A 144179-nucleotide genomic window follows, 5' to 3' on the forward strand; every position below is an offset into this window, starting at 1 on the left:
ATAACACAATACTGACCAGACAAGAAAGTAATTTGGCCGCCGGGACCCCAGTGGTGCCGGCGGCAATAGAACGTCACTGTGCAGCAGTTCCCTTCTGACGCGTTTCGTGCAACCGCACTTACTCATAGGGGGATAATTATCAAACCACTCCCATTAGATTCAATTTCCACATGGACACAGACAAACAAACAGCTTTCTTCAGAATAACAAAAGGTAGGACTTTGCAACAAAGTATGTTAAAATACATGCAATGTGCATAGATCATCCAGAGGGGAAGTTTTTTTCTCAACAAAAGTGGAGTCACTCTTTAAATGTAGTCACAGACTAGCAGTATAAATGTGCTGCTGCAGTGGAACAGATAAGATGATGATGAGTGAGGGATTTCTTGAAGTCTCTGGAATGAAGTCATAAAAGCCACTACTCTGCATACCTGCCCACCAACATACAGGAAAATATAAACAGTGGAGGGGCATTAAATTACAGCATGTAGTAGGCGGAAAGCTGTGTCATGCAAGAAGGGGAACCTTTGCCTTGTAATTATGAAAGTCTACAGGTAAAGCAGAAAGCCTCTTCAAGAGCAAATCTCAGCACAGTTGTTTGGCAAAATAATTCTGGTGGGGCACAATTTTCCATGTAAAACGTAATAAATAGACATTGATAAAACTATTTGTACCTATACTGGTCAGAAAGTGGTAACTCTAAAGGACAACTATACCTTTGGTCCTTGTACCATTGGTCCTTTAATTAATGCACCCACTACCCTGAGTGCAGCCCACATGATTATATACTTACGTTCCTCCTCGATCCAGTCATTCTTGCTGTGCAGCCCTGTACTAAGTAACGTTTTCTTTCCACAGTACACTTGATTATCATAAAAATAGAATTTCCTAACTGTAAATTGAAAATTTGATTTTGCAGTATGTTAGTCATGTATATAAAAACAATCGATAAAGACGAAACATTTTAAGTGAATCATTGAGCTTGAACACCAGTTGTAGTTTGAACTCATTATGGCTGAACCTGTAAATAACTATAAATAGGGAATCCTTATTCTTAAGGATATTAGTTAGTTTAACAATCATCATGCATTTTCTCTCAGTAAGTCGCCACTGATTTAACCAGGGGCAGATTTGGGAGGTCCCCTCATCATTGTAGAATGTGAATGCTTATCATTTCTTGGTAAGATTTCATGGGTCTGAGAGTGATCTAGGACATATAAAGTAGGTGCCAGTCAGAATGGAACACATGGAGCAAATGGAGCGGCCAGGACCTCAGAAATCTCTGATGAAGGGCAGCAAGCTGAAAGAAATATAACTTGGATTTATGGTGGAGGGCAATTTGCCCATCTCCCCGGCAGGCAAGCATGGTGGGTATTTAAAATGTCCTGCCTAAAAGAATGTTAGATAGAAAACCCTGCTTTTTGTGCCTCTCTGATGTGCCCTTTCTTTGTTATTAGGGGCTTGACTTCTCTGATTTCCGAGCTAAGCCCTACCAAACGTCATTAAGTACAAAAAAGAGTAAATGTTCTTTTGTGCTACATGTTTCTTGTATGTGCCATTCTCAATTTTGTCTATGAGAATGTGGATATGAATCTATGTATGCTTTTGTGTACTGCTTGAGAAAGGACTGTCTTAGTCTGAAAAACATAGCATTACTATGTTGCTTTTGTAGTTGCTCCACTTAAGTAACATTTTTTACAGTACCTCTCAAGAGTTCTGATCTACCTGTGTGTGTGTGTGGGCAATGGCAACAGTGCTTAAAAGTCAGAATTCAAAGCTGTCAGAAAAAGTGAAATTAAATCACAGAGGTGCACAGAAGAGGGAGATCTGGCTGATAAAGGTACTAACTTAATGCCCAGCACTTTTTCTTTTGCCATCAATCATTGCCAAAATCCAACATACAGCAGAAAACTCTCCACCAAATTGCAATTCTAATTGTAGGAAATAATTCAGTAAATTCCATGGCTAAAGCTGGCCATAGACCAGCAATGGGCAAACTACGGCCCGCGGGCCGTATACGGCCCGGCGGACCTTTTAATCCGGCCCGCGGAGCGTGGCAAACATTGGCTGTCAGGATGTAGGCGGGGCAGCGTGACGAACTCCTCTCCTCTCACAGTCTGCCCTGAAGACCGGAACGGCGCGGGAACACGGCGAGAGGAACGAGCGGAGCAAAGGTAAGTAAATTGACACAGGGGGGACTTACTATATGGGGGATGAATTACTATGGGGGATGAATTACTATGGGGGATGAATTACTATATGGGGGATGAATTACTATATGGGGGATGAATTACTATGGGGGATGAATTACTATGGGGGATGAATTACTATGGGGATGAATTACTATATGGGGGATGAATTACTATGGGGGATGAATTACTATATGGGGGATGAATTACTATATGGGGGATGAATTACTATGGGGGATGAATTACTATATGGGGGATGAATTACTATGGGGGATGAATTACTATAATGGGGATGAATTACTATGGGGGATGAATTACTATATGGGGGATGAATTACTATGGGGGATGAATTACTATATGGGGGATGAATTACTACATGGGGGATGAATTACTATGGGGGGTGGATTACTATATGGGGGATGAATTACTATGGGGGATGAATTACTATATGGGGGATGAATTACTATATGGGGGATGAATTACTATATGGGGGATGAATTACTATGGGGGATGAATTACTATATGGGGGATGAATTACTATATGGGGGATGAATTACTATGGGGGATGAATTACTATAATGGGGATGAATTACTATGGGGGATGAATTACTATATGGGGGATGAATTACTATGGGGGATGAATTACTATATGGGGGATGAATTACTACATGGGGGATGAATTACTATGGGGGATGAATTACTATATGGGGGATGAATTACTATGGGGGATGAATTACTATATGGGGGATGAATTACTATGGGGGATGAATTACTATGGGGGATGAATTACTATATGGGGGATGAATTACTATGGGGGATGAATTACTATAGGGGGGATGAATTACTATATGGGGGATGAATTACTATGGGGGATGAATTACTATATGGGGGATGAATTACTATATGGGGGATGAATTACTATGGGGGATGAATTACTATATGGGGGATGAATTACTATGGGGGATGAATTACTATATGGGGGATGAATTACTATATGGGGGATGAATTACTATAATGGGGATGAATTACTATGGGGGATGAATTACTATATGGGGGATGAATTACTATGGGGAATGAATTACTATATGGGGGATGAATTACTACATGGGGGATGAATTACTATGGGGGATGAATTACTATATGGGGGATGAATTACTATGGGGGATGAATTACTATATGGGGGATGAATTACTATATGGGGGATGAATTACTATGGGGGATGAATTACTATATGGGGGATGAATTACTATATGGGGGATGAATTACTATAATGGGGATGAATTACTATGGGGGATGAATTACTATATGGGGGATGAATTACTATGGGGGATGAATTACTATATGGGGGATGAATTACTACATGGGGGATGAATTACTATGGGGGATGAATTACTATATGGGGGATGAATTACTATGGGGGATGAATTACTATATGGGGGATGAATTACTATGGGGGATGAATTACTATGGGGGATGAATTACTATATGGGGGATGAATTACTATGGGGGATGAATTACTATAGGGGGGATGAATTACTATATGGGGGATGAATTACTATGGGGGATGAATTACTATATGGGGGATGAATTACTATGGGGGATGAATTACTATATGGGGGATGAATTACTATGGGGGATGAATTACTATGGGGGATGAATTACTATATGGGGGATTAATTTCTATGCTTACTATGGGGGAATATTACTATACTTACTATGGATGGCATGGTAGTGGCTGGGTCGGCCAGCAGTTAGTCCGCCCCCCGGGTCCAATATATGAACCCATTGCGGCCCTCAAGTCAAAAAGTTTGCCCACCCCTGCCATAGACCATTGCATTGTGATTAGTCATTGCAACTTATTTTATTATCATACATGTAGTATAAAGGCTGTTGGATTTAACATAGTTGATTTTAGTTTACCCTTTTTTATTAAATATAATAAATAACCAGTTAATATATTGCTGTGTATTGCAAGATATTTTTCTCTTAGCAAAAGACTGTAATTTGGCCTGTTAGTGAGCAGCAGTAGTGATTCCTGGAACCTGGAGGTGTAGTGCTAAAACAGTAACAGGAAAATGTAACACATACAGCATAACAAATCAAAGTAAAAAATGTATGCACAGGGTGAACTGTCTAGTCCATCATACAAGAAGGTCAGGAGGACGAGACCTCTGAACTACTCGCATGGGATAAAGTTACTGTCATTGCACAGTCCCAGAAGAAAATGACATGTTGTGCACTTGTCACTCTAAAGCTTTGATACCGACCAACTAGGCAAGGAATTTCTACATTTTTGCGACTGGCAGAGTTTCCTGCTTTTGTGTGTATACTGCTATAATGTCTAGGACATGAGCTGGGCAAGACATAGTAATCAAGTACTAAAGATTCAGAAAAGGTGAGATGTTATCAGTCATTATATATTCTTTTTTTTCAGATTGAGCAAGCACCCAGTTTCAATAAGATTTTGCCCGTAAACTACATACAGTACAACTTCAGAAAATGTGCAGTGTTAGGGCAAGAAGGCATGTCTCATCACTAGAAACTATAGGAATCAGCTGTTGTCTAATCTGTGAATGTTATTAACAATATATAATTGTTTCCATCCAGCATAGTAGCCACAGTACACAGCAACTAGTTCTTATACTAAACCCTTGTTATTATTATTTCATCATTATACAGTATTTATATAGTGCCAACAGTTCACTCAGTGCTGTACATTACAATGGGGGACAATACATGAGACAGTACAATAACAATACAGTGCGATACACGAGGGGTTCGAGGGCCCTGCTCCTTGGAGCTTACAATCTAGGAGGGAGGGGATAGTGGTACGGGAGGAAAAGCTGTGGGGGATGGAGTGGTAGGAAGAGTGGAGGAGATCGGCAGTTAGCAGAGGGTGGGGTAGGCTTCCCTGAAGAAGTGGGTTTTTAGGGTGCGCCTAAAGGAGAGGAGAGTGGGTGATAGTCTGTGGGTGATTGTTTTAACTTGACATGTAATAAACATTCACTACATATCAACCACATGAGACTGGTTTCAAAATAATGAAATAGAACTTATAGGGAGTATGGGAACTGCAAATTTGCAGTAAGTTCCAAGAAACGTATTGGCTGGTGATGATTGATGTTGAATTATAGATAGCTCAAAGAAGAGAGCTTATAGAGGCACAAATATAAATAAATGAATATTTAAATAATATACATATATGTAAGGATTGACAAATGAACAAATAGGGGTTGATTTACCAAATCTGGAGAGTGCAAAATCTGGTGCAGCTCTGCATAGAAACCAATCAGTGTCCAGGTTTTATTGTAGATTGAATTAAACTCATAGACTTTAAAGCCACTACAATGATAATTTATAAAATTCAATTCTTTATTAAACATGTACACACATATAAAATTGTTACAGAATATAACCTAACCCTGTAACATACTATTAATAGACCCCACAATTTCATAGATATGCCACATCTTGACAATAACTAAAAGGGGTACTCTTAATATAGTGATGATGATGGCTCAACATGTTTCGCGCTGATATCGCTTCTTCTGGAGCTATAAGAAGATTTCTAAATAAAAGAATAAAGTAATATTGATAAATGCACATATAACCTACATAAAACAGATACAGTATACACATGTCAGTACAAATGGTGGTAAAATGGATACAATAAGTCAGTATACATACATCTGCACATAGACAATGGAAGGAAGCACCCGATGACACAGTGAGAGGCCAATCGATGAGGGGATCCCAACAGGACCGACCTATCTATGCACCATGCATCATTGTAGGGCTTGCAGTCTACTCCTTTGTTCCTATAACCCACTCAACAAGGAAACTAGGAATACTTTATTAGTTCATTTTCTCATGCATATAGTTTATTAACATAAATTCCTTTTCCGTATCCTTCAAACTCTAAAACTATTGGTTATCCCTTGGTCATAGGCAAAAACAAATGTATCATATTTTATTTAAAAACAAAATTGATTTGTACTATAAAAGCTGATAGGTGTTAAAGGGTATAACACTTATGGCATTTTGGTTGCTTATTTCTCCTAATGGAGAACAATATTTTTACTAACTAAGTTTTCCTTGCCTTCCTTGTCTGTAAAGTAGTCTCAAGGTTTTTTTACCTTCATACATTCTGTGCATGAAGGTAAAAACCCTTCTATGTGTAGCAGTTCCTCCACCCCCCCTAACACTTACCTGAGCCCCATCTTGATCCAGAAATGTCCACAAGAGCCATGGTTCTCCAGGGACTCTAACTCCTGATTGGCTGAGGCAGCAGGGAGAGCAATTGGCTTGTGAATGGACATGCAGAGCAGCGGTTCAGTAGCAAGCCTGCTCAGGTGCTCCCATAGCAAGCTGTTTGCTATGGGGGAGCCCAAGAGAAAGGAGGGGCTAGGAGCACCAGCGGGGGGCCCCAGAAGAGAAGGATCTGGGCTACTCTGTGCAAAAGCACTCTTGTTTTTTTTTAAGAAAAAAAAGGCTTTAGTATCACTTGAAAAAGAAGCCAAAACCAAAGCGATATTGTAATAGGGAGTTTTGGATCCTGGAACACTTCTTACTGATCTTATCCCTGTGTAAAGGGCTGCTCTTAATACACTTTGTGTTGGCTTCATGCCAATGTTCTTTCACATTTAACAATAAACTTTGCTAGAATGGAAAATGAAAGGCAGGAGATAATTCAGTTGTGATATTATGGTTACTGTTTAAAATGCATGTCAAATATGTTCATCAAATGTATTGCATAAGTGTGAAAAGGGCATTGGGAAGTGTGACTTTAATCTGTGCAAAGAGCACTCTGGCACTCTGGCACACACATTCCTTTGCAATAAATGAAGCAGATCCTTTGTACGGCCATAAATAGACTCCATGCTTATTACACATTTTTTTTTCTTTGTTGTTAGCTGATACTGCACAACAGAGTCCAAATACTGTTGTCTAATTTTAGAAATCAAGAAGAATTGATTTGTGAATGACACGCCCGAAGGAAAAGATAGTGTGACCGAAGCAGAAGAGGACAAACTGTCTAAATGGCTTACGTATACACTCACACATCATAAATAGACAAAAAAGATGAGGCACACAACACTATTTCATTTGGCACAAAGGAATAGAGGAAGCAACATAGAAAAAAAAAAAGCTGGTAAAAACCATACAGCTGTAAAGGACAGTGTTGGGAAGATTTACAATGCTTGAACTAGCTTCTGCTCCACTGTGTAGGGAAGTCAATTAGTGTACAGCATATAGCAAGAAGGTCTCACTTTCGAGCGATAGATTTAGCTGCCTGGGAGAAGCACTTTTCCATACAATAGCCAAGTCAGCACCACTCATGATAATGCTTAAATCAGCAAGCCTTACATACAGGGCACTGCAATCCTTCAGCTAACTTCCGTAACTCTCCTCACTTTCAGACGCAAGACTTTAAGTAGCAAAGCATCTGAAGAAAACCCTTGTAAAAGGTAAGTCCCTTTCAAATTATTTTATGCTTAGTTGTTGTGCAACACAGGTTGGGTAACTGCCTAGTTGTTTGCTGAGTCTATGTTGCATCTGTTTATGTGAAAGGTAAGAAAAAGGTCAGTACATTTTTAAATAGATTTTTTTAAATCTGCAAAATGTGAAATATTTTTTGCTTATAAACCAACATAAATCAATGTCAAGCAGATCTCCTTACCGTCCAATCACAAATGAACTGTCATTGCACAAAGTGAACTTAAGTGGTGGAGGCTTATTCCAATTCTGTGTGATTGGTTGGCATGGATTACAAGCACATCACAATATACTGTACGTATCCTACACGATTTACATATTTGCTCGTACACCTAGAGTTAAAATTAATTTATTGTTCAGAAAAAGAAAATGTGGTCCATGCATGTGAACAATGCAGATCAATAAATACATTACTAACAGGTTGCACATACCCCAGCATGTGTTTTATTTTTCTATGGTGGGATTGCAAGCAAAGAAGCAGGCTCAGCCCGGCTGTAGGCAGATGCAAAACCGATGCTAGCCCTGTCAACATAACATTAATAACTGACATATGTTAGCTGTTCAAGACCACCCAGCTGTATTGTTCCTTTTATACTGTAAGACCTTGGAGGAATGTTGCCATTAAAGGGTCACTAAATCAAAAATACAAGTTATACAACCTTATAATCATTCATTATTATTACTGAAATGTGTACATGTATACGTGCATGAAATATGAAAAATATGCTACTGTGTGCATACCATGACAATATTGGACATTATTTATGTTTTTCCCATTGCTGTGCTGCTTTTTAAAGAGTATTGCATTACTCATGACTGTCAATAACAGATGATCGTTCTGATTTTCAAAATGGCTACTATACAGGAACTCCGCTGTATACAGTGCAGGACTCAACAAAGTTTGGAGCTTATGGTGGATATCAAACACAGGGCCTGAAGTAGGCAAACTATATTGTGGGTGTAGTAAAATGTGGTTCTGCTTTTTGGTGGAGATATTACAAATTTATAGACTTTTTGTATATATTTTATGTGGCCAACCATTTTATATTTTATATGGCCTACCTCCACAAAAAGTTTAGGAAAAAAAGTATAGCTAAACAATCACCAACAATCAGCTCTATAACCACCTCTGCAATCAGTAATGTATCATCTCTCTCATCCATTAATGTGGTTTTGATAAAAGTAAACCAGCTGCAGGAACCAGGGCTGGAGCATGAGATACAGCATCTGGATAAGGTGCTAGTTCAGTTCTTGCACGGCATGCTTGACTTGGCTAGGCAACTATTAAAAAGTTGCTACAGCCAAGGATTTTGTGCAGGGTGGTTACATCCATTGCTGCTCTGTATTTACCAAAGGAAGAGTTAAGAAACCTCCCTAACAAAAAGGGGGCCTTTCGGAGTTTATGACAGAGATGATCACCTCATAACCTTGGTCAGACTTGGTGTACTGCTTGGCAAAGCTGCATAAGGTGATATAACATTCTCAAATGTGAATATCTTATTCTCTAGATTGGAATGTAGCACAGTACAGTGACTGTGCTTTACAGCTGCTCTTATTTCGGTGCAAGAGTATAAATAGACTTTGTTAGTAGACTTTAATCATAGGTGTGCTATTGGGAAAATCCTTTTCAACCCTTATTCCATATACAGGACAATAATATACTCTGCAGGTGAGTTATCTTGTACTATAACTGCTTTTCTTGGGAAAATGTTCTGCAGGGTGCTGATTGTTCGGTTTTAAACAATGTTATGTTGAAATAATTTTATATTTCAGAATAATATTCAAAATTCATGAAATACATGATAGCTTTTCTTTACATCTGAGGCACTATTATAATGAAATCAGTGATCTTTCTTTAATTTTACACTGATGCTTTCTAAACTTGTCTTAATGAAGTTTATTTTACCCTGATATAAATAGATAGATAGATAGATAGATAGATAGATAGATATTCTGAAGTTGCATTGCAAGCCAAGCATGTGGAACCCCCATCCACAACCCCACTATATTGGTTCTCATCCTACAACTATCATTCAGACAATTCATTGTCGCCTACCTGGTGCCTGGTCAGTATTAAACTCTGTATTAAGTGTATTAAGTAATGACAAAAAGAGAAAGGTGCTGCAGCATATAGGAAAGGCAACTGACGGACAATGCAATGTAGCAACATGGAAGATGAAAGACACCTTTTCACTGACATCTCTTACCCTTCACCTTCTTTCAGCAGTTTGAGGCAAAGGCTTCTTGCCTAGTGGTTCTAATGTTCAAATGGACTTGACTGTCTTCCTTTCAAGTCATGAGCAGTCATACAGGTTACTTCAACCTTTATAATTATTGTGAACAATGTGAAAGTTCCTAAAAAAGCCAGTGCTTTAATGGGCTACATAGGAGATATTTACAAGCATCTTTGAAGGAATCACACAGCAAAAGAAATACAGGGTCTAAATTTTCTGACCTCCATCTAAGAATACTAGTAGTCTGGCTGTCCTTGACTTCAATACTTTGAGTCACTGACCCTAAAAATGCGTACATTAGAAGAGTGAAATCAAAATTCCTGGTCTGCTTACATATAGATCAGTGTCTCAGTATATGCTTAATTTGCTTGATTAGCATTTCTATATGCTGTCGTTACAGTTATTTTATGTATATTATATTAAAACATTGACTTTTGAAGTTTTTATAGTTGATTTACTAAAAGCAAATCAGCTGCTCACTTTGCATGGGAATTCTCACATAACTTAGTAAATGTGGTGAAAATTAATTTAGCAACGAATACCCAATCACATGCAAGGTAACTAAAAAAAGCACATTTTTTTCTTAAACAAATTAATATTAATGGTGAAGCGCTCAACTTATATAAAAGTGAAAATTATCTGCTGCCTAAATAATAATAAATTATTCCAAATATACAAACTAAATAATCGATCTAAACGAAATATCTAGTGCAACATCCCCACATATAAATTATACGCCCCCTGGTGGTATAGTGATGATCAATTAATGCCTCTTAAACTGTGCAAAGTGATACATATATCCAATTAAATAAAAACAATTAAATGAAAAATCAATTCAAAATTATTCGTGATGCCACACTGTGCAAAATAATAAAAGTGTTCAATGACTTCACTCCATGCTGCAATTGTGCTCTTCGTGATAATCTTGATGTGACTCCCCTCAATAATAGCCAAAGTGCCCCCTCACCTTCCACATTCGACCCTTGCGGGTCACAAAGCTTTATATATAATATATCTCTGCCAGGTTTTTCCTCCTCCACTGCCTCCACCGACTTAATCAAGATCCTCCTCCAGGCAATGAGTTCCACTCAAATAACTCCCCTCACAATACGGACTCAGACACAGGGCGCATATGCAAGAAAAAGCAGACCTCCATAGTGCAACACTGTTTTAATGCACTCAGAGATATGTAGCAAAAACACACTCACATATCCTCCAACAGAGAGAAGCAGTCCCCATGTGCTATGGGTATATTCAGGTGTACAAAGATGGCGTCCGAACCCGGAACCGGAAGTACGTCACCCCTATGACCGGAAATACGTTGACGCGTTGCGCCACGATCACGTGGCTTCTTCAGGATCAGGATCACGTGGCTTCTTTTCTTGCCTATGATTGGATGATGGAAGTCAATAGAGCTTTGCTTTGTTCACTAAGCTAAGGGAAAATTCAATTGCAAAGTGAAAATTCTCTAGCAAAGTGAGCAGCCTATTTAAATTTAGTAATTTGACCCCTTTGTATAATTTATTTGCAGATGTATAATTTTTAAAATTTTGTATTACTAATACAGTAGTATTACAAAAGATTGAATAATGTGTTGAAGCTCGGCAGAATATTATGTCACAGTTTTCTTTTGACGTATTTACTTAACCTCCCTGGCAGTATTCCTGAGTGTAGCTCGGGGTAAAGTTTCAGTACCAGAAGCGGTAACCCCGAGCTACATTCAGCTTACCATGCGGCTCCGCAATCCCTCGATTACTTACCTTGTCCTGCGCTCCCGCGATGTCCCTCCTGCAGTGTCCCCGGCAATGTAATCTGGCAGATGCTGGCATCTGTCATCTGGGTTCCGTCCCCTGCGAGCGTCGGGACGTACAGGGGACGGAACGGCGGGAAATTTGAAAATGACAAAAAGTGACATTCACTAAATTCACTAAAATCACATAGTAAAACATTACTGTATCAAACCATTTCACATACATTTTGTCCCGAGTGCTTTGTCCTGTGCCCTGTCAACATTTTTACTGTTCTTTCTGCCTGGAAACTGAGAAACGTCCATGGCGTCCAAAAAGCGTCCCAAAAAGCGGTTTTAGACCAGCTAGAGAACAGCGATAGTAAATCAGAACCACTTGCAGAATTGAGTGATAATGATTCGTGGGGAAATTCATCATCAGACACTGAAAACGATTTTGCGACTTTGCTCAGTGATGTGCGAACTTGGCCCTATATTTCAAATTTCAGTGTTTTTGGTTTGATTATATTATTGAATTAAATTTATTATTATATTATTATTTTTTATGAATATTTATTAAATTATAATTTATGATTTTGTGTTTAAAGTTTTATCCTACCCGGGATGTTTACTAGACTCTTGTTCGGACAGATTTCAGTGAGTTATTCCTAAAAATTACAGGCCTACAATAAAAAAAATACATATTTCCATGCAAAAAAATGTACCGCTTTGAGCACAGAAATATGGACATAATCAGACCGCTAGGGAGGTTAAAGATCTTGCCTGGAACACAAAATCCTCCTTTAATACCTAGAATCTCATGCCTTCCTTGTTCAATAAGTTCTGTAAATATAATGATTTCCATATTGCTCTCAAGTTGATTATATGACCGCATTTAAAAATCTGTAATTTAAAGTAAACGGTTTATGTTCCAGGGGGAAATGCTATTTAGTCGTTGAATTAATGAAATAACAATAATAGCTATATGCCTGCAGGTGATTGGGAAGTAAACAAATATATCGACGCACCAGAAAGTATTGGATTTCCTATGCTCAAGCAGAGCCTGTAACTGTATATATGTAAAGACACCATCTTTCTCCATTCAGCTGACCCTTAAGAGTTTCTTAAAAAAAAGCACTAAAACTATAAGCAAGCTAGCTGTACATAAACTGTGAAAAATCTACTTTTCTTCTTTGCAGACAGTATTGCTAACACTAATACTGGCACTCAAATGGTATGCGTTGATATTGTAAAACACTTTGAGGGGAGGTATTGTGATCTTTATTGCAATATGTCCTTTAAAACATTGCACAGCCTTGGCACTCCTCCCCTTATACTATTCAGCTATATTAATTTTCTTTACATGGAAGGGTCAGTCTACCCAAAATATATACTTCATTCTTAAAGCCATAGTTCCTTTCTCTGTTTTTACCCAGTCTGGGTTTGCCCAAGGAAAAGAACCCTTATGTTGGCTGCAGACCTGGAAACTCAAGCACAAACCCTGATCAATAGATCCCAAGAGATGCAAAAAATGGTTTGGTTATTTAATTCTCCTGTAGTTATCCACACACCTTTTTGACATTGCCAGTGTGAACTCTTCCAAAAAAAAAATCTTAAAATATTGTGTGGAACTCTCCTAGATTAGCCCTTTTCATATTGCCTATATAGCTTCAGGAGGCTTAGAATTCCATAATATACATGCATACATCTTGGAAACATCCCTGGCTATAGTGCTACATTAGTTGATATCTACCCTTGAAAGTTTCTGGTCCCTCTCTACACTTTCCACTTTTCCTGGCCCAAAATCTAGACATCTTTTATAGTAAAAAGACCCTAAGATGTCTTCCTGGTCATGTTATTGCTATTCTTTAATGAGCTCAAGTAAAGACCCCCACCTCTTTTTACAACTCTTAAAGTATAATTAAAGGCAAACCTTTTATTAGTTTTGGATACAGCACAGGAGGATTAGAAAGCTTGTCAGTTTTTATTGTTGTCTGTGCACCCATTAAGAGGATTTGCCCTCTCTAGCTGTCATGTTTACCATTATCATTGACAGTGAAAGTAAAAAAAAAAAAAAAATTTGGGTTGTCCCCAGAAAAGTAATAGAGTGGAAATCTTCCACTAGGGACACTAGTTATGGTGACCTAGGAGTCCCCATGGAATTCTCTTAATTTGCAGGGATTTCTTCTCACTTCCTGTTTGGCTTTGGGACAGGAAGTTCTACCTATAGTTCTACTTTAAGTGTATGATCTTTTTCTACCTTTGTGGGCCTGTGGTGATCTTGGCATGGAAGCTGTAGATATAATTAAAATTGCATATATGGCTAAGTACAGTATGTCTTTGGTGTTAGGCAATGAAAACTGTTTATATTGGATCTAAGGGTGGTACAGACTTTAGTGAAGACACCATGCTTCCTGATTAGAGACTCAAGCTTAGCTGAGAATTTAAAATGTGCCTTCCCTGTAATAGGATGAACTGGGTTTGCCTGCTATGGTCATATCAAGCAATGAAACTTCAGGAAGAGAGGCTAACTCACTTTGGGCTGAGTCAATTCTGAAGGAAAGAAGAACTCTTTATTGAATAGACATATGTTCCTTTAACTGCAGTATTTGAGCTTCTGCACGCCCCATGGGGCCCTAGTCGGTACACTTCTGCAGTGTGTGAGTGTACAGCAGTTTGTCAGACTGGAACTGCTGCTCCAGCCTCTCCAGTGTCCCTGATCAGTTTCCATGTGTCCCTGATCATTACATCAGTATATACTGTACATAATAAAACATGCAGCCAATCCCTGTCACCTGTCCCAATGTGTACAAAAACACCCCCATACACCATATCAATGTCCGGATCACCACCATACCAGTGTCCTGATCACAACCATACCCCAAACCAAAACCCTGATCACTGTCATATGCCATACGAACACCCTGATCACCTCCATATGCCATATCAGTACCCTGATCACCTCCATACACCATAGCAGCGACCTAATCATTGCCATACCAGCATCCTGATCACCGCCATACCAACATCCTGATTACTCCATATGCCATACCAGCATCCTGATCACCGTCATACCCCATACCAACATCCTGACCACCACCACACTCCATACCAGCTTTCTGATCACTGCCATATCCCATACCAGTATTCTGATCACTGCCATACCCTATACCAGCATCCTGATCACTGCCATACCCCATCATACCCATACCAGCATCCTAATCATCCCATACCCCATACCAGTGGCCTAGCTGCTGCCATACCAGCGTCCTGATCACCGTCATACCCCATACCAACATCCTGACCACCACCACACCCCATACCAGCCTTCTGATCACTGCCATATCCCATACCAGCATTCTGATCACTGCCATACCCTATACCAGCATCCTGATCACTGCCATACCCCATCATACCCCATACCAGCATCCTAATCATCCCATACCCCATACCAGTGGCCTAGCTGCTGCCATACCAGCGTCCTGATCCATACCTCATGCTAACATCCTGATCACCTCCATACCGTATAGCAGCATCCTGATCACTTTTTTTTTTATTTTAGGGTCTCAACTGATCAATTTTCAAATATATATCCCATAGCTTGCAGACGCTATAGCTTTCACACAGATTAAATAATATACACTGTTGTGGGTTATTGTTACCCCTGAAATGTAGCAGAATACATGTTGGCCTAAATTTATGAAGAAAAACTATTAATTTGCTAAATTTTAATGATTTTTTTCAAAATTTTCATTTTTTTTCTTTTATATAGCAAAAAAAAAAAAAAAAAAACAGTGGTGATCAAACAGCACCAAAAGAAAGCTGTATTTGTCTCAAAAAAGGATAAACATTTCATATAGGTACAGTGTTGCATGACTGAGTAATTGTAATTTAAAATGTGCAGAAAGCTGATAATTGGCCTGGACTGGAAGGGGGAGAAGGTGTCTGGACTTGAAGTGATTAATAGGGTGTAAACACAAAGGTAAGAAGCTGGCCCTTAGGTGATGTTGCATTCAAAAAGTATCCATTTAGCACAAACAGGATGAGGTGTAAAATTTGGCAATAAGTAGGACTGGGAAAAACACACTTCTGTGCAGTTGAGTTCTTCCCCAGACCACAGTGGCAAACTGCAGCAATGCAGGAGCTCCTTGGCAAATGGGCAGACTGTAATGGGAACCATAATACAGCTGGGCCTGTAGATGGCATATAGTGCAGTAGGCCTCTGTAATTGGATATGCTGGAAATGTAATACCTAGTAGGCTGCACAATGTAGGCCTTAACACATGTAACTGGAACAACAATAATAGTCAAGCTGAGTAGAGAATAACTGAACTGGATAATGCCATGTGCAACTTGGATGGCTTGAATATGGAATTCTCTCACCCGGTCTTTGTCAGATGGCAGACAGTCTCTCTGTAGACGGGATACCCTATTTCCCCATGGTTCCTCCTTCAGAGATCACTCAGCACTCCAGCTCAAAGAACTGTCCACCAGACTTGTCAGCGGTGTCAGCGATCACTGACATTATCCTATTGGATGAAATGCATCGGGGAGGAGTGTTTAGTGCTGACGTCACTCTGTTGAGCAAATCCGGGTTGGCAGTGGCTTTTTATGTAAGAGAGTTGAATGTCTTGTTTTTTATTTGTTTTTATGCTATTTTTATACTATACTATAGGAGATTCGTGTTGCTCTGGTGGAGCTTTATTTATCACAGCTTGATTCCTGCTGAGAGGCGCCTATTGGTGCAGTTTTTGGGAGATACCTGACACACATTGATGGCTGTGGAGATACTATATGAGCGCATATGCTGTTGTAATGGCAGCCATTGGTTCCGGTGAGTTTGCAATTCACAGGGAGGCCGTGGCGGACCTCTGATTACACTATAAGAAGAGTGATCACAACTGTTAAGGTGGCGGATAGAAGGTTTTAAGGATTTCAGTGGAACTTTGATTTTTTTTTACTTGGACTTTATTATATTATTATTTTACCTCACTTATTTGATCGTATGTTTGTTATCACATAATTATTTTTGATGACACATTGCACACTTTGATGATTTATATGTATGTAGGTTTGTTGTACTACCTACTGGTGAGAGCAGCCACATAAAACACAGCCGCCATGGAAATTACATGAGATATTTCACTTTACAAGACCCATTAAAAAAAGATAAAGACGGCTGAGAAAAAGTAAGATAGCGTTAACAAAACCATTTCAATACTGGAATCCAGTCTAAAAATATTTTCCTTTACTGGCTTGAGTAAGCACCTACACTAGGTAAGGAAAATGCAGACTAATGTCTATAGAGGCTCTGAGGGCTGCACAATAAGTCCCAAAGGCATGCAGGTTGGGCACCAGAGCAGGGGCGGACTGACAACTCATGGGGCCCCCGGGCAATAGGGGATCATGGGGCCCCTGTGTCCTTGCCCAAACTCAGAAAAAGCCTATGAAAAAGTTATCAGGGGCATCTCATGGGGCCCCATACTGACCCCGGGCCCTCGGGCACTGCCCAAGTTTCCAAATGGTCAGTCCGCCCCTGCACCAGAGTATTATATTGTAACCCTTAATGGTATCTATTCTCAGCCACATTTGTGTTCCTGCAAGTATTTATGTCAACAGAAAAATATATAGGGACCATATTGGGCCTCATCTGTAAGTGCAAGAACTGCAATATCCCATTTTCCGTGTAGCCTTGTGGGCCCAGGAGTGGTTACAGCCCCTACTCATGCCATAGCTACTCTGAAGCTTACCATTTTACACAAACAGTTAAAACCTTATTGAAATCAAAGCCTTATTGAAATCAAATAGTCTTGGTTAGATTATAAAACATTCTGGCAAAGTGCTGGCAGGTTTTCATTTCTGTTTGTATCATTATTGGGGAAATTTCTCCTCAATTCCTCAAAGGAAGCAAAAGGATCCTCACCAACAATGTAAACCAGATAAAAGCCTGAAAAGGTTAAAATCTTCCCCATCTCTATCCAAAAGTAAAAAACTGATTTTGGATTGAGGAGCTGTAGCTTGTAATCTAATTTTTAATGATGCATGTGCAGTGGGTAGAATAAAGAAACTGAACATATAAACCATTGAAGTTGCAAATCAATATTTTACAGTCAACAATAAAGAGACATTATACAGTTGATACAGGAAAGAATTTATTAATTTATACTGTTTGATATGGAGACATTAAGCAAGCTAATACAATATACTATAAATCAAAAGCTCTGGGTATTGTAATTGTCCCACGATGCATCATGTTAGCTAAGTAGTGTTGATAAACTTGATATCACAAACGCTTTTTGCGGAAATACTGTGCTATTGTCGGGAATGTTGCCAGCTGGAATATGCTTTGTGTAGCTGCAGCTGCTACTGCCAAACAGGCATCGGCAGTGAGATTGTGAGGGATTGTCTCATTCCCAAGCCCATCAACTTAGTAAGGACCTATGATTAAGTCAGAGGTGAGAAGGTAAGTATGAGCAACTGTTTATAGGGCACTGTAGTCATAGCAAATTACTGTTACCATTTTCTGTGATGAGAGATCATAACTTCTTTTTTATTTAGCACTACTTTTAAAGCTACAACTTACATTTGGTGTGCTTTCACAACACTGAACTTTGTATATTGTGTACTTTTAAAGACTTTATGGACACAAAATTAGCATGTGTAGATGGGAAAATGAAGCAAGCTTTCCTTCAGGTATTTTAAACTTAATTTTGAGAATAGATTGAAATGGTTCTGAGAACTTTCTGAGTTTGTTAACAGATGTTTCTGACTGTCATTTGATCTGGGTCTGAACGTATCTTACCTTCTTCTAGGCTGGGTCAAGCTGATACTAACAGTTGTCTGTATACCCACGCCCTTAAATCTAAAGCGAATTCTTCTGACTAAATGATTTTTTGTCTCGTTCATTAAGACTTCAGAGACAGTTGGGTTATACTGCCGCCTACATGAGGACTTGGACACTGGCAACAAAAAAACAGTGACCAGCCTAACATAATGCCTCCCACTCCCAGCATGCCCCTGTTTTTTGCTAGTGTCCTAAAATGATGGATATCTTTCTCAATGGATTGGCATAAACTCAACAATAGCTTTGGAGGACATATTTGTACCCTGTTAAAACTGATGACAGCAGGACCTGCCAGGAATGTGCAGGACCTGCCTGGAATGTGACCTCCCATCACTGGTCTGTGTGTGTGGTACTTTGTATTGTGTTAGTTAGCCACAAAGCACTTTCCAGGTCAAGAGCCATGGCACAGCCTCCACTGTGACCCAGTTTCTGAAGACTCATTTATCAGTAGGATGTGCAGGCTTAGCATCAGGAGCTAGTAAATTTATATAGTAGCTTTCAATGCAGGGACTGCACCTTACTCTAAGACAGGGGTGTCAAACTCAATTTTATTGCAAGCAAGATCAGAATTATGCTTGCCTACAAAGGTTGTATCTGTAAGACTATATAAATATATCTACTCTTATCATATTAAATAATTGATTTGATTATTACTGGTTTTAGTAATAAGACTTAAGAAATGAAGGGCAGGTGCAGACCTGCATGGTTCCCACTCACACCCCTGTAGCATATGATGCAAGTCTGAAAAGGAGTGTCACACACCGCTGGTATCATCCACAAGAAACTTTACTGGAGACTGCTAAGACAGAGCAAGGTCCTGTCATGGTGGATGATACCTGTGGTGTGCGACTCTCCTATTCAACTGGCACAGAAATGTATTATTCTCAAATAATTATAAGCAGATATTCAGAGCATCCCACCCCCTTACATCAGATGTCAAGAGCTCCCCCCCCCCCCCCCCACCATCAGAAGTGAAGATTTCCCCACCCTTCCTTGCATCACAGTGCACCCCAGTCCTTACCTTGTGCTGCTGATGGGACGATGCTGGGGTTGGAGCTGGGAAGCAGAAAGTACAGGGTCTGGACTTGAGGAGAGCTGGAGTCTGGGGAGGCAGGGAGATGAAGGGGTGCTTCAGCTTGACAGAGAGGCACAGGATCTGTAGGAGGAATTCTCTCCTCTTCTCTTCAGGAGACTGCTGAGTCAGGGGGAGGCAGAGACAAGAACAGCCTCTCCATAGCTGAACTGAGAAGTGCAGGATATGGTGGAGTTCTGTCCTGTTCTCTGCTGCTGACTGCTGAGACAAGGTAAGGATGGAATTAAGGGGGTGCCACAGCTGCAGGAGAGGTGTGAGGGCCACACGAAATGGCCTGATGGGCCAGATTCGGCTCATAGGCATTGCGTTTGACACATACTCTAAGGCATTCTATAAAGAGACTGCTCAACTCCTAATAAACAAATCACACCTCCAAAACATTTTACAGATCTATATCCATTTGAGGAGTCCTTTAACCACTTGCCCTCCTGAGGATTTACCCCCCCATCCTTAATGACCAGGCCTTTTTTTGCTATTCGGCGCTGCACTATTTCAACTGGTAATTGTGAGGTCATGCAATGCTGTACCCAAACTAAATTTATGTTCTTCTTTCAGACAAATAGAGCTTTCTTTCAGTGGTATTTTATCACCTGTGAGCTTTTTAGTTTCCACACTATAAACAAAAAAATACTTTTTTTGAAGAGAGGATATTTTTTACTTTTGGCTATAATAAATATATAGTAAATTCACATTTTGTTATAAATTTAGGCCAACATGCATTCTGCTACATGTCTTCAGTAAAAAAAAATCCCAATAAGTGTATATTGATTGCTTTGTGTGAAAGTTATAGCGTCTACAAACTATGGTATAGATACTGCAATTTACACCATTTTTTGCTATACAGCACTGCACAAGTTTAACTGACAACTGCATGCAATACTGTACATAAATGAAATTTACATCCTTTTTTTCACACAAATAGAGCTTTCTTTCCGTGATATTTCATCACATGTGCGCTTTTTATTTTTCGTGCTATAAACAAAAAAAGACCAAAATGTTAAAAAAAACAATATTTTCTCATTTCTGTCATAAAAAATATCCAAAAAAACTCAAATTTCCTAATAAATTTAGGCCAAAATATATTCTGCTACATGTTTTTGGTAAAAAAAATCCCAATAAGTGTTTATTGATTGCTTTGTGTGAAAGTTATAGCATCTACAAACTGTGGTATAGATCAGTGGTCTCCAAACTGCTGCCTTTTGCTTGCCTTTATCTGGCCCTTAAGGCACTTTTCCTCCCACTGATACAAGACTGATCCAAGACACTATTCCTCCCACGGACATTGGCAATGGGGCCCACTGACACCAACAATGGGGCCATATTTATCCCACTGACACCAACTATAGGGCACTATAGTTCCCACTGACACCAATGATGAGGCACGCAAACTGACACTAATGATAGGCACTATACCTCCATCTGACACCCATGATGAGGCACTCAAACTGACACCAACGATAGGGCACTATTCCTTCCCCTAATACTAAAGATGCATTGTTTACTTTCACTGACACCAGGACAATTTCAACTCCCAATGGCCACAGACCAGCCCCCCTAATGTCTGCAGGACAGTAAACTGTCCATTTGTTTAGAACGTTTGGAGACCCCTGGTATAGATAATGGAATTTCCACAGCTTTTACTTTCTGACTGCCTATTATTTCTTTAGGTGCTAAAATACCAAGACAGTACAAACACCCCCAAATGACCCCTTTTCTGAAAGTACACACCCTAAGCTATCTGCTGAGAGGCATATTGAGTTCATGGAAGATTTATTTTTTTCCACATGTTTTTGGAAAATGACAAAAACATTTTTTTCCCCAAAAACTTGTACCAAACGAGATCTGCAAAATACTCACCATGCTTCTTAGCAAATTCCTTGGGGTGTCTGCTTTCCAAAAAGGGGTCATTTGGGGAGGATTGGTGTTATCCTGGTATTTCAGGGCCTCCAAAACTGTGATAGGTAGTCAGGAAGTGTAATGAGGAAATAGAGCCCTTTAAAAGCTTGAAGGTGCTTATTAGATTTTGGGGTCCTCTACTTGGCTAGACTGCCAAAACGTCTCTCACATGTGGTATCCCCATACTCGGGAGAAGTAGCAGATTGTATTTTGGGGAGTAATTCCACATATACCTATGGCATGTGTGAGCAATAAATCATTTAAGTGACAATTTTGTTTAAAAAAAAAAATATTTTTTTTTGTCATTTTCCAAAAACTTGTGGTGAAAAATAAATTCTTCTATTGACCAAACATGCCTCTTAGCAAATAGTTTGGGGTGTCTACTTTCCAAAAAGGGGTCGTTTTGCGGGGTGGGGGAATTTTATGCCCAGCATTAGAAGTTTATGCCACACATCACTCCCAAGCCTTTTCTGTCACATTTTGTTCACATGAAAAAAATCTGTATTTTTTGCTAGGAAATTAATTTGAACGGTGGGTGCTGCAATTTTTTATGTCACATAGTACTCACGCAGAGATTTTTCAAACGTAAAAAAAAATACACTTTTTTTACTTTTAATGCACAAAAGCACAATATATTGGCCAATTATTTGGCAAAATATAAAAGATGATGGTATGCCGAGTAAACAGATACCAAACATGACATGATTTAAAACTGCGCATACCCCGTGCAATGGTGACAACTGCATACATTTTTAATATCCATAGGCAACAGCCTTTACAATCTACCATTTTAGATTTACAGAGGAGGTCTAGTGCTAGAATTACTGCCCTTGATCTAACATTAAAAGCGATACCTCACACGCATGGTGCAACCGCTATTTACATACTGCCACAGGGTCAAAGCTTGCACACAGGTGCGTACGTGCGGGGGGGCATGGGTACTTTTTTTTTTCTTTAGGTTATTTTGATTTTTTAAATTATTTTTACACTGTCCCTTTCATTTTTTTTATCACTTTTAATGCTACCACAGGGAATGCCTAAAATAAAATATTGTGCTATGTGAAACAATAAACTTCATACAACATGCACGTGCACTATGAAGACCCTCATGCCTATGAAAAGTGATCAAAAACAATAAAAACAAATAAATAGAATACATATGAAGACACTCAGATCTGTGAAATGTGATCACATAAAAAAAAAGTGACATATAAACATATAGTAACTCCACAATCAGTGATAACGCTGTATATCAATACTGTAGGTGCAATATGGCTAGTCTTCCTTCAGGTATTCACCAACGTGTACACCACCACCAATTGATTAAATGGAGGCTTACCAAAAATAGAGACCCCTTAATTATAGGGATCTCAACCATCATTGCAATGTAAGAAATTAGCAGATTTTCCTTGCCATGCCAAGAACAGGGATCTTCCAAACCTCCAAACCCAACTGTGAACTCCAAAACGGTGCCAAATAATATCATGAAAGAAAAAATATGTCTGTCATACTGTAATATGTATCAAAATTCTTTATTTGCGCAAGTGAAATCCTACTTACAGGCTGTAGAACAATAAAAAGCATTCAAAAAGTCTGCTTCCAAGATGGCTGACAGTGCGATGTCAGAGGGAGGCTCTGTCCGGCCTATCACAGGGAATGCAAATGTGAGGGACCGCCGAGCGGCACCACTAGCACTCCACTGGTCAGGCGTGCCCAGAGCGCGGAGTCTAAGCCCCAGGGTGCTTGTTCACCAGGGCCCCTGATGGTGGGGATGGACTTGTAGTACCCCGAGACCAGGTCGCCACTACTGAGCACACCTGTCAGTGGTAGGGGTGTTCGCCAGGGGCTCCAACCAGGGAGAGCCAGATGTGAGGAGGTCGGGTGACCCCAATGGGATGGATGGATGGCTGAGCAAGTGCGAAGTCAGACAGGCCGAGTTGGTAACGTAGAGGACAGTAAGGTACAAGGGAGCAGGCAGAGAATCGTCGGGTCACACGCCAGGTCAGCAACAGTAGGTCAGATCTAATGAGGGGCATCCAGGGAGAGAGGTCAGGCAAAGCAAGGGTCTGGGCAGGAGAAATCAGCAGGTCAAGAACAATCCGGGTCAATAAACTTACAAGGCACAGGTTCAGAATCACAGGAAGCAGGTAAGACCAGAAGGCAACGAAATGACAGCTCAGGGACATTTAAATATCCCGCCCTGCGCTGCCATTGGTGCCCAGCGGGCGGCCGCGGCTTCTACTGCGCATGCGCGAACTCGAACGCCGCGGCCGGCCCGGACCTAGTGCCCGTGTACAGGGCGGAGCAGTGCGCCTGCGCCGGGACCATCGCGGCAGGGATCGAGGGGATCCCTGACAGCAAATATCCCCTATAACTTCAATGGGCATTGTCATATATTATTTTTTTAGAAATCTGGGGTTTAATAGACTCTAGATATCTCCTCTGCCCTTACATTATCTAATCTCACCAAGAACAGTGTGATCAGATGCTTTCCCAATTTAAAAATGGCGCTGTTTATATCCTGCAAAACTGAAGTGATGAAATGCTCGTAGCTTCTTTTTTCTTAAACTATAGAGATGACTGGCACCATTCCGGTCTCCAATCAGCTCTATGGTCAGCTGTGCAGTGACACCGGCTGCATTCTCAGGTTCCCTCCATGGCATGGGACTGCCTGGGAAGGCAGCAGGGGAGGGGGCTCATCTTCTCCCGCTGCTTGTAAAAGCAATCCTGCAGCTAATTAGCCACTAGGATTGCTTTTACGTGAAAGCCGATCTCCAGCTGAAAAAAAACGATATAACCACTCAAAGTCCAGTGATGTACCAGTACGTCGCTGGTCCTTGTTGGGAGTATATGCTATGTTCTTTTTTTTTATGCAGCCTGTGGGCTGAATAAAAAAAAGAGTAGAAATCTCTGCCAGAAAAAGTGTGTGGTATGCCCACCATTAGAATATACAGCCCTGCATCTACCCACTTCTAATGGTTGGCACACATGAAATGTTCCAACCGATATTAAAAAATATATATGCCGAAGCATAGGGGCCATCCACCCACTGGCCACCCCAGGTCCACATGCTTTGACATATATGCTCTTTTTTTAACTGCAGATGAATAATCTCATCAAACAGCGCTGCACACAGCTGCTTGATAAAGGAGCGCACTTCTGCCTCTCCAGGCCATCGCATGCTCCGAAACATGTCACAGTGCAGCTTGGGTAACTGTCATCATCAACGCCATCACGTTCCAGCGTGCGTTCACCCGGATTTGAGTGAGGATGTGCACGCCGGCCGGCTCCACAGCTGTCTCCCTCCAGCCACCACGCTGCTCCAGCGGAACACTGACACATTGTTACCGATGACAGCTCAGTTATACCGACTGATAACCCACTCCTATCCGATGTTACACCAAACCACTTTATTTCATGCATTACTTTTACCTCATAAATGTGAGTGTTCCTACGTTTGATCTTCATTAAAGTGTTATGCTGCATTTAGAGGCGCTTCTTTTCCTTCTCTCATCCTAACAGCGCTGCACACACCTGCTTACAGGTGAAAAATTAGAATATCGTGCAAAAGTTAATTTATTTCAGTAATGCAACTTAAAAAGTGAAACTAATATATGAGATAGACTCATTACATGCAAAGCAAGATAGCTCAAGCCGTGATTTGTCATAATTGTGATGATTATGGCTTACAGCTCATGAAAACCCCAAATCCACAATCTCAGAAAATTTGAATATTACATGCAATCAATAAAACAAGGATTGTACATAGAACAACATCGGACCTCTGAAAAGTATAAGCATGCATATGTACTCAGTACTTGGTTTGGGCCCCTTTTGCAGCAATTACTGCCTCAATGCTGCGTGGCATGGAAGTTATCAGCCTGTGGCACTGCTGAGGTGTTATGGAAGACCAGGATGCTTCAATAGCGGCCTTCAGCTCTTCTGCATTGTTCGGTCTCATGTCTCTCATCTTTCTCTTGGCAATGTCCCATAGATTCTCTATGGGGTTCAGGCAGGCGAGTTTGCTGGCCAATCAAGCACAGTAATCCCACGGTCATTGAACCAGGTTTTGGTGCTTTTGGCAGTGTGGGCAGGTGCCAAGTCCTGCTGGAAAATGAAGTCAGCATCCCCATAAAGCTTGTCTGTGGAAGGAAACATGAAGAGCTCCAAAATCTCCTGGTAGACGGCTGTGTTGACCCTGGACTTAATGAAGCACAGTGGACCAACACCAGCAGATGACATGGCTCCCCAAATCAACACAGACTGTGGAAACTTCACAATGGACGTCAAGCATCTTGCAGTGTGTGCCTCTCCATTCTTCCTCCATACTCTGGGTCCTTGGTTTCCAAATGAGATGCAAATGTTGCTCTCATCAGAAAAGAGGACCACTGAGCAACAGACCAGGTATACGGGGAATACGACAATTGAAGCCCATGTCCAGGATCTGTCTGTGTATAGTGGCTCTTGATGCACTGACTCCAGCCTCAGTCCACTCCTTGTGAAAGTCCCCAACACTTTTGAATGGACTTTTCCTGACAATCCTCTCCAGGCTGCGGTCATCCCTGCTGCTTGTGCACCTTTTTCCTCCACACTTTTACCTTCCACATAACTTTCTATTAATGTGCTTTGATACAGCACTTTGGGAACATCCAACTTCTTTTGCAATTACCTTTTGAGGCTTTCCCTCCTTATGGAGGGTGTCAATGATGGTTTTCTGCACAGCTGTCAGGTCAGCAGTCTTTCCCATGATTGTGATTAGAGATGAGCGAAGAAATGAAAAATTCGATTCGACTGATTCGGCGAATTCGTGGACAATATTCGATTCGAGTCGAATAAATTCGCTGTGAATTTAACTTAAAAAAGGGTGTTTCTAGGCTTCAGAGAGACTTAATATTAGTGCAGAACACTGTACCTTTAATTTAAATGCCCTTGGAGTCTGCTGGGGAAGAGAAATAATACTGTCTGTCAGTATGACATGCAGATGAGTGCCGTCGATCTTAGAATCACTGCACACTTCACTCCTTTGGCCAGTCACGGGGCCAAAACCAGTGTTTGGAGCCACAGTGTGGCGGTGGAGGCAGCAGCAATGGGAGGCCATACAGCAACCTATGACAAAATGGAAACCAGCAGGAGCGTGAGGAGACCTGAAAGTGGCACATGGCAGAGTGGGAGCAATGGGAGGCGGTACAGGGACCCAGGTCACACTGTGGGCCCAGCAGCAGCGTGACCAGGCGGTACGGGGGCCCATGGCCGATATGGGGCTTGGTGGCACCTATGGAAGGCCTGTAATCTGCCAGCAACCTATGACAAAATGGACAACCGCAGGAGTGTGAGGAGATTTCAAAGTGGCACATGGCAGAGTGGAAGCAATGGGAGGCCGTACAGGGACCCAGGTCACACTGTGGGACCAGCATCAGCGTGAACAGGCGGTACGGGGGCCCATGGCCGATTTGACCTCATTCATCCCATAGTCCTGCCGACTCACGAATAGCGTGGCCTCCTCAAAGGGCCTGAGCAAGCGCAGGTGTCACACATGAGCTGACAATGGCTGACATCTAAGTTACACAGGGAGTACCTTTATCCGCTTTTAACATCAGGAAATCTGTGATGGCCTTTAGCTGTTCGTAAAGGCGGTCTAACATATGTAGGGTTGAATTACACCTTGTTGCAACGTCACAGCATGAGGAGTCGGTACGGGGGCCCATGGCAGATTACATGTCTGGCAGCAGCAATGGGAGGCCCGTAATCTGCCAGCACCCTATGTCAAAAAATTTAACACACCAGCAGTGTGAAGAGACCTGAAAGTGGCACATGGCAGCAGAGTGTGGCGATGGAGACAGCAGCAATGGGAGGCCGTACAGGGACCCATGAGAGACTCTGGACTTGGCAGCAGCATGAGGAGGCGGTATATAGGGGCCCATGGCAGATTAGGGGCCTGGCAGCAGCTATGTGAGGCCCGTAATCTGCCTGCACCCTATGTCAAAAAATTAAACACACCAGCAGTGTGAAGAGACCTGAAAGTGGCACATGGCAGAGTGTGGCGATGGAGACAGCAGCAATGGGAGGCCGTACAGGGACCCATGACAGACTCTAGACTTGGCAGCAGCATGAGGAGGCGGTATATAGGGGCCCATGGCAGATTAGGGGCCTGGCAGCAGCTATGTGAGGCCCGTAATCTGCCTGCACCCTATGTCAAAAAATTTAACACACCAGCAGTGTGAAGAGACCTGAAAGTGGCACATGGCAGCAGAGTGTGGCGATGGAGACAGCAGCAATGGGAGGCCGTACAGGGACCCATGAGAGACTCTGGACTTGGCAGCAGCATGAGGAGGCGGTATATAGGGGCCCATGGCAGATTAGGGGCCTGGCAGCAGCTATGTGAGGCCCGTAATCTGCCTGCACCCTATGTCAAAAAATTTAACACACCAGCAGTGTGAAGAGACCTGAAAGTGGCACATGGCAGAGTGTGGCGATGGAGACAGCAGCAATGGGAGGCCGTACAGGGACCCATGACAGACTCTAGACTTGGCAGCAGCATGAGGAGGCGGTATATAGGGGCCCATGGCAGATTAGGGGCCTGGCAGCAGCTATGTGAGGCCCGTAATCTGCCTGCACCCTATGTCAAAAAATTAAACACACCAGCAGTGTGAAGAGACCTGAAAGTGGCACATGGCAGAGTGTGGCGATGGAGACAGCAGCAATGGGAGGCCGTACAGGGACCCATGACAGACTCTAGACTTGGCAGCAGCATGAGGAGGCGGTATATAGGGGCCCATGGCAGATTAGGGGCCTGGCAGCAGCTATGTGAGGCCCGTAATCTGCCTGCACCCTATGTCAAAAAATTTAACACACCAGCAGTGTGAAGAGACCTGAAAGTGGCACATGGCAGCAGAGTGTGGCGATGGAGACAGCAGCAATGGGAGGCCGTACAGGGACCCATGAGAGACTCTAGACTTGGCAGCAGCATGAGGAGGCGGTATATAGGGGCCCATGGCAGATTAGGGGCCTGGCAGCAGCTATGTGAGGCCTGTAATCTGCCTGCACCCTATGTCAAAAAATTTAACACACCAGCAGTGTGAAGAGACCTGAAAGTGGCACATGGCAGCAGAGTGTGGCGATGGAGACAGCAGCAATGGGAGGCCGTACAGGGACCCATGAGAGACTCTGGACTTGGCAGCAGCATGAGGAGGCGGTATATAGGGGCCCATGGCAGATTAGGGGCCTGGCAGCAGCTATGTGAGGCCCGTAATCTGCCTGCACCCTATGTCAAAAAATTAAACACACCAGCAGTGTGAAGAGACCTGAAAGTGGCACATGGCAGCAGAGTGTGGCGATGGAGACAGCAGCAATGGGAGGCCGTACAGGGACCCATGAGAGACTCTAGACTTGGCAGCAGCATGAGGAGGCGGTATATAGGGGCCCATGGCAGATTAGGGGCCTGGCAGCAGCTATGTGAGGCCCGTAATCTGCCTGCACCCTATGTCAAAAAATTTAACACACCAGCAGTGTGAAGAGACCTGAAAGTGGCACATGGCAGCAGAGTGTGGCGATGGAGACAGCAGCAATGGGAGGCCGTACAGGGACCCATGAGAGACTCTAGACTTGGCAGCAGCATGAGGAGGCGGTATATAGGGGCCCATGGCAGATTAGGGGCCTGGCAGCAGCTATGTGAGGCCCGTAATCTGCCTGCACCCTATGTCAAAAAATTTAACACACCAGCAGTGTGAAGAGACCTGAAAGTGGCACATGGCAGCAGAGTGTGGCGATGGAGACAGCAGCAATGGGAGGCCGTACAGGGACCCATGACAGACTCTAGACTTGGCAGCAGCATGAGGAGGCGGTATATAGGGGCCCATGGCAGATTAGGGGCCTGGCAGCAGCTATGTGAGGCCCGTAATCTGCCTGCACCCTATGTCAAAAAATTAAACACACCAGCAGTGTGAAGAGACCTGAAAGTGGCACATGGCAGAGTGTGGCGATGGAGACAGCAGCAATGGGAGGCCGTACAGGGACCCATGACAGACTCTAGACTTGGCAGCAGCATGAGGAGGCGGTATATAGGGGCCCATGGCAGATTAGGGGCCTGGCAGCAGCTATGTGAGGCCCGTAATCTGCCTGCACCCTATGTCAAAAAATTTAACACACCAGCAGTGTGAAGAGACCTGAAAGTGGCACATGGCAGCAGAGTGTGGCGATGGAGACAGCAGCAATGGGAGGCCGTACAGGGACCCATGAGAGACTCTAGACTTGGCAGCAGCATGAGGAGGCGGTATATAGGGGCCCATGGCAGATTAGGGGCCTGGCAGCAGCTATGTGAGGCCCGTAATCTGCCTGCACCCTATGTCAAAAAATTAAACACACCAGCAGTGTGAAGAGACCTGAAAGTGGCACATGGCAGAGTGTGGCGATGGAGACAGCAGCAATGGGAGGCCGTACAGGGACCCATGACAGACTCTAGACTTGGCAGCAGCATGAGGAGGCGGTATATAGGGGCCCATGGCAGATTAGGGGCCTGGCAGCAGCTATGTGAGGCCCGTAATCTGCCTGCACCCTATGTCAAAAAATTTAACACACCAGCAGTGTGAAGAGACCTGAAAGTGGCACATGGCAGCAGAGTGTGGCGATGGAGACAGCAGCAATGGGAGGCCGTACAGGGACCCATGAGAGACTCTAGACTTGGCAGCAGCATGAGGAGGCGGTATATAGGGGCCCATGGCAGATTAGGGGCCTGGCAGCAGCTATGTGAGGCCCGTAATCTGCCTGCACCCTATGTCAAAAAATTTAACACACCAGCAGTGTGAAGAGACCTGAAAGTGGCACATGGCAGCAGAGTGTGGCGATGGAGACAGCAGCAATGGGAGGCCGTACAGGGACCCATGAGAGACTCTGGACTTGGCAGCAGCATGAGGAGGCGGTATATAGGGGCCCATGGCAGATTAGGGGCCTGGCAGCAGCTATGTGAGGCCCGTAATCTGCCTGCACCCTATGTCAAAAAATTAAACACACCAGCAGTGTGAAGAGACCTGAAAGTGGCACATGGCAGAGTGTGGCGATGGAGACAGCAGCAATGGGAGGCCGTACAGGGACCCATGACAGACTCTAGACTTGGCAGCAGCATGAGGAGGCGGTATATAGGGGCCCATGGCAGATTAGGGGCCTGGCAGCAGCTATGTGAGGCCCGTAATCTGCCTGCACCCTATGTCAAAAAATTTAACACACCAGCAGTGTGAAGAGACCTGAAAGTGGCACATGGCAGCAGAGTGTGGCGATGGAGACAGCAGCAATGGGAGGCCGTACAGGGACCCATGAGAGACTCTGGACTTGGCAGCAGCATGAGGAGGCGGTATATAGGGGCCCATGGCAGATTAGGGGCCTGGCAGCAGCTATGTGAGGCCCGTAATCTGCCTGCACCCTATGTCAAAAAATTTAACACACCAGCAGTGTGAAGAGACCTGAAAGTGGCACATGGCAGCAGAGTGTGGCGATGGAGACAGCAGCAATGGGAGGCCGTACAGGGACCCATGAGAGACTCTGGACTTGGCAGCAGCATGAGGAGGCGGTATATAGGGGCCCATGGCAGATTAGGGGCCTGGCAGCAGCTATGTGAGGCCCGTAATCTGCCTGCACCCTATGTCAAAAAATTTAACACACCAGCAGTGTGAGGAGACCTGAAAGTGGCACATGTTTGAGGCATGATTCATGGCGGATTTAGTCAGTTGTGTCAGGAACTGGTGGTTTGAAATCCAGACTAATCCACGCCTGATTCATTTTCACAAACGTGAGTCTCTCCACACTTTGGGTGGACAGTCGTGTCCTCCGCGGAGTTACAATACCTCCTGCCGCACTAAACACGCGCTCCGATGCCACGCTACTGGCCGGGCATGACAGCCTTTCAAGGGCAAATTCAGCTAGTTGGGGCCAAAGGTCAAGTTTCGTTGCCCAGTAGTCAAGGGGATTGTCTACCTCGGTTGGCAGGGTGCTGTCCAAGTAGGCCCAAGCCTGTTGTTTGAGCTCCTGCTCCAGGTCCACCTGATGCTGCTGCTGCTGCTGCGGCTGGTTAGTAGTTTCCTCACTGCGCTGGTGAAGAAAGCTACTCATCATCGACTGCAGACTGAGGCAGCCACTGCTGGTGGAGCTGCCACTGCTCCTACCACCCCACCCCTCCCCTGCTGCCATGCCAGCGGAACGCGAGCGCACAGGGCCCACAGTGTCTGAGGATGGACGTTGGCGCACAAAGGCAGAGACCAACTGACTACATAGGTGGTTTTTATAGTACGTAATTTTGGCCTCCCTCTCAGCAGGTGTGAAAAAGGCCACCATTTTGGACCGGTAGCGAGGGTCCAACAAGGTGGACAGCCAAAAGTCATCCCTCTGTCTGATGGTTATTATTCGGCTGTCGCTACGCAAGCAACCGAGCATGCTATGGGCCATTTGTGCCAAGGAATGCGAGGGACTCCCTGCCTCCATCTCCACAGCATACTGCCACGGTGCGTCTGGGTCCTCTGTCTCCTCCTCCTCCTCCTCTACCAGATGCTCCTGCTCCTCCACTCCTGTCCGCTGAGTGGAAAAACCACCCATTTCACTCAATAATTCCTGAGCACAAATGTCCTCCTCTACCTCCTCCTCTTCTTCCTGTCCTGCCCCCACAGGGGTCATGTGGCGTTGAGATCTGTGCGCCACGTCTACCGCACCCTGACCAGCCATTGTTAACAGCATTTGTTCCAGGACGTGCAACAGAGGAATGACGTCGTTCATCCCATAGTCCTGCCGACTCACGAATAGCGTGGCCTCCTCAAAGGGCCTGAGCAAGCGGCAGGTGTCACGCATGAGCTGCCAATGGCTGACATCTAAGTTACACAGGGGAGTACCTTTATCCGCTTGTAACATCAGGAAATCGGTGATGGCCTTTCGCTGCTCGTAAAGGCGGTCTAACATGTGTAGGGTTGAATTCCACCTTGTTGCAACGTCGCAGATCAGGCGATGCTGTGGAATTCCGTTCTGCCGCTGCAGCTCAATGAGGGTGTTCTTTGCGGTGTAGGAATGGCTGAAATGCATGCACAGTTTACGTGACATTTTAAGGATGTCTTGCAGTGGGATGGTGGATTTTAGGAACCGCTTGACAACCAGATTGAACACGTGAGCCATGCATGGCGCATGGCACAACCTTCCTTGACGCAGAGCAGACACCATGTTCTTTCCGTTGTCAGTCAACATGGTTCCGATTTTTAGTTTGCGCGGAGACAGCCATCTGTCGATTTCTCTGTTCATTACACTCAGCAGTTCCTCCCCTGTGTGACTACGTTCGCCAAGGCATACCAGGTGCAGCACAGCGTGACACCGTTGCGCCCTGCACATGTGATATGCCGGTCGGGTAATGGGACTTGGCACGGGGGTGGCGGCTGAGGACACGGCGGAAAAAGAGGTGGTAGAGGCGGACATGCTTGCTGGACCAAGGACGTGCAAACGTGGAGGCAAAAGCGTCGTGACCTGTCCAAGTTGCTGGTGCGGCTGTGCCGGCACCACGTTCACCCAGTGGGCCGTAAATGACATGTACTGTCCCTGACCGTAGTTACAGCTCCACACGTCGGCGCTGCCGTGCACTTTGGCAGAGACCGACATGCTCAAAGACTGGCCCACCATCTCTTCTACATGTGAATGCAGGGCTGGCACTGCCTTTTGGGCAAAGAAATGACGGCTTGGCACTCTCCACCGCGGCGCGGCACAAGCCATCATTTCTCGGAAAGGTGCTGAGTCCACCAGTTGGAAAGGGAGGGACTGCAGCACCAGCAACTTGGACAGGAGGACGTTCAGCTTTTGCACCGTCGGGTGCGTGCTCGCAAACTGTTGTCTCTTGGATACGGATTCCAAGAAAGACTGTTGACGGAATCCGAGAAGAGGAGTAGCAGGAGAAGGAGCATCTGAACGAGCGGAAGATGCCAATGAGCGACAACTCCCCTCAGCAGAGGTGTTGGAGCCTTGACTGGCTGATAGAGGGCGATTGACGACGTCGGGTGACGGAGCAAGTAACGGAGCGGGTGATGGAGCGGGGGCTGGGGCAGGCAGAACCGCCGTATGTTTATCACGGTTTTCCCAGGCCACCGAATGGTGACGCTGCATATGCTGACGCAACGCTGTAGTCCCAACATGGGCCCCCTGGCCACGCTTGCATTTCTGGCCACATAGTCGACATACGGCTACGTTTACTTCCTCGGGCGGCTTGAGGAAAAATTGCCACACCACCGAGTAGGAAACTTTGCCCCCGCTACTCTTCACTGGCTGACTGCTACTTCCTCCGTGCGCACCGGCACCACTACTGGCCGTGGTGGTAGGCTGCAGTGGAGCTGGTGCTCTACTCCGTGGACGTTTGGCTCCACTGACACTGATGCGACCCTGCTGCTGTCTCCTGGGCAACCCACCGACTGTTTTGCTCGCTGCCAAGCTGCCACCCTCTTCTCCTGATGATGCGGAAGAAATTGCCTGATGACGACGAGGCTGCCAAGTGCGATCAACCTCCTCATCATCAAGTAGGGTCTCCGCCTCACTACTAGCCCCCTCGGCTGCGTCTGGGTCAGGAGACAGACCTGTCTCTAGACCGGCTACCGAGCCACTCTCCTCGCCAGTACTTGTTCGCTTGGCTGCTGAAAAGGCCGATGTCTCCCCCCGTTCCTGACCGCCCTCTGTTAGCTCTTCCTCACTGTACAGTGGGGCTGAGCCCACAGCATGCGATACTTCGCTTGGTGAGGGAACAGCAAAGGACAGGGGCAGGTAGAGGACACGTGATTTCAGTGGGCTTGGTCCCGGGCCATGCCAACTAACGGTTGTGTCTGACGTACCCACCGACCGTTGGCTGTAGGTGTCAGAGGTGACCTGGGAAGAGGAAGACGACCGAGCCAACCAATCAATGACGGCAGGGTTGTCGGTGGAGACACGACCGCTGGATGACACCGGGAGCACTGGCCTCTGGCTGCGAATACTGCTGCCTCGACCCCTTCCTCTGCTGCCACGTCTGCTCGCTCCTAAAACATTGCCTCCTCTGCCACTCCTCTGCATGTTGTCTGACATACTATTTAATTCAACGATTAGGTGTCCCTGAGTAACAATTCTCTGGCACTCAGTAACAATTCTGTCTGTCCCTGAGTATGAATTCTCTGGCACTCAGTAACAATTCTGTCTGTCCCTGAGTAACAATTCTCTGGCACTCAGTAACAATTCTGTCTGTCCCTGAGTATGAATTCTGTGGCCCTGAGTAACAATTCTGTGTCTGTGCGAGTAACAATTCTGTGTCTGTGCAAGTAACAATTTTGTGTCTGTGCGAGTAACAATTCTCTGGCACTCAGTAACAATTCTGTCTGTCCCTGAGTAACAATTCTGTGGCACTCAGTAACAATTCTGTCTGTCCCTGAGTATGAATTCTGTGGCCCTGAGTAACAATTCTGTGTCTGTGCGAGTAACAATTCTGTGTCTGTGCAAGTAACAATTTTGTGTCTGTGCGAGTAACAATTCTCTGGCACTCAGTAACAATTCTGTCTGTCCCTGAGTAACAATTCTCTGGCACTCAGTAACAATTCTGTCTGTCCCTAAGTAACAATTCTCTGGCACTCAGTAACAATTCTGTCTGTCCCTGAGTATGAATTCTGTGGCCCTGAGTAACAATTCTGTGTCTGTGCGAGTAACAATTCTGTGTCTGTGCAAGTAACAATTTTGTGTCTGTGCGAGTAACAATTCTCTGGCACTCAGTAACAATTCTGTCTGTCCCTGAGTAACAATTCTCTGGCACTCAGTAACAATTCTGTCTGTCCCTGAGTAACAATTCTCTGGCACTCAGTAACAATTCTGTCTGTCCCTGAGTATGAATTCTGTGGCCCTGAGTAACAATTCTGTGTCTGTGCGAGTAACAATTCTGTGTCTGTGCAAGTAACAATTTTGTGTCTGTGCGAGTAACAATTCTCTGGCACTCAGTAACAATTCTGTCTGTCCCTGAGTAACAATTCTCTGGCACTCAGTAACAATTCTGTCTGTCCCTGAGTAACAATTCTCTGGCACTCAGTAACAATTCTGTCTGTCCCTGAGTATGAATTCTGTGGCCCTGAGTAACAATTCTGTGTCTGTGCGAGTAACAATTCTGTGTCTGTGCAAGTAACAATTTTGTGTCTGTGCGAGTAACAATTCTCTGGCACTCAGTAACAATTCTGTCTGTCCCTGAGTAACAATTCTCTGGCACTCAGTAACAATTCTGTCTGTCCCTGAGTAACAATTCTCTGGCACTCAGTAACAATTCTGTCTGTCCCTGAGTAACAATTCTCTGGCACTCAGTAACAATTCTGTCTGTCCCTGAGTAACAATTCTCTGGCACTCAGTAACAATTCTGTCTGTCCCTGAGTATGAATTCTGTGGCCCTGAGTAACAATTCTGTGTCTGTGCGAGTAACAATTCTGTGTCTGTGCAAGTAACAATTTTGTGTCTGTGCGAGTAACAATTCTCTGGCACTCAGTAACAATTCTGTCTGTCCCTGAGTAACAATTCTCTGGCACTCAGTAACAATTCTGTCTGTCCCTGAGTAACAATTCTCTGGCACTCAGTAACAATTCTGTCTGTCCCTGAGTATGAATTCTGTGGCCCTGAGTAACAATTCTGTGTCTGTGCGAGTAACAATTCTGTGTCTGTGCAAGTAACAATTTTGTGTCTGTGCGAGTAACAATTCTCTGGCACTCAGTAACAATTCTGTCTGTCCCTGAGTAACAATTCTCTGGCACTCAGTAACAATTCTGTCTGTCCCTGAGTAACAATTCTCTGGCACTCAGTAACAATTCTGTCTGTCCCTGAGTAACAATTCTCTGGCACTCAGTAACAATTCTGTCTGTCCCTGAGTATGAATTCTGTGGCCCTGAGTAACAATTCTGTGTCTGTGCGAGTAACAATTCTGTGTCTGTGCAAGTAACAATTTTGTGTCTGTGCAAGTAACAATTCTCTGGCACTCAGTAACAATTCTGTCTGTCCCTGAGTAACAATTCTCTGGCACTCAGTAACAATTCTGTCTGTCCCTGAGTAACAATTCTCTGGCACTCAGTAACAATTCTGTCTGTCCCTGAGTATGAATTCTGTGGCCCTGAGTAACAATTCTGTGTCTGTGCGAGTAACAATTCTGTGTCTGTGCAAGTAACAATTTTGTGTCTGTGCGAGTAACAATTCTCTGGCACTCAGTAACAATTCTGTCTGTCCCTGAGTAACAATTCTCTGGCACTCAGTAACAATTCTGTCTGTCCCTGAGTAACAATTCTCTGGCACTCAGTAACAATTCTGTCTGTCCCTGAGTAACAATTCTCTGGCACTCAGTAACAATTCTGTCTGTCCCTGAGTAACAATTCTCTGGCACTCAGTAACAATTCTGTCTGTCCCTGAGTAACAATTCTGTCTGTCCCTGAGAATGAATTCTGTGGCCCTGAGTAAGAATTCTCTGGCACTCAGTAACAATTCTGTCTGTCCCTGAGTAACAATTCTCTGGCACTCAGTAACAATTCTGTCTGTCCCTGAGTAACAATTCTCTGGCACTCAGTAACAATTCTGTCTGTCCCTGAGTAACAATTCTGTCTGTCCCTGAGAATGAATTCTGTGGCCCTGAGTAAGAATTCTCTGGCACTCAGTAACAATTCTGTCTGTCCCTGAGTAACAATTCTCTGGCACTCAGTAACAATTCTGTCTGTCCCTGAGTAAAAATTCTGTGGCCCTAATAACGTTTCTGTGGCCCTAAGTAACAATTCTCTGGCACTGAGTGAAAATTCTGTCTGTCCCTGAGTATGAATTCTGTGGCCCTAACTAGCGTTTCTTTGTCCCTAAATAACGATTCTGTGGCCCTCATTAACAAGTCTGTGTCCCTGAGTAATGGTTCTCTGTCCCTAAGTAACTTCTCTCTGTCCCCAATTCTCGTTTCTGTGGCCCTAACTCTGTCCCTGTCCCTAGTACAGAGCGGTCTGCCTCTGTTCAATGACTGCAGGCAAATGAAGATTTCCAAAATGGCCGCTATATATACCTCGACCATTACACAGTGCTGGCTGGCTGGCTGCTGATTGGCTGATGCGATCACATGTCGTTGAGGAATGCATTATGGGGCAGCGCGCCTTGTCTGCGCGCCTTCCCCGACATCCCCGCTCCGTCGCCGCACATGTCAGCCGCCATTTTCGGAAAAATTTCGATTCGCGCGTCCGAATTAGGCTGTTTTTCGGATTCGGCACGAATCGAAATTTTTCCGATATTCGACTCGAATTCCACTTCGGATACTTCGATTCGCTCATCTCTAATTGTGATTCCTACTGAACTAGACTGAGAGACCATTTAAAGGCTCAGGAACACTTTGCAGGTGTTATGGCTTAATTAGCTGATTAGAGTGGGACACTTTGAGCCTAGAATATTGCACCTTTTCACAATATTCTAATGTTCTGAGATTGTGGATTTGGGGTTTTCATGAGCTGTAAGCCATAATCATCACAATTATGACTAATCACGGCTTGAACTATCTTGCTTTCAATGTAATGAGTCTATCTCATATATTAGTTTCACCTTTTAAGTTGCATTACTGAAATAAATTAACTTTTGCACGATATTCTAATTTTTCGAGTTTCACCTGTATGTATATTCTGAGAGCAAGATCCTGTTACTGTCAGAATAAACAAGTCGGTGCTGCAGCTGAATGACATCCTCATTTCTCAAGCAGACTTTTTCCCCTTTTCTAAGATGGGAATTTACAAGCCGTTGAGGGAAGCCCCGGCGATTAGGTTGCACAGTGCCACATGCGCCAAGTCCAAGATTGTACAAATGTTTAAATAGTGGCACACTTGAATAAAAATTGTCCACGTATAAGTGGTACCCCATATCGAAAAAGGATGACACCAAGTCCCAAACTATCTTGTCACTGCTCCAATGTAGTCTGGGCATCCGGGGCTCCATGTGACTATCTTTTCCCTCTTAATTCCGAAACTTATATGTATAGCCTGTTGCCCTCTCACAGGTCTCATACATCTTTACCCCATATCTGGCACACTTGGTGGGGAGAAATTCTTTGAATGCAAGGCGGCCAGAAAAATTAATGAGGGACTCATCAACGCAGATGTTTTGCTGGGGAGTATAGACATCTGTAAATTTTTGGTTAAGGTGAATTATGAGGGGCCGAATTTTGTGGAGCTGGCCAAATTCAGCGTCATCCCGAAGACGACAGAGTGTGTTGTTGTTGAAAGGTATAAAACGTATTATGCTCTCATATCTATGACTGTGCACAGCCATCCAGAGCAGAGTGCCCGAGGCAACAGGGAGGAGGACTGTTAGTAAACAAAGCAGCCCTCCTCCCCGTTGGTGATCATCGGTAATCACCAGGCGCTGGCGGGTAATCACCAGCCGGGACCCGGTGATTGACAGCCACAGCTACTGATAGCGGCACGGGTAGGCATTACCCGGAGATGCAAAATCACATATATATACGTGTATCTGTAGCAGTATTTCTGCTATAGATGTGGCCGGGAAGTGGTTAACAAACATTTGAAAAGTCTTTCCACATCCTGGTTTTCTATAACACGCTCTTAATTGCAACCTGTTAAGGCCATAGTGTTAATTTGTCAAAATTTAGGGTAATGGACTAAACTCATGCTTAAGGATCCAGCTACTATTTATACCAACCCTTTATTTTCAGAGTGCTTAGAGCTCATGCTCTAGGGGGAGAGGTTTCAGGGTTTTTGCTCCCTCTTTTCACAATTCACAAATCAAAAATTGGTCTCTGTCCTATTTTGGATTTGAAGGCCTTACATGTCTACATTCAGACTCAACATTTTTTCACCAGGTATGTCTTTGCCTCCTTCCATCAAGGAGACTTTCCACCCTTGATGGAAGCAAAGCTAGGAAGTCTACCTCTCATAAGGTCCACTATTGCACATGGAAAGCATACTTCTCATGTAGAGAAGTTTTTTCCCCCGGATTTACCCTATAGGAAGAATATTAACCTTTTTGGTCTCTGGGTCAATATTTGGCTCTGAGTTTCATCAAGGGGTAAATCTCGGCTCCTTTGATCCTATTCCAATTCTTTGATTAAGACTTTTTTGTACATGGTGTCTCTCACATAGCTCCTCTTGTGCAGCCACCTACATATAACTCCAAGGGATTTGAATTTGGCTCTGTGGACAATTAAAAGATCACCTTTTGAACCTAGCAGGGACATTCCCTTTTTCAACCTTACTTGCAAGGTTGCCTTCCTTGTCACCATCACCTGTGTGAAGGGTGTGTCTGAGCTGGCAGCTTTCTCTGGTAAAGAACCCTTTCTGGTCTTATACAAAAATAGGTTAGTGTTGAACCCCAGAGTCTCTTTCTTTTATAAGGTAGTTTTGTCCTTTCATCTCAATCAGTATATTGCTTTTTCATCTTTCTGTCTAGCTCCAGCACAACCCAAAGATATCTCTCCACAATGTCTGGATATAGCTTGTGCAGGCTTTCCTTGCAGCTACTGCTTCCCTTAGAAAGACTGGCTCTCTTTTAGTCATCACTAATGGTCTCTATGATGAAACGCCGCTTCCGACCCCTGCCCTTCACACCAACTCGTGACTGAAGGACCAGCTGATCTCGCACCACGCTGTCACTTGAGTAACAATGCCACTCTCAGCTGCACCTTGCACAAAGATTTTCCAGCTCACGGGACCACAATTTATGTGCCAGCAGCCTGAGAGCGATTGTTACTGGGTCAGGTTAATTACGCAATTAACCCTTCACACTGCCACCACCACCTTTTTACAGAGAAGGAGGAAACTCACAAATCTTAGCAGTAACACTATGATATCAGCATAAGCGTCTGTAATACACACTGTCACCACAGACAGATATATTCAGAGGATTATTACATACAGTAGCACTCTTCAAGAGACAGGGATTCTTTAATTCAACACTTTTCAAAATAGGATTTATTACTAAAAAAGGTCAAAATGGTGCAATTAAAATATTTACAGAAAAAGATGTTATAAAGATATAAAGAGAGCAATAAAACAACAGAGAAATAAAAAAAGGAGTTCAGAAGGCAGAATACTTGCAATGTCCTTGGTTTTAGCAGAGTCCAATTGTCCAAACAAAAAGATTGCCTTAGCTCTCAAGTCCGTTAGATGTTTCTTGATAGATGTTAAATAAAAGCTGTCTTCTCCAGCCTGTCAGTCTTTTTCTATCATATTAAAGGGGTGTCGCCTGAGAACAAATGACCAATCATCCAGTTTGGGAATGGGTGTTAGGCGGTAACCAAGGTTCTGACCAAGTCGCCTTCCAATTTCATACTAAGGTTAATAACCTCCAATAGGTACAGGTAGCATCCTAGCAACTGGCAGATTAACATTCAGAATTATATTTCAAATGCAGGGATACTAAACACAGTGTACCCTTGTCACCCAGGAAGAAAGAGACTGCTTCTTCTCTCTCCTAGGTGCCAATATAGTCATGTATGGTCTTGTGTGACTCATATTAAAATGATCTATCCAAATATATACCTAATATTAATGTGCCCAGTTCCTCCTAAACTTTATGAATTGTGTGAAAAATGTCTCATGTGGAGTGTACGTTTTATGGCATGCTTTAGCCCTAATTGTCTAACAGGTCATGACTGACTGAGTTATTTTTTTTACGATTGGACAGAGAAAAGTGGTTTTCAAAGCAGACCCTTTGAACCAGACTAATTAGCGGTTTACAGACCTGCAGCTTTATCTAGCTGTGTTTTATTTAGGATAAAAGGCCCTTTTGACCTCCGTTCAACTTACAGCTACAAATTCCATTAAAAAGGGAGGAGAGAGGACAGGAGGGACAACATGGCTGAGACCTAACAAGATGGCTGTCACATACAGCATCCATGTCTCTATTGCGCACAATCGTCACAGTCCCTGTAAAGGGAAACAAAGGTTCGACTGTTTCTTGGTTCTTCAGACAGATTGAAGGTTATTGTCTTAAGGATCAGGTTCCTCTTTTTGCTGTTAAAGCTCACTCTACTAGCTCTGTGAGTACCTCTTGAGCTTTTCTGTTCATTCGTTTTATTTTTTTATCAGGTGGTTGTTCGAACATCATCTGATGGAAGCAACAGGCACAAGGTCCTTTAGGAAACTCTTTGAGCTGCAGCTAGACTCTGATTTTGTTGTCATGTGGGCCTATTAGTGTTTAGTTACTGTTGCCCCCCTCATAGGATAACAGCTATTAATTTTACAGAGAGATTTCAGCTAGCCGGTATCTGCTTGACAACTTAAACATGAGATTTTTTCTTAATTTAGCTGAAAACAGCTGTATTGGGTGACTAATATCTCATGGCATGGGTTGGTAGAGTAGGTAAAGCAGGGGGTGACCATAGAAATAGGAGACAGAAAAGCAGCTTATCATGGACTGGGAAGGTAAATAAAAGAGGCAGCAGACCAAGCAAAAGTAGGGTGTAGAGGCAGCTGACCCTGGTAGGAGTGGTATCTTACATTATAGAAAATTAGGAGGAAAAGCAGAAAAGGAGCTGAACATGATCCCAGGGGGGGGAAACAAAAGAGAAGGCTGAGCATGAGCTGATATATAATTGGTGAAAAATAGAGGGGGTATAGAGGGATATAAGTGTAGGCAGTGTAAAGAGGTTGCTAAGCATGAGTTGATTGTTTCACACCAAGACAATAGGTTGATGTTAAGCTGAGTGTTCTGACACCTCAGTCTAAACTTTGAAAGTGTGATCTCTATAATTTATCCAGTTGTGATGAGATAGCTATAACTCACAATCTCAGTAGAGTTGTCAGACACTGACTCCATCCAAATGACATTTTTCAGATCGTAGAGAATTTTAATCCAATGTTACGCAGATGTTAACAGAATTAGCATCCAGATAGGTTAAAATATCATAATATGACCAGTTTCAGCAGAATACATGTGATCACAATGGAGGCTAAAGCATACAGAGAGAGGGTGGTGCTTACTATACAAAGTACCCCTAACTACGGACTGAGGTAAGGACGAAATACTAAAGAAATAGAGAATACTTGAGTAACTCTTAGATTCTTAGAATGGTTGAAATGGAAACCTAACTGTGATTGGAGGAAGTAAGGACACTCATAGGAAAATCATAGTGATTATCATAGAGCCCAGAAAATAGGAACCGCAAGGCATGGCAGAGACCAGGAACCCAATATTCCCAAAATGATGTTAAAAAAAGAATTCCTTGGGCATAGGTAGTGGTTCAGGTAAGTATAATAACCCTTCTTCACAAGGGAATCTTCTTTTTAGTGTTTAATTTTGCCACATCATCACTTTAAGGACATAAACAGGTTCTCTGCTGTAAATGTTCTGGAAACTGATTTCTGCAGTATAACACGTTGGATCACTTACATTGTGAATGCTTTCTGTTCTGCTTACTGTACAGAAACCCCTCTTCATTGAGTCACTACCACCGTCACAAGGCCAAGCCTTGAGATCTGTGCTCTATTTTTATCCATCTTAACCTTTCTGCTGCTTTTGACACAGTAGACCTGTCTTTTCTGCTTTGTTTCTTACATAAGTTTGGGGATCAAAAATAAGGAGTATGTTTGGCCTCTCTAAATGGAAATTAGACATGGTGTGTCCTAGAAACACAATGTTCAGCTATTCCAGTGCTGCTTATGTTGCTTGGAACTTCAGAGATTTCATGCATCCTTGTAAGTGCCGAAAAGGCTGAAGATGGTAAGTATTTCTAGGTCACATTATTAGTGTGTACTTATTCTGGGTCATGTACATCTTTAGTTTTTAGTAAACATTTAATGATTCTGCTTTGATTATGTCTTTGCTACATGAAACTATGCTTTTGCTGGATCCAGGATTCTGTTTTGGCCTTTCTACAAATAATATTAATTTTGTCTGTACAATATGTAAAAACACTTCCCAGAGAACAGGATATTTGTCATTGTTTTACAAATTAACCTAATGTTAGAATTATCCTCAATGTTGTTATATTATCAGTAATTTCCTGAGCAATATATACTAAAATCATAACAACAATTGTGTCATAGAAATGTGCTTGTCTTTTGTAATTTTTGTTGTAAATACTGTTGGTATATCTGACATCTTCTTAATTTAATTGTATTGTAAGAAAAGTTGAAATTGAAGTGCCATACCACTGTTAAGAGGTCCAGATACAACTTTATTCCATTAAAGGTCAGGGGTATAATTTGAGAAGTAGCCAGCATGTTTTGGGGGTCCAAGTGCCCCCTTCATCAGGACTTGACATTACAGTGTGTATTAAAAGCCAAGGCCTAATCAGCAGCTTGTTTGAAGGGGGCACTTGGACCCAGGGGTGGACTGACAACTCATGGGGCCCCCGGGCAATAGGGGATCATGGGGCCCCTGTGTCCTTGCCAAAACTCAAAAAGCCTATGAAAAAGGTACCGGGGCATCTCATGAGGCCCCCTACTGATCCTGGGCCCTTGGGCACTGCCCGAGTTTCCAAATGGTCAGTCCGCCCCTGCTTGGACCCCAGAAATGGTTTGACTCAGCCAATGAGAAGAGGGAGTCCCTGGACAGCTGGGGATCCCATGCACATCGCTGGATTAGGAGTGGGCTCAGGTGAGTATTAAGCGGGCTGTGGGGGGAGCAGCACACAGATGGTTTTTTACTTTCATGCATAGAATGCATGAAAGTTAAAAAACCTTCTGCATTTCGAACCACTTTAATAGTAATGTGTATGGAGACCCTAGCAGTGAACTTTTTATTTGTTCTCTTTTGGCCTGTAAACCCCTTAGTGCCACCTCTCAATGACCCAATAAGTGGGCTTTAATGTCAGAGTTGGTGCAGCTTCTGAATCATGTGACCACTGTGATACCCTCTCACAGCTATCACATAATCTGGAGCCTATCTTACTGGCTATCAATCAGACGGCTTGACCAAGAGCTGTTGGTGAAAGCTTGGTCAGTGTGCTGGGAGCTTGCAATAAGCACGCTCTGATCACACAGCCTCATGCTGCCATGGACACATATGTCCCATAAGTGGTTGTTAAAGCCCCATTTTTTCATGCAATTAGATGCATTTTATCAGTTTACAAAGTGCAAACAAATACTCGTTGTTAGTGCCAGAAATCCAATGAGGTTGTAACTTCATACAGTGAACTGACTATATAGTGCCTCTGCTGCACTGAAATCCAAAAGAATTCTTATCAGCCCTACCCAAGTTACCTCTGTGAACTAAAGATACCTCTCCACTAAAAAGCTCCAATATATAACATGTTTATTCTTGGGTTTGGGTACACTTTAATTACATAATATCTTTTGACTTGTTCCAATCCTTTCATTAACCTAATATATTTATAGATTTTTTAGATTTTAAAATAGTAGACTGTGTTTAGTGTTGGGCTAAATTACTTTCCAGTTCGCTTTTTAGATTTTAAAATGGTAGACATGAAATAACTATAACTCTATTATCTAAAGATTTATGGTCTGATTTACTAAAAGAGTTGAGAATGTTCACACATAAAATTGTGTGACTATTAATTACAGCTATCCAATCAAGTGTAGATGAAATATGTAAACAGGAATTTGTGTTTCAAATGATTGGACGATTGAAGTGAATATTAGCACAAATTGGTGTGTGAAGATTCTCAAATTCTTTGGTAAATAAATGTATGTGCCTACCCTGTTTATTCACTTTATGTTAGATTAATCACATACGTATTTAGATTATAATTCCAACACTGTTTTGCTTTTTAATTGAAATAAATTGAACGTTTTTGTGTTGTTAATCCACAGTTTAATAAGTGGTGCAAATAGCAATAATGATGTGTGAGGTTCAGTAACCCACAATCAGATTTTATATTTTATTTAAATAATTAAGTAAATAAAAGGGTTGCTGAATGCATGCTGTGGATGTTGCACATTGTACATCAATTTCCGTACATTTTGTTATCTATGCAAAATAAAATGTTACAAATAAAGTATCAGTCCTATAAAAGATTGATATGCATATACTGTATAAGCACACACACACACACATACATATATAAATATATTTTTTTCAGTTATTTTTTTTTATTATATTTAGATTTTTTGTAGACTAATCATTTGGAGGTGCAACAAACTGGTATGCATGACCTATGAAATATTTGCCAGTAGCCACTACCTTTTATTCAGAAATCTTGTGCAAATATAATTCATTGATCAGAGCTTTACAGGGATAACATTGTTTTATTTACTATGAGCTACCACACTTACAACTTAATCTTTGCTGCCTCAATAAAAAGGCCAGAGATGAATAGTGAGTTGACTAAATTACTTCTTCAGATAATTAATAACTAGATAGTCTAACATATTTATATATTGCATGGTGGAATATCAAACAGTGTGCAGTAATAAAGGCTTGGTGTAGCATACAAACTTATGTCACTATGCATAGAGAAGATGCCCAAATGCTTGCTCACTTGAAATAAATGACGTGTGACTCACAATCTCTAGTGGAACAGTGCCCCTGGAGAACAAATTGGCACTGTAACAGCTGGAGTCAAAAAGAAAATGATCTACCAAATTATCACTCTGCGCACCAGTGTATTTCACCGCATTTACTATTTATCAGTTCTGTGATACTTTTTTGTCTCTATAATTACAGTAGTTTTTCTTTAAACAGGACTTCTTATCTCTGTATATCCTTTCAAATATATGTGATGGATGAAAATGAGCAAATCCTACAGCAAATGATGAATATTACATCAAAGAGACTGCAACATATACAGCTGAAAGAGCGATACAGAATCACAAAAGAACTGGGTAGTGGCTCTTACGGGCATGTGATACAAGCTGAACATAAACTACAAGGTAAGACTTGGGGAAGATTGTCATATTACCTTTTTATTTATTTCTAGCAAATTGTGTTAATGCATGCTTGATTTTTTAGCATCAGACATTCTACAGCCAATATTTTCTAGTTTGAGATTTCCACTAAGGTCTAAAAGACATGGGGCAAGTAATATAAAAAAAATTAGATATTGGTTGCATTTTTTTATTTCAACTTCAGAAAAGCATTCTACTAACCATAACCATAATGCAGTCATTTTTATCACTAGTTTACATTGAGATGCAGTAGTAACATAATGGGGGAGATTGACTAAAATTGGTATACTCAACTTCAGCTTGTACATTTAAAGTGTTACTAAACCCACAACAGTAAAATCAGTCTGCATATGCAGTAAAGCATGCTTGTTATACTCACTGTGGAAGCTAAGGGGTTGTGTAAAAAGAATGTTTGATCCTGTCTTCTCTGATCCTCCCCTCCTTCTACTGTCCACAATCCATCTGCTGATAGAACAGAGCCTTGGGGTCAAGCTGCACATTATTATTATTATTATACAGTATTTATAAAGCGCCAATAGTTCGCTCAGCGCTGTACATTACAAAGGGAGACAGAACATGTGACAGAACAATACCAATACAATGCGATACATGAGGGGATCGAGGGCCCTGCTCTTTCGAGCATTCAGTTTGGTTTGTATTGCTAGAGAGTTTTTTCTTTTTCTTGTGAGAGAACATGTGATCAGCACAGTGCCAATCAACCCTGTCCAGACAGAGGGTCAGGGGTTATGCAGCCTCATCGGACAATCAGGGAAGAATGAAAACTCCTCCTACAAGCTTTAACCAGTACTCTGCTGGACACTAATAGAAGTTATAAGATTCAACTTTAACTGCTGATGAGAAAAGGTATTTAGCAGTTTATATTTACTAAAATAATTGCATTTCCATGTTCTGCGTACTGTGGGAAACCAGATATAGTGAATGCAGGGTTTAGTAACACTTTGAAAATAAAACCTGGAAGCTGATTTGTTTCTAAGCAGAGCTGCACCAGATTTTGCATGCTCCCCCCCCCCTTGCCTCTAAAGTTGGTTAAACTGCATGAAACCCTAATAATGTAATAATAATGTATACATAGGTGCAACGAAAAGGTCAATGGCCCCTCCAGTAGATAAGGTAATACTATGCAATGCAACTACTTTAAAAAATAGCAAGTAAAAAAAAAAAATGGAAGAACCCTAGTATACAGAAAACAAGGTGAGGTAGCATATACACAACATTTCAGGATCCATGCACACTGGTTTAACTACTTGCCCTTCAGAGGATTCCCCCCCCCCCTTCCTGACCAGGCCATTTTTGCGTTATGGCACTGCGTTATTTTTAACTGACATTTGCGCGGCCATGCAACGCTACACCCAAATTAAATTTACATCCTTTTTTCCCCACGAATAGAGCTTTCTTTCAGTGATATTTGATCGCCTGTGCTTTTTTAATTTTTTGCGCTATATCACAACCCCCTGATGAAGCCACGTGATTGGAGGCGTAATGCGTAGGGGAGGGGCTACGTCATCACTTGGAGAGGAGCGGCACAACACGATAGACGGCAGGTGTATGACTCAGAGGCCAGCAGAGGATTTCCAATGGGATATTGCGTTACTTAAACCTGAGTAATGTGAGTTTAATACTTGGATGGTGGGAATAAAAAGTTTTAAAAGGTAAAGCACTATGTCCTCTATTTCTTCCTGCATGCGGAGTAACACAAGGAGAGGATAATTAGGAAGTCTGGGATAACAAAAGGAGTGTGTAATCCCTGAGGCGATAATCAGCCACCAGAGGATACATCCATTACTCCTAAAGGAAGGATCTCCCTATTTCACCAGCAAAAGTATATGTCTAGCAGGTTCCAGGGAAAGTGAACCGAAAGCGTGTATAGCCTAATTGCAGGCATCAAAGCAGGTGAGCGCACATCTTCACTATTTGAAGGATTCACAAAAGTCACAAATTGAAGAACAACAAGCACCAAGTCACTATATATAAACAATTGTTTATTCAATGGGACTATTATTTTGATGATATTTGGATTCATACTAATCACCATTAATTATTTATGAGCATTTGGTTATTTTTATTTATGGGGGATCATCTAAATGCCTTTTAGTTGAGGGTTATTAGTTGGTTTACTATTTTTATTATATTAAATGAGGGTATTATGAATATAAATGAAATTGAGGGTATTAGTAAGCACATCATGTCACTAATAGATGATTTATGAGCACTTGGTGAAAACATTTTTTAGAGGAGTATTTCATGTGGAATTATTTTGATATTTATTTGGAGGAGATTGATTACTTGAAACTATCTATTTAAATATTTTTTGGTATTTATACACTTTTATTAGTTATTTGTATCATAATTTGAATTAATTTAATGGTAATAATTTAATTATTATTTATTGAGAAGTATTTAGGAGCGCAACATAGATAGTTTATTTTTTACTGTTTTTCAGTGCATTCTCTGCATTTTGGAAGGTCTCCTGAGATTATCTTAAAAAAACGCTTCTAAACGCAAATGCTCATAAACGCGGTATGCAAACGCGGCTAAACAGATGTTTTTTAACCTATGTTTTCCAGCAGTCTGTCTCCATCATTCAGAAGTGCTTTCCAAACGTCCTGTGTACATGGAGCCTTAGGTTTCACTGGTCAGAAGACATAAATTCTAGGGATAGGAGTATGTCAGCCAGTAATCATGTACGGTTTTTGCATCAGATTATAACTGCACTAAATTACTGGACATATATTGGAAGCTTATTTGCAGAAAGTTAATCTTACAGACTTAAGTCAGGATTAATTATTATCTTTATTTTTAATATATATGTATTTTAATTATGCATATATGTGGTTTTTCAGTGGTGATTTGGATTTGTTTGTACTCTCCCCCCTGCTGAGGGACCACCGTGAGGCCTATAGTACCAGTATACACAGCCCTAGTTTGTTTTGAGGACTATCACCCTTTATGTCATTTGTGGCTCCTAGTTAGTTGGTTTATGACCTCTTCAGGTCTCTCCTCTGGTGTGTAAGTATGTATTCTGTACCAGGTGGTGCCTGCCTGTAACTATAATTTATATGTCTAAGAGCTGTATTGTGACACGCTGACCCAGATAATTACCTGGGGCCCAGTGAGTGAGGGGCGCCTAGACTCCGCTTGGTATCTATTTTTAGTATGGAGCTTACATTGGCACAAATTCATCAGCAGGCTACGCCACCACTTTCCTCGCACAACAGGAACAGAACTCATGTTACTGCTACAAAAACCACTGCACAGGACAGAACTCTGACCACTGGTACTGTACATCAGAAAACCTTCATGTTTGTGTCAGAAGCAGGAGTCAGCTCTGCCTTTGTGTTATGTGCTCTACATTGATGAGAGATTGTTGTTCTGCCTGTTAGTGCTGGTACTCGTCCATCACCTAAAAAATGTCATGTGACGGCTTGCAGCTGTTCAAAAGAAGGATGGAAGCGCCATAGCAAAGAATAGAGGCTTGCAAAGTAAATAACTGAGTCCATTTACTGCAGAAGCATATCCAGCTGCATGTGTTATACATAGGATGAATAAAGATACAGTATATGAAAGTATTTCCAGTTATACTAGACTATAGAAAGCAGGGGGCTTGATTTACTAAAACTGGTGAGTGCAAAATCTGGTGAAGCTCTACATAAAAATACAATCAGCTTCCAGGTTATTGTGGCAAAACTTAATTGAACAAGCTGAGGTTAGAAGCTGATTGACTACCATGCACAGTTGCACCAGATTTTGCTCTCTCCAATTTTATCAAATCATCCCCACAGTGTATTTCTTCTAATATGAGAAGTGTAGAGATAATGTTTTGTAAATTCTGGTAAACTATATCAAGAAAACATATTTCTCCTTTTCTCAAGAGTGAGCATAACAATAAGGGCCCATTCAGATCAGGTATGGTGGGACTGCAATGGGCAGCTATCCTAGTATTGTCCCACCACAGGATCCGTGTTGTGGTGGGACTGCAATGGGCAGCTATCCTAGTACTGTCCCACCACAGGACCGTGTTGTGGTGGGACTGCAGTGGGCAGCTATCCTAGTGCTGTCCCACCACAGGATCCGTGTTGTGGTGGGACTGTAGTGGGCAGCTATCCTAATACTGTCCCACCACAGGACCGTGTTGTGGTGGGACTGCAATGGGCAGCTATCCTAGTGCTGTCCCACCACAGGATCCGTGTTGTGGTGGGACTGCAGTGGGCAGATATCCTAGTACTGAACCCACCACAGGACCGTGTTGTGTCGGGACTGCAATGGGCAGATATCCTAGTACTGAACCCACCACAGGACCGTGTTGTGGTGGGACTGCAATGGGCAGATATCCTAGTACTGAACCCACCACAGGACTGTGTTGTGGTGGGACTGCAATGGGCAGATATCCTAGTACTGAACCCACCACAGGACCGTGTTGTGGTGGGACTGCAATGGGCAGATATCCTAGTACTGAACCCACCACAGGACCGTGTTGTGGTGGGACTGCAATTGGCAGATATCCTAGTACTGTCCCACCATAGGATCATGTTGTGGTGGTGTGCCCTGAAATTAAATATGGCAGGCTGTTCTTTTTTCCAGCACAGTGTAGTGCGAGGCAATCCACCACGTCGCTTTGTCACTGTGCAACATTTTAATAAAGTTTGTTAAAAAAAGTGAACAGCGCAATGTGCCATGGTCCATGCATCAACACTGCAGTTATCACTCTTCATCTTTGTAACACAGGGGCTGGTATTGATAGACCCTAAAGGATTTTTGCTGCTGGGATGTTATGGTGTACTGTATTTTAAAGCTGAACATGAGGCTGGAGATAAAAGTTAACCTTGTATCCCCCCCCCCCCCCCCGCAATACTTGCTTTATCAGGTATGAAATAAGGTTGAATACTTACCGTATCCCTCACTCCTGCAGTGTTTCTCCTCTTTGCAAGACCGGTCCCCCAAAGCCAATCTTCTTTGATGGCCAACTGGTCATAGATTTTGGAAATGGTAACGTACAGCTCAGGACCAACAGTCCTATGTTGTACATGAGGATGCCATGCCTACCCCCCATCCTTGGAGCTCTGAAGGTTAGTGAGTATTAGGATTAGTATTGTACTTTCTATCTCAAGACCAAACAAGAATTTAAACTTTGCAGTACAGAGGGGGCTTCACTGCAAGAGTAACGTCTTCTCAGCATGGAGTTCCAGCTTTAAACATTGCTTCTTGCCAGATAAGGATACTTAGTAACCTAAAACATCCAATCAGAATGAATGTCATTACACTTGCTTCCACAGTTACAGACCTAAATTTTGGTATTTTTAATGCTTACTGAATACATTTTGTAGAATTTTATTTTTACAGTATTAAATGAAGTAATACATGTAACTGCAATATATTAGGTCACATTACCTGGAAAGGCTGGCTTTATTAGCCTTCAAGTCTTTCAAGTGGTTTCATTAAAACAGTCAAAGAGAAAAAGTACAAAGTGCAGTAGCCATAGCAATGAATCAGAATCCATTTTCTACTAGGTTTACTTGCCTATATAGGTTATATATGGAGTATTCATATGAGGAATGCGTTTCCAAGTCAGCTTACAGGTGACTGAAGCACACATTTGTACAATTGGTGCTAAAATGGTTAGCTTCCTGGTAGCTCTGCTTTCAGTTTATTCAGTTCTTTATATATATCAAGGTGTATGAGTATGCAGCGCTGTATTTACCATTTACCTACAGGACAAAGAGGCTGTTTTTCCACTTGTCAACTACATTCTTTCCCAAAATGTCAGCAGAAATTCAGAATACAATACCCAAAATATCATTCGAAATATGCTAACTCACATATTGCCAAAATAAACCAAGCAAGGTTAGGACAAATTATATATGAAAATATTTTGTGTAAAAGAGGGAATTCTGTGAATCATTAAATCTCCAAAATGAAATATTTTTGGTGTATGCATGGGGAGTTGATGGCTAAGGTTGAAGGTTGAACAGAAGAGAAACCTTATGGGAAACTGGGTTAATTCCTGCCACTGTTCCACCTTGCAAATCCAATAATCCATGAAGTCATTGGTTTTGTATGGCGCTATAGATGAGCTGTGACAACCATCATTGAAAAAGTGAAAACTTTCACAGAGTGGCTCCTACCTACAGAACACAGCAAGTGAAGTCAGAACTTTAATTTTCAAAGGGATAACAATGACAGTAGAGTTCGTCATAGCATGATAGAGCAGCAAACCAAGTCAGGACTCTACTTTACCCTTGCAGGGCAAATCACAGAGCAAGTCAAACTAAAAGAGCTGTAATCTGAGATTCTAGCAAGCTAGAAGTGAATGTGCTGTGAACTAGAAAAGAAATGACACCCTTCCATTGGAGTTCCAAAAGAGGGTCTACCTGAAGGAGCAGCAAACCAGGATGCCAGTGCACAGTGAAAGAGCTGAAAACTTCCCAGTAGATGATACAGAGCAAGCATTAAGCCAAAACTCAACAAAAACAATTGACAACTTTCCAGAAAACGTCATGAAGAAGGTCATACCAAAAAAAGAGTAGCAAGACAAGACTCAAAGCCTAATGTAGGTAAACCCTATTAGAAAAAATGAACAGGTTTGCTAAAACCTGTTGATAAGTTGCATCTCTATGCAGGGCTCCATATAATCCTTGGACAGGTAGTGACCCGTTTCTGCAACACCCAACACTCAGAATTGATGGCCATCATCCTATAATGCACCCCTGATAATAGCTGCTTTAGAGGAGACCTTTTGTGCCCATTTACAAATTGTGCCATGGCACTGGTTGTCAGTGGTAGCCTTATGCCCCCTGATAAAAACTCAATGTACTTTGATGGTCAGCATGGTACCTCCTTATTAAATACAGATCTGAGGGAGGCATACCAGGTATATACAGTCTTTCTCTCTCTCTCTCTCTCTCTCTCTCTCTCTCTCTCTCTCTTTGTCTGTACTCCTGAACCATCCTAGGACAGCCTGCTTCACTTTGTCATCATTGTGTTCACTGTTCCCACAGAAAGATTTTTCTCTTGTGCAATTTCAAAACAGGTTATGCGTCAATTATCCAGGATCAGGTGTCCCACGCACTGAATGTTCACAGGAGTGACTGCTGTGGGCTGGGAACCACCATGGCCAGGTTCATCACTGATGAACGTATGGCCATCTTTGAAACATTTACACAATTCCAATGTCCTACTGTGTCTGAGTGTTTAATCACCATACTGTGCTTGAAGTCTTCTGTAGATATCTGGGGCTTTACGCCTTCATTCACAAGAAACTTCATCATGACAAGTTGCTCCATGCACGCACTAACACTGTTGTATGTCATCTTGCTTAACGGTCTCTGGACTGTCCAGCGACATGTGCACTGCCTATCAGTAATAGGACACACATGCCACTTACTACTCTGTATAGTACCACTACTCTAGCATCCCTTTTTTATACATGTAGCACTCTCTTGGTTTAGCTAGGGGAGCTAGAATCTTGATTGTCAGTAAGGAAGGCTGAGTAGCAGCCTGGGTGTAATAGCCAGAAGGTCAAACTGTGGTCATGTGCTGAGATGCTTTGCAGTCCAGCTGCTCTGGAATTTACCCCTGCTCTAGGGCTTTGGATTGAGGCCCTAGAATCAGTGGGTAGATCTGAGGAGTGGCTGGTTTGCATTTCTGAGGAGTCCTAGTCAATCCCCAGCAGAAAGTTAGACAAGAGGCTGGACACATTTAAAAGTGTTGGTAGCAGAAGAGAGGAGAAGGGAGCTGGAGAGTTTGGGTGGAAGACAGAGAGGAGGATGTGAGACCGAAGGAAGGAGGCTGTGTACGGGGGCCCAGTGGGATGAGACCTACCTGCAGGCCTGGAGTTGGAAATGAGGAAAGCTCAGAGCTCACAGGCCCCCTGAAAGAGAACCACCTGTATGATAGGGAACACGCGGCCCAGCTGATAGGCCTGGTAGCAGCCACCAACCCACAAGTGGTACAGGAGAGGATCTGAGTGAGTACACCTGCACCTGGGAGGATAGGGGAAGGAGCACTCTGTTGGGAAACCAGGTTAGCCACCTGCCAGTGACTGTTCATCTCTTAAACTGACAGGAACCGGATCCCCTGTTCAAGGATACCTTCAGATTGCTGGGTGGGGAGGAGAAGTTCATCTAGGGTCTGGGGTCTGCAGAGAAGGCTTGTAAATAGTTCCAGGAAGTTGTCCTCAGTTCACCAGTTTCCTTGGGCATCCTGTACACCCCTAACCCTGTCCCAGTTCAAAACCCCTAAATAAAAACAACAAAACCAAAGCTCAAGGACCGATCTCTGACTCTGGATGCAAACCTGTGAAAATGCATGTTGTCTGGCTGTGCAGGACTATAGGGGGCCTAAATCTTCTAGCAACTCCTAAGGGGGTAGTGCTACATACATGTAAAACTAAAAGTCCTAGTTTGACTTGAGCGCGTCTCGTGTGTGTGTATGTGTATATATATATATATATATATATACTGTATGTGTATATATATATATATATATATTTATATATATATACTATATTGTCAAAAGTATTGGGATGCCCCTCCAAATCATTGGATTCAGGTGTTCCAATCACTTTAGTGGCCACAGGTACATAAAATCAAGCACCTAGGCATGCGGACTGCTTCTATAAACATTTGTGAAAGAATGGGTCGCTCTCAGGAGCTCAGTGAATTCAAGCGTGGTACCGTGATAGGTTGTCACCTGTGCAATAAGTCCATCTGTGAAATTTCCTTGCTACTAAATATTCCACAGTCAGCTGCTAGTGGTATTATAACAAAGTGGAAACAACTGGGAACAACAGCAACTCAGCCATGAAGTGGTAGACCACGTAAAATGACAGAGCGGGGTCAGTGCAAGCTGAAGTGCGCAGAAGTCACCAACTGTCTGCAGAGTCAATAGCTAAAGACATCCAAACTTCGTGTCGCCCTCAGATTAGCACAACAACAGTGTGTAGAGAGCTTCATGGAATGGGTTTCCATGGCCGAGTAGCTGCATCCAAGCCTTACATCACCAAAGTGTTGGTTGCAGTGGTGTAAAGCACACCGCCACAGGACTCTAGAGCAGTAAAGACGTGTTCTCTGGAGTGATAAATCATGCTTCTCTGTCTGGCAATTTGATAGGCATGTGTGGGTTTGGCGGTTGCCATGAGAACGGTACTTTACCAAGTGTAAAGTTTGGTGAAGGGGGGATTATGGTGTGGGGTTGTTTTTTCAGGGGTTGGGCTTGACCCCTCAGTTCCAGTGAAGGGAACTCTTAAGGTGTCAGCATACCAAGACATTTTGGACAATTTCATGCTCCTAACTTTGTGGGAACAGTTTGAGGATGGCCCCTTCCTGTTCCAACATCACTGCGCACCAGTGGATAAAGCAAGTCCATAAAGACATGGATGAGTGAGTTTGGGGTGGAGGAACTTGACTGGCCTGCACAGTCCTGACCTCATCCCGATGGAACACCTTTGGGATGAATTAGAGCGGAGACTGCGAGCCAGGCCTTCTCGTCCGACATCAGTGCCTGACCTCACAAATCCGATTCTGGAAGAATGGTCAAATATTCTCATAGACACACTCCTAAACCTTGTGGACAGCATTCCCAGAAGAGTTGAAGCTGTTATAGCTGCAAAGGGTGGGCCAACTCAATATTGCACCCTACGGACCAAGACTGGGATGCCATTAAAATTCATGTGCATGTAAAGGAGGCAGGTGTCCCAATACTTACACATACACAGTATATAGTGTGTGAATATATATATATATATATATATATATATATATATATCATATGGGGGAGTGTAGCCACAGGCCAGTCAGAGTGTAATGTTGACCCATGCCCACAGACAAGTGTGCCAACAATGGGCTTGTGAGGATCAGAACTGGACTATGGAGCAATAGAAGAAAGTGGTCTCGTCGGGTGTGTATGCATCCCTTACCTGGGGAAGAGATGGCACCAGGATGCACTATTACGGCAAGCCAGAGAATGCAGCTGCTACTGATGACTTTGTGCCGGTTACCACAGCATGACTTCTGGGAGTCTATGCCTTGACAGGTTAGGACAGTTGTGGTGGTAAGAGGGGGGACCTACTCAATATTAGGTGGCTAGTCAAAATGTTATGGCTGATCGGTGTACATATATTATTTTCAAAAATCACAGAAATAATTTGAGAATAAGGTTTGCACACTAATGTGCTACACCTTTGAATGTGTTGCCCTGAGCGTACCATTCATGTAAGTTGCATGGGATCCTTTCAAAATGGCATGCAGCACATTTGAAAAAGGATTGCAACACCACCGTTGCAATAGAATGCCTTGGTGCATACATTATGATAAGGAGGTTTGAGTTGGATAGCTAGAAAATTAGATCTACATTGGACTGAGTAGATCATGGATATCTCCTCATATGTCCCAATCTGTTATCATATGTCAGCATTAGAACCATCAAGCTTTTTTTTGGCATTTTGATTACTTTTTTGTATTGAATTTACCCCCCCCCTACTACATAACACACCAGACACATGGGTTGTATCACCCTGGGTGAAGTACCACAGGTACACAGGTCCTCCTCCATGCCAATATCAGTTGACATTTAATTATATGTAAAATATCTATGGTATATAATGTATGCAGTGTACTTGCCAGGTTCATAAGATGTGCAGATCCTTCACTGCCCAAGACAAATTCTAATTTTGTACTCTTGCATATTCAGCATGCTTTACCTATTCTGTTTTACTGACAGCATAATGATCACAGAAGTGATAATGTTTTCTGGGGGATTCCCTTTCCAGATGTACAGTATATAAATTGCAGGCTGTGCACGGTGTACAATTGATGAGTAATCTTGTACAAACACATCTCCTCCCACCGTGAAGAAAAAAAAAAGTGACAGGCAAGGTTATGCTGAAAGATACAATTGTTTATTCCTTCCTCCAGAGAGCATGGCACAAAAATGATCCAGTAATGTCAACCAGTTCAGGCAACATTCTCCTGCTACTTTCTATGAATAATATCATCAATTAACAGGATCATCTGCACCCATCCCTTAATGAACTAACATTCAGCAGTGGATAATTTTCCAAATACTGATGCAACTCTGTCTGCTCAGAATAGCACACCAGGTGCATTGTGGTTGACAGCTAGGCTTTCATTACTGTATTACATACGGTGGTGCCATCTTGTGCTCGTCATTAGAACAGCAACATATATTACTTCGCCAACTATATAAATAAAACAAAAATGGCATCTTTGTAGCTTGACATACTATACAATACTAAATATAACCCACTAAACGACACCATAACTATCTTATTAAACAGTGTAGTATTTACTATTGATCATTCAGCACAAACCATGTAACTATGGGTCTAATTTAGAGAAACTGGATAGAATGTCTCTTTATAATAACCAACAACGAGCTAATCATTTTCCAGTGCAGTTTAAAAAGGGAAATTTTATATCATGCTGATTGCTATGGCCTTCACAGATATTTAACTGCACTATATAAAATCAATAATTTGAAAAGTTGTCACAGATTGTTATAGCACATGCTGCTATTTGTATATATTGCAGAAAATGTACTGATTTTGTCAGGTATATGTGAAACAAATTGTGAACATTTTTAACTATATGGTAATTAAGGAGTTAAGGAAGGATTCCAAGGATTCCATCAGCTTGGCCAATGTAGGTATGTATACAGGGGCGGACTGACCATTTGGAGTTCCCGGGGTCAGTAAGGGGCCCCATGAGATGCCCCTGGAACCTTTTTCATAGGCTTTTTTGAGTTTGGGCAAGGACACAGGGGCCCCATGATCTCCTATTGCCCGGGGGGCCCCATGAGTTGTCAGTCTGCCCCTGTATGTATATACCAGTGTTTCTCAACTCCAGTCCTCATGGACCCCCAACAGGTCATGTTTTCAGGATTTCCCTCAGATGAAACAGCTGTGGTAATTACTAAGGCAGTGAAACTGATCAAATCACCTGTGCAAAATAATGGAAATCCTGAAAACATGACCTGTTGGGGGTCCATGAGGACTGGAATTGAGAAACACTGGTATATACCATACCTGTGGGATCCCTCTAGAACAGGGGTCTCCAAACTATGGCCCTCCAGCTGTTGAAGTACTACAAGTCCCATCATGCCTCTGCCTCTGGGAGTCTTGCCTGTGGCTGTCAGAGTCTTGCAAGGCCTCATGGGACTTGCAGTTCCTCAACACCTGGAGGGCCTTAGTTTGGTGACCCCTGCTCTAGAAGATGCAAATCACTGTAAGGCTCCAGGCACAGTTGTGCGACTTCAAAATAGTGTTACTTTCATTGCAACTTTGACGTGGCTTTGATGCAACGTTGGATGAGTGCAACTTTGGTGAGATTTTGGCTTTGACCAAGGATGATTGTTTGTTGAACAAAGTCGCACAGAAGTCATATGTATAACATTCAGGTGGTATTTTTAATGCAGCTTTGGAGGGTTTACATTGAAGTCTATAGTCCTCAAGTGGCATGAAAGTCAGACCAAAGTAGTGCAGGAGCTACTTTCAAGTCGCCATGACTTGAAGTCACACAGATATGAATGGTACTTATTGGGAAACATGGAGTGCGACTTCACAAAGTAGCACAAGCGTGAATGGGCTCTAACAAGCACCTCTGCTACAGTGATCTTTACTAGCTTCTGGGTCCTGTCCCGAGCACCTGCCCTGCTGCATTGTGAACATAATTTTTGTATAGGCTGCTGAAAACATATTAATGAGAATGCTTGCTATAGTTAATCAGCCCAACTATGCTCTGTTGTATGATAACCTTTAAGACCAAATGTTTAACTTTTAACCTCTGGGATCTCCCTGGTAGCTGGAAATCCCTGTAGTAGATATCACAACTCCAGTGATCTTTACTAACTTCTGGGTCCCATGCCAAGGGGTTGCCCTGATGCATTTTGGTTACAGGAGGTCGGTTGCTCAGCACAGGTGCAATTAAGAGACTTTTCTGCTTTTTCTCAATGAATGCAAAGCATTCTCTGTTTGGACGGGCTGGAGAGATGGGGCAGTGACATCATGCTCTCCACCTTGTTCAATCAGAGGATGCTTTGCATTCATTGAGGAATTGCAAAGCATGCTTTGAATTGCACCCGTGCAGAGCAGGCACCGGCTATGTTCACAATGCAGCAGATCAGCCACTTGGGACCCAAAAGCTATTGGAAATTGCTGTAGTAGGGGTGATTTCCAGCTTCTCGAGGGATCCTACAGTCATAGTATATGCATAGTTACATTGGTCCAAGGTGGACCAAAGTTATTATTTAAAAGTATCCATACCTGGAATTCTTCGTATGGACCTGACAGCGGGAAGGGGGGGATTATACACGTCAGTAGCTGCAGCCATCGGGATTGTGTATAAAACTACAGGTAGACTCCTGCCTGTCAGTTGGGAGCATTTGGGCAGCTGAGCTGCCGTCTAAATGCTTCAACAGCCCCTGGTAACCAAGCCCCCCCCCCCACACACACACACATACGCGCGCTTCTGTTCTTTTCTCTCCTCCTTTCTGTGACCCGGAATGTGACTTGTGTGACATCACTTCCGGGTCATCGCTATCACTTTCTCGGCTAGCATAGCCAAGCAGCATTGTATTGCAATGTGATCTGCATTGCAATACATTGAGTGGTGGCCAAAGGAGACATGCAGGGACCCTGCATGTCTCAATAAAGAGAACCTGTCACCTAAAAATCATCACATAGGGGACTTTTTTTTTTATTACAAAAAATAAAGTTACACCCAAGCACATAGCATCCCCCCCAAAAAAAAATTTGAGCCCCCCCACCCCCACATATAGACACATACAAACATAAACATACATGTCAGGGCGTCTACGTGCGAAAATCTCGACAGATGTTACATATCGCTGTGCACGCTGGAGTGAGAGCAGTAATTCTAGCTCAAGACTTCCTCCATCACACTAAAATGATGACCTTTTATAACGTCGCCTATAGAAAATATAGGGTTCAGAAGTTTGTCGCCATTTCATAGTGGCACGCAAATTTAAATTTTAGCATGTTGCGTATCTATTTACTTGGTTCAATCTTGTCTTTTATATTTTATCAAACATTTGGGTAATTCATTGCGTTAGTTTACCCTAACATTTACTTTAGTGTGTTTTTTTATTGATATTTTGCATTTCCTAGACCTTTACTGCAATATTGTGTGAAATTTGGAACTACCACTATTTTATTCTCTAGGGTGTCTGCTTTCAGAAAATATATAATGTTTTGGGGGTTTTGTGTAATCTGCAGGCCTAAAATGATTTTTGTGTGCAAAAAAATGCAAAAAGGGTGTTGGCAGTGAAAGGTTTAAATCAGTGAATTACATCTCATACTTGCTTTATTTTTCATGATTTCAGGCAAAGTTATGGCACTAAAGTTAATGAAAAAGGCAAAGACCAAGAAGGATAATTTTTTAATGGAATACTGTGTATCCTTGTGCCTTTCCTCACATCCCAATATCATTAGCACATTTTCAGTGGCCTTTGAAACAAACAAATATTTTTCATTTGCCCAGGAGCTGGCACCTGCAGGGGACCTCTATTCTATCACTGCAGCTAAAGTAAGTAACTTTTCTTCTTTATTTCAAATAGAAGTCAATGAGATAATTGTGGTAATTCTAAGCATGCCAGTCAACAGACAGTTCACTGATCGCAGAGCCAATGCTATCAGGAGGCAAGTACAGAATTGTAAACCTAAAAGTGATATAAATTCAAAGTCCAAAGTCAAGAACAAAAGCAAAAACAAAAGTTCCACACCAAGTTGTAGATCAAAAACTATGGTGCATAATCTTCTCATGCCAACTAAATTGCTCCATGCAGATCCTTTGTGCTCCACCACCGTAAGGCAATATATTGCACTCACCAACCAACCATGACCTCTTAATTAAAAGAAGGTCTAATGCGCTTTGTGTCCTCAAAAGTTTGGAACAGCAGTGTATATCTTCTCAATGGTCTCCCAATTTACTCCATAGCCAAGGTTAGCAAGAATCAGAAGGAGAAATGTCTCATCGTGTAGTAGGTATATTAAAAAAATGAATAAAATCAACCAAATATGCACTCACATTAGTTGGTGCCCAATCCTCAGCACTAATACACTCAGCTCAGGATGCTAGCACCGTTTGACAGGGAAGTCGGTGTGCATTCCATAAACCAGAAACGGAAGTGACCATCAGCCTATCTAATTAAGACAATTAAGCAGAGCCAAGGAAAATGGCAGATGTGAGCTAACTGAAGATGCCTGTTAAGCGAAACATGTAGAGGCAGAATCGTGTCCAGCCACATCCAGGTCTGGGGACATCACTTCTGTTTCCGATTTATGGAACGCATGATGACTTCAACACTAAATGGGTAATTATTTATATTTTATTGCATAGAAGATACACTGTGTAAGGCAGTATATATAACTTTTTTGCATGTAAAGAGAAGGCGCTTAGTTTCTCACTAAAAAAAAAAAGAATTTTGTACCTGTGGATGCCATCTAGGTGCAGCATATGACAAGGTTCCCACTTCAGTCATGGTTCACTGATGTTACAGAACATCATTTATTAAGTATTTCAAATAGACCACGCTAAGGTCATACAATCAACTAAATGCCAGTGTACAAAGTGATAACAATAAACAAAAATCAAATCAATTATTGGTATTCAGTCCCAACATGTGAATTTAAGTGCAATGGTGCTGTATCCTTAATGGTGAACCTCCGTATTGAGGTGACAAGTGCTTCACTGTGTTCACGCTGGTGCCCCGCATGGATGCAAACTCACCGTCATCTCATGACCACCAATCTCTAGGTTTGTCAAACACGCTTTTGGGACTATCCTAGTATGCAATATGGTATTGTTGGCCGGTATTCCTTCACTCTCTTACCCGTGGTTGCTGGTGGTAACCGGTAACCCTCCACTAGGGCTGCATCAATACTAGAAAGCTCCTCTGCTCCACAGGCAGTAATTAATACTTTCAGCATAAAATAAAACAAAACCAGACATCCAATAGTGTAAAACCATCAGGAAGTTGAAAATAAGTGAGCGCTCAATCAACACAGGGAATAGCGACCATGCACCAAAGGCACCATATAAGACCTTCAGGTAAACAGTAATATACTAAAAGGGTGCAGCGCTGGTAACAAATCACAAATATAATGTATATATGCTAAATTCATATATAGATAATTAATCATCAATAAGGTGACATTTTGCAAATTCATATGCAATTATCAGGCCATCCTGATTTGGTCAGTATTACTCTTTTATACCCATCTGCCTGAACTTTTGAATAAATATCATTGACATACTACACTATTGGCTTCCTCTGTTTTTTGAGCCCCTGTGGGAGCTCATCATGATTGCAGAGCGTATGCTATTGGAGTATGGATTATGAAGCAGTGGAGGCTACATGACCAGATCTGACCAGACCTATGTGAGGGCGTCTGGTGCATTTTTATGATATAAAAATGCGCATAAAGATTGCGTATCTGGTGAGTGTGCAGTCTTATTTTCTCACCTTTTTCACGTTTCCAGTTATTGGACACCTGAAGATCATCAGCGATCTTGTTCACATTTTTTGGACTCATTTAGATTGGTTATAGATCTTTCATGATATTAGCCACATAATATAGTGGCATATATGCTTGCACAATGTCACCTTACTTATCTATTTATATACAAGGCTCATTAATTTGTGGACGTCTATGCGTCCGTCTGTGATTTCAACCTCACTGTCACCTTTTGGTATGCTCAAAATTTTATTTTATTTTTTTTTGTTTTGCAATATTCACAGATTCTAGTTGCATATGAATTTGCACAATGTCACCTTATTGATGATTAATTATCTATATATGAATTTAGCATATATACATTATATTTGTGATTTTTTTTTACCAGCGCTGCACCCTTTTAGTATAATAGTGTAAAACCATATAGAGCTTTAATAATGGGGTCAAACAATAAAAATGCCATTCACAAAAAAAAGTGCCTTTCCTGGCACCAGGTGTATTCACATCATTTATTAAGCCCAGTACTTATACACCTAACAGGAGATGATAATAAAACCAGCATGACTGAATAATAACATATAATAGGTGAATGGAATCCTGAAAACAACAATCTTGTGAGAAAGTGGGGTTTAGCATACTGCTAGCATGGGGTGGGGGCATTTACCAGAGGAACTAGGTGTTTTTACTTTTTATTATAATGTATGTGTACCTAATTATATTTTGCTAAGTTATCTGTTGTACTTACAGTAGAACTAAAGGCAAAACTTTTTTTTTATTTTGGATAGAGTATAGGAAGGTAACCCTTATCCATTTTTTTCCCTTTTTTTGCTCTCCGTGTGCCATTGTGGAGATATCCCTTCACTTTCAGTCCCATATCCATAACAGAAAGTGAGAAGAAATCCATCCAAAGAGAAGGAAAACCCTTGTTGTCACCAGAACTAGTTTCCCAGTTAAAAGATTTCCCAACTATTTCTGTTCTAGTGACAACCGAAAATTTGTGATTTTTCTTTCACTTCCAGTGATAATGGTATACAGGATAAATAGAGAAGGTGAATCTCCATAATGGGAGTACAGAAAGCAATAAAAACCTGACAGGCGTTCTAACCCTCTCCACTTCTACTTTAATATATCCTGTTATATGTGAAGGTTGAACATGGCAGCCATGTTTGTTCATTACATATGCAGGTTCTGCTTCTTGCTTAGTAGTGCTACACAATGGGGGGGGGATTTATCAAAACTGGAGCAGACTGAATCTGGAACAGCTGTGGATGATATCCATCCGGCTTCTATCTTACATTCGCAAAGCTTAAGGGCCTGTTCACAGGGCCCACAGACTAAACTTCAGTGCTTTAACCTCCATGGTGGTATTCCCGAGTGTAGCTCGGGGTAAAATGTCAGTACCAAAAGCGGTAACCCCGAGCTACACTCGGGCTTACCATGCGGCGTTGCACAGGGATTCCCTACAGAGCTTACCTTGTCCTTCGCTCCCACGATGCGTCCCCTGCAGCATCTCCGGCCATCTCCTCCGGCCGATGCCGGCATCTGGCTTCCATGTTCCGGTCCCTGTGACGTAGGGACGTACGGGCGCCGGAACCGGCGGCAAATTTGAAAATTTAAAAAAAAATGACATTTTTTTTAAAACGATTATTTCATAGCAAAACATTCCTGTATCAAAGCATTTCACAAACATTTTGTCCCTACTGCTTTGTCCTGTGCCCTGCCTGCATTTTGACTGTTCTTTCTGCCTGGAAACTAAGAAAAGTCCACGGCGTCCAAAAAGCGTCCCTTTAGGTCAAAATCGGTTTTAGACCGGCTAGAGAACAGTGATAGTAAATCATAACCACTTGCAGAATTGAGTGATAATGATTCATGGGGGAAATTCGTCATCAGACACTGAAAATGAATTTGCGACTTTGCTCAGTGATGTGTGAACTTGGCGCTATATTTCAAATTTCAGTGTTTTTGGTTTGATTATATTATTGAATTAAATTTATTATTATTATATTATTATTTTTTATGAGTATTTATTAAGTAAGTAATTACTAAGAATTGCAGGCCTACAATACATAACACCAAATTTCCATGCAAAAAAATGGTACTGCTTTTGGTACAAAATTCCTGACATAATCATACCGCCAGGGAGGTTAATGTGCAGCTCTCCTTTCCGGCTGCAGTTAGCTAGGGGTAGCAGGAGAAGGAGGTGTGATAAGCAACACTCATCACAATGCTCCCAATTTTTTATTACTTTATGTGAAGTTCACACAGTAACACTTCATTCATGTCACCACAAGTAGTGTGTTGCACTCCTGTATAGTGACATACGGTGCCTTGCTTTGTGTTGTGATAAAGTGCAGCATGTCTGGGCACATAAAAAAAGTTTGTTTGCTGTGTGTTCTAGCGGTGACTGGAATTCTTCCAATGCAGAAAAACACTGGTCACCACACTATATATGAACATGTGCTAAATGAACAAGCTGACAATAGAAGCTGCTTGCCATGTACAGCTGTTTAGTATTCGCTCTGCTCCAGTTTTGATAAATTCCCCTCAACAACTGTGCATGATTGATGTTCTTTTTCAGGCTATGGGTCACATCTGAACATAATTCTCCCTACAAGCTACCTGCCTTAACTCAGCAGCAGGGGCATAAAAGCAGTTTGGAGGTGCTCTCATCAATCAGAGAGATTTTGCAACTTAAAATCATCTGCACTACTAAAGGGAAGAGAAGTTTTTATTGTTGAAGCTGCTGATTGTTAATAAAAGGACACTTACCTGTTCAGGGATTCAGCATTGTCCTTACCTGGATCAGTTCTTCACCAGTCTTAGGCCTCATCCACACTTGAGCGGTTTGTAGCTTGAAGCTCCAAAAAGCTCAAACCTAAAAAAATCAATTGTTCTCTATGGTGCCTAATCACACCTGATTGCAGGAACAGGCACCATAGAGGAGAATTGATTTTTTAAGTTTGAGCGTTTTTGGAACTTTGAGCTTCAAACTTCAAGCTACAAACGCTCAAGTATGAATACAACCTTCAAGTTCTTGGTGCCGACCTGTTTATTGTGGGAAGCTGATTGTGACTCCTAGCAGCTTAACAATTGGTTTCCCACTGCACATGCACAAGCCAAGCTGCGCTTTGTAAATGGGCTAGCAGCCCCCTGGGACCTATGATTGTGTCTCGGAAGGCTATGGGCAAAGAAAGGGGGGGTGGGACGTACTTGGATCTTCTAGGAATGGGTACCTATAAAACTAGGTACCCTTTTGTGGTTCCAAAAGTAGTAGAAGAGGGAGGAGGAGGACATAAAGTAGAACTTCCTCCTTGGGGTGAAGTTCCACTTTAATAAAGTGAGATGGGGAAATGCACAGGAATTAGTAGGATAGTGGAGGGAAGTTGAAGGAAAAGGCACCCATAAAATGTGCTGTACACAATGGATAATTTTTGTAGTTATGACGAGAAATGTTTATGTTTATAGCACAGTTAAAACAGAACTAAACTGTACCTGAGCACCACAAACTGAAAAAGTAATATTCAACGCAAACTCACCCATCCATCCATTTCTCCATGCTTTACTTTTTTGAGACATCACTGTGAACCTTCCCTCCAGCATTTCTAGACCCAGCCATCTTGAGTAAGGTTAGATCAGGGGCGGACTGACAACTCATGGGGCCCCTGGGCAATAGGTGATCATGGAGCCCCTGTGTCCTGCCCACACTCAAAAAAGCATATAAAAGGTACCAGGGGCATTTCATGGGGCCCGCTACTGACCCTGGGCCCTCGGGCAGTGCCCAAGTTCTCGAATGGTCAGTCCACCCCTGGGTTAGACGATTCATGTAGCATTCACTTCTTCATCTGCCCTTAGTTCAGGCATGCAGGCAGGAGGGTGTGCTTAATTGAGAAAGCCCCACCTCCTCTCCTGAAGACTCTTGGGATGTATGACATCATTTTGGTCTAGGCCAGAAACCAGGAAGTGACTAAAGATATGTAAAAAGAAAGGTTCAAAACAAGTAAATATAATATACCAGCCTATTTACTTACTAAGGCAAGCAGCAAAGGGATTAAAAATAGTTAATGTTAATTGAGAGAGTTTAGTCTTGCTTTAAGGAAAGGCCCCTTCACACAGGGCAAGCTCCATTGGAGTCCACTTTGCTTAGCAGATGATCTGTCTGCTGATCCCCACTGACCAAGCAGATGGCTGGTCTGTGTCCGTTCCGCTTATATAGAACAGACACAGCCCACTCTCCTCTATGGGCAGTCAAATGTAAGCAGGCTTCCTGTCCATTTACACCCAACTGCCATCCGATCCACTAGGCGGATAGGGAATGGATCACCATCCGTCTGTTTTTAGCAAATAGGATTGGATGCAGGCGGGTGTAAATAGACACATGTTTACACATGCCACTGCATACAGGAGACTGGAGGGTCAGATTGGGTCTGCATGAAAAACGAACGGGCAGAGCCTATCAGTCCACTTTTGTGAAAGGGGCCTCAGAGTTCAATTTGATTAGCAGCCAGGACCTATAAAGATAAAGTCCCCAGAAATCCCACATTGTAAAGCAATAAACGTCAGTATTCAGTCAGTGCTTAGGCACTAATAGGTGGCAAAAAATGTCAAAACAAAGCAACAAGAAAAAGCGATGTTTAAATATCTGTGACCGGAGATAGGCTCCGTCAAAAACAACCAGCGTGGAAAGATCCTCATAACATGCATGAAGTGAGGACGGTATCATTCACTCACTCAGCTGACTGTGAATGGCATCCTGCTGTTACACAACCTCTGAATGTTCCATCCTGAAGTACATCCTGTTGGCAAGTGTCGAGGACAGTAAATATAGGCAGAGGAGGAGTGAGCCAGAACGGTCAGAGCCCCAACCTCTGGTCTCCTGAAAGGTAGCGCTAGGATGGGAAATACTGCTAGTGCTGCAGAGGGTGCTCAATGGAATGTCAGAAAGCTGCCTGCATCACTTACAATGTATCTTGATTGTAATGAATCTTTATCAAGGGTTTTCCTTATAATAAAATTCATTAAAATACCAAATCAGGAGTGGAGGTTTATTGAACAGAAATGTGCCGTGCTTCACAAAGGTTACTTAAAATAAATCAGTATTAAATAATAAGTGCAACCAGGTGCTAATATAACAGGTGCCAAAGTAAATATCAATATGCAAAACCAATATGCATACACATGTTATGATCAAAAAAACGAATTGCCAAAATTAGTAGTAATGTCCATATCCACAGCAAAAAAGATGCAATAATTAAAAATATAAAAAATAAAAATAAAGTAAAAATTATAAGGAAGAATCCATCTATATGCTTCTTCAACCATGCTCAGTTCCTTTTAAAATAAAATATCCCGTGCTTCTTTCATTGATTTTTTAAGTGAGAAAACTTGCATTCACTGTGCTCCCCCACCAGATGTGCTCTCACCTCAAATATATGACCAAACTGTTAAGTGAGGTCATATCACGCTTGTGGCCCTTTAAGTGGGTCAAAATGGTTGGGATGGTATCCTGATGGTTGGGGTCCTTCTCCATTCAAATGATAGGCTCCCATAGTGGTTTATGCAGAGGAATATTCAGATCATAGTGTATTATCCTTTAAAACCGTTTTATTACCGAAAGAAATGCACTCACATATGCTCTGTATATAAACTGCTTTGTGCACAAAATCTGTCCTCCCGATATTTTTCAGTGGAGAATATTCTAAAATGTCCAGCTGGTGTCAGTATGGAACCATTGAGCGTCATGATGTCAAAGCCCCTCCCCTACGTGTTGCGCCATCAATCACATGGCTTCATCAGGGGGAATGATTCCACTGTGAACTGATTATTCCTCTGCATAAACCACTGTGGGAGCCTATCTTTTGAGCGGAGAATGACCCCAAACATCAGGATACTATCCCATCCATTTTGACCCATTTAAAGGAACACAAACATGATATGACCTCACTTAACAGTTTGGTCATATATTTGAGGTGAGAGCACATATGGTGGGGGAGCAAAGTGAATGCAAGTTTTCTCACTTAAAAAATCAATGAAAGACGCACAGGATATTTTATTATAAAAGGAACTGAGCACAGTTGAAGAAGCATATATATGGATTCTTCCTTATAATTTCTACTTTATTTTTATTATTTTTAATTATTGCATCTTTTTTGTTATGGATATGGACATTACTGCTAATTTAGGCAATTCGTTTTTTTATCATAACACGTGCATGCATATTGGTTTTGCATATTGATGTTTATTTTGACACCTGTTCTATAAGCACCTGGTTGCACTTATTATTTAATACTGATTTATTTTGAGTAACCTTTGTGAAGTGCAGCACATTTCGGTTCAATAGTATTGGTTAGCACACTAGTATGAGTATATGTTAGGTGGGGGCGATTCACAATTAGCACTTAGTACCAATTACCATTTACATAGCAGCTCACAAGCTTTCACTTTTTATTTAGGAGTGGAGGTTTAGTTTATTACAAAAATAAGCCCAATATCAGTGCAGCGCTGTGCTTACTTATATAAAACCAAATCAAAACATATAGAAGTAAAACAGCACTGCACTGATATTGGGATTCTTTTATAGTCTATACACATTTATATGGGAGTGTGTTTGAGTGCTGGCAGCTGTTTACTAAAAGAAGGTGTAAGAGATTTGTATCAGTTCACAAGATACATACATTTAGGTTTAGATTATTACATACATTGATTATTGATTGGTTCTCTTTAAACATTACAGAAGACCAAGAAACAGACATCTGTCGGTATTAACTTGGAAGAATAAGTCAGCCTGAGGAAAAAGAACAGCAGAGCAGTCCAAGGGGTTAAAATACTGGATACCTAAACCCAGGCATACAAATGTAGTAAATTACAGCTTATCATTCTTTAGATGTTGTGACTGCATCAGTTTTTTTTTTTTCAGGTTAAGAACATTTTCTGCAGGTACAGAAAAATTCCCATTTAACCTGCTAGAAATGTAGTGTCCTTATTCCTTAATGTGATACTAGAGTCCTGTTTTTTGGGTGTTTTTTTCATAACAAATGTCATTCTTACCTGCTCTGTGCAGCGGTTTTGCACAGAGCAGCCCGGATCTTCATTTTCTCTGGTCCCCCACCAGTGCTCCTGTCTTCTCCCTCCTGTCTGGTGCCCCCACAGCAAACAAATAAAAATACATAGGAAGGAAGAGTAGCCAACCAGTGCCCGGATGTGACATCAAAGAGGCATGTGCAGTAGCTCCTTCTTTATGACCAAGTTGGAAGACATGATGGGCGAGTATTATAAGGATTCCAGGGTGGGAGCAGGGCAGGACAGGAGGCGGTGATACATGGTGATTATAACGGAAAGGCTGAACGAATGTCGAAGTTTAAAATACAAAAAGCAGCTTGCTATGGGGGCACCTGAACAGGCACGCTCCCGAGCTGCTGCTCCACATGTCCATTCACACACAGAACCGTGGCTCGGCTCTGCCCCCTCCGTCTCCTCATTGGCTCCCGCTACTGCCTCAGCCAATCAGGAGTGAGAGTCCCCGGAGAACCGAGGCACTCGCGGGCATCGCTGGATTGTAAGGGGGCTCAGGTAAGTGTTACGGAGGCTGGGGTGGCTGCTACACACAGAGGGTTTTTTACCTTCATGAATAGAATGCATGAAGGTAAAAAACCTTGAGACTTTAGAACCACTTTAAGGTGCCCTCTCAGCAATCTTCTGTGAACAAAATTAATGCTGCTATCATATCTAAGTGATGGCAGTTTTCAATATATTACATTTTTGTCTTTGCATTTCAGAGTTTTGTTTGTAAGGCTTTTTACCTTGTCCAAAGGGCAGTCTTACCATGAATGTTTTAAGGGAGTTGTCTAGGTACATCCCATTAGGCAGTTGGAAAGAAGAGATCTCATAGCAATGGATTTTTAGGAGTGTCAAGTATGATGTGGTTAGTAGTTTATCAGAGGTTTCCATCACAGTAGCACATTAAGATATGTGACAAGTCTTACATTTTAATCCATGTGGAGAGGAAAGGCAATGTGCCAAATTCATCATTGTGACAAGGCCTAGAGAAGACTGATAGCTCATAGTAACTCTATGGGAGTATAAAAGATTTTCCTAAAAGTGAAGATCAACATCAAGAATGGAATGAGCGTCAGCAATAATTATACCCTGCCAATTAAGGGAAGCAGTTCCAGCTACATGGATGTTCAACTTCATGGAAAGAAGATTCTCTGACATGTATTTTACTGGGAAGGACAGCCATGTAAATTGCACTCTTAAGTGCGATGACATCTGTTAATGATCATGTCTGCAAAATGATGAGGGACCAATCAGAAAGTAACTGCCTAGTTACCTTTTCTAAGGTAATCCTGCACCTGGTTCTGTGAAACTTTATTTTGCAGACCATTTTATCTTTCAATTATTTTCACAAATAAATACATACTTTTGTGAAAATCAGACAAGTGTGTCTTGCTTCTCTCATTGGTGGTAGCTCAACTCAATATGTTATGTGAGATAAAGTATAGTTTGCCAGAGAAGACCTGGGGACCTGAGAAGAGAAGTGACTTCTGATTGTAATAAACAATAATCAATAATAGACTTAGCTGGACCAAATAAAAGGATACCCACATGGAAGAAAAATATATTTGAAATATATTTTAAAAATATTCTTCCCAAATATATTGACATATATTTGAAATATAAATTTGTGAGTTAGCGAGCGCACCATATAAAGCTGCTGATGCACAAAAAGGAACCACAAAGCCTTTCTAGGAGTATAACATAAAAATGGGGTGTGCAGCGCTATACAAATAAAACACACTGTTATAAATATGACAAAAAGCAGAAAAGGTCCTATAAACTGAATGATAAACAGTCCGAGGTAATATGATATCAGTCCAAATAGGTATATTCCAGTGATGGAGTATATATGACTTCAATCCAAATGGGTATATTCCAGCATCCTAACATGAAGGTGTAGAAAATTTGCCCACTCACCGAAAGTGCAATTTAATGTGCACATAGAAATTCCATGAAGCCGGAGGTCCCGTGAAGGTACAGCCTGATGATAAAGGTATCCTCTGGTGGTTAATGGGGTGACGGCTGCCAGAGATGATGGTCTGGACCTATATCCCAAATCCTCCAGCCTGGGTGGACTCTTAAAATGCTGGGCTGAGATGTGGAGGCTCAGTGCCAGGTAATAGAGATTAAAACGCTCATGGTGTAGTATTGTGAAATGTATTTATTTGGGTATAAATCATTATGGTAAACAGTAAACGTACAGGGTGATAGTAACCTATACAAATATAGTGTGAATGAGCTCTTGAATGCACTGACCAGTGGATAAAAATGATGGCCACCGGACCTACTGATCCGGTGGCGTGACGTCAATGGCATCACCCCTACAGGAGACGTGTTATTACACAAAGCGCGTCTAGGAGGAGCCTCTGCACGCCTTGACGTCACGCCACCGGATCAGGAGGTCCGGTGGCCATCATTTTTATCCACTGGTCAGTGCATTCAAGAGCTCATTCACACTATATTTGTATAGGTTACTATCACCCTGTACGTTTACTGTTTACCATAATGATTTATACCCAAATAAATACATTTCACAATACTACACCATGAGCGTTTTCATCTCTATTACCTGGCACTGAGCCTCCACATCTCAGCCCAGCATTTTAGGAGTCCACCCAGGCTGGAGGATTTGGGATATAGGTCCAGACCATCATCTCTGGCAGCCGTCACCCCATTAACCACCGGAGGATACCTTTATCATCAGGCTGTACCTTCACGGGACCTCCGGCTACATGGAATTTCCATGTGCACATTAAATTGCACTCGCGGTGAGTGGGCAATTTTTCTACACCTTCATGTTAGGATGCTGGAATATACCCATTTGGATTGAAGTCATATATACTCCATCACTGGAATATACCTATTTGGACTGATATCATATTACCTCGGACTGTTTATCATTCAGTTTATAGGACCTTTTCTACTTTTTGTCATATTTTGTCATATATTTGAAATGCTACAATTTTGTCCATATTCAATATATTTCAAAATATATACAGTGGGGCAAAAAAGTATTTAGTCAGCCACCAATTGTGCAAGTTCTCCCACTTAAAAAGATGAGAGAGGCCTATAATTGGCATCATAGGTAGACCTCAACTATGAGAGACAAAATGAGAAAAAAAATCCAGACAGACAATCACATTGGCTGATTTGGAAATCATTTATTTGCAAATTATGGTGGAAAATAAGTATTTGGTGACCTACAAACAAGCAAGATTTCTGGCTCTCACAGACCTGTACCTTCTTCTTTAAGAGGCTCCTCTGTCCTTCACTCATTACCTGTATCAATGGCACCTGTTTGAACTTGTTATCAGTATAAAAGACACCTGTCCACAACCTCAAACAGTCACACTCCAAACTCCACTATGGTGAAGACCAAAGAGCTGTCAAAGGACACCAGAAACAAAATTGTAGACCTGCACCAGGCTGGGAAGACTGAATCTGCAATAGGCAAGCAGCTTGGTGTGAACAAATCAGCTGTGGGAGCAATAATTAGAAAATGGAAGACATACAAGACCACTGATAATCTCATTCGATCTGCGGCTCCACGCACGATCTCACCCCCTGGGGTCAAAATGATCACAAAAACGGTGAGCTAAAATCCCAGGACCACACGGGGGGACCTAGTGAATGACCTGCAGAGAGCTGGGACCAACATAACAAAGGCTACCATCAGTAACACACTACGCCGCCGGGGACTCAGATCATGCGGTGCCAGACGTGTCCCCCTGCTTAAGCCAGTACATGTCCGGGCCCGTCTGAAGTTTGCTAGAGAGCTTTTGGATGATCCAGAAGAGGATTGGGAGAATGTCATATGGTCAGATGAAACCAAAATAGAACTGTTTGGTAGAAACACAACTCGTCGTGTTTGGAGGAGAGAGAATGCTGAGTTGCATCCAAAGAACACCATACCTACTGTGAAGCTTGGGGGTGGCAACATCATACTTTGAGGCTGTTTCTCCGTAAAGGGACCAGGACGACTGATCCATGTACAGGACAGAATGAATGGGGCCATGTATCGTGAGATTTTGAGTGCAAAGCTCCTTCCATCAGCAAGGGCATTGAAGATGAAACGTGGCTGGGTCTTCCAACATGACAATGATCCCAAACATACCGCCCGGGCAATGAAGGAGTGGCTTCGTAAGAAGCATTTCAAGGTCCTGGAGTGGCCTAGCCAGTCTCCAGATCTCAACCCCATAAAAAACCTTTGGAGGGAGTTGAAAGTCCGTGTTGCCCAGCGACAGCCCCAAAACATCACTGCTCTAGAGGAGATCTGCATGGAGGAATGAGCCAACATACCTGCAACAGTGTGTGTCAACCTTGTGAAGACTTACAGGAAACGTTTGACCTCTGTCATTGCCAACAAAGGATATATAACAAAGTATTGAGATTAACTTTTGATATTGACCAAATACTTATTTTCCACCATAATTTGCAAATAAATTCTTTCCAAATCAGCCAATGTGATTGTCTGGATTTTTTTTCTCCTTTTGTCTCTCATAGTTGAGGTCTACCTATGATGCCAATTATAAGCCTCTCTCATCTTTTTAAGTGGGAGAACTTGCACAATTGGTGGCTGACTAAATACTTTTTTGCCCCACTGTATATACTATATGTTGAATTAGTTTTTATTACAAAATATATGAAAAATATTTTTAAAAATACATTTCAAATATACTGTATGTCTTTAAAAATACAAATCTATGTTTTTGGAATGCATTTACAAGTATTTTAAAAAATATATTTGTTTTAAATATATTCTTCAGATTTTTTTAACATATAAAAAAGTCATTTTAACATGTTTTTACATATATTTGTAAATGCATTCCAAAAATGTAGATTTGTATTTTTAAAGACATACATTATATTTGAAATGTATTTTTAAAAATATTTTTCATATATTTTGTAATAAAAACGCATTTCAACATACAGTGTATATACAGTCAGGTCCATAAATATTGGGACATTGACACAATTCTAACATTTTTGGCTCTATACACCACCACAATGGATTTGAAATGAAATGAACAAGATGTACTTTAACTGCAGACTGTCAGCTTGAATTTGAGGGTATTTATATCCAAATCAGGTGAACGGTGTAGGAATTATATCAGTTTGCATATGTGCCTCCCACTTGTTACGGGACTAAAAGTAATGGGACAATTGGCTTCTCAGCTGTTCCATGGCCCGGTGTGTGTTTGTTAGGGACCAGCCGGTGGTAGCCTCTAGCGGCCCACAGACCAGAATTCCCCAGGGCGCGGAGTCTAAGTTAAGACCTGCTTGTTCACCAGAGCCCCTGATGGTGGGGATGGACTTGGAGCAAGCCGAGACCAGGTCGTGACCCCTGGGTGCAACCAGCTATGGAAGAGGCACCTGACGGTGGTACGCAGCAGGTGAGAGTCTGATGTGAGGAGGTAGAGTAAGCGAGGTCAGACAGGCCGGGTTGGTAACAGCGGAGCAGGTCGGTACAAAACAGCAGGCAGAAGTATAAACGGGTCACGGTCCGGGTTTGGCAACAGGAGATCAAAAGTGCAGGAACAGGCAGGAGAATGGTCAGGCAAGCCAGGGGTCAGAGCAGGAGAAGTCAGCAGATCAGGATCAGGCAGGGTCAGCAGCAAAGTAAACTCACAGGAACACAGGAAAGACCATACGGCACTTGAGCATTGCAAGAGCTGGGTTTAAATAGCCAGCCCAACTCCTGACAGGTGCTCCTGGGTCCTAATGCTTTGCCCGGTGCCGTCATTGGTGACAGTTGTGTCTGGGTCCTAGTGCCCGCCTGCCTGTACGTTTTGTCAGGACTCTACGCATGTGCGGATTCGATCGCCGCAGCGATCTTCCCATTCCCTGACAGTGTTATTCCCTCATTATCCCAACTACAATGAGCAGATAAAAGGTGCAAAGTTCATTTCAAGTGTGCTATTTGCATTTGGAATCTGTTGCTGTCAACTCTCAAGATGAGATCCAAAGAGCTGTCACTATCAGTGAAGCAAGCCATCATTAGGCTGAAAAAATAAAACAAACCCATCAGAGAGATAGCAAAAACCATAGGCATGGCCAAAACAACTGTTTGGAACATTCTTAAAAAGAAGGAATGCACCGGTGAGCTCAGCAACACCAAAAGACCCGGAAGACCACGGAAACAACTGTGGTGGATGACCGAAGAATTCTTTCCCTGGTGAAGAAAACACCTTTCACAACAGTTGGCCAGATCAAGAACACTCTCCAGGAGGTAGGTGTATGTGTCTCAAAGTCAACAATCAAGAGAAAACTTCACCAGAGTGAATACAGAGGGTTCACCACAAGATGTAAACCATTGGTGAGCCTCAAAAACAGGAAGGCCAGATTAGAGTTTGCCAAACGACATCTAAAAAAGCCTTCACAGTTCTGGAACAACATCCTATGGACAGGTGAGACCAAGATCAACTTGTACCAGAGTGATGGGAAGAGAAGAGTATGGAGAAGGAAAGGAACTGCTCATGATCCTACGAATACCACCTGATCAGTGAAGCATGGTGGTGGTAGTGTCATGGCGTGGGCATGTATGGCTGCCAGTGGAACTGGTTCTCTTGTATTTATTGATGATGTGACTGCTGACAAAAGCAGCAGGATGAATTCTGAAGTGTTTCGGGCAATATTATCTGCTCATATTCAGCCAAATGCTTCAGAACTCATTGGATGCCGCTTCACAGTGCAGATGGGCAATGACCCAAAGCATACTGCAAAAGCAACCAAAGAGTTTTTTAAGGGAAAGAAGTGGTGTGTTATGCAATTGGCAAGTCAATCACCTGACCTGAATCCGATTGAGCATGCATTTCACTTGCTGAAGACAAAACTGAAGGGAAAATGCTCCAAGAACAAGCAGGAACTGAAGACAGTTGCAGTAGAGGTCTGGCAGAGCATCACCAGGGATGAAATCCAGCGTCTGGTGATGTCTATGCGTTCCAGACTTCAGGCTGTAATTGACTGCAAAGGATTTGCAACCAAGTATTAAAAAGTGAAAGTTTGATTTATGATTATTATTCTGTCCCATTACTTTTGGTCCCTTAACAAGTGGGAGGCACAAATGCAAACTGTTGTAATTCCTACAACGTTCACCTGATTTGGATGTAAATACCCTCAAATTAAAGCTGACAGTCTGCAGTTAAAGCACATCTTGTTCGTTTAATTTCAAATCCATTGTGGTGGTGTATAGAGGTAAAAATGTTAGAATTGTGTCAATGTCCCAATATTTATGGACCTGACTGTATATATATATTGAAATATATTTTGAAATATATTGAATATTGCCAAAATTGTAGCATTTCAAATATATGTCGATATATTTGGGAAGAATATATTTAAATATATTTTAAATATATTTTTCTTCCATATGGGTATATGAGCGAAGGCTTTCAACCTATGATAAAACATGCTCAGGTTAACCTTGTAGTATGTCTATAAACCATAAATAAATATAAAATGTATATGAAATATACTAAAAATTCAGTCAGTTGGTGTTTTTACTCACAATTTCAAGTAATTTTTACAATACACTCAACTATGGGTAGATAAGTAGTCTATTTGTCAAAATTAGAAGATGAGAAATATGCTGCCTGTATGTAAATATTTCAGAAAAAAAACAGTTGTATATCCAAAATAGAGGACTAAGTCTGTCATTAGTAGTGATGAAAACAGATAGTTAATTTAAGAAAAGACACTCGGTATGTATTTAGCAAAAATGTGGGAATGAAAAGTTTAGTAAATTGAAGCAAGATTTATTAAAGAAAAAAAAAAGATTTGTATTACGATGAACATTATAAACATTAGTAACATTGTCCTGGCTTAGAACTTTATTTTTAGTGAGGATATTCAATTGGGGTTTTTTCAGTAATTGTAAGTAAACACTGTATTTATGTACAACTCCAATTCCAAAAAGGTTGGGATGCTGTGTAAAATATAAAATAAAAAACAGATTGCAATGATTTGCAAATCTCATAAACTCATATTTTACTCACAATAGAAAACAGAAGTCAAATTCTTAAACTGAGAAAATCCATTTTAATAATCAAAAAAAATTGAAATTGATGGCAGCAATATGTCCCAAAAAACTTTCTATGTTTACTATGGTGTAATATCCCCTCTTCTTTTAACAACACTCTGTAAACATCTAGGAACAGAAGAGACCGGTTGTGAGAGAGGAATGCTGTCCCATTCTTGTCTGATATACTTCTCAACAGTCCTAGGTCTTCTTTGTCACATTGTTTGTTTCACGATGCACCACATTTTTTCCATTGGTGAAAGATCTGGACAGCAGGCAGGCCAGGACTCTTCTACTTCAAAGCCATGCTGTTGTCATAGATGTAGTATGTGGTTTAGCACTGTTACATAGTTAGTCTGGCTGAAAAACAGACAAAAGTCCATCCAATTCAACCATTAAAAAAAAAAGTTATAATCCTATACCCACAGTTGATCCAAAGGAAGGCAAAAAAACCCAGCAAAACATGATCCAGTTTGCTCCTGCAGGGAAAACAATTCCTTCCTGATCCCCCAGGAAGCAGTCGGATATTCCCTGGATCAACTTTACCTATAAATGTTAGTATCCAGTTATATTCTGTGTATCTAAGAAAGAATCCAGGACTTTAAAGCAATCCACTGAGCTGGCCAGAACCAGGGATTGTGCTGCTGAAATATGTAAGGCCTTCTTTGAAAAAGACATTGGGGTTGACCCCTAACACAGATGTTCCTTTTGAGGGTCTCTGCGCTGATCTCCACCATCCCCCCAACCCTTTTTCATTCTCATGCAATCTGCTACTCTAAGAATTGAACCTTGGATTCCTCCTGAGGAAGTGTGCCTTATCCCCTTGAAACACGGAGAAGCAGTCACAAAGGTAATGAGGAGCCCCTAATACCATCTACAGCATATCTAAGCAATTGGGGAGTTTTCTCTCAGGAAATAGAGGGGGCTTTTTTAGTATTTCATCTGCATTTATGTATTTTAAACTAAGAATAAACAAAAATTGGTAAAATAATTTAATCTGTTGTCTGAGTGCACCAATAAAGTCCAGAGTGTTCTTTTTTCTCTCCTCCCATTTTCGAGGGGGAAATATCTGATTACTTTGTACCAGATACAAACGATTACGCTGTTACCAAAGCAGTCTGAATGAGAAGATGAGATTTTTCTTTATATAACTATTTATGAGTTACTAGTGTGCTAGTTAGCATTATTACACGTGTATCATCTGAATCTATCATAATGACTTTCACGGGTATCAGCACACTATACAAGTTAAATTTATCCTGGGGAGTCTATGAATACTATATTTTGCTTCGTGTGTGCAAAGCTTTGCCCACACTTATAGGGTGAGAACTTTATTGCATAGCTTAATCTCCTATCTTTAGTTTATTTGTCATTAGCAGCTGCGGTTTGCTCCAGTTTTATTAGAATAGCTTAATCCCCAGGCAGGCTATTTACCCACTAAGTGTGGGATCATGCTGCATAGATGAACTTGTTTTTAAAATTATTATGTAAAATGATTATTATTCCAAGTTCCCAAGGGTGTTAAAAAAAGATGTTTTTTTTTTAATCAAATGTTGTCTGGTGTGGAAACTATTGACAGACACATCTATGTGCTTAATTCACAAACAGGCACAATTTAAAATAAATAAAATGATAGTCAGAATTTTACTATGTGATTTGAACTGTGAGATCTACTGTACATTTATAGACTTTCGCACTTACCTTAAAGTCAACAAAGGCAACCTCCAAGTGTCTTTTAAATATTTCAGTTACTGAAGCTGATTTATCAGCTAGGAACATTCACATAATTAATTGTGTAAAGACTTACTTTAATTATCCAATGTAAAAAAAGCAAATTCTGTTTATTTAATTTGTACATGATCAGATAATTGAAGTGAATATTTACAAGTTATTGTGTGAACATTCTTAGTTCCTTACAATGTCGGACCTGTCCTCTCCAACCATCTAAAGTATAGCACATTCGTTGTTGTTTTTTTTCTTTATGTATTTTATCATCTTATTTTTATTTATTTATTTCAGATACTTATATAGCACCTTCAATTTACACAGTGCTTTACATATACAGGTGAAACTCGAAAAATTAGAATATCGTGTAAAAGTTCATTTATTTCAGTAATGCAACCTTAAAGGTGAAACTAATATATGAGATAGACTCATTACATGCAAAGCAAGATAGTTCAAGCCGTGATTTGTCATAATTGTGATGATTATGGCTTACAGCTCATGAAAACCCCAAATCCACAATCTCAGAAAATTTGAATATTACATGCAATCAATAAAACAAGGATTGTACATAGAACAATATCGGACCTGTGAAAAGTATAAGCATGCATATGTAGTCAGTACTTGGTTTGGGCCCCTTTTGCAGCAATTACTGCCTCAATGTGGCTTGGCATGGAAGCTATCAGCCTGTGGCACTGCTGAGGTGTTATGGAAGACCAAGATGCTTCATTAGCGGCCTTCAGCTCTTCTGTATTGTTTGGTCTCATGTTTCTCATCTTTCTCTTGGCAATGCCCCATAGATTCTCTACGGGGTTCAGGTCAGGCGAGTTTGCTGGCCAATCAAGCACAGTAATCCCACGGTCATTGAACCAGGTTTTGGTGCTTTTGGCAGTGTGGGCAGGTGCCAAGTCCTGCTGGAAAGTGAAGTCAGCATCCCCATAAAGCTCGTCTGCAGAAGGAAGCATGAAGTGCTCCAAAATCTCCTGGTAGATGGCTGCGTTGACCCTGGACTTAATGAAGCACAGTGGACCAACACCAGCAGATGACATGGCTCCCCAAATCAACACAGACTGTGGAAACTTCACACTGGACTTCAAGCTTCTTGCAGTGTGTGCCTCTCCCTTCTTCCTCCATACTCTGGGTCCTTGGTTTCCAAATGAAATGCAAAAGTTGCTCTCATCAGAAAAGAGGACTTTGGACCACTGAGCAACAGACCAGGTCTGTTTTTCTTTAGCCCAGGTAAGATGCTTCTGACGATGTTTGTTGTTCAGGAGCGGCTTGACATGTGAAGCCCATGTCCAGGATCCGTCTGTGTGTGGTGGCTCTTGATGCACCGACTCCAGCTTCAGTCCACTCCTTGTGAAAGTCTCCAACACTTTTGAATGGCCTTTTCCTAACAATCCTCTCCAGGCTGCGGTCATCCCTGCTGCTTGTGCACCTTTTTCTTCCACACTTTTCCCTTCCACATAATTTTCTATTAATGTGCTTTGATACAGCACTTTGGGAACATCCAACTTCTTTTGCAATTACCTTTTGAGGCTTTCCCTCCTTATGGAGGGTGTCAATGGTGGTTTTCTGCACAACTGTCAGGTCAGCAGTCTTTCCCATGATTGTGATTCCTACTGAACCAGAATGAGAGACCATGTCAGGAATCCCCGCTGCGACGGGCTCGGCGCAGGCGCAGTGCACCGCTCCGTGTCAGAATGCGGGCACTGAGACCTGGCCGTCCGCGGCGAGGGAGTTCGCGCATGCGCAGTGGGGACCGCGGGCGCGCGCGTGGCACCAATGGCAGCGCAGGGCGGGATATTTAAACGGCCCTGAGCTGTCATTCAGTGCCTTCTGGTCTTTCCTTGTATCCTGTATCTGCGAACCTGTTCTAGTAAGTTATTGACCCGGATTATACCTGACCTTGTTGCCTTCTCCTGCCCAGACCCTTGCTTTGCCTGACCTCTCTCCTGAATGCCCCTGTTTGGATCTGACCTTCCGTTGCTGACCTGGCGTGTGACCCGACTACTCTCTGCCCGCTGCCTTGTACTGCTCCGTCCCCACTGTTACCGACCCGGCCCGTTTGACCCCGCACTTGCTCAGCCATCCATCCATCCATCCCGACGGGATCACCCGACCTCCTCACATCAGGCTCTTCCCTGCGGGAGCCCCTGGCGAATACCGCTACCACTGACGGGCGTGCTCAGTAGCCACGACCTGGTCTCGGGGTACTTCAAGTCCATCCCCACCATCAGGGGCTCTGGTGAACACGTACCCTGGGGCTTAGATACCGTGCGCTGGGGACGCCTGGCCAGTGGAGTGCTAGTGGTACCGCCTGGTGGTCCCTTACAGTACCAGAAGGCCATGACTGAGCCTGGAGGAGGGTCAGCCCCGCTGGGAGATATTTGCAGGCACCTATCAGCCCTGACACAGGCTGTGGCAACCTTGCAGGACAAATGCACGCACCTGGAAAACCATTTCCAGACCCGCTCTGCATCTGGCCCTGCTCCACAGGCCCCTGTTTCCGCTCCCCCGGTAGAAGAAGCTCTGGGGCCAGCTTCAGGGGCCTCTGCTCCTCTACCGAGGGTTGAACCCCGAGTACCACTGCCTGAGCGTTTTCACGGGGACCGAACACGCTTCAGGTCTGTTCGGGATTCCTGCCTCCTGTTTTTTGAATTGCAACCCCGCACCTTCCTAACGGAATCAGTGAAAGTGGGATTTTTAATTTCACTATTGCAGGGTGAACCCCAAGATTGGGCCCATCGGTTAAGGGCAAACCATGACCCTCACCTGGGAACGGTCAGCGGTTTTTTTGAAGCTATGGCCATCCTTTATGATGATCCACAGCGGGCAGCCTCTGCTGAAGCAATGTTATCCACGCTTCGACAGGGCCGCCGGGCGGCAGAAGAATACGCCTCTGAATTTAGGTGTTGGATGGGGGACACACGCTGGAACGAGTTCGCGTTGCGACACCAGTTCCGTATGGGTCTGTCAGAGCCCTTGAAGGATGAGCTGGCCCGAGTGGGGGTTCCCGAGTCACTAGAAGACCTAATAGCCCTGACGATTCAAATAGACCGTAGACTGCGGGAACGCAGGTTGGAGAGGTCCGGTCAGGGTCACGGAAATGCATGGGGTCCAATTCCAGGCCCCAGCCAACAAACCAGAACAAAAATCCAGAACCCACTTCCAGGAGATGCGCAGGAACCAATGCAACTAGGCCTGGCTCGGCCTAAATTATCGCCAGAAGAACGCCAGCGGAGACGCTCTCTGAACCTCTGCTTCTACTGCGGTGAAGCCGATCATATGGTACGATCCTGCCCTCAGAAAATGAGTAAGTGCACCTCTTTTTCTTCTCTGGCTATTGGCAAGGTCAGTCCGTCCCAATACTTAGTGGTGCCCCTCTCCTTTCAGCTTCCAGAAAGGACCGTGGAGGTGACGGCCATAGTTGATTCAGGGGCATGCAGTTGTTTCCTGGATTTAGATTTTGCTCATCAGCAGGGGATTCCCCTCCAGCCCAGAAAACGGGGCTTTACCATATTTCTGGCAGATGGCTCCCAGATAAAGTCAGGAGTAGTTAACCAGGAAACTCCCCCTATCGCCACTACCATTGCTAACCAGCATCAGGAATTCCTCCGCCTAGATGCCATTGCGTCACCTCTTTTTCCAGTCATTTTGGGACTCCCTTGGTTGCGGGCCCATAACCCCCAAATTGACTGGGAAACCGGGTCTATCTTGTTCCCGTCCCTGTATTGTCAGGAACACTGTCACACTGCGGGCTCTGCAGCCCCCCAGGTCCTCCTGTGCTCCGAGGGAGACTCCGACCTGAAACAGGTTATTCCCGCAGCATACCACGAATTCTTAGATGTATTCAGTAAACGGGGGGCAGACACCTTGCCCCCCCACCGCCCGTATGACTGTCCAATTGATCTGTTGCCCGGCTCCGAGATCCCTTTTGGACGGATTTTTCCCCTGTCTGAGCTAGAATTGGGGGCCCTGAAGGAATACATAGAGGACAGTCTCCAGAAGGGGTTCATCCGTGCCTCTACTTCACCAGCCGGAGCGGGGATCTTCTTTGTAGAGAAAAAAGACAAATCTCTGCGACCCTGCATTGACTATCGTGAACTGAACAGAGTCACGATTAAAAATCGTTACCCTCTGCCATTGGTACCCGAATTATTTCAGAGCCTGAAGGCTGCGACAATATTTACTAAACTAGATCTCAGGGGGGCCTACAACTTGGTTCGCATAAGGGAAGGGGATGAGTGGAAGACAGCATTTCGTACCCGGTTTGGGCATTTCGAATATCTGGTAATGCCATTTGGACTGTGCAATGCCCCAGCCACATTCCAACATTTTGTAAACGACATTTTCCGGGATTACCTTGACGTTTTTGTAATAGTTTACCTAGACGATATACTGATCTTCTCATCCTCTCTGGAGGATCACAGAATACACGTGACAAAGGTTTTGGGTCGATTGCGCCAGCATGGGTTATACGCCAAAGCAGATAAGTGCAGTTTCGAGCAGTCCAGCATCGCGTTTCTGGGGTTGATTATCTCCACCACGGGAATCGCAATGGACCCTCAGAAGGTCTCTGCAATTTTGGATTGGCCTGTGCCCACAGACAAAAAGGGCATCCAGCGCTTTATAGGCTTTGCGAATTTCTATCGGAAATTCATTAGGAACTTCTCGGGTCTGGTCTCCCCCATAACTCAGCTAACCAAACTTGGAACCCGCTTCAGATGGACGCCGGAGGCTCAGGAAGCCTTTGAGGCCTTGAAAAAACTATTTACCACGGCACCCATTTTGGGCCATCCAGACGCTTCCCTGCCCTACGTACTGGAGGTAGACGCATCTGAGAATGCGGTGGGTTCCATCCTGTCCCAGAGAAAAGGCACCAAAGAATTACTCCACCCCATAGCGTTCTTCTCGAGGAAGCTCACCCCAGCCGAGAAGAACTACGATATTGGTGATCGGGAGTTGTTAGCCATCAAAACGGCACTGGAAGAATGGAGGTACTTGCTGGAAGGGGCCTCACACCCCATCTTGATCTTCACTGATCATAAAAACCTCGAGTACCTGAGGACTGCCAAATGGTTACGTCCGCGGCAGGCAAGATGGGCACTGTTTTTCTCCAGATTCATATTCCATATCACTTACAGGCCAGGGTCCAAAAATACAAAACCCGATGCGCTATCACGCATGTTCGAAGACTCCAAAGAAGAACCGGTACCTGATACTATTCTGTCCTCAGGGAATTTCTTGGCTCTCCAAACTGACCTTCGGTCCAAACTAATGGATGCATCCACGACCACAGTGACCCCAGCTGGGGTACCCCTCCAAAACAAGGGGGGACTCCTCTGGAAGGAAGGATTGATCATGGTACCCGAAGAGGTCCGAACCCTTGTCTTGGGGCAGTGTCATGACCATCCAATGGCGGGACACTTTGGCCCAGCGAAGACCCTGGAACTTCTCCAACGTTCCTTTTGGTGGCCAAACATGGCCAAGGATTGCAGGCTCTACGTAAAATCTTGCACCATCTGTCAGAAGAACAAGCCATCGAGGAACAAGGCCTGGGGGCTGCTGCGGCCCTTGCCGATCCCCGAGCGACCTTGGCAAAGGATCGCAATGGACTTTATAGTCGAGCTCCCCCCGTCTCAAGACCACACCGCGATCCTCGTAGTCATTGATCGGTTATCGAAAATGGCTCACTTTTTACCGTTAAAGAAGACTCCGTCAGCAGCCGAGACTGCGCGAATTTTTATCCAGGAAGTTATAAGACTACATGGAATTCCGGAGGACATCGTCTCGGATCGAGGGGTCCAATTCACGTCTAAATTTTGGAGGGCACTGTGTAAGGCCTTGGATATCAAATTATCCCTCTCCTCTGCGTTCCACCCCCAGACCAATGGACAGACCGAGAGGACCAACCAGACCCTAGAACAGTACCTGCGTTGCTACACATCCTTCCTACAGGATAATTGGCTACCACTCCTACCCCTGGCGGAGTTCGCGTACAACAACGCCAACCATTCTGCAACAGGGCAATCACCGTTTTTTTCAAACTACGGATTTCACCCTGTCTTTCTCCCTGACTTGGTCCCTGAATGCCCAGTTCCGGCGACACAGGACACGCTAGCTTTCTTCTCCTCCAACAATAAGATACTACAGGAGGCTATTGCTCGGGCCCAGGAGGACTACAAGAAGGCGTTTAACAAAAGACGAAGAGGGGACCTGGTGCTGCAGCCCGGGGATAAAGTGTGGTTGGCAACAACGAACTTGAAAATGCTATGTCCATCAAAGAAATTAGGACCAAAGTTCATAGGCCCCTTTTGCATAAAGCGGGCGGTCAATGAGGTGGCATACGAACTTGTCCTCCCTGACACACTCAAGATACACCCGGTCTTCCATGTGTCCTTGCTGAAACCAGTAATCCCCGATGCCTTCCCAGAACGAGAATCTCGACCTCCGGAGGCCATAACGGTCGAAGGTGAAGAAGAATTTGAGGTGGAATCAATCCTGAAGTGCCGAAGGAGGGGGGGTCAGACCCAATTTTTTATTAAATGGAAGGGCTATGGCCCTGAGGATAATTCATGGGAACCAGCCCATAATGTCCATGCACCCCGACTTGTCCGGAGGTTCCTTCGTGATCACCCGTGGTGGAGAGATCGGGTGGGCACCCAGAGGTTGCCCGTAGGGGGGGGGCAATGTCAGGAATCCCCGCTGCGACGGGCTCGGCGCAGGCGCAGTGCACCGCTCCGTGTCAGAATGCGGGCACTGAGACCTGGCCGTCCGCGGCGAGGGAGTTCGCGCATGCGCAGTGGGGACCGCGGGCGCGCGCGTGGCACCAATGGCAGCGCAGGGCGGGATATTTAAACGGCCCTGAGCTGTCATTCAGTGCCTTCTGGTCTTTCCTTGTATCCTGTATCTGCGAACCTGTTCTAGTAAGTTATTGACCCGGATTATACCTGACCTTGTTGCCTTCTCCTGCCCAGACCCTTGCTTTGCCTGACCTCTCTCCTGAATGCCCCTGTTTGGATCTGACCTTCCGTTGCTGACCTGGCGTGTGACCCGACTACTCTCTGCCCGCTGCCTTGTACTGCTCCGTCCCCACTGTTACCGACCCGGCCCGTTTGACCCCGCACTTGCTCAGCCATCCATCCATCCATCCCGACGGGATCACCCGACCTCCTCACATCAGGCTCTTCCCTGCGGGAGCCCCTGGCGAATACCGCTACCACTGACGGGCGTGCTCAGTAGCCACGACCTGGTCTCGGGGTACTTCAAGTCCATCCCCACCATCAGGGGCTCTGGTGAACACGTACCCTGGGGCTTAGATACCGTGCGCTGGGGACGCCTGGCCAGTGGAGTGCTAGTGGTACCGCCTGGTGGTCCCTTACAGACCATTTAAAGGCTCAGGAACCCTTTGCAGGTGTTATGGCTTAATTAGCTGATTAGAGTGGGACACTTTGAGCCTAGAATATTGCACCTTTTACGCAATATTCTAATTTTCTGAGATTGTGGATTTGGGGTTTTCATGAGCTGTAAGCCATAACCATCACAATTATGACAAATCACAGCTTGAACTATCTTGCTTCACATCTAATGAGTCTATCTCATATATTAGTTTCACCTTTTAAGTTGGATTAATGAAATAAATGAACTTTTGCATGATATTCTAATTTTTCGAGTTTCACCTGTATATACAGTTGCAAGAAAAAGTATGTGAACCCCTTGGGATTATGTGGAGTTTTGCATGAATTGGGCATAAAATGTGCTCTGAACGTTATCTAAGTCACAACAATAGAAGAACACAGTCTGCTGAACATAATACTACACAAACATTAGGTGCTGCCATGGTTTAATTGCGCATAACATGTAAACATTCACAGTGCAGGGAGGAAAAAGTATGTGAGGCCCTAGCTTAATGACTTCTTCCACAGCTAATTGGAGCCAGGAGTGAGCCAACCTTGACTCCAATCAGTGTGATGATATTGGATGTGTTGCTGACAGCTGTCCTGCCCTTAGAAAACACACACCTGTTTTGGGTTTACTGGTTTCAAGAAGCACTGTCTGATGTGAACCATGCCTCGCAGAAAAGAGCTCTCAGAAGACCTACGATCAAGAATTGTTGAGTTGCATGAAGCTGGAAAGGGTTACAAAAGTATCTCCAAAAGCCTTGATGTTCATGTGTCCACGGGAAGACAGACTGTCTACAAATGGAGAAAGTTTAGCACTGTTGCTACTCTCCCTAGGCGTGGTCATCCTGTAAAAATGACTGCAAGAGCACAGCGCAGAATGCTGCATGAGGTAAAGAAGAATCCCAGAGTGTCAGCTAAAGACCTACAGAAATCTCTGGCACATGCTAACATTTTTGTTGACACATCTACAATAAGGAAAACATTAAATAAGAATGGAGTACATGGGAGGACACCACGGAGGAAGCCATTGCTGTCCAAAAAAAGAATATTGCAGCACATTTGAAGTTTGCAAAAAAGAGCACCTGGATGTTCCACAGCATTACTGGCAAAATATACTGTGGACAGATGAAACCAAGATTGAGTTGTTTGGGAAGAACACACAACACTATGTGTGGAGGAAAAAAGGCACAGCACACCAACATCAAAACCTCATCCCCACTGTAAAACATGGTGGAGGGAGCATCATGGTTTGGGGCTGCTTTGCTGCCTCAGGGCCTGGACGGATTGTTGTCATTGATGGGAAAATGAATTCCAGAGTTTATCAAGACATTTTTCAGGAAAACGTACGACCATCTGTCCGCCAACTGAAGCTCCGCAGAGGATGGGTGATGCAACAGGACAATGACCCAAAGCATACAAGTAATTCAACAAAACAATGGCTGCAACAGCACAGAATACGCCTTTTGGAGTGGCCCAGTCAGAGTCCTGACCTCAACCCGATTGAAATGCTGTGGCATGACCTTAAGAGAGCGATTCACACCAGACATCCCAAGAATATTGCTACACTGAAACAGTTTTGTGAAGAGGAGTGGTCCAAAACTACTCCAGATCGTTGTGCAGGTCTGATCTGCAACTACAGAAAACGTTTGGTTGAGGTTATTGCTGCCAAAGGAGGGTCAACCAGTTATTAAGTCCAAAGGTTCACATACTTTTTCCTCCCTGCACTGTGAATGTTTACATGTTATGTGCAATTAAACCATGGCAACATCTAATGTTTGTGTAGTATTATGTTCAGCAGACTGTGTTCTTCTATTGTTGTGACTTAGATGACGTTCAGAGTACATTTTATGCCCAATTCATGCAAAACTCCACGTAATCCCAAGGGGTTCACATACTTTTTCTTGCAACTGTATAGTGTACATTCACATCAGTCACTAACCCTCAAGGGGTGTACAATCTAAGGTCCCTTACTCACATTTATACACATTCTAGGGCCAATTTAGACAGGAGCCAATTCACCTACCAGCATGTCTTTGGAGTGTGGGAAAAAAACCCTCGCAGGCACAGGGAGAACATGCAACTCTAGGCAGGAGGTGCCGTGGCTGGGATTTGAACCAATGACCCTAGTACTGCCAGGTGGAAGTGCTAACCATTTAGCCTCTGTGCTGCCCAGTAAAATATGCGATAAATAGAGTGCATTTGTCGAGCAGCAGAAATGTAATTGAGTAAGGACATATGTATGCACATGTCTGATTAAGAGATAGAGTTACGTTATAAAGTACAAGAAGCTAGGGTTTGGGGTTACATTTTAGGGGCTGAGTGGTAGTATTGTACCCAATGTCCAAGCAAAATAAGTAGACATTCATTTAGAACTGACATCTCTGATTTCTTTTTATTGTAAGCATTGCATAAGAATCATGCTTTTGAAGTTACCCTAAGCAATCAATACTTCTTTCCCTAAAGGATTGTTTGTTTAATCTCTGTAAAGCCAATAATAGGGCCACTTCTCCAGTCAAGAGACATGATTTTACTTCAACTTGTTCTTCATCTGTCTATTAGATCATCTCTGTAAGAATGTTGGAATGCCCCATTAGATAGTGAACAAAAGCATGCCAAAGTTCTAAAGTCAGAGCCCTAATTAATTAAAGCTGGAAAAGCCCCCCCCCCCCCGGCTCATTAACAATGGCCTTGATCCTAGTGTTAGGCTCAATCTGCTGTCACCCAGGAAGGAATGCATAATGGTGCCTCTCGGACACAGATTGGCATTTTATTTTTCATTAGCATTTCACCACCTTTGATATCCATACTTCTGCAATTGCCCACTGTGCAATCAACTCACCTTCACTGCGTTCCTCTTGCTTTTATCCCAAAACCTCTTCTCCAGCAATGTTTAGATATTTGATTAGAAAAAAGTGCAGTGCTAGTAAAATAGACATATGACAGTTAAATAATTCTCAACGCTCTAGCGTTCTTATAAAAAAAGAATAAATGGTGACTTGAGTGAACAAGCAAAAAAATTATATATGATAATAGTGAAGCGCTATATTCCGGCGCTATGGTGACAAATACAGAAATATAAAGGAATGAGTACATATAGTGCAGTGCAAAAATGCAGCTCAAGGGTGACAAATATATCTGTATCTTGACTGCAGTGAACAAATCAACAAATATTGTAATTCAGAGCAAAAAAAAAAGTGATATAATGACCAATAAACAAATATATCAAAAAAGTTCAAAAGATGATCGTGACCTCAAGTGATAGGTGAATCCGTGACACATTCTTCCTTCTAATGCACTCACCAGAAGCGCATATTGAATGCGCATTGAAAGCAGTGATAACAAACTCCTCCAACAGGTCAGCCTTATCCACCGTCAGGCATAGGTAAAGGGAATACACAGCTGTCATGCACCAGAAATAGGAGGTACCTCCAACAGATCACTCAATCCTCAGCATAAAATAGCTCCACCTTGAAGGGAACAGCTCACAAATAGAGAAAGCGCTTATGGTGCAGTATTTTTATTGGAAATGTAAAAGCATCCATGTGGAGCAAACAGAAAGGTGAAGCTATTTACATAGATGGCCACCGCACCATCGTATGGACATGGTGGCATGACGTCAGCACGTAGCTTGACATATTTGTTTTCAGCATTATCTGTGAAAATTACTCAGTACAAATGTCCTATTGCTACACTGGGTAGAAAGCCCTAAGGGTTTGTAATGGAGATTTGGTGGCAAGTAACAATCTGTGCCACAGAAGCAGCTTAGGCACATTATTGTTTGATTTACCTTTGCTGCATATTAAATCAATTGGATTCCACTAGCACTGCTCACTTTCCACCTCTTTATCCATTAAAGTACATATCTATGTTCTCCCAATTGGTAGTAAAATAGAAGGATTTTTTATCTCTGGAATATCAGGAGGCAAGAGGGTCTCATGGAGAGAGCATACGCTACAATGGCTGTTGACAGACTGGACTGTGTAGAGAGGTGTGTGTTAACAGATGATGGCGGTGGGCTGAGCAGACCATATGGTGCACAGATAAGGCATAGAAGAGCAGCATATTAATATGCACATATACGGGACATATGTTGATGGGACTAAACAGCTACAATGAGTGGATGTAGGGGAAGACAATGAACTGGAGGGAGAAGAGCAGGAGGTCAACTGCAGGTGTACATTTTTTTGCTGATATGGAACTTCCTTGATTTCTGCTTTAGAATTGTTCCTCAGTGTGCTGGTTTTCTCTCCATAGCCACAGGTAGCAGTCAGCATGGAGCCATGAATGAGAACTGAGTGTGGAGAATACATGGAGCAAAAGAAATGAAGTAGAGGTGGCCAGTAAAATTCCTTTTAAAAATGTTAATTTCGGATCATTTTTGCAATTTTCTGCTGGTTGGGGGGTCCAATTGATTTTCAACTGTAGTAATGAAATAATTCAAAGAAGCAAAATAGAAAAAAATTCTCAGACTAAAAAATGTTAACTCTGAATGTAGCTTTTCTTCAGGAAAAATCCTACATATAGTATTGTACATGTTTTAGGCATAAAAGAAGCCGGTTTAATATGTCTGGAATTCCATTCGAGTAGCAGGTCTGGACAAATTTGTAAGGGCTTTAGAAATGAATTGTCTCACTTGAAATGATTTGTCTCAATGATAGGGAGATCAAGTACTGGACAAACGATTTTTCAGAATTTCCAAACGATCATTCCAACAAAACTCTTTTGGTTTATGGCCAGCTTAGGCTGAGTAAATACATTGCTTAATGGTGGTGAAGGGACAGGGCAGTGGATGTAAGGTAATAAAGGAAAGAGAGCCCTGGACATACAGAGCAGATATGGGAGTAGTCGTGAACACAAATTGCCATATAGAAGAAGGTTTGGCACATACTAATGATGCCTTAGATATGCAAAGAGGTTGCAGATGAGGGACAGGTAATATTCTACAAGAAAAGGTTGCATTTGTGCACTGATCCATGAACACTTGGACTTTAATCCTCTGCAGCTGGTAAACAGATGTTGTCATCTGTCTTTATACTATATGAGAGGATATACAAAAAGATAGGATGCAATGAACATTAGTGATAATTTTATCTTCTGTAAAACAAGAACAGTAACACATAAAATACATTTATCTGTTTGATTAGCATCAATATTGCTTTCGAAAAGTTTTTTATTTATATATAACATTTTATTGCATATATGTATGTTTTTTTGTAGGTTGGACTACCTGAGACAATCGTAAAACGATGTGCCATGCAGTTGGCTGAAGCTCTAGACTTTATGCATAGCAAAGCTCTTGTTCACAGAGATGTAAAGCTAGACAACGTTCTTATTTTTGATAAAGACTGCCACTGTATAAAGTTAGCGGACTTTGGATTAACACGACTTGAAGGTTTTCCGGTGTCTCCAATGAAAGGGATTCTCCCTTATTCACCTCCTGAGCTTTGTAGCTTAGAAGATAACGAATCTCTTGAACTTGACTCCAGTCTTGATGTTTGGTCTTTTGGTATCCTTCTGTTTTGCATTTCCACTGGGTACTTTCCTTGGGACACAGCATTAATGAAGGACAAGCAGTATGAAGAGTTCACTAAATGGCAGAGCTTAGGGGATAATAGCCAACATATTCCTTTTCATTGGAAGCAGTTTACACGGCAGGCATTACACATGTTCCACAGACTACTTTCTCTTAATGCAAACAGAAGAAGCCCAGCTATTGAGATCCAAAAATATCTAAGTGTCCCATGGAAAATGAACAGTGTGAAAGATAACAGTAACATACAAGGCAATTCAAACAATACAAAACAATGTGTTGATAACATGAACCTAATGCAAGATACAACTAGCACTGACATGTCAACCAAGCATTTTTCCATACTTTCCGAAGAAAAAGTCTTAGTGATCAGCCCTGCTGCAAACATTTGTGAGTACACGGACTAGGACTCTGTGACACCATAGCTAGCATGCTTGTTACACACTGTAATATATCTAAATGTTTTACTTTTGTGATCATTGTTTTAATAGTCACAAAAGTGTGCCTTTTTTTCTAGACAAGAGTTACATATATACAAATAAGCCTAATTTATTAGATTCAGAATGTTTTCTACTTACTGTTTAGTTTCTTTTTTATATTTTCTTTCTTGCTTATTTATACTGAGATTAAAATAAAATAATATCAGCTTTTAGTGTTACCCTTTTCTCCCCCCTCCCACCTACTCACCACACATGGTATGGAACATTGGTTAGGTATGATGTCACAACCTACAGACCTACTACTACAAGTGTTCATTTACTTACCACCACAAAACTCATACTGTAAGAAATACTGCTTGCTCCATGGTAAAATGTACTGTTTTCATTTTTCTTAACTTCTTTAGAAAATTTATTAGAATTTACACTACAGAGAATTATAGTTTAGGTTTTTATAACATGATTCTTATGTAAAAAAGATCAGTTTCATTTAAATTTTCCTGAATGAATAAAAAGAGCTTCTGTACCATTCATAACATACTGTCAATTTATAATTTACTTTTTATGGTATAATCATTTTTGAGAATTTGCAAAGGACTATTTTTATTTGTAAATATTCTAAAGGAGTTCACACATACCATTATTGTCTGATATACATATGAACACACATTAAAATACATTAATTTGACACCCTTAAATGTCACCTATTGCTAACCTTCACCCCAGGTCAGAATGCAGAATCATTGTGCTTCTTTCCTGCAGGACTGTTGCATGGGCTTAAAGTGTTACTAAACCCAGGACCCTGCATTCGCTATTTCTGGTCTCCCATAGTGCACAGAACATGGAAGTGCAGAATCTGCATCATGATGGGGTCCTTAAGTGGAAGTGTAGTTATGGACAAAGCCCTAATTTTGAATAGGGAAAGATAGATGCTACAGATGAACTAGCCCCGTAACTGGGGAATGGGCTGCGGATAGCAAGCATATCAGTATACAGAAAAACACATTTTGCTTAGCGTCCTACCTAGAGATGTAAAATTTCCAGAAATTTTGAAGCCATGAGAAAAAACAGGTTTTTCCTTGGTTCTATTTTTTCAGAAAAAAATCAACATTTTGGAAAAATTAAAAAAAAAAATCAGTGTGGAGAAGTTTTACAAACTGAAAGTCTTTTTGTTACATTGGGAAGGTGAAATGTAGTGTATATAAAAGTATTATGCTTAAAATAAAAGTACAGCATATTCAGTAAATAAACAAAACTTGCTTTTTAAAATTACATTTTTTATTACAAATGGAATAACAGGGACTGTATGCATTAAGAAAATTTCAACTACACACGAGAACAGATAACCACCACTCCCCTTTCCCTCATAACAATTTAAAAGTTTCCTGCCAATATGCATCTTCATTTTCAATGTTGATACAGAAACATATATTGCTCTATGAAGAGCTTGATCAATTTTCTCCTGATGTTTGGTCTGAGCAGGTGTTATCTATAAATGAAGGTATTGTGTATTTTTGGAGGCAGTGGTTTGCAGCACTTCCTTCCTTGAAGATACTGCTGGTGAAAAAAAACACTGTGATGATCCAGAAGTAGCAGAAAAAGTTTTCCTAGAATAAGAACACTGGAGAAAAAAGCTACTTGCACTTTCATTATGGTCCTCATCAGGGGCGGACTGAAAACTCATGGGGCCCCCGGGCATTAGGGGATCATGGGGCCCCTGTGTCCTTGCCCAAACTCAAAAAAGCCTATGAAAAAGGTGGGGCATCTCATGGGGCCCCCTACTGACCCCGGGCCTTCGGGCAGCGCCCAAGTTTCCAAATGGTCAGTCCACCCCTGATCCTCATCATTTCATTCAATAAATAATGTTTTTTACTTTATAAAGCTACTTTATTGAAGCAAATAAACAAGGGTACAATGTATAACAATCATGTAACAAAAGAAAAGGAGAAGGAAAAGAAGAAAAAAAAAGAGGGGAGAAGAAGGAGAAAAAGGAAATAGAAGAACAATGCAATGCCCACACTTTAGGGCATGCTAACATGCTAACATCAACATAGAACGCATGGTACATCTAGAGCAACTAACATATCAGAAATATTAACAATGAATACACGTGAGACACTAGGTCTATGGTATAAAGGCATGACCAATAGTACAGTTGGAACTCAAAAGAAAACGTTACAACACAAGACAACAGCAATGGGCGAGGTTCCAAAATCACCCGGTAAATATGATCAGGATAGGGGGTTGGGAGTGGAACTCCAATAATACATCTCTCAAACAGTTACAAGCTCCTCCAACCACCTAAGTAGCTGAAGCCTAATGTCTTTAGGGCACCTCTGGCATGCATGGATGTGTTTTGTCATCCTTGTAGTATATTTCTTCTCACAAAATTCACAAATGGCAGGTTTGCTCTCAACAGAAATGGCACTGTGGAAATGTTTCCAAACTCTACATGTTGGTCTAACCATTTTACTGAGAGGAGGAAAAGAAAAAAACAATTTACTGAGTAAGCTATTGGTAAACATTATGCTGTGATGGTGAAGAACATTAATAAGACTCATATGAAGGATATAAAGATACACTAATTTGTTAGACATATTTACCTTCTTGCCTGTCAATGAATGCCTGAGAGGACAGAAACTATGATCTACTGTATCAAACCATTCACCCAACTGTTGCAGGTACAAAATGGAGCCCACAAGCAGGGGCAGACTGACCATTCGAGCACTCGGGCACTGCCCGAGGGCCCGGGGTCAGTAGGGGGCCTCATGAGATGCCCCTGGTACCTTTCATTGGCTTTTTCATAGGCTTTTTTGGGTGTGGGCGAGGACACAGGGGCCCCATGATCCCCTATTTCCTGGGGGCCCCATGAGTTGTCAGTCCGCCCCTGCCCACAAGCAAACTAAACAGGAGCCTTTTCCCTGTAGTGTTCCAGACCTTCCCATCTCTAGTCTCACCCAAAAAGAGAATTCTACCTCCTGCAGTGTCTCTCATCTTGTTGGGGAAATAGTATGAGGCAAACAGTGACTGATCATTTACAGTGAAGTGAAATGTGACAGGAACTCTCTGAGAGGAAGCACTCTCTGGTTGTCCTCAATTGGGAAAAAAGTCAATACTTGTTTCCTAAAATCATTATGCACTGTCAATCATTTTCTTTTTATTGGTGGTTGATTTGTTGAACTCCCTAATCGAGGGATAGATTGCCAGCAATGCTGAGATGAATGAACTTCCACACATACACAGGAGTGACGTATACTTAGCCCGGCCAATGAAAATGGATGAAGATCAGTACTCGGGAGCCAACCAACCAAAGATTTCAGCAGCTGGTGGGGAGCTCTGGGACATGGCAGCACTGAAGAGCAGGTGAGTATAGTTCTGCTTTAACAGTTCTCTCTCTGTTTGGTTACAACTGAGCACACCCAGTCATAGCATAACAAGTTTTTATCTTTTTGGATAACGTTCCTATGGGGTGGAGTGTTCAATTATGGATTTATTCATGTGTGACAATGAGATCCCACACCACTACACTTTCTCTTTAGAGTATCATTCAGTATAATTCTGTGGATCAGCAGTGTTAGGTTCATGGGTGTGTGAAGAACCTGTCCAAATTTTTAAAAAGTATAAACTTAAAACCAAACCCCATTAAAGTTTAAGGGGGAAAATCTTAAAAATTAATTCTGCCTATGTTCAAAGCTAATAAGCAGGTGATTATCAAAAACGGCCATGGGGGATATACAGTATAGCAATGCGAAAAATTAAAATTGAAACATACCATACAGTGGACAAAGTGCCCATCTTTTGATGGGACTTTGTGGGTTGCATGGGAAAAACAACAATCCTTAAATTACAAGCTTGGGAAATGCCTTTAGGCTTTATGTAGTTTTATGGAACAGTACTTTAACCATGGAAGTTTTAGTGACTCTGTGTTCTGGCATCACATATTTTGCATGCAATTTTTTTAAAGGAGAAGTATAGTCAAAGCTTTTTGGCTGTACTTCTCCTGTGGATCACAGGAGTGCAGTTTGTTCTGTGACCTGCTGACAGCAGACTGAAGTCCTCTGTCGGCTGACGTCACTCAGCTGGTCCAGGCTGCGGAAAGATCCTTTAAAGAAACTTTAAAGTCGGGATCCACCCCAGAGTCTAGGACAGCCTGAGCCAGCAGCTCCCTCCCCCTCCACAGCCCAGAGCTCCAGTGAGCACTGGGGGGGCTGAGCAGAAAGCAGTGACTGACAGTCACTGCTCTCTGCTCAGAGCGGCTGTGAGAGCTCAGTGATCAGCGAACATGTGATTGCTGAATTCTCACCTTTAGAGCAGGCAGGGGACAGATTCAGCATCGGATAGATACTGCATACACCTAAGTAAGTATAAATAGAAAAAAAAGCCCTACTTCTCTTTTAATTGTTACATTATTACTTGACCTAGATGCAGCAGCACCCTAAACTGAATTATTACACATGGAAAAAAAACGTTTTAAAAATATTTTTGAGTGCAATACCTGTTCTTCTATCCAGTGGCAGTAGGTGTGAATTGAATGGTGAAAGTAGGAGCTACGACAGTTATAAAAACTATAAGAAAGTTCAGGCTTAAACCCACACTAAACCCACAACATTAAAATCAGCCTGCATATGCAGTAAAGCATGCTTGTTATACTCACTGTGGAACCTAAGGGGTTAGTCCTCTGCATTGTGTAAAAAGGCTGTCTGATCCTTTCTTCTCTGCCCCTCTTCTTGTTGAAATGATCACCTGATACAGACTGAATCCGTAGCCACATGCACATACTCAGGTTGGTGTGTATTGCTAGGAATGTTTTTTTTTTTCTTGGGAGAGTGCATGTGATGAGCACAGGGCCAATCAGCACTGTCCAGACAGAGGGTCAGAGGTTTCACATCCTCTTAGAGCAGAAAGCAAACTCCTCCTACAAGTTTTACCAGTGCTCTGCTGAAGTCACAAGACTGCTAATGAGAAAAGGTGTTTAGCAGTTTGTATTTACTAAAATAATTGCATTTCCATGTTCTGTGTACTGTGGGAGACCAGATATAGTGGATACAGGGTCCTGGGTTTAGTATCACTTTAACGCCTTAAACTTTATGAAATTTGGCTTGTGGCACAACAGTTTATTATACTGTAATTCTTAAGCTTCTTTTTCACAGTAGCACACTGAATTGTCCTGTGGCAACATAGATGTGTGTAAACGAGCCCAGACCAAACCCATGAGTTAACAGAGCAAAATCAAAAAGCTCAAATTACCAAATCACTAAGCATAGATGAAGATCAAATTGTGCACATATGTTTTATAGAGACATGATCTGCATATGAAACTGCAAAAGAAATGTGAGATGAGCTGCAGAAAGTTTTCTAGATAGCAAATCTTAGCAATAAACTGTACTTAAAGTGGTTGTAAACCTCAGACATGAAATATGGACAAAGCATATCCCTCTATGTTAAGTTTTTGTCTCACTTAGGAGTGTCATCTCTGTTTGCTGCTTCATTCCTCTGCTATCAGCATGAATCACTTCTGTCTATTTTTCCTCAAACCAAGAGAAAAATGTTGACAGGGGAGGGACCTCCATCAGATTCAGTCTCATCTCTGTTTCAGTGAGCTGTGTTAGGGTGAGTCTCTTCCCTCCAATCAGCTCTCAGAGCTCTCCTCACTGAGCTCTGCAATGTGTGATTTCAACTCTCTGCCAACTTTTTTTCTGACAGCTAAGATAAGCTTTATAAATTCAGCACTTTGAATAGATGTAGAGAAGAGAAGAATGCAGATAATTAGGTACAACTTAAGTAGGAGGTTTTATTTCATCTCTGTGTTTCACCTGAGGCCAGTCACATCACTGGGTATATGTAGGGATTTACATCCACTTTAATTAGAAAGCTATACTAGACTAAGCCGAGGAAAGGCCAGCATATGCAAGACTATATAAGATATACCTTAGAAATTATGAAACGACTGGGAGCAATAAGAGACAAAAAGACTTTCATTTACAGCACTGGCACTTTGTGGTCTCCCAGATCACTGTGGGACACTTGCTACAATGGTTGATTCTCACCCAGATGATAAGCTTACCCTGGAATATATTAAATGCAAGATTATTGATGAACATAATTGAAAACCAGAAAGTGCAAACAGTTGAAATGTTCCTATGATAGAGTCTGCACTAAGAAGTAACAAGAACAACAATGCTAATACGCAACATTAACACATGAATGTTTTTTGAGCAAAAAAACAACTGCAAAACTTCGAAGGCTTGAATGAAATCGTAAACGAGACAATTTAACCAGCAAAAGGCCAAAAGCACTAAAGACGATATATAATACACTTTGGGTATGGAGTGTATCTTACACTCCAAAGAGGGTGCCTCATGAATTTTTACCTGATGCATGGTCTCTGGAGCTACAAATCATCATCTATAGTGCAGTGGTTAACACTGTCAGAGGGACAACATTTAAACTATAATTTTAATTGAAACAGTGGTTTAAATACTGAAAATGAAAAAGCTGAACTGACTGCAACCTCAGTCATAAAATCTGCAAAATCCAGTAAGGGCATCCCAGCTAGTCATATACACTATATTGCCAAAAGTATTGGGACCTTTACACGCACATGAACTTTAATGGTATCCTAGTCTTAGTCCGTAGGGTTCAATATTGAGTTGGCCCACCCTTTGCAGCTATAACAGCTTAAACTCTTCTGAGAAGGCTGTCCACAAGGTGTCTATGGGAATGTTTGACCATTGTCCCAGAAGTGCATTTGTGAGGTCAGGCACTGATGACGGATGAGAAGGCCTGGCTTGAAGTCTCCGCTCTAATTCATCCCAAAGGTGTTCCATCGGGTTGAGGTCAGGACTATGCAGGCCAGTCAAGTTCCTCCACCCCAAGGTTGCTCATCCATGTCTTTATGGACCTTGCTTTGTGCACTGGTGCACAGTCTTGTTGGAACAGGAAGGGGCCAAACCCAACCCCTGATGACCCCACACCACAACCTCCACCAAAGTTTACACTTGACACAATGAAGTCAGGCAAGTACTGTTCTCCTGGCAACTACCAAACCCAGACACATCCATCGGATTGCCAGACAGAGAAGTGTAATTCGTCACTCCAGTCTCTACTGCTCTAGAGTCCAGTGACTGCGTGGTTTACACCACTGCATCCGACGGTTTGCATTGCACTTGGTGATTGATGTAAGGCTTGGCTGCAGCTGCTCAGCCATGGAAATCCATTCCATGAAGCTCTGTATGCACTGTTGTTGTGCTAATCTGCAGGTCACACAAAGTTTGGAGATCTTTAGTTATTAACTCTGCAAACAGTTGGTTACTTCTGTGCACTGTGCGCTTCAGCATGCACTGACCCCGCTCTGTCTTTTTATGTGGCCTACCACTTCGCGGCTGAGTTGCTGTTGTTCCCAGTTGCTTCCACTTTGTTATAATACCACTAACAGTTGACCGTGGAATATTCAGCAGCAAGGAAATGTCACGGATGGACTTATTGCACAGGTGGCAACCTATCACAATACCACACATGAATTCACTAAGCTCTTGAGAGCAACCCATTCTTTCACAAATGTTTGTAGAAGCAGTCTGCATGCCTAGGTGATTGATTTTATACACCTGTGGCCATGGAGGTGATTGGAACACCTGAATCCAATGATTTGGAGGGGTGTCCCAATACTGTTCGCAATATACCGTATAGTTCATATAGTGCCACAGCTGTCATGGGAAAAAATTAAAAAGCTACCTGTTCATGAGAAGAAATATAGATTAAAGCTGAAGATGAACAGGTGACATCTCTCAGCCAGCTCCAAGCCAGAATGAAAAGGCTAAGCACACCAATAAAAACAATTTATTGAAAAATAGAAGTAGAAAAACAATGAGCAGTACAGGTAAACAGTGGGGGGAATTTTATACATTGCAACCACTACATGTCTAGATATAACAAAAGAAGATTATTATTATTATACAGGATTTATATAGCGCCAACAGTTTGCTCAGCGCTTTACAATATAATGGGAGACAATACAGTAACAATACAGTTCAATACAAGAGGGATTTGAGGGCCCTGCTCCTTGGAGCTTACAATCTAGGAGTCGAGTATCTGGCTGCTTGGCCCCAATATAGATACAAGAATTACCCCCTGGGACTTTAATGCAGCTGTCAAAACATCACACATATGCTTATAAAAAATTATATATGCTTTATTGTACAAAAATGTATTTAAAAAAATTAATTGCTTCCTAAAATGATACTAAATAGCTCTGATTTATACTGTTCTAATTGTATAGTCTCTTACAGGGTTACAACAATATAACATTCCCAAAAGCTCCAACTCGTTTCAGTCATTCCAACTTAAGATTTTCTTCAGGGAGCATGGAAGGAAAAGGGATCTGTAAATGAACACACTTGGGATTAATAACAAATCACTGACGGTACCAATGTTCCACTTTCAGCGCTGTCACAATTTGAATGATAATTACTCAGTCATGCGACACTGTAACCATATGACATTGTTATCATTTTTTGAGACAGACAGAGCTTTCTTTTGGTGGTAATTAATCACCACTGGTTGTGTGAAATGAAAAAAGAACAAATTTATTTTAAAAAAGCGTGTTGCAATAAGTAATTTTTTTTCATAAATTTTAAACCCAGAAACATGCGCATTGACTGATTATAATTTGTAGGTCAATCTTCTAAGGTGAGAGCCCACCTACTTAGCACATGTGTGGTGGTACATATTGATGTGTACAGAGATTGACAGCAGTAGTCTGAATGGCCCCCACGTGCTTGTACTGTATGCATGCCTGACATAATCAGAGCATGCTCCTAATGAGACAACGGATGGTGTCCTGGGGTTTTTTCTCTCAGATCTGGACCAGGGCATTCCTGAGTTCTTGGACAGTCTGAGGTGCAACCTGACGGTATCAGATGGTCCAAAACATGATATCCCAAAAGTGTTCTATTGGATTTAGGTCAGACGAGCGTGGGGGCCATTCAATGGTATCAATTCATTCATCTTCCAGGAACTGACTGCATACTCTCGCCACATGAGGCCGGGCATTATCGTGCACCAGAGGAACTTAGGACCGACTGCACCAGCGTAGGTTCTGACAATGGGTCCAAGGATTTCATCCCGATACCTAATGGAAGTAAGGGTGCCATTGTCTAGCCTGTAGAGGCCTGTGCGTCCCTCCATAGATATGCCTCCCCAGACCATCATTGACCCACCACCAAAACGGTCATGCTGAACTATGTTGCAGGTAGCATAACGTTCTCCACGGATTCTCCAAACCCTTTCACGTCTGTCACATGTGCTCTGGGTGAATCTGCTCTCATCTGTGAAAAGCACAGGGCACCAGTGGCGGACCTGCCAATTCTGGTGTTCAATGGCAAATGCCAATCAAGCTCTATGGTGACGGGCAGTGAGCACAGGGCCCACTAGAGGATGACGGACCCTCAGGTCACTCTCATGAAGTCTGTTTCTAATTGTTTGGTCAGAGACATTCAGACATTCACACCAGTGGTCTGCTGGAGGTCATTTTCTAGGGCTCTGACAGTGCTCATCCTGTTCCTCCTTGCACAAAGGAGTAGATACCTGTCCTTCTGATGGGTTAAGGACCTTCTATGGCCCTGTCCAACTCTCCTAAAGTAACTGCCTGTCTCCTGGAATCTCCTCCATGCTCTTGAGACTGTTCTAGGAGACACAGCAAACCTTCTGGCAATAGCACATATTGATTTGCCATCCTAGAAGAGTTGGACTGCCTGTGCAACCTCTGTAGGGTCCAGGTATCGCCTCATGCTACCAGTAGTGACACTGACTCTAGCCAAATGCAAAACTAGTGAAAAACAGTCAGAAAAGATGAGTAGGGAAAAAAATGTCACTGGCCTCCACCTGTAAAACCATTCCTGTTCTGGAGGTCATCTCATTGTTGCCTATCTAGTGCACTTGTTATTAATTTCATTAACACCAAAGCAGCTGAAACTAATTAACAACCCCCTCTGCTACTTAACTGACCTGATTACTATCCCAGGAGTTTAATTGACTTGATGCTATACTCTGATTAAAAAGAGTTCCTTTATTTTTTTTTGAGCAGTGTATGTTTTTTTTGCACTGATATAATCACAAGCCTTGGTATTTGGTATTTTATTAGCAGCGCAACACCTATGTTTTTTCCTATGCTACAGATGTTGATGTGACACTGGTATACTGTGACAGATATTGATTGGACACTAATACACTGTGACAAATGTTTTGTGCACTGGTACACTGGTACAGATGTTGATGTGACACTTGGACAGGGACAGATGGTGCTTGGTGTACTGTGTGGGAATGGGTGCAATCTGTGTAATCTCTGTATAGCTAAACACTAAAATCATCAGCTAGACAGAGAGCTAACACAGAGACATATTTCTCTGTTTATACTGAGTGATGGCTGTGATTGGACACAGCAATCACGTGATCGGCAGGGCCAATCACAGCGCCCATGTCCCGATCTGGGACACAGCCATCACAGGATTGTGTTTCTGCATGGCCCAACGCCATATGAGGTGCCGTTCTGACAGGACGGGAAAGCTACCACCCGGCCGTTTATGTGCAGTGGCGAGGTGGGAAGCAATTAAACTTACATTATGCAAATGTAGTTACATATAATTATCCATGTGTCACATTTGGAGGACTACTGGGGAATCTGAAGTTTATTGTATTAGTCTGGGCTGCGTACAGTCCTGATTCAGGTGCTGCTGAATCAACTTGCTGTCTCTACATTCCCTGTATATAGGGTTCTGTGTCTCCACTATTCAGGAAGTCTTGTGTTTGTTCAATGTATGTGCTGCTTCTTCTTCTCTTACTCCAGCTCTGCAGGAACTGCAAGCAGTTGATGCCAGGTCAGATTCAGGTACTTACACTGCTTGTATAAAAAAAATAATAATCATATATTAAGGATCACAGAGCTGCATTAACCCCTTCATGCCTAAGGGTAAAACAAATCTTAATGCCTAAACACAATTTTGCATACATATCATCACAACTTATTTGTACATCCATGTGAATTATACCTTGTTTTTATCAGGACAAATTGGGCTTTTATTTGGTGGTAAATGGTAATGGATATCTCCTGATTTTTTTTTATTATCAAAGGAAAACTGGCCCAAAATAGTAAAAAAAAAACCCTTTTTTTTAAATTTAGCTGTGTGTTTCTTGTTACTACCGTAACCTACCACCAAAGAACATCCCTAAATAAAATTTCTAGCTCTTGATGATCGCACAATATTGGGCAATTTTTTGTTTGTTTTTTTTTCTTTTTTTTACCTAAAACACACTGACACTAACTGACACTGATACTGACAATTTAAAAAAAAAAAATCCTGACCTTTGACCCTAAACTTTTGATCTAGGTATTTTTTCTTTATTTTTTCTTTTATTTTGTAATATTTATTTATTTATTTTAACAAACATATTTTTCCCTCTATGCCAGGAGTTAGAGAAATACAATGTATCTCTCTCCTCCATTCATAGAGAGAAAAGAAAAAACAAGGGGGCCGGGCTGTACAATGACTGATCACTGTGATAGCCAATCAGAGGCTATCACGGCGATCATGTGACCTGGAATCGGGAGTCCCGGGTCCGATCATTAGCTCTGGTCTTTGTGCTGGGGATGCGCTGTGTATGCGGCCCCATGGAAAAAAGCCCAGTTCTGTGAGACCGCATATTTGTGTGACGTCGGCACGAAGAGGTTAATATGTGTCTTTTATATCTTATATTGTAAAGCACTGCATAAACTGTTGGCGCTATATAAATCCTGTATAATAATACTAATAATAATATCTGCCTGGAGTTCAGATTTAAATGTAACCAAGGGCCCAATGTAAGTTTAAAAAAATCATTGCTGGAGTTCAGTTTAAACAGTCAATTGCTTATGGCAATATCACCCCTTTTTGCAATGGAGAAGGAAAAAAATATATTTGTCAGTTTATGTAGTTTATTGTGTGTGTTCAATCAGCTACTGAAAAACAATCACTGCTTTGTGAAGTTTTAAACAAAGTTTTATAATTTTCTGTCTTGTACTGGTAAAGTGGTTGTAAACATCAGACATGAAATATGAACAAATCATATCCCTCCATAGTGTGTACTTGTCCCAATTAAGAGCACTAAGTGTAATTTCTGTCTGCTGTTTCATTTCTCTGCTAGCAGCATAAATCACTTTTGACAAGTTTTCCTAACACTAAGAGATAAAATGGTGACAGGGCGGACCTCCAGCACACATTCCATGATTACCAGCTTCATCTCTGTTCCTGTGGACTGTGTGAAGGGGGTGTGTGTCATTTCCCTCCAATCAGCATTCAGAGCTCTCCTCACTGAGCTAGCAGTGTGTAACTTCAGCTCTCCTCCCTGTGTTAAGTAAAAGCTCAGACAAGCGTTATATGGTCTTGATTTTGAACAGCTGTTGAGAAGAGAAGACTGCAGATAAACAGGTACAACTTATGTAGGAGGGTTTGTTTCATCTCTGTGTATCACTCGAGGCCAGTCACTTTACTGGGTATATGTAAGGGTTTAGAACCACTTTAGTCATATTGCCTATTTTCATTTACTCATTATTACAGTATTTTCTGGCGTATAAGACTACTTTTTATACTCAAAAATATAATTGGGGGTCGTCTTATACGCAGGGTAAAAAATGTGAACCTTGAGTTTGTTTGGGTCAAGCTGGCTGGATGTGCAGTAATGTACATACAGTATACCGTGCTGAGCCAATCTGGCTCAAAACAAATGTCCCTATGACAGATTAATCTGCCAGCCTGCTGGATGTGTGGTATATACAGTATATTGCGCTGAGCCAAGCGGTTTCAAAACGTACCGGTACATCCCTACTGTAATCAGCCAGCTGGATGTGTGTATGTACTGTAGCTGCGGCTACATACAGTATACACTGGGCCAATCACGGCGAGTGATGTATTCTACTAATGAATACAAAGCCTGCTCGGATTGGTTGAGTTAGAGAGGTGGGCTGATGATGTCACAACCTCAGCCAATCCGAGCAGGCTTTGTATTCATTAGTAGAATACATCGCTCGCTGTGATTGGCCCAGTGTATACTGTATGTAGCCACAGCTACCGTACATACACTCATCCAGCGGGCTGATTACAGCAGGGACGTACCGGTACGTTTTGAAACAGCTTGGCTCAGTATACTGTATATACCACACATCCAGCGGGCTGACAGATTCATCTGTCATAGGGACATTTGTTTTGAGCCAGCTTGGCTCAGCACGGTATACTGTATGTACATTACTGCACATCCAGCGGGCTGTATATATACTGTATACTGTATGTAGCCGAAGCTACCGTATTACTGCACATCCAGCGGTAACCATCTGATTTGGAATTTGATCCATATGATGACTGTCTTACAAATGTATCACAAGATGTCATTCATGAACTTATGATGTCAGAGGATGAACATGAGGATTTTGAAGGATTTTAAGTACCGGTAAGTCATAACCATTTCAATTAAAAAATCTGATGTTTTTAAATGGTGTTGCCTCGGAAGGGGGGTAGTCTTATACGGTGAGTATAGCCCAAAACCTATGTTTTAACTGGAAAGTTAGGGGGTCGTCTTATACACCCAGTCGCCTTATACGCCAGAAAATACGGTAATAACAAAGAGTTTCAAAACAAAAAAAAAGTTTTTAGATCCCACAGAAGGTACAGAAGTGTGATACTGACCAAGAGCAGGACCGTTTTAATCAATCTTACCTGGCCTAACTGGCATTTGCCTATCTTTTATTTAATCTGTGAGGATATGGTGAATGTGAGTGCTGTATGTGAGGGGGTTTAGGTGCTTAGGAGTACTTTTGCTTGTTTTTTTTTTTCAAATGATGCAAACCAAAAAAAGCTCCTGAACAGACTGTTAGCAACAACTGCCCGATGCACTCTAGTCACCCAAAGCTTAAAGTTAGAGTACTAAAAAAAAGGAAAAGATGCCAGTTAATAAATGGCATCAATCAGTGGTTGAGGATAGATATTGGTCCTTAACTGGTTGCCGACCTCCTCACATAGGAGAATGGCAGCAGGGCGGCTCTCCTGTGCCAGATCATGTATCTAGTACGTGGGAGACTATAGGATGGCAAACTACAATGCCCATAATTACAATCATACACATGTGGACAGAACTAGGATTTTTCAGGGCAAATCTAGAGAACAGAGAACACAGATGTGATGCCTTTGCAGAGCCATAGAGACCGGGTGCTCTTGCTGTGTTCACAAGAGTATGAGGACCTAGCTGCAGATGGATTGCTTGCTGTGCCTTGGGACCAGAGCTGCGAGACCCACTGCAGTGAATGCTTACACCAGAGCTGAGAGACCAGCTGCCGTGAGTACCTACACCAGAGGGCTAAGACCTGTGAGCCTTGTGAGGATCTGAGCACAGGGACTGAGCATTGAGAGACCTGACCCTAGAGGACTGCAGACTGCCAAGTGATCTAATCCCTGTTTACCAGGAGGGGTGAGCTGAACATCAGTGCTTATCTCAACACTGACACAGGTAATGCAGAAGAGACTCCCCCTTTTTTAACCGCCCACTAGCCGTCTGCTGCACACTCTTAAAAGGACATCTACATGTGCATCACCTACGGAAGTGTCAAGGTCCTACCTTTTCCCTGAGGTTATGTTACTCCATGTGCTGGCGTCCATCTTGGATTCTGCTGTGCATGATGGGAATCCTTTTTATGCCTTCAGGTCTCTGAGGTCCACCCCCCAGAGGGGCGTGGCTGATGACATATAAGCCTGTGGCCCGCACATGCTCTTTGCACTTGTGTCTTTGTGTTACTATTACTCTGTTCTGACTCTCGTGACTCTCCTGGTATTCTGATTCGGCTTGTGACTTGACTATTCTTTGTATTCTCCTTTGATCTGACCCTCTGTTGCTGAACCCGGCTTGTGACCTGTGATTCTCGTCTGCTGTCCTGTACTGTTTTGTCCTGTAGTGGTTGTTGACCCCGGCTTGTCTGACTACTCTTTTGTTTCTTCCACCAGCTACACGCCATTGGCGGCGGCCATTACCGCAGCTGAGGTGTCTCGGGGGCCGCGACCTGGTTCCTGGCTGCGTCAAGTCCATCCCCACCATCAGGGGCCCTGGTGAAGGGCAGCCTGGGACTTAGACTCCGCGCCCTGAGGGACTTCGGTCTGTGGGTGGTGGTTGTTGTCAGCCAGTGCGTTACATTGTTAGGACTGCCTGTCCATTCCTCGGCTCCTGCCCTGACATTACACAAGTGCCATGAACCCTGACGGTGCAGGCACGCCTTCGCTCCCAACGCTAGTCGCCAGACTCGATCAACAGGATCACCTGTTGGATCAGTTCGCTCAGGCGTTGCAAACTCTGCTTGCACGCACTGCACACCTTGCTCCTGGTGCTATTAGGCCGGTAGTCACTCCGGTGGTCTCTCCCGCTGCTTCTCCGCCTATTGCGTCCACCACCTCGGTGGCTGCATCAGCGGCACCCAGAGGTATGACTGGCTCTGCCCCTCTTCCACAGCGCTTTGGGGGTGAGCCGAGTCAGTGTCGTGGGTTCCTCAACCAGGTGGGTATTTATTTTGAATTAATACCCCACGCCTTCTCGTCTGAGAGGTCAAAGGTTGGGTTCCTAATTTCACTACTCGCAGGCAAGGCCTTGGCCTGGGCAAATCCCTTATGGGAGAGGAACGACCCGGTGATTCAAGAATTTTCCGGTTTTGTCGATGCCTTCCGTAGGGTATTCGATGTACCGGCTCGTTCCGCCTCGGCGGCCAAGCTGCTCATGACCATGCATCAGGGTTCACGGACCGTGGCCGAGTACACCATAGAGTTTCGTACCCTGGAGGCAGAGGTCGGTTGGAACAATGAGGCTCTGGTGGCTGCGTTTTCCCATGGTCTTTCTGACACACTGAAGGACGAGATTGCAGCTAAGGAACTGCCTGTGGTGTTGGAGGAGCTCATCTCTTTCCTGATCCTGATTGACACCAGGCTCAGGGAGAGGCCTTCACTCAAGGAACGCCTGCGGAGGCCTTCCAATCGACTGGCACCTGCGTTTTCTGTCCCACCCGTTCCTCCCGCTCCTCCCATGCCTCCTGGGGATGGATTGTCTGGTGGTGAGCCCATGCAGCTGGGGTTTGCTCGCCTTTCCGAGGGGGAGCGGGCCGCTCGGCGTCGGGAAGGTCGCTGCCTGTACTGTGGTCTTGGTGGGCACTTTTGGCAGTCCTGTCCGGTCCGTCCGGGAAACGCTCGCACCTGAGATCCTGTCGGGGACAGATCTTGGGTGGAGTCTCCTCGTCCCCGGCGTTCCGCAGAGATAAGCCACTGATCACCATTGTCCTCTCTTGGGCGGAGGGCTCGGTGACGGCCCAGGCGTTGGTAGATTCTGGGGCCAGCGGGTTGTTTATGGACAGCTCGTTTGCTGCCCAGCACTCCATTCCCCTGCAGGCTCGAGTTACCCCATTGGTTCTCGAGGCGATAGATGGCAGGCCCCTGCAACCACCGCAGGTTACCCACGAGACTGTGCCAGTGGAAGTAGCTATTGGGGCTGTTCACAGGGAGTTGGCCTGTTTCCAGATGATTTCTTCTCCGCACTATTCGGTGGTTTTGGGGTATCCCTGGCTCCAGATGCACAATCCAACCTTCAATTGGCAAACAGCCGAGATTCTCTCGTGGTCTCCACAGTGTGGGGCTGGGTGCATCCGTGGGCCGGTTAAGGTGTTGTGTGCCTCCTCGGACTCTGCGTTGCTCTCTGATTATGGGGAGTACCAGGACGTGTTTGATAAGGTACGCGCTGGTGCCTTACCTGCTCATCGTCCTTAAGACTGCGCCATATCCTTGCAACCCGGTGCCACTCCTCCGCGTGGCAGGGTGTATCCTCTCTCGGTTGCGGAGAATAAGGCCATGGAGGAATACGTTGCGGATGCGCTTTCCCGGGGGCACATTCGTAAGTCTACTTCCCCAGCAGGAGCGGGCTTTTTCTTTGTAAAGAAGAAGGGTGGTGAATTGAGGCCTTGCATTGATTATAGGGGTCTTAATCGAATCACCACTAAGAATGCCTACCCGATTCCCTTGATTACTGAGTTATTCGACCGCCTTAAGGGGGCAACAGTCTTTACCAAATTGACCTTAGGGCGGCGTACAACCTCGTACGGATCAAACAGGGGGATGAGTGGAAGACCGCGTTTAACACCAGAACCGGTCACTACGAATACCTGGTGATGCCCTTCGGGTTGTGTAACGCGCCCGCAGTTTTTCAGGAATTCATAAATGATGTCCTTCGTGACTTGTTGCAGCAGTGCGTGGTAGTTTACTTGGATGACATCCTGGTTTACTCTGCCTCCATGGAGTCCCATATCCAGGATGTCAAGCAGGTGCTGCAACGATTACGTGAGAACGAACTTTTTTGTAAACTTGAGAAGTGCGAATTCCATCGATCCCAAGTTGCCTTTTTAGGCTACATCATTTCTGCAGAGGGATTCTCCATGGACCCTCAGAAGGTTTCGGCAGTTCTGCAGTGGCCTCGTCCCAATGGTCTTCGGCCCATTCAGCGCTTTTTGGGTTTTGCCAACTACTATCGGAAGTTCATCCGGAACTTCTCCACGCTGGCAAAGCCTCTCTCAGACCTAACCAAGAAGGGCAGTAATCCTCACGAGTGGCCACCCGAGGCCATCGTAGCGTTCGAGGCTCTGAAATCCGCCTTTGCGTCGGCTCCGATACTGTCTCATCCCAATCCTGGATTGCCCTTTGTCCTTGAGGTTGATGCATCCGAGACGGGAGTAGGCGCTCTCCTGTCTCAACGTCGGTCGCCCGATGGACCCCTACTTCCCTGTGGGTTCTACTCCAGGAAGCTTGAGGAGGAGGTACTGTCAAGGTCCTACCTTTTCCCTGAGGTTATGTTACTCCATGTGCTGGCGTCCATCTTGGATTCTGCTGTGCATGATGGGAATCCTTTTTATGCCTTCAGGTCTCTGAGGTCCACCCCCCAGAGGGGCGTGGCTGATGACATATAAGCCTGTGGCCCGCACATGCTCTTTGCACTTGTGTCTTGTGTCTTTGTGTTACTATTACTCTGTTCTGACTCTCGTGACTCTCCTGGTATTCTGATTCGGCTTGTGACTTGACTATTCTTTGTATTCTCCTTTGATCTGACCCTCTGTTGCTAAACCCGGCTTGTGACCTGTGATTCTCGTCTGCTGTCCTGTACTGTTTTGTCCTGTTGTTGTTGACCCCGGCTTGTCTGACTACTCTTTTGTTTCTTCCACCAGGTACACGCCATTGGCGGCGGCCATTACCGCAGCTGAGGTGTCTCAGGGGCCGCGACCTGGTTCCTGGCTGCGTCAAGTCCATCCCCACCATCAGGGGCCCTGGTGAAGGGCAGCCTGGGACTTAGACTCCGCGCCCTGAGGGACTTCGGTCTGTGGGTGGTGGTTGTCGTCAGCCAGTGCGTTACATTTTTAGGCCTGCCTGTCCGTTCCTCGGCTCCTGCCCTGACAGGAAGGGCCCCAAAGAAAGCAGTCTATCACTGACAATTAAGCGTCAGGTACTTTGCAATTACTTTCAGGGGTACCACTTAGTGAGGAACTATGCTTAAATGCTAATGGTGCAGTATGCATAGTGTGCATTCAAGTTATCATTTTATTTAACATTGCTACAGTTACATTTATTGCCAGCTAATAAGTTAGTACGTAGTACGGCATCCTTGAATATGTTTATTTACCTATTGAATGGTTTATGCATTTTTTTAACTGCATTGCTTCAATACATTCATTTAACCTATCACCAATAGTTTGACCTGTTTTATGGGCACTGTTATAGAGTGGTAGCATAATAATGCTTAGCTTACACAGGTGTGAGTGGCCTTCGACCTATAACCAGTTATGTCAGTGGGGACTGAGCAGCTTTAAGAGTTTTGGAAAAACAGAAACCCAACATCACCAGCAGCTCCTGCGGGGTAATCGCTATAATAGGACCACAAAGATCTTCTTGGGCTAAATTTGTAGATCCATTCATCCTTTGTTTTCATGTTCACCTAAATTATATGCACTTATACATTGTACTGGTAGCTGGTATTGAATGCTTTTATATGATGATATATTTTTTAAATCTGGAAAATAAAAATAGTTTTTTTATCATTCTTTTTCTTTTACGTATTGGGGCACCTTAAAATCTCCATTTTCTACATTTTCCTCTTTGCATGGACATGGGGGTGTTTCCTTTTTGACTAAAGAGTAATAACAGTTTTTTTTTCATCGCAAACTTTGTAGCCCCAGAGTCTATGCACCTGTTGATAATGATGAGCTGCTCTCTTTGGAGTGAAAGGCACAGCAATATCTAAACATCTTATATTATTTTCTAGCATCTTTGTCTTTTTGTTGTTTATATGTTTTGCTGATTCATTCTAGCTTTCTACTTTCTGCAGTTTGCCTTAAAATATGTCTTTTTGCACACAAAACATTCATGTATTTTGTGCTACATACTACTTCAGATTCTGCCTTAGGAGCTTTTCCAATTTTTGCACTTTTAGTTTTTCACTTATATTTATCCATAAGCTTTCCTTACATATTCTAGGATATGCTCATCATCTGGACAAGCAGCAGGTGTTGCAAGTATCTCATAGTTGTCTGGCAGACCAGTGAGTAGTGGTGCTGCTATATGAAAGTCTTTTATTCCTTCTCCTATAACTTGCAGGAATTCCACCATTTCTAATGTACATCTTATATAGTCCTGCATATGATGGCCTTTGATTAGCTTGGTCTAGTATAGTTTTCTAATTAAGTACATTTATTTGCTAAGATATGCTTTCTCGTGTACTTTTGATAGCTCCTCTCACATTTCTTTTGCAGTTTTACACTTTCGATAGCTCCTCTCACATTTCTTTTGCAGTTTTACACTTGCACTTGTGTACAATTTGATCATCATCTATGCTCGGAGATATAGTACTTACAGCTTTTTGATCTTTCTTTGTCCATTCATCTGTAGGTAGGTAAGGTCCAGTCTTTTGTATACACTTTCATGTACATTTTCATATTAGCAGCATCTTTATTTTAAATTTCCACTGTTGGTAGTTATTCATGTAGTTCTGATTTGTCTGATTAGCAACTGGACATTTTGATTAAACATTGTTTGAAGTCACCATTTATCCTTTCTAACTTTTTTCTCTTTAGGAGACTTTTTCTCTTTCAGAGAGTTTTTCTGCAACTGGTCCTGCAGATACGACTCTTACCAGTCAAGATGTTGCTGGACACATGCCTGAGCCCTTCCTGTTTTTTTGGAAACAAGAGGAACACAGAGGCTAGGAATTACATAATAACCATGTGGTTCTGATATGAATGACTTAACTTTATAGAAGGAATAAACATAATACACACTACCACTTACTGGTATAATCACTAATCACAATGTAATATACGAGAATGGTTCTTGGGAATGGCCTGAGAACTGAACGATCACATGACCGCGCAGTTCTTGGTTTTCTCAGATTGGAGAGCAGGAACTGTCTGTCACCAGCTCTCTTCCCTGCCCCTCCAGTACTGGAGTGCTGGGCTGCGGAGGGGACACAACCAGCTGGCTCGGGCTCTCAGCGGTGCACTTAGAGGCTGAGGCAGCTGTCAAACAGGCATCTGGGTGGATCCTGACATTATTGTTGGGATCCTTCCTTATCCTGGAGTGGTTCTATGACATCAGCCAACAGCAGGCTTTAATGTGGGAATTTCTAACTTGTAACAAAAAAACAAAACACTGAACTAACATAATCCAACAACACAATTACAAGTTTAAAGGAGATCTATGGCCACAACCTTCCTTTTTTTAATAATCAGCATTGTAAAAGCAATACAATTGATGGTTATTTTTTACAATTCAATTAAGTTTGCTTGAAAAATCTCCTTTCATATTGCTCCTCTGCTGGCTGTCCCTTTCCACAATTTCCTGGATTCCCTACATGCTTACTTTCAATGTGTAAGGACTACATATCCCGTGATACCCTGATGCCTGTAAGCAGCGCATTCTTGTACTGACTTCGCCTCCTCCTCTTAGTACCTCTGTAGTTCAGAAGGCAGGCTCTTTGCAATGTGTGACAAAGCAGTGCCCAATCACAAAGCATAGTAAAAATGTGTCTAAGAATTCATTTCAAGTAAACATCTGGGATTCTTCCCAAAGTATGTGTACATACATTAACATTGTTTAGATTATTAGGAACAGACTAGATACAATTGAAATACAATGTGGAAATTAAAATATGATTTAATTTTGACCATAGGCATGTTTAAGCTGAGAAATTACTTTGTTACTTACTGTATATAACAAAGTATGTCACAAAATAACTCATTGTATTTTACCCAACCATAATCTTATCACCAAAGGACATCTATCTATAGTTACATCTACACAACCTATCAATGCCAGCAAAAAAAATATCTTAAAAGTAGAGGTCAGACTGGAACATCTTGCCAGAAGAGCTGTTTCTTTGGATGCCTTTCCTTTTAAAAAGGGCATCCCATTTTTTATATATATATATTTAGTAGAATTCATCAGTAATGATTTATTTTTCTCCAGTATGGCATAAATTAGCAGCCGCCTCACTGAAAATTTAATAACAAAAATAATTAATTTAAAGACAAAATCATTTATTCAGAGGTAATGAGGAAATTGGAGTTCCATGGCCTCATTCCAGATGGTACATAGTAAAACATGCAGGCACATTGGTAAGAAGGAATTACGTAAAGTTAAACAAGTGCATTCAGGGGGCGTACAGAGCTGTATGTCTTTCAAGAGGTCAGACCACAGCTGAGACATAGAACAGGTGGTGGAATTGGTTTGTGAATCTTCAGTATGCAATCTTTTTAAAGGAAGAAAGCAGTAAGTAGAGTAAAAAAGAAACTAGACAGCATGCAAATGTAAAGAGAACAAACTTCTCTTATAGCAAAAACAGTAACAATGATCACATAGGTCACTTAGTAACATAACCTGTATCCCTGCCACCTAGTACCCATAATCAATATGGCTATTGCTCCCTTCCCTTCAGTACATGTACATTCGCTTTTGATGATCAAACCTACATAGGTTCCATTTGCAGGGGACTGGCAAATCCTGTTTGAAATTTGGTGGACCTAAACTTTGCAGTGCATTCCATTGAAGTCTTTTGGAAGGGGAGGGCAAATTTTGTTAGCCAATTCTGGCCATTTTTATGATTAATAGGCAAGCTATCTTAAAAAGAAAGACATGTAAAACTGGGCACTTCCATGGGGAACATGTACCAATCATGGTACTGTAAGACTAACATTCCAAAACACAAATCCTTTAATTTACAGGTTTGGGTTGTCTTAAAGCTGTATGTAGATTGATTTTATTGGTCAGCCTCTGTATACAGTGTCCTCTGGCAGCAGATTTATGGCTGTGGAATTGCTTTTTTTGCTTTTGTAATTAGCTTGGCTTACATACAACAGCAGCACCTCAATCAATATAGTTTCAGTAAAAATATAGTTTTAGGATTGAAACATACATTTTCATTAAAGCTTAAGGGCAACATAAATAAATAAACAGAAAAATAAGCACAAGGGAAATAACTTACAGTTAGTATGATGTGTCCCTTGTGCTAATGCGTCTTCTGTTAGTTAAAATCCTCCTCTGTTCATACCACCACCACCACCATAACTAAGGGGCTATCATAGGCACCCATCAATAGAGACTTTGTCCCATGGTGCTTTATTTATGAGGTCCAGCCTGCCCCTCCATCCTCCTGCCATGACTGATCTAACAAAAGCTAGGAAGACGACAGCTGATTCATAATGGCAGTTTAACTCTACTGAGCACTTTCCACAATCAACGGCAAGAGTAATGCAGAGACTGACACCCCTTCCACCAGCATTCTTCTTGCCATTTCTCAGAGCCAGAATAGGTTGCTGTTATCAGCCAGCTGTCCCCTTCCTAAGTGTTGGCTTGAAAAGGGGGGGGGGGGTCATGTGTTTAAGTGTCTTCAGATGATAAAGCAGTGTTAAACTTAGGTTTAAAGGCAAGACTAGGATGTATTGTGCCAAAGACACAGGACACAGGAAGGTGCTTTCTTGAAAGACATAAGAGACCACAAAGCAGTGCTAAAATTGGCCTGTGTCAAAACAGTTTTAATGAGCAAGACTACTAGGCTGCAATATAGAGACACAAAACACAGGCAGAAGGCTTAATAAATTTAATAGGAACATTAGTCTAGAGATGTTAGAGCTGCCATAAATTATTCAGCATCAAGACAGTTTACAAGGATACTATGCCTAACTGATGTATGACTAACGTTTATTTATATTATTGTAGTGATGAGCCAATGCAGTTATTAAGCTCAGATGCAAGAACAGGCCCCTTTAACTCCTTTCTCCACAACTCTTTGGGCTCTTGGACATGTCCAGGAAAGAAATGTTTCTCAGCTTTCTTCCACCAGTAGCTTAAAGAGGCCAGCTGGATATGTGATCCACAGCCAGTTGAGAAGACTTTCACTGTCAGAATGGGAATGCAGAACCTAATAGCATGCAGCTTCTCCAGAAGACCCAACTACTTTGGGGATCCCTTCTCTAATTGCTACCAGAGTACTGCAGTTCCAGTGTGGAGGCCCTATGTTCTTGAAGGGGCTTGAATACCTCTAGCTTTTAAAATGTTTTACCAGAGCTACCCTTGACTTCTCTGAGAGGGATGCTGTCAAAAAGGATAACTGCCTGTAGCTGTGCTGTGTGCTGTTTTCTTGGTGTTTAAGCTTCTTCGATTGCACCACAGAGACATCGCTGACAGGATTCCATATTTGCATCACTTTCATTATCTGTTTTGTATTATTCTGCAGTATATGCTTGCTCTTTGCCATTTTGACACTGTTTTGCATTATTGATTCTATTTTGCATCTATTTATTAAACTGCAAAGTTAGAGTTACTCCCTGTCAGATCATGCAGTTGAATTTACATCCTGTTATTCTATGAGAATAGAGGGATGGGATGAATGTGAGTGAATATAATGTCAAGTGGTTTAGGTAAACACTGTTTTTGCACTTATTTACTTGAACTTAATTTTTGTCTTTTAAATGATGCAAACAAAAGGCAAATTAAAGATCAGATAGGCAGCAATAAGTCTATTGAAATAGTGAGATAATGTACAAAATGAAAGCATACCTTAGATCACATAAACGAGTAGTTGTAGACCTCTGGAACAGATAATGTTTGTCAGCACCTAAAATGGAGCTGAGCTTAAATAGTGAGGATCCGCTATGTTACAGGGAACAAGTTAAAATGTTACTTTAATTGTGCCTAAGCAGTTCCCTAAAATCTTTTGTCTAGAAATCTGTATGGAAAAAATACAGTGTACTTCCTGATATGGTAAGTATATACACTATATTCCCAAAAGTATTGGGACACCCCTCCAAATCATTGGATTCAGATGATCTAATCACCTCCATGGCCACAGGTGTATAAAATCAAGCACCTAGGCATGAAGACTGCTCCTGCAAACATTTGTGAAAGAATGGATTGCTTTCAGGAGCTCAGTTAATTCAAGCGTGGCACCGTGATAGGTTGCCACCAGTGCAATAAGTCCATCCATGAAATTTCCTTGCTACTAAACATTCCACAGTCAAATGTTAGTGGTATTGTAACAAAGTGGAAGCAACTGGGAACAACAGCAACTCAGCCACGACGTGGTAGGCCACATAAAATGACAGAGCTGGGTCAGTGCATGATGAATCGCACAGTGTGCAGAAATCACCAACTGTCTGCAGAGTCAATAGCTAAAGACCTCCAAACTTCATGGGGCCTTCAGATTAGCACAACGGCAGTGCGTAGAGAACTTCATGGAATGGGTTTCCATGGCCTAGCAACTGCATTCAAGCCTTACATCACCAAGTGCAATGCAAAGCATCGGATGCAGTGGTTTAAAGCATGCTGGCACTGGACTCTAGACAAGTGGAGATGTGTTCTCTAGAGTGACAAATCACGCTTCTCTGTCTGGCAATCCATATATAAACAAAATGCAGCACTCAAATACATTTTAAAGTGAAAAAGTGATAATAAGCGTGCAAAATTATGCGCTAGCAAGTGATGTAAATGTGATGTCTTGATGAAGACGGTAAGTAATTATAAAGTGACAACAGTATCGTGTAAACACATTACATCACATAAAAATGATATACAAATATATAAAAGTGCATTGAAGTATTGAAAGGTGCGTCAGTATTCACAAGTGTGGAAGATATCAATCATTCCCATTAAACTTCTATCGTATAACAATAAGGTGCTCGTGACTTCCGTGATAGGAAAAAGGGGTGTGCTTGCACTCAGCAGACGTAAAATAATTTTACGCATGTAGTTTAAAGGGCACTAGTGGTCATCTGGAACCCGGTGGGGATGTGGCACTCCGTTGGCGCTTGGTATACCCAGGGAATGTACTCCAGACCTCTCAGTGGACCATCTCCGGAAGTGGGAACTGCTCGTAGGTTTTACTTACACCCGACATCAGGTAAGCTCAGCATCAATGGGAGATCCACCTTAAGTAGCTCACATAAGCCACCAGGACAAAAAGCCAATACACACAGACTTGTCAATGACAGTCACGCCACTTCTCCCTCCAGGAGAATAGTAAAGGCAAACAATATTTCGCCCAATTAAATTTATGAGATGGGTAAAGAAATATGAATAACAGTGATAATAATGCACTTTATTATACAGAGCAATTAACAAAAAGGAAAGAAATAGAATAATATTTGCTGTCCACATCAGCATAAACAGTAAGAACACCACCTGAAGTGCAACAGTGAGCAGTAATACGGCTGGATCTATAAACCACCAGAGCTATGCTGCCAAAGTGCACTAACAGTGGCTATGCTAGGGCTAAGACTGTCTGGTACGCACTGACAAAGCTTGAGAGGTCAAGAATGGATGGAAGGAAACTGGATGGTATTTGTGGTCAGATTTTATGACAGGTGCAGTTTCCCTAAACACGTAAGCTGTTTTTGTCATCCTGTCTCCAGTTGGAAGTGGAGAGAGGTCTCTCTCATTGTGTGCTTTATGCATTTATGCCTTTAGCTCACTACCAGGGGCGGACTGACAACTCATGGGGCCCCCCGGCAATAGGGGATCATGGGGTCCCTGTGTCCTCACCCATACCCAAAAAAGCCTATGAAAAAGCCAATGAAAGGTTCCAGGGGCATTTCATGGGCCCCTTACTGAACCCGGGCCCTCGGGCAGTGCCCGAGTGTTTGAATGGTCAGTCCACCCCTGCTCACTACACTTGTGAGTATAACTATTTTTATATCCGTTAATAAAGTATTTGTGATAATGCGCTAGGTTTTGCATCCTCTTTTTCTTGTGTTTTGTACAGTGTTGGATTTCTTCAATATGAGGAGGGCTGCACCGCAGCTACTTTCCATCCCGAATTGCAACTATTATGTGGCATACAGTTTGTGTGGTGGGTGCTGAGCGTATACAAACACCCTACTTCCTCAGTTGTAGATCTTTTCCAACACTAGAGGAGTGGGTGGGGGAGATCACACAAGACTTCTGGAATCCAGCTACATATAGTACTATATGTAACCATATAAGATAAGATACTCTATTTATTGGTATGTTAAAACACAGTAAAACTAAATTTGATACCAATGCCCTCCACATAGCATGATACAGTCATAATAATAAATAATTACAATCAGAAAAAAAAATTAAATATAAGGATGAAGAGGATGGTCTTGTTGTTTGCAATAGTGTCTTTGACACAAACACAGTGACAATGTTTCATATGAGAGTATGAGAGCTTACAATCCCACCCCCCCTTTCCCCAGTCCTGGAGTATGGCCCCGTGAAAATCTATAATGGCATTTATGCTGAAACAAAAAAGCCTGGGTGAGATATGTCTTAGCATTGGCACTACTCATTTCGCAAACTTTTTCATCTGAACTGACAAGTGGCAAAAGGCAGCTGTCGTTTCTTCAGTGGCACTGTTGCCTACTTCCCAATAATTGTGTCAATTTTAGAAATATATAGCCACAGTTCACTGACCCCCCCCCCCCTTATATTTTTCCACACAGCTTCATCCATACATTTTTTTCATCCATCCATACATTTCCAGCACAGCAAAGTTTGGTTTACTTATCAAGTATCTGTCTTCTTGTGGGAGCATCTCTCAGACACATGCCATTGTTAAATCTAGTAGTGTTTGTACGGCTGGCTTTGCTGTCCTTTAATACAATGGGAAAATGTATACTATTGTGGTAATCAGTATGTGGGCAGTGTCAACTATAGTAAGAAATTATTGCTTAATGGTAGCTCAACCTCCTCCTTGGTCCTGAGTCCCCAGTGTGACGATCGTGGCGTGAGACCCCCAGCCCTTCTCACTAACTCGTGAAGGACTAGCCAATCTAAAACCGTGCTGTCATGTGCACAACAATGCCACGCTCAGCTGCACCCTGCACAAAGATTTTCCAGCTAATGGACCACAACCTATGTACCTGCAGCCTGAGAGCACTTGTTACTGGGTCAGGTTAATTACATAATTAACCCTTCACACTGCCAACACCGCCTTTTTGTACAGAGAAAGAGGAAACTCTCCAATATTAGCAATAACACTATGATGTTTGAATAATCGTCTGTATACACACTGTCACCGCAGGCAGATGTATATAGAGGTTTAAAACACACAGTAGCGCTCTTCAGAGACAGGGATTCTTAATTTGCATTAAAGAGCATTAGAAACAGTTCAACACTTTCAGAAAATAAGATTTATTACTAAAAAGGTCAAAATGGTGCAATAAAAGTATTTACAGAAAAAGATGTAGCCAATATATATATATATATATATATATATATATATATATATATATATATAAATACAGAGAGCAACACCACAACAGAGAGATAACAGAAAGAAGTTTAGAGAGGTTGAATACTTGCCGTCACCCTTGGTTTAAGCAGCGTTCAAGTGTCAGAGCAAAAGGGTGCCTTTTCTCCCAAAGTTGGTTTCTGATGTTAAAAAGGGAGAATTCTTCAACTTACTTCTCTCAGGCTTGACAGCCTATTTTGTAGTAAGTCAGCAGGGTGTCTAATTATAGCAGAGAACCAATCGCCTCATTTGGGGAGGAGTGTTTTAGGCGGGGAACTCAGGCTATCACCAAATCCCTCGCAAGTTATACCATGGTCAATAACCTTCCCTAGGTACATGTAGCAGCCTAGCCAGTAGTAGATTAATATGCAGAATGATATCCTGAACATACAGACATTAAATATTCTATACCTTACTATTTCGGCTAGAACTATATGGCTTTCTGCTCTCCTGTAAACTTTAACTAGGGGTAGGCGACTTGCATTAAACTGAGCTATCCGAATATATGCTTTGTTTCATTATAATTATTTCCTATCTTAAGATATGAAATTATATGGAAAAGGGGTTTTAAATAGGATGTCTGTTTTACTGTTATCTCAGAATGTCTTTCATGTTCAGTGAAGGACTGGTTTATAGCTTTACGATCCTCTCTAAGCAAGAGTCTCACAGACATACTGGGCCCAGGCTAATTGGGGTTTATAACCATGAAGCTATCCCGCTGTGCCTTATTCCTGTGATCTCAGCATACATACAAACAACATTCCAGAGGGAGGGGGTTTGGAGGGAGAGAGAATGATACAAGATGGAGGATCTGTAGCAAGATGGATGACCGCGTCCATCTCTGTACGTACAATTGCTACACCCAGTACTAACAACATTTCACAACTAGACCAAATCCCTGACTTCTGGACTTCAACAGACCAAAAATATACACAAAATCAAGAAAATATTGCTGGAGATTTAATACCTTAGAGAGACTGTTTAATTCATATAAAGCTTAAAAGTATTCCACTTTAGCAGAAAATTGGAATTTACACCTACTTTCTATTTGTTACATGCTCACATAACATATCTTAAAAACATTTTTTAAAATTGTAGCTTTCCTTTTTTAGACATTCTGTTCTATAAATCCAGCACTGTAAAATTGCACTATTTTTCTTTGTTTTTGGAGGGGGCTGGGCAGCTATGTTTGCCATAATTAATCCTGTCTGTACTGTGCAGGTTGATCTTAATTATCAGTTGTAAATTAGATTTGAACACCTTCTGTCCCAACAATGGGTAAACGATTAGAAACCGGGTTTCTACATTGTATGTCAATGAGTGGAGATTCAAGTTGGCCATAAACTGACTGTAATTTGGTTGGATCAGCAGGGACCAGCCGAATTCAGATCTGAGTGTGGCCAGAGAGTCTTGCTGTCAGAATACAATTCTGAGGGGGGATGCCTCCATCCAGCTCACTTGTGTGGATCAAAGAATCTGTTAATTTTTTTCTTTCAGCTCACTGGCTGAATGAAAAGAAAACTGATCCATCTATGGTCAGCTGCAGTCTGTCCCTAGGACAGAATCACTCTGACATTGTTCAAAAATCCTTGAAGTCATGAGACCGTCTCCTGAGAAACATCCAAATGGTAAGAATTTTGTTTGGCTTGCTGTGAATGGGAACACATAATTAACATATACTGGGGTTTCCTCAGATTTGACCGTAAGTGGAAATTCAGTTTAGAAACATATACCTTGCAAAAATTAAAATATGTTGGGCAGATAGGTGCTTATTTTACTGAGACACAATATTTATACTATTCAACATTATAGTATATGCAGATATATGTAGGTACAGTATATATAAACTAGTTCCTTCTATATCTATATCAAAAGTGAACAGCAGCGCTATCCTATGTGTCATAAAACTCCAAAACAATCAACACTTAATATATAACAAATAATTGTAACCAATTTATAATAAATAAAAATAAATTAAAGTGAAAAAATAATCCATAGAAAAAATGTCCACCCAGTGTTACAATGAAAAAATAAATAAAGTCCCATCAATGTTCTATCCTTTAATTAAACATTAGTAACTTCAAATCTTCTTCAATTAAATTGCTCCACACCAAGTGCTCAGTGCAACCAAATCCCTTTAGTATACTCACCAAATTCATATAATGCACATTGTAATATTTATTCCATTCCATCAGCGGAACCCTCCAGATCAGCTCAATGTAAACCAGCATACATACCGGAAAAAATTTAAAAACTACAATAGTGTAATACCATTAAAACACTATTTATTCACTGATAAAAAGCCACTTACAGACAACACATCTTTAAAAGCCTTATGAACCAAGTGCTGTAATTGAGTACTCTAGAGGCAAGTTGGCATCTCACCAAGCTTTTTGTCTGTCTGGTCTATCTCTCCCAGATTGTCACTTCCACTCCAGCGTGCTACATCACTTCTGGTTGCCGCACAGCCACATTGTATGTGTATCCAACAAAACCAATAATTAGTCCAATCAATTGGTTTTGTTGGATACACATTAAAATCTTTGGAGAGAGGAGTGAAGAAAGGAATTGGAGATTTGGAGTAATCATTGGTGATCCCCTATAAAGGTGAAAAAGCATAGTGGCCCGCATAAGGTCTAAGGGTTAGAGTGAGTGTGGAATATGATTGGTGGTGGTTCACACTAAACATTGTTCACACCAGTAGTTGTTAAATACTGTCTACCCAAAATTTGAGTAGCAATAGGAGTATTTTAACTTGACACTTGATTTGCAGTATTACAGCGGTGTTGGAACCCTCTTAATTATAAATGGGGCTATTAATGTGTTTTTTTTATATTTGAGCCTGCATTGGTTGAAGTATATGTGTTACAGTTTATTTGCAATATCACAATAGTGGTGACACCCTCTTATTTTGCAAATTTCAATTGTTCAATATTTCATGGACACATTGAATGGTGCAAATGTATCTATTATGAGAAGATAATATTGATTTATTTATTAGGCACAACATATTTACACAATTTGGGATATACGACTACCGTATTTATTATTTGATGTAGCACATCACTTTTTAGCAGGATTATAAGATGTAACCGAGCAAGAGTTTTGTAAAATAGTAGAATTATAGTCTTATCTCTTGAGTAAATACCTTTTTTTTGGGCAATTAGGGGATCATGGGGCCCCTGTGTCCTTGCCCAAACTCAAAAAAGCCTATGAAAAAGGTACCAGGGGCATCTCATGGGGCCCCCTACTGATCTCGGGCCCTCGAGCAGTGCCCGAGTTTCCAAAAGGTCAGTCCACCCCTGAGCCTTACATGTTGTAACTTGGCATTGCATGCTATTGCTGAGACTGTGATCTGCTAGATCCTTAACCATGCTAGATTCGCCCAGAGTTTCTCCCTCTAGAGTGTAACCTATATTCATATTTTTGCTACCAAGTGCATTATTTACATTTTTCAATATTAAGCCTCATTCACCATGTAATTGCCCATCCCTTGACTTTATCAAGGTCTTCTTGTAAGGTTACTATATCCTGTTGTCAAGTTATTACACTGCTTCATTTTGTGTTATCAGAGTGTTCTGAGATCAAACTATTTATACCAACCTCAATTTTTTTTTTCTTTTTTTTTTCTTTTTTTTATTAAATATTTAATAATTTTTCATAAAGATAAACAATACACTTTCGTCTTTTTCATAATAAATACACAATTCCTTCTTATCCTTTATTTTTCCCTTCTTAAAACATTACCCCCTTCCTCCTCCCCCCCAAACAACCCCCCCACTCTGCGTTCTTCCCTACTTTCTGTCTAAAGCAAGTGTATCCTACCCCTCTTCTCTTCTCATTTCTACTGCTTCATATATATTCGTTTGAAGTACAAAATCCTCCCATTTCTCCCATCTCCTATTATATATCTCCATTTTACCCTCTTGGATATAGTATAATTTCTCCATCTTACTAATCTGATTTACTCTCTCTACCCAATCTTTTTCTCTCGGGACCTCTAAACTATGCCAGAATCTAGGTATCAACCCCTTTGCTGCATTTACATAGTACCATATACCCGAATCCTTGTATTTATTCACTGGTATATCTGTCTTATGTAACAAACACACTTCTGGATCTAATCCTATCTTTATCCCTGAGATTTTCTCTATTAAGTTGACCATTTTCTCCCAAAAACTTTGAATCCTTGGGCATTCCCACCAAATATACCAACCTCAATTTGATTTATGAATAAGTTAAACAGATTTGGTCCCAGGAAGGAGCCTTGGGATACTAATTTACAACTCCAGACCATTCAGAAAAAATGCTATTTATCACCACCTTCTGGACACGCTCCTGTAAGTAGTTGTTTATACAGGTACATACACTATCATCAATGCCAACAGACCTCAATTTATAAATTATTTTTATGGGGTACTGTATCCTTTTGTGAAATCCAAATACATCACAATCAAAGACTTTCCTTTATCCAGTTTACACCTTACCCCTTCATAGAATGTTAACGTTTCAGTCACTAAGCTGTCCTTAAAGATTAGGAATAGCATTCTGGCTATGACATGGCTACGTTCCTTGAGGACTCTCAGGTGTAATCCATCTGGTTCTTGTGATTTATTCATGTTAAGTTTTTCAAGTCTTTTTGAACACTGGCTTCTGTTAGCCACGAGGGTACATGTTGGACTAACAATACTGCTTTGTTTATTATACCCCTCCTTTTCCTTTGTAAAAATTTTATTTCATACAGTTGCTTTCTCCTTGTTGCTTGTAACCAACTTCCCCTGATTATCCTTTATGGGGTCAACATGCTCTGACCACATTTTTTTTACTGTTAATATATTTAAAACATTTTGGGGATTTTTTTTTTACTCCTCCATTATGTGCCTCTTGTGGTCTTTTTTAGCTGCCCTAAATAAGCTCTTACAATTCTAATTGGATTATTTGCTGTGTTGGAATGCTGATGGGGACCAACTAAATTTATATTTTTTAAAGGATGGGTTTTTTTTCATTAATATGCTTTTTATACTAGAATTTAACTACCCATTTTAGCCATCTTTAGTTCTTTTATATTTGTTGCCCAATGGAATGCAATGGCTAATGCCATTTTTTAATATGCCCTTAAAGTGGTTGTAAAGGCTCAAGGTTTTACCTTCATGCATTCTATGCATGAAGGAAAAAAGCCTTCTGTGTGCAGCAATGCCCCCAGCCCCCGTAATATTTACCTGAGCCCCATCGGGATCCATCGATGTGCACAACAGTCTCGGCTGTCAGGGGTCTCTGCCTCCTCATTGACTAAGACAGCAAGCCATTGGCTCCAGCTGCTGTCAATCACAGCCAGTCAGCTAATGAGGAGAGAGAGAGAGCGGGGCCAAGCCGCATCTCCATGTGTGAATGGACACAGCTTGCTGTGGGGGCACCCAACAGAAAGAAGGAGCCAGGAGAGCTTGTAGGGGGACCTGAAAAGAGGAGGATTGGGGCTGCTACGTGCAAAACAACTGCACACAGCAGGTAAGTATAGACATGTTTGTTATTTTACAAAAAAAAATGAACCTTTAATATCGCTTCAATGCTCTCCCATTTTAATTCAGTTTACTTTGTTTAATGTTGTGTAGTGTGGATGCAGCTTATCAAAGTATGCTGTCTTGAAATTTAGTGTCCTTGTCCTACTCTCATGTCTTCTTTTTCTATAATATAAAATGGAACCTCACTCTCTCAAACAACATTGACTATTTTTAATCCTTATGCTGCTAGCATTAATAAATAGATAGGAAAGTATATCATATTTACTTTAAAAACTTAAAAAAACTTTTTATTACATGTCTTTAGTTACTTCCTGGTTTCTATGCCTAGGCAAATGATGTCATACATCCCAGGAGTCTTCAGGATGGTAGAAGGACATTTTCCAGCTAAGCAAGCCTTTCTGCCTGCACCTCTGAGCTAAGGGCAGATGGAATCCAGGAAGTAATTTCTATATGAATCATTTGCCCTTACTCAAGATGACCACAGCCAGAAATTCTGAAGCATGGAGACATGGATGGATGGGTGAGTTTGCTTTGAATATTAAAAGGTAATCAAATAGCGATTTTGGTTAATGGTGCTCATATACAGTTTATTTCTGCTTTATGGTGAATGTAATTACTCTGTAATCACTGTTTCCTAAGTTATCCCTTACTTCCACATCTGCAGTCAGCTCTGTGGTGTTTGTAATTAGTAGGTCTGGTATTATATCTAGTTGGGGCATTCACCAATCCACACAAGACATTCAAGAAATTAAAAGCCTTGGATGAGTGAATAGTTCAATCTCCCAAGTCAGTATCAGGACAACTGAAGATCCCCCTTGATAATAACTTTGCCCTGCCTTGCCGCCATATCTTGCTGTGAGAGTAGATCTGTCTCCTCTTCATTCTTCAGGTTAGGGAGCCTGTAGCGTACACCCACTATTAATTTACTTCTTGTAAATTAAGGTGCCACCTTTATACAGATTCTTGACATACTTGTCCTCCAGAACAGCAACCATAAAGATGCATCAGTTGTAGTGATACACAAAATTCCCCAAAGGCACAGGAATTCTGTCCAGGAATCCTATTATTTGCAGTTAATCCTTAGTCACCATTGCCATAAAACAGACTCTCTTCCATGTTGTTGCCATTATATAGAGGTACTCTATGCACTGAAACTGCCTGCATGTTAATGTCAATGCATATATTGGATGCACCATTTATAATATAGGGCTGCTCAGTGATCAACTATAGATTTTTTGAAGAGGCATGTCCTCCACTTCACATCCATATGCACTGTAATTGTTTGCTGTGGGGGAAGTTATTAAGATGCTCACACGCATTGTATAATAAACCTGATCTGTAGACTCAATAAGTGACCCGCAGTCTTTCTCACAACACTAGTGTAAGTCATTGTCCTGTTCAAGACCTCTTCTCATATGTACTTCTCTCATAATTTATAAGGGATTTAGATAGGGCAACACGGGGAACATGAGCAAGGTGATACAGTTTTTAAGACATGTGGGTCTCGATGTGTCGGGTTTGATTTTGTGTTTTATAGCTATTCAAATAAAAGTTATTAATTCTTATTACACTGTATGTACTTTATTACTATTTCTTACAAACGTTGCCTATACTTGGGATTTTGGTACCAGTAAACATCAAAATCAAACACCTTAGGTCCAAATAAACTCTTATTTGTAACCCTTTTAAACTAGATGGAGAGACTAAAACAAAACCTGTCCAAGCAGTAGATAAGGTTAAGGACAGACAGGAGAAAAATAAGCAGAAAAGTTTGGAGAAACAAGGAAAGCAGGAGAGAAGACACAAGGCACACAAACAAAGGAAGTTACGGACTAGTTTAAGGAAAGGAAGATGGGGGGGTTTCTTGTTCTTTGTGACAAAAAGTCAGGTCTCTAGTCTCAGCAATGAGGACAATGACAGCAAGAGAAACATGTGATGGCTTTAGTAGACACTAGAGCTAAAATCACACTTTTACAAGAAGTGATCTATTTCGAACGTTTGGATAGGCAGACCACAATCGTGGTCAGGAAAAGGATGAAATTGGCAAATGGTAAGAAACCAGTATTTGGGACAAATGTTTTGGTATCAGCTACCTGAAAATATTCTTGGAAAGGAATCAGTTAAGTCACAAGCCAGGATCGGGAGTAATCAAGCAGGAAAGCACCTAATTAAATGGGGGGGGGGGGTGGATGACTTCAGCACAGGATATTCCAGCAGTGTGCTGATAAAAGTGACAAACCCTTCCAGTTTCATTGAAATGTCTATGATATTCCCAACCGCAATTTCCCTTTTTTCCTGAAGGTACCACTTCCATTTCATCAATGTCTAGTTCTGTGCTACAGTTATCCTAGCGGTCAGTCCATAATCTCTTACCCATCCTGCTATTGGTATTGCAGTATGGATGGTGACTGAGTCCTCTCCTGTAAAGGTCCCTACACCACGAGATGCTGTGAAGACCACAAACAGGTAGTTCTCCAGAGGCATGTATCTTTTCTGCTTCCCCTGTCACGTGCTTAGCCCAAATTCCAATTGGTATTGTCTGCTGTCCTTTTTTCGTTTGGGTGCCACAGACTGTTATTTGGTGAAAGTGTACTGACAGCCTTCCCACACAAAGAAAAACAGTTCCTGAAACTTTGGGTCTTTCGAGACAGAAAAGAAAGCATTAGCCAGGTCATAGATGGATCATAGGTAGAACATAGATGGATCTTTTTTTTTTTTTTTACCAGCCTGCCAGCTGATCAAGAAAGAAACATACAGATTTACTCATCCACACAATCAAGGTGGATAACGGAATCCTCCCTTCTGTGCTCTGGGATTCCACTGCTGTCAGAATATACGAGTAGAACACAAATTTTCAAACATTCCTATTCAAGAGAAGCCAATCTTTAGATCATCTTTTTTGGAACAGGAATGGTCATAAATGAATTGAAGTTCATCCATTTCCTGCTGCACTGGCTACATTTCAATCCATATATAGCCAATTTAAGGAATGGCTGGGAGCTTTGATGCAGTGAAGTTTTGGAATTCCTTCTGAAGAAATAATGTCCCTGCATTGGTGGTGTCAGTGGAAGGAAAAACGTCCCTGCATTGGTGGTGTCACTGAAAGGAAAATACTGTATGTCCCTGTGTTGGTGATACTACTGAATGAAAAAAATGCCCCTGTGTCGGTGTTGTCACTGGAAGGAAAATTATCCCTGCTTTGGTGGTTTCACTGGAAATAAAAAAAAGTCCCTATGTTGGTGCTGTTACTGGAATACAAAATGTCCCTGTGTTGGTGGTATCACTGTAAGGAAACATGTCCCTGTGTCATTGGTGTTACTGGAAGGAAAAATGCCCCTGTGTTGGTAATGTTACTGGAAGGAAAAATGTCTGTGTTGGTGGTATCATTGGAAGGAAAAATGTCCCTGTGTCATTGATGTTACTGGAAGGAAAAATGCCCCTGTGTTGGTAATGTTACTGGAAAGAAAAATGCCCCTATGTTGGTGGAGCCACTGGAAGGAAAAAATGTCCCTGCATCAGTGGTATCATTGGAAGGATAACATGTCCCTGCATCAGTGATGTTACTGCACGAAAAAGATGCTTTTGAACCAGTGGTGACACAGGAAGAAAAAAATGTCCCTGCATCAGTGGTGTCACTAAAAGGAAAATATACACCTGTGCCTGTGTTGTCAAAGGATTAAAAAAATGTTCCTGCATTGGTTGTGTCACTAAAAGGCCAAAATACCCCTGTGTCAGTGATGTCACTAGAAGAAAAAAATTCCCCTGGTTCAGTGGTGTCTGTCCGTCTGAGAAAGACAGATTTGGCAATGGTATGATGGAGGCTGGGGTGGCTCTAAGGAGAGCATTTAACGAAAAGGCCATATGCTGCATGGCTCTGAGGAAGGTGGAGCGGCTATGGGATGGAGAGGGAGAGGGGAGCTCTTGGGCTAACCTGCTCCTCCCACCCTCTGTGTACTTAGAGTTCAGACCTCCTTAGTTTAACACCCACCTTGGAATTAAGGCATCTTCTTCTTCTTCCTTTTTTTGGTCATATGATATGTCACATGACAGGAGGAGAAGGGAAGGGTAGTCTGCCCTCACCCTCCTCATTAAAATCCAGAGAGTGAGGGCAGACTGCCACATGCTGCCTGCTCTTTCCGCCCACGTTAGGCTGCTGTTGGAGAGAGGAGAGAGATTTTTGTTGTTTTGGGGGGGGGGGGGGGGGCTCTACACTTTTTTTAGGACGTACTACAGCAACAGTGACATTTAAAAGAAAGAATGATGACCAATGTTGTTTTTAATCCCATCATTCCGGACAGTCTGGCCATGTCCCGTATGCTTCCTTGGGCTTCAGCCGATCTCTTCCAAATGCGCCATCTGATCCACCCGGTGACCCGGGCACTTAAACCCTTCTCTGTTATCCAAAAAAAGCCCATCTTCCTCCCCAGCATTTTTACATCTATCTGCAGATACGCCATTTCTTTTCTACCTTGTCATCCTCCTTGACCCTTGAAAAGCCTACTCCTTTTGAGCATCTATGTATACAAGGCCCACATCAAAGGGGTATAATCTCCACTACCTATAAGCTCCTTATGGACGCCTACTCCTTATCTAACAACGCTCACCACTATAGGCACAAATGGTCCCAATTTCTCAGCTGTGACATTGATTTGGTGCAGTGGAAAAAGATATGGGAAAACGCATCTAGCTCTTCAATATGTGTAGTCTATAAGGAAAATGTGTATAAAATCATGATGTTTTGGTACACTTGATATACACTTGATATACTTCATGCCCATAACCTTGGTGCTTCTCCTGCCTGCTGGTGATGTGGGAGAGAATCTGGTTCTCTTTACCATATTTTTTGGGAATGTAGGTCTTTCATTCCCTTTTGGGAGGATATACGGTCCCTGTTACGTTCTTTACTACGTACTGACCTTCCTTTTGAACCCTTTACTTTCTTTTGGGCCTTCCCTTCCCTGGCCTCCCCAAATTGTCCAGGAAACTCTCCATTCATGTTTTGACGGTGGCCAGGAGAAGCATCCCAATGTGTTGGCTTTCTTCCACATCCCCCTCATTATTTAAGATTATTACAGACATTAGACAAATGGAATACCTAACTGCTCTCCATGCCAGTTCTGTATCCATATTTGAAACTGTATGGAATCCATGGGATGCCTATATCTCTGCTCAATGTGTTCTGTTTTGTTTTTTTCAAAGTTTGATGTACATTTATCCGTGTGAAAACTCAATAAAAAATGTTAATTACAAAAAAAAAGAAAGAATGATGCAATTTAATTGCTTCCTAACCGCCCTATAGCAGAAATGCTGCTACAGGGCGGTTCAGGTGCGCAAAATAAGACACACACACATACATATATATATATATATATACATTAATTTGCATTTCCGGCTAGGGGGCGCGTGCTAGCCGCATGTGTACCCCACCTGCGCTGTTGTTCGCGGGTGCAGCTGTCAATCACCGGGTCCCGGCCAGTAATTACTCCCCAGCGCCTGGTGATTTCCGAAGATCTCGGAAGGCCAGGAGAACTGTTTTGTTTACTAACAGTTCTCCTCCCTGTCAGCTCAGACACACTGCTTTGGATGCACAGCACAGCCATCCAAAGCAGTGTGATTACAGTGAAGCACACTGACACCGCCTCCTAGTAAAACACTCCCAGCACACAGTTAACCCTTTGATCGCTTCTCATGTTAACTCCTTCCTGCCCAGTGCCATTAGTACAGTGTCGGTGCTTTTTTTTAGTACTGATCACTGTATTGTTGTCACTGGGGATGCCAGTGATACCAAGTCAGTTCCCCCCAGTTTCAGAATGTCCACTGCAGTCCCGCTATAAGTCGCTAGTAACAATAAAAATAAAAATCCCAGTATATATACCGCCATTTGTAAATACTACAACTTTCACGTAAACCAATTTACATGTATTGGGATTTTTTTTAGCAAAGACATGTAGCAGAATACATTTTGGCCTAAATTTATGACAAAATTTGATTTTTAAAATTTTTTTACTCAAAATTGTCTGTCTTTTTTTTTATAGTGCAAAAAAATATAATAATAATATTTAAAGTGTTCATAAATAATTGTGTCATGAATAAATAAATATATAAATAAATGAAAAAGTCCTTCTTCCCAAAGGTGTATGATAAATATAACAGATAAATCTTCTCCCAAAGAAAATGTGCTTCCACCATCCACCAGTAAAAAATCAACATCAACCGCACTCACCAGATGTTAGTGTGTATTGCGCCTTTTAGGATTTTAGGGATCCTATGCCCCCTCTAAATTCTCCAGAACTCTTTATCCACCTTGACTGATATGATGCTCTCCTCCAAACTCACTCCTTCAAGAGCTCACCAACAGTGCAAGAAAAAGAAATACCATAGTGTAATACTGCCAGTAACATTCAATAAAGTAAAAGTAATACCAGGCCACTCACATGCTCAAGGAAAGTTAAAAGCATTTGTTTATTAGCCTCAAAGGCTCACACATATCCTCATATCCACAGTAGTAGCAAGAACCTCACACACTTCCGGTTTTGCAGAGGATGACCATGTATTCCACCTCAAAGTCCTCTGCAATACCGCAAGTGTGTGAGGTTATGAGCAGGTAGCCCATAAGTTGCACGGCCAGAAGGAATCATTTTATCTCACTGCATCTGAAAGTTTAGATTTTATGAGAGATAAAACATATTTCTGTGATCTTTGACATAATGACATTTGTTAGTAGGCAGTCCAGTCCAGAGTCATCTGTGTGCACAGGCCTCTTCCCCTGCTGATAAGTCTACAGATTTCCTTTGAGGCTCGCTAAGGTGACAACTTGTTTATCCCTATCTATAGCTCAAGGATGACAGCGTTATTGGCATCTAGGTGTTCATTTTCCCAATCTTCAGGCTAGATCTGTCAATCTAGATTTTTAAATTGATTTATTACCGGTACTTATATATTGCCATCAATGTACGCAGCACTTTACATATATTGTACATTCACATCAGTCCCTAACCCTCAAGGAGCATACAATCTAAGGTCCCTAACTTACATTCATGCATACATATACATACAACAATTTAGATAGGAACCAATTAACCCACCAGCATGCTTTTGGAGTGTGGGAGGAAACCGGAGAACCTGAAGGAAACCCACACAAGGAGAATATGCAAACTCCAGGCAGGTAGTGCCACAGTTGGGATATGAACCAGCAACCCTAGTGCTGTCAGGCAGAATTGCTAACCACTTATCCACTGTGATTCCCCAAACTGGGATCATTTACCTACTAATGACAACTAATTTAAGAGAATACTGTATCTTTATCACCACTGAAATAAATAACATATCTGCAATCAGGCTGCTTTTGTCACATCTCAACTCTCTGTAGTATTACTTAACTTCAATATGGTTATTGTTATAGTTACCAAGATCCGGCCTTCAGTTTCTGCACCCTGATACTTCTACCCATCCATCAGCATTGTAGAAAGTGTCTTAGCTGCAAGGGGTGTTCAGTTGGGAATGGCGAAACAGGGCCCCCTTTTCATCTCAGTCTCCTCATACAGGTATATGACACATCAGGCTTCCTCTATGGCTATAACTGGGAAAGATTCAGGCAAAAGTCTTGTGCTATTTTTGTGAAAAATACAAACAGTGTGACAAAAGTGCTGATAGACAACCTGGTTTATGGAGGTGATGCAGGGCTTTTCTTTCAGTGGGAATGAGGGGGAACACAGTTCCAGCACCTCCAGCACTAAATATATGTAATGGCAAGGGATGCTGGGGTGTGCTGGAGGGTCTATTGATGCTGGTTCTGGAGGGAATTTACTTTAGCGTGGGGGTCTATTGTTGCTGGAAGGGATCTATTTTTGCATGTGGGGTCTATTGTTGTTGGGGGGTTCTATTGTTCCTGGGGGGGTTCTATTGTTGCTGGAAGGGGGTCTATCGTTGCTAGGGAGGGTCTTATGTTTCTGAGGGGTCACTTGTTGCTGGGAAGGATCTGATTTTGATGGAGGGAATTATTATTGGCTGCTAGAGGGTTAATTGCTGCTGGCTGCTGGGAGATACAGTATCTTGCTGTCATGATCACACGATCGCCGCCACCAACATGCGACAATCGCACGACCGGGACCAACAATAATACGTCACGCCCGCGGCGTCAGACCCCAGACCTTCTCACCAAACTCGTGACCAAAGGACCGGCCAATCTAAAACCGCGGTGTGACGCGCGTAACAAGGCCACACCCAGCTGCACCCTGCACAGTGATTGTCCAGCTAATGGGCTACAATCGGTGCCTGCAGCCTGAATGCGCTTGTTACTGGGTCAGGTTAATTACGCAACTAACCCTCTACTGCCACCACCACTTTTGTCGGAGACTGGGAAACTCCCATTATCATATATACACTATAATTATTGAAATATTGATCTATACAACACAGTCCGCAGGCCTGTTATACAGAGATTGTAACAAACAATAGCATCTCTTTAAAGGCAGGAATTTGTGAATTGCAAGTAAGCGTTTAGAAACAGTTCAACACTTTCAGAAAGAGAGGTTTATTACTAAAAGAGTCAAACAGGTGCAACAAAATATTTACAAAAAGATGTAACTAAGATATTTATTTATATATAGACCCACAACACAGCAAAGAGGTAATAGGAAGGAAGTTAAAGGGTTAAGTTACTTGCCAATACGCCTTGGTCTGTAAGCAGATCCAAGTTGCAGAGCGGAAAGGGTCTTTGATCTCCTGCTGTTACGATGTTAAGATCAGGAGATGTGTTTTGCTTCAACTTTAGGCTTGCCAGCCTGTCTTTTTAAAAATCCCACTGCAAGGGGGGTGGCTATGAATACTGGCCACTACGCTGTTTTGGGAGGGGTCAGTCGGGGAACTCTGAATTAGAACCAACATCTGTCATAATCCATGACATGAAACATAGGGGAAAAAACCTGACTTGAGGGCTGTTCATTTCATTCTGTCATCTTTAACTGTTAGGTTTTGTGAGGTTACAATCTCTTTCAATTTCGGGGAGAAGCTGCCTTATCTGTTTTATGATGTGTGAGCCTACACAGTTCTGGGGTCAGTGCTTCTCAATGCTCTGATGAGCTGGCCTTATCATGACTTAGGTGAGGAAGGCTACACTTTCGCAGACTGCTCGGCACCGGACTAAGGATGCCTTAACCTGCGGTTGACCCACACCATCTGTCACTGTGCCTCTCAGGAAGGGAGGGGGTAGGGAATGAAGGACTGAGGAATACCTCCAATAGAAAAGGGGGAACTCCGTGTCCAACTCTGATGAGCCAGTTTGCTACACTTGCTACTGCCAGGGGTTTATTGTTGCTGTGATGGATCTATTGTTGCTGACTGCCAGATATCTATTTTACTGTTTTTCTTGTTATCATTAACAAATTCCATAGAATTTACTTAGCACCATAAAATGATACTTGGCTCTGTATTCTCTAAAAGGGGCAGTACTAGCAGGTGGGTAGGGGGTGGAACCAAGGGATGGTGCGCGAAGGTTTGTAGGGGGTGGCGACAAAGGTGACTTTGAAGGGTGACTTTGTTCCTGCACCTATCCTCTGAGAAAAAAACCCTGAGGAGATGTGTTTGCAAGACTTTAAGAAGAGAAGGTTCAAGCAATGCCCTTGCTTACTATAAAGGCATAATACACATTGGGCATTTAGCCACTGCGCATGAGATTCCAGTGAAAATGAATGCAATTTTGAATAAAGATGGAAGGTACTGTCACCAGCAGCAAATGTAGCAGCAGATGTAATGAGATAGGATTGCTCTTTACAAAGCTGTTCCAACACCATGATCTCATCAACAGGGGCCAAACACCAAGTGTGCATGAGGCAAAAATTGTCACAACCAAGATAAATTTTGATAAACTAAAGCTGAATTAGTAATTCAGCTGAGAATATTAGATGCCTGCTTGGAGTTAACGAGGATACTGGTACATTGTGACAGCTTTGAAAAGGGCAATTCTATCACATTATGCCTGCTGCCAGTGACAGTACTTTCCATCCTCATACTACATTTTTTATTACCTTTCCTCCATCCCCTGATATGTTTTGCGGATCCAAAAGACGCTGAAATATTTATTTTCAGTGCCTTTTCCAATATCATCTTCTTTTTGAGGATTCTGACTTTGCTTTATACATGGCTCTACAATAAAGTAAAACAAAAAAAAACATCAAAAGTAAATTAGCAATATAAACATAGAAATATATAAGAAATATAAAACTGATGATAACTTTCTAACATACACAATAGAATTCAGTGGAGTGTGGAAAGTGAAAAAACAGCATTTGTGTTAACACTGCATTCAGGAAGCTATATTAGGCTTGAGCTAAATAGGTGATGATGGCTTTGTTGATGACAAAACAATTTGTGATGACACTTTAGACTAATGAGCCTTTCATTGGTATGCATCCTATGTATCTTCTGCCAGGACATAGTAAATGTTAAATCCAATTGTGTCACTGTTTCACTATGGTCCATTGACTAACATAAAAGGTGATAACTTTTGCAGAATTTCTGGGTATATTAGAGCACATTGCTTGTATTAACAATTTATTATATGAAAGTTGTCCAATTTCAGAACTATGCTTGTACACTGTATTTTCTTTTTGTTTTTATAGTTCTGACTAGTCCAGTGTCAGTTAGTAAAGCTTAAAGATGTTAATCTTGGGACTTTTTTGGAGGGGCTGCATAGATTGATGACAACTAATCTGAAATCAATAATTCTAACTTTTTGCCAGTAAAATAATATTAAAATGTTTCTTTAGCCAGATATAAAAAAAACAATGTTATCCAGTTACAGGGGGGTGACTAGAGCCAGGCACCCAGGTCACACTCCCTGCATATTTTGCAGCGCACATTGGATCCAGAAGCTGTGATTTCCTGACTTTTTTTGCATGTGTTTCACAAGGCTGTAGTGCCCATGCCTGGTTACATGACAACATGAAGGAAGGGACTTCTTCTCCTCCTGAACTTGGACTGCATCTGAGGTTTCCATTGGATATAGAGAATGGATTTAGTTTAGAATTTGCCTATACTGGTGGGTAGGAGAGGGGTTTGTATTCTGGAGTGGATGGGAGTGGGTGTGCACCAGTTGCGGACTGACCATTTGGAAACTTGGGCACTGCTCGAAGGCCCGGGGTCAGTAGGGGGCCCCATGAGATGCCCCTGGCACCTTTTTCATAGGCTTTTTTGAGTTTGGGCAAGGATGCAGGGGCCCTATGATCCCCTATTGCCCGGGGGCCCCATGAGTTGTCAGTATGCCCCTGGTGTGCACTTCAAATTCCAAAGTTGGGAGGTATTCAATCAAGATCTACTGTATTGCACAAAGGGATAAATCTAAAACTGGTAATGGGAAGGAGAGAGTGATAACTTCATCAGTGTGGTGCTGCTAATTGATTAGTGGTTGAATGAAAAAAAAAAAAACTCAGATTCCTACATCCGCACAAGTGATGTGGATGCAGGGATTTCCCTTGTTGCAATACTGTAGTCTGACAGTAGGGACTCCCCCCATCAGAATATACCAATCATCGATGCAGCCATTGGCTGCATGCATTGATTGAATGCTGGTTTTCCAGCAGGACCATTCCACAGACGCTAGTCAATAGATCAGCTTCTGTCGAACAGAGGGGCGCACACATCAATAGTTGGCTAGTTTCTGCTGAATCTGTTGCATTTGGATGCATGTATACTCAGCCTTAGACCAGGCATTATGGCACAAGAACTGTCTTGAAGGACACAGCCAAGAATCTGAATCTGAGTTATCCAGGAGGGGTACTAAAGCCTGGGACACACAGGTAGTTTTTTATTATACAACCCAGTGGGCGGAATGAAAAAAAAAACTGAGGAGCTTGCAAGGAGCTTGCTGTATTTTCTATGAGATGTTAGAGCAGCGATATTCCCACTGAGCACCCCGACAGAACACACTGGTCAGCACTAGCAGCCATTGGCTGCAAGCACTGATCAGATGCTGATCGGCTGATGGTTTTCCAGCAAGTCCATTGGAAAGAAGTCGAACTTTAGGCTGGCTTCTGTCAGGCAGGCTGCTGCACACACTGGCCAAATGTCAGCCAGTTTCTGTTGAACAGGCCGATACCAGCCAATATTTGGCCCATGTGTACCAGCATTTAGATTACAAACTAGCCCAATTTTGGGGAGTAGGGGTGTAGTTGGTATTGGGGATTGTGATTGTTATCACCTTGTTATATTTTTTAATTAATTATATTGTGGGATCCCCCAGAATGTTGACTTGGTTCCCACAACTCTTCAAATACATTTGAACCCTGTTTTGATTGATGACCCTTCCTTGTGGTCGTTGGAGGCTTCTTCCTGTTCACCCAGATACCATTGATCTATACCTAGCAGGAGCTATCTCAGAGTGTGCTGATATCATCGACTGGTAATTGCTGTTGTTTTGTTTGTTCATATTTTGCTTTTCTGTATATATTTGCACTTGTTTATACCATTTATTGATTATATATTGTTGGTTTGTTTTTGTTTTCTTTTTCTTTGATTCATGTTTTACCCTCTTTCCCTGAAGAAGTGGGTTCCATCCCACGAAACGCGTTAGAGTTTTTATAACGCAAAGCATTTCTCATGGTTTCAAGTGGATACTGTATTACCAGTTTCATCAACACCTATTATGTCCTATGGTTGGGTGTTTTCTGTCTATATATGTATATATTTCCACTGATAACATTTACCATTTCATATACTATCTATATTGTTTAGTCTACCTTGCTCTAAGTTAGTGGCTTTAGTTCGCCATTGCCGATGCCCGTGACGTTCCATACGTCTTGGACAGCGACCCTCGCCTACTATAACCACCTCTTGCTGATTTTAACCACTTTAAGTCCAGACACTTTTACCCCTTTCTGTCCAGGCCAATTTCCAGCTTTCAGTGCTGTCACACTTTGAATGACAATTGCGCGGTCATGCAACACTGTACCCATATGAATTTTTTAGCATTTTTTGAGACAGATAAAGCTTAATTTTGGTGGTATTTATTCACCACTGGGATTTTTTTTTCCTTTATAAATGAAAAAGTCCAAAAAGTTTGAAAAAAAGTGTTTTTCTTATAAAATTTTTCAAATAAATAATCTTTCTTCATAAATCTTGGCCAAAATTTATTCAGTTATCTTTTTTTGTAAAAAAAAATAACCTAAATTAGTTTACAACCAAAAATTATAATTTTGTTTACATTTTTTTTATATCATTATTTATGTTTTTTTACATACTGTCACCCTAGCAGTACAGTGTCACCATGGTGACACTGTACTACTCGTGGGGCGTTATGAAGATTTTTTTTTTATTATTTACACTGATTACTTTTACACTCATAAAGGCTGTAAAAGCAATAAGTTCTCCTTCTCTCTGGCTGCATTCTTGCAGCCATTGAGAAATACTGTGTGAGCTGTGATTGGTCACAGCTTGTCACATGGTACAAGGCTGTTGTGAATAGCCTTGTACCATGTGACCTCTGTGATCATTCACAGATTTCACACATAGTAAGCAATGATGTCAGAAGTGACATCTTGCTTACTACTCTGCATGTGATCACTGATTGGCCAATCAGAGCTCACATGATTGGGACCTTGCACAGAGGTCCCATACAATGATTGGTGTTCCACTGTGTCCGAAGCAGGGGGCGGGTAGGCCGTTTATAAACCGCCACTAACCCCTGCACTGCCACTGTCCGGCCGTTTACATACAACGGCCAGACGGGAAGTGGTTAATCATATGCCTTTTTGTGTCTAAGTCTGACTATATGCCTTTTGCATCTATGTCTGTCTAAACTTTTTCCACTGGTGGATATTTTTTTAATCTAATAAAAGGGTTTAATTTTTATCTACTGTTTTCATATTTTCACTTCATTTGTACTGGTACGGTATGGTACCTTTAAAGCCCCATTAGCGTTTTAGGTTAGGATTCCTGTTTCAATTATTTAGGGGTGTGGTACTAGTAAAACCGTTACACAAGGATTGGGAGAGCTATTTTCTCTCCACCTCCCACTTTCCCCTTATCCATTGCATTCTGGAGACAGTAAACAGTCCTTGAGCTTGTTTTTTTAGGTTTTATTAAGGGTATTTGAACTTGGATTGGGTCAAGGGATGTATGGGATGCCCAAGGAAACAGCAATTGAGGAAACTCCTTAGTATGTACAAGTCTCTATACAGCAAAAATTTCTTCTTGGAGAGCTCTCCAGCCTCTCCTGGTATACCACCCCAGACCCCAGATCAATTGTCTTCTCGTCTAGCTTCCTGAGGGAATCCCTGGGTAAAAGGGACCCAGAATCTATCCTTTTAAATCGAACAGTCCCAGATGGGGACTAGTCAGGTTTCCTATCCAAATGCCCTTTTCCTATTATCCAACCTAGAGGGTGGACTACTCACTCTTCCACTCCTGCAAGCTTGTTGGGCTGGTGGCTGCCTTCAGGCCTTCCGCTGGGCTGGTTCCTTCCCTGCTGCACAGGTGGTACTCTCTCAGGGGACTACTGAGGTCGAGAGATCCTTCTTTCAGCTATATCCTAGAGGATATAGAGGCTGGATGCAAAATTTGCACTACTTTCGATGACCTGGGAAACCCAGTGATGCCATTGAACATATTTGGTCATGCCTATATCACTGGATGACATGATTGAAGCAAAGGTTCAGTACAGCAAAGGTTTTTTTAACTTAAGGGACTTATCAAACACTGTATCATTTTTTTTACTGTTTACTTTTTTGTAGATGAGTAGGGATACTATGTATCCCTTACTCATTGACATGGGAAGGGTGGATGGCATCTGGTTGCCTTTTTATTGTTAAAGTTGGCTTCCATATTCTGATAAGCCCCCCACGTGAACAGACCACCACAACTACCAGGCCAGGTTTGTGAAGGAGAGGCTCTTGTCCTCATCAACATGAGAACAAGGTGTTTTGCATGGAGGGTCTTCCCAATGCATCTGGTAGAGAATTTTTTTTGGGGGTTGAACATTTGTTTGCATAGGGTGCCCCTTAAAGAGTATTTCTACTTTTTTAGGGAAAAAACAGTAAATAAAAAATTAATATAGCATGTACAAGTCATATTGTAATTGAATGCTATTAAAAAAACCTTTCCTTTCAAACTGAAGTGCTCTATTTTTCTGTAAAATGCAATGCAAAATGGCAACCTAGAGGCGTTCTGTAAACAGATGTGTACAGAACGCCCTTCTGAAATGTCAATGTCTGCACTAAGATACAAGTAAAATTTTATGCATGCCGTGGAACAAAAATGTCATTTTTGATGAGATAATACCATATGAAAATCACATTTAAAGGGCAGCATACTCTGCCACTCTCCTCATTAGAACCGTGCAAGTGCAGCTGCTTATTCATTATTATACAGTCTCTCCTATTCACATGCACTTTGCACATGTACACAGACAAACAACCAGCTATTTAAAATAACAGAATAACAAAAGTTAGAAATCTGCAACAAAGTTTATTAAAATCATTGCAACGTACATAGATTACCCAGAGGGGAATGTTTTTTTCTCAACAAAATTCGTGTTACTCTTTAAAAGTCATACTAGACCTGAAGGGCCTGGTATGACTTACCGGGGGAACCCTGTGCCTTTTTTGTGTTTGGGGTCCAGCATTAACATCTACACCAGAACCTCAACTAGGATAAGGGTCTGATATAGATGAAATGGATCCCCAGCTGCTTTGTTTACAAACAGAACAAAACTGCCCAGAAGCTGACATTTTGCAGAAATCTAAATACACTTCTTTCATTGCAAATATCAATGTTGCTGATTGGCATGTTATTTAATGTTTCACTTTAAGTATAACATGAATCATTGCTCCCAACCAAACGGAAATTAATATTGTTTTTGCTCTGGCACTTGTTTCCCATTGCAGTGCCCAGCACCCCATACCATTTGTTGACAATCTCTTACCTGTTAGCCTAGACAATTGCCAAAACAGTTTTTAACATTTGACTCCTATTGGTTTCAATGGAGTTTGGATTTGGCACCTGAACTGTCTGAATACATCTCTGACAATCACCAAAAATGCTTTATCAACAAATCTTGTTTCACTGCTAGGAGGATTGTTATTTGTAGAAAAATAGTTGCCACACTCGGCCCCTGTATTGATTACTTCAGCCCAAACGCCATCACTAGAGATGAGCGAATCGAAGTAGGCGAAGTGGAATTCGTTTCGAATATTAGGAAAATTTCGATTCGCGTCGAATCCGAAAATAAGCAGACTTCGGATGCGCGAATCGAAATTTTTCCTAAAATGGCGGCGACATGTGCGGCGACGGAGCGGGGATGTCTGGGAAGGCGCGCAGACAAGGTGCGCTGACCCATAATGCATTCATTCATGACATGTGATCGCATTAGCCAATCAGCAGCCAGCCAGCCAGCACAGTGTAATGGTCGAGCTATAAATAGCGGCCATTTTAGAATTCTCCATTTGCCTCCAGTCATTCAACAGAGGCAGACCTGGCTGTATGCAGGGAGAGAGTTAGGGACACAGAAACGTTACTTAGGGACAGAGAAACGTTAGTTAGGGCCACAGAATCGTTACTTAGGGCCATAGAAACGTTACATAGGGCCACAGAAACGTTTACTTAGGGCCACAGAATCGTTAGTTAGGGCCACAGAAACGTTACTTAGGGACACAGAATTGTTACTCAGGGACAGACAGAATTGTTACTGAGGGATACAGAATTGTTACTGAGGGCCACAGAATCGTTACTTAGGGCCACAGAAATGTTACTTAGGGCCACAGAATTGTTACTTAGGGACAGACACAGAATTGTTACTGAGGGACACAGATTTGTTACTGAGGGCCACAGAATCGTTACTTAAGGCCACAGAATTGTTACTTAGGGACACACACAGAATTGTTAGTGAGGGACACAGATTTGTTACTGAGGGCCACAGAATCGTTACTTAGGGCCACAGAAACGTTACTTAGGGCCACAGAAACGTTACTTAGGGACAGACACAGAATCGTTACTTAGGGCCACAGAATTGTTACTTAGGGACAGACACAGAATTGTAACATTTTTTGTCATAGGGTGCTGGCAGATTACGGGCCTCCCATAGCTGCTGCCAGGCCCCTAATCTGCCATGGGCCCCTGTACCGCCTCCTCATGCTGCTGCCAGGTCCACAGTGTCTCATGCCATGTGCCACTTTCAGGTCTCCTCACACTGCTGGTGTGTTCCATTTTTTGTCATAGGGTGCTGGCAGATTACGGGCGTCCCATAGCTGCTGCCAGGCCCCTAATCTGCCATGGGCCCCTATACCGCCTCCTCATGCTGCTGCGAAGTCCAGAGTCTCTCATGGGTCCCTGTACGGCCTCCCATTGCTGCTGTCTCCATCGCCACACTCTGCCATGTGCCACTTTCAGGTCTCCTCACACACTGCTGGTGTGTTCCATTTTTTGTCATAGGGTGCTGGCAGATTACGGGCCTCCCATAGCTGCTGCCAGGCCCCTAATCTGCCATGGGCCCCTGTACCGCCTCCTCATGCTGCTGCCAGGTCCACAGTGTCTCATGCCATGTGCCACTTTCAGGTCTCCTCACACTGCTGGTGTGTTCCATTTTTTGTCATAGGGTGCTGGCAGATTACGGGCCTCACATAGCTGCTGCCAGGCCCCTAATCTGCCATGGGCCCCTATACCGCCTCCTCATGCTGCTGCGAAGTCCAGAGTCTCTCATGGGTCCCTGTACGGCCTCCCATTGCTGCTGTCTCCATCGCCACACTCTGCCATGTGCCACTTTCAGGTCTCCTCACACACTGCTGGTGTGTTCCATTTTTTGACATAGGGTGCTGGCAGATTACGGGCCTCACATAGCTGCTGCCAGGTCCCTAATCTGCCATGGGCCCCTGTACCGCC

At 42.4% G+C, this 144179-nt stretch overlaps 1 protein-coding gene across 1 annotated transcript; it reads left to right on the forward strand.

Annotated features, from left to right (window-relative positions):
* The first annotated feature begins 7267 nt into the window (after positions 1-7267).
* Positions 7268-93497, forward strand: LOC149461215 (serine/threonine-protein kinase SBK1-like). Its single transcript, XM_089678541.1, has 4 exons — positions 7268-7656; positions 46087-46274; positions 60663-60865; positions 92212-93497. The coding sequence occupies exons 2-4, from the start codon at positions 46124-46126 to the stop codon at positions 92929-92931; spliced, it is 1074 nt and encodes a 357-aa protein (XP_089534667.1). The 5' UTR covers positions 7268-7656; positions 46087-46123; the 3' UTR covers positions 92932-93497.
* The last annotated feature ends 50682 nt before the right edge of the window (positions 93498-144179 follow it).

Source organism: Staurois parvus, unplaced genomic scaffold (assembly GCF_062004578.1).
Source record: "Staurois parvus isolate SC_StPar_1 unplaced genomic scaffold, SC_StPar_1.0 ptg000207l, whole genome shotgun sequence".
Lineage (NCBI taxonomy): Eukaryota > Metazoa > Chordata > Amphibia > Anura > Ranidae > Staurois > Staurois parvus.

Coding starts and splice junctions, on each gene's coding strand:
- LOC149461215 (XM_089678541.1), top strand. CDS start 46,124: ATGGATGAAAATGAGCAAATCCTACAGCAAATGATGAATATTACATCA. Junction 46,275..60,662: donor AGCTGAACATAAACTACAAG/GTAAGACTTGGG, acceptor TCATGATTTCAG/GCAAAGTTATGGCACTAAAG. Junction 60,866..92,211: donor ATTCTATCACTGCAGCTAAA/GTAAGTAACTTT, acceptor GTTTTTTTGTAG/GTTGGACTACCTGAGACAAT.